Source organism: Hippoglossus stenolepis, chromosome 24 (assembly GCF_022539355.2).
Source record: "Hippoglossus stenolepis isolate QCI-W04-F060 chromosome 24, HSTE1.2, whole genome shotgun sequence".
NCBI classification, from domain to species: Eukaryota; Metazoa; Chordata; class Actinopteri; order Pleuronectiformes; family Pleuronectidae; genus Hippoglossus; species Hippoglossus stenolepis.
Genome location: NC_061506.1, coordinates 8,427,320 through 8,571,498, shown reverse-complemented (window position 1 = coordinate 8,571,498; position 144,179 = coordinate 8,427,320). Strand labels below are relative to the sequence as shown.

Genomic DNA, 144,179 nt, shown 5'->3' with positions numbered 1-144,179 from the left:
TAATGAGAGGACTTTCTCCATGCCAGGCATTATCATGGACAGATTGCACCGAGAGAAGAGGAGGCCTCCTTTTGTCTGTTGAAAGCTACATCGGCTCAGAGTCGGAATAAAGAAACCAATCCTGCAACATGCACAGGGAAACGTGATATTTGGCAAAATGGAGCTCCGGTTTTCTATAAATTTCAAAGCATTGTGGAGGAAAACAGACGGATTTTCTGTTGCCTTAAGACAAGTAGAAGGGTCATAACAGATGACAGGGGAAAATGTACCAACGTACTGTACTTTTTTCCCCCTCCGTTTTCAATCTTTTGTGGTTGGCAGCAGGGACAGAACCCAGGAAACAGTATCCTATCACTTAAATGGTTAAGTATTTTATGAGTAAAATGCTTCCAAATGTCTCTCAAAAACCTTCCAGACCACACCAAAGACAAAATGAGGTAATATTACGTTTCTGAAAAGTCCCCAGTATGATACCCTGACTCTGCTGTAATTGCATCAGAAAAATAGTGCACGAGTCTCCCTCTGTTACATGTCAGGCCATTTCGCTTGGCAAAAGCCACGCTCATTAAGAGTGTGGGAGAGAAAACTTCTCAAATTTTTCCCAGCTGAAAGCTTGTGTGCACGTAGATGAACACAACATGCAGACGTGAAGAAAAAGATTAAAAGAAAAAAAAGTATCCATATTTCCAACACTTTTGGCACCAGTGTGTCATGCTAACACTTTTCAGCAACACAATAATTAGCTACTATACTAATACTTACACGCACAAAGTGAGGCGACATATGCTACACTTGTCATGTTACAATTACACTGACGTTGGGAGCAAATTTCTTAAACAGATTCAAATGTCAAAGTTTGATAGAAGTGAAGCAACATTACAGAACATCGGCAAAACACAACTTATTATACATAATTAATTGCTAGATACTTCTTTTATTGTACAAATTATCCTTGTTTTTGGAAATACATAATCTTTTGAAGTTGTAATGATAGTTCTGGATACTTTTTAACACTGCTATCATCCTTATCATCGCTTTGTCCTATTACATGACTATGGTAACAGGCTGAACGCAAAGGCCTTTATATGTAGAAAGGTAAAATATGTCTGTTGGACGTTGGACATATGGAAATATATGTGTAAAAAATCCTGAAAGGTAAATAGATAAATAAATAAACTACCACAACGGGGAAATTTACTTGTTACGGGAGCAAAATGAGGTAAACAAGATAAAATGTGAAAGTATAAAATAGGTAATAAAAGAGAATTAAATAAAAATACAGACAATATGTACATCTAAGATGATACCTTTCACTACAGACAGAAACATTTATCGAGAAACATACTTGAGGACAGGATGATTGCAGGCGCATGTTTACTATATTTGTGCATCATGTATAAGGAGATTCACGTATTGACTATTAAACCCAGTCCCTTCAGACTCTGAAAAGAATATGTAATTGACTTCTATTACATGCATACAAATATATGAAAGCAGGCGGGCAATCTTATGGATTTTTCATGATTACACGATGCTATAATTTTATTGTCGTCAATATAAAATAATCTGCTGATTAAAATGAATGAATAAAAGCAAAAGGTCTTTGAAATAAATTATGACGATTTCACTCTGCCTAATATGATGTGAAACAGTGATACACAGTTTTACAGTTAGCTTTACCACTAACTGGGTTATTTCCCATTTGATTTAGGATACATATGACATTTGGGTGTGTGCTAACACTAAACCATGACAGGGCCTGAGTCCAAAAGTTCGGATTTAAAAAGATAATCAACTTCACTCTCCACAAAAAAAAAGAAAAACCCAGCCCCTCTGGGATTTCTGTTGGCCCCTTTCAGCTCCGGGCCCCTTGAACCATCATCGCCTTTCACCACACATTAGGTACCTCGTGTAAATGACACTAAAAAGATGCACTGGGACGACATTTCAGCAGCGTGAACACGGGCTAATTCACGAGTCACTTAACAGGGGCCTCTTTACTCCGACTACTGACACTAAAACGCGATGTAACAATATATGAATCTTTAAAATTCCTCAATGATTCCGAGGCCCCGCCCCCTCTGTCTCTGTGGCAGCCTAATCTAGTGCAGATTAAAAAAAAATGGCTATCATGAAACAGGCTTTCCCTGTAAGTAATCCCCTCCTCTGTGAAAGGAACGGGGGGGAGAGAGGTGTTGTGAGAGGAGAGGGTGGGGGGGGAATCTGTAGCAAAGAGCCTTTTTTGCTTCTAGTTATGTCAGGCTGTATTTTAAACAGTGCTAATCATATACCTTTGTGGACACTTAATTAAAATTACAAAACCAATTTTAATCGGCGGTCCAATTAATATGTAAATGTATGCAAATGTAGTAAAACAAGGTGGTGATTAAGTTAAGGACACTCTATTTCATGTCTTCCTTAAGTGTGAAAACAAACCGTCTTTCTCCCTTGCCACTACCCTCCCCCCACCCCACCCCACCCAAAACAAGAAGGAGAAAAAAACATCCAAGACTGATGGATTGTGATGTTTACCGGCCACATGCTGAGTTAGGAAATACCCTCCGCCTCATCATTGTTAAAAGGGGAAGTACAGGAGGATTATTCCAAATCCAGATTTCTAATAATGTATTCACCCCCCACACATTTACTAGCATCAACGTTCATTCACCTAAGGCCAGCGAGAAACGACCTGTACAGTATTTTACACCGTAACTTAAGTGTTGCGGGGTATGTTTGAAAAATTCATGCCAAAGTTTGCCGGGCTTGAGGTGAGAGTTGACAATTCTTAAACGAGCACACTTTCAATTCTAATTAGGCCTCGGAGATACGGTGGTCTTTCAAAGTCATGTCTGGAGGTGCCGCGGAGCAGCGTGGGGGGGCAAGCAGGTAATAATGACTCTGACTCTGAGTGGATATAAAATAACTTTGGGCATTAAGGGGGAGAAAGGAGGAGAGAGGAGAGAATTAATTTACCCTGCAAGCGAGGCCTGCAGTGACTCGCCAGATCGAGGTGAGTGCGGGTCATTAAACTTTGTTGCTTCCGGATGTGTGCACTCCGCTAGTTTTATAAATACAGTCAAATAATCCGAAATGTTTCCAGTTAAATGTAACGTGTTATTAAAACTACAGAGGTCATATATTTTCATATATCCTCTCTGTGCTAATACATTAACCCCTGTTTGAAGAGCTTTGTGCAAACAGTTTAAAAGATATGGCTGTGTTTTGGCACCGTTCTGACGGTGTGCAGGAAGACACTGTATGGCTGCCAGATCCGGTAAGGTTTTGTGGGTGTGGATTTGGAAATCTGCTCCCATTAGTAGGCTAACTTTGGATAATTTTGAGCCAGTATTGGCATCTAATACCAGACCAGTCTTGGTTTTATTCTGGTGTGGCATTTGTCATGAGTCTGGCATGAGCTCTGCATTTTACTAATGGAACGCCAAAACAAATGGGCATTTCATCAGAGTTTAAAAGGCCGGGAAATGCCTCAAGTTGGGAAACTATTAACTCTATTTTTTTTTTTAAGACACGTTTATGTAAAAGTTTGTTTTAATCAGCTTTATTTGAGAGGTTAAAAAGGCCTTCTCTTCCTGGACTGGAAATGTAATTGATATCATCATCATCTGAAGCCCAGTAATCATAAACAGGTCAATTAAAAACACTGATACTGCAATGAAAAATGACACAGCGGATATTAGAGTAACATCACACACTGATTCCATTAGTGAGATGAGCTGTGCTGTGCGAGTGGGTATAAAACGAGTGCGTGTGTGTGTGTGTGTGTGTGCTTGCCATCTTACATTCATGCATGTAAACATAACCACAGTTTTAAGTATAAGATTGTGTTCCCTTTGTTTGTGCGCATGTTTCCATGTGTGTGTGTGTGTCAGTTACTTGTGCTTGTTTTCCTCCATCTAACACAAACAAAATTTTATGTATGAGTTTGTCTATTCACCGCGTGTGTCTGTGAGTGAGTAGCATGTGTGTGTGTCCATGCATGCGTGCAAGAAGTCAAGCTAGCATGCATGCACACACAACTTCATTCCTATTAGCGAGCGAACGTGTGCAGGTTCAGTGCACGTGAGCGGCAGCTTTCGGGGGCGTGTGTTTGTCTGTGTGTGATGAACCTGCAAGTGAGCGAGTTAAGTCGCGCACAAGGTGGGCGAGGTGTTGGAAACAGCTTGTGTCATCAAGTGTTAGCAACCTGTAATCCCATCTGAGCCGTGAGGATGTGCAGCCCCCCCCCCCTCGCAGCACGCCGGCTCCCTGGGGCTCCGAGTGCAACCTGCGCCCTGCTGATACCTCAGTTACACAAGGTTTCCAGGTGACTTACGCACATAAATACCAGAAGGGGGGTCTCAGCTGTTGGCGAGGTGAGTCTTGTCCCCAAGCAGAGAAACATGATACTGACATCATAGTGCACAAGCAGGTAGCTGCACCGGTGGCGATTTATTCTGCCTCAGCGGGCTGAGGAGAGTCAGCTGCATGAGCTACAAGACAGAAAGAAAAAAAAGGACTGCACCAGAGCTCTTGCATCATTTAGCCAATTAAAGCCAGACTGCTACAAAACTTTAACAGAAACAATACTTTCCACTTAAATGAAAAGTTTACTTTATGAATAACATAAAATTAACTACTGCTCAATTCAATACACCCAGGCCTTTTGTTATCACCGCTTCACTTGGACTGATATGACCAGTAACCTATCTTACGTTTTCGTCTGTTTCTTTGTAAGTTAGGAATACGCAAAAATTACAGAACCATTGTCAGGAAGTATTGTGGAGGGGTGGGACATGGCCCGACAAGGAACCCAATAAATCTTAGGGCAGACCCAAAGAATTGAGTGTATCCAGGAATTGTTTTCACTTTCTTTGCAATGTTTCCCACATAATTAATTCAATGTATGGCGGTAGCAGGGGTTCAAGGGTTGCAGCAGACAGAGGTAGGAAGCGACGTATTAACTCCAGTGCAGAGATCACGGGGTCATGTTTACAGCAGCCCGACACCGACGTCAGCTCTTATCACCACAGACTTTCTTGACATCTACAGACATCCAAGAACTTTCACTTTTTTTTAGAATTGCGATAGATTTCTACAAAAAATAATGCCCAGATCTTTATGAAAAAGAATCTGACATATTTAGGAGACTTATATTCATTAGTTTGTGCAATTTTGTGTGGCTTGATTGAATTTAAAGGGACGGTTGAGCCTTGGCGAAGCTATGCACTCTACTGAGTGACATTCCAGTTAGCTACTGTTAGCATTTCCATTCAACTTGCTGTTGTTCAGGCCTTAAAACAAATTACTACTTGTGGCCAAAATGTCAGCGGTCTCATTTCCACTATAAATGTTGTTGACTTTATAAAACTGCTTAACGAAAAAAGGGAAAATATACAACTTGGTTTCTGACCGCCTTGAACCAACAAACATGTTTTCTCAACAATAAACATCAAGGTCAGACTATGTCAGGAAGAATTAAGGGTTGCATGTATTTTGAATGAGGGCTATGACGTACGGAAATGGCAGGATGATGCGTTGCACACACAATAACAGATGTTTAACAGAAGCATTGCTAAATCTGATTGTGTTTAAGAGGGTCAATTGAATGTTTGCTTTCATTCCAGACAGTTTTCGGACCAGATCCAAAATATACATCACAGCTGGACTCGGTCCTGATTGGCTCGCCTCACTGAAGAATGACTGAAATCTGTCCAATTGGGCCAGTTTGCAGCAGTTGAACTGGACAGCCTCCAATCAGCAGGGTTACCTCATTTGAATTAGAGGAGCTGCTGCTGTCAGCCAATCCGAGTTCCATTTACATTTATTTAGTATTTACATAGTATATCACATATTTTGAGCTGTACAGGACCAGAATTTATTTTCTGTCAAAGGTATTGCTGTTATTTAAATTAATGTATTTAACTAATCAAAATTTACTTCTATCATATAGTTATGTATGGACCATTTTCTGACATTTAAAGGAAACATTTTAATTTCTTAGACAATGATAAGGAAGGAACTTCATCGAGGTCCCTTTAAATTTTCCTTCTTTTTGCAGATGCCTCTGAGACATCTGTAAAGAGATAATATTCTTCGTGGGGGATTAATCTGAGGTGATGTTTCATTCAACACTGACAACAAAGGCATCAACTCTGTGACAAAATTATCACCTGCAAAAGAGACAAACCATGGTGAGAAAAAAATGCATGACAAATGGTATGAATCGCAAATGGCAGAATTGTTGCTTTTCTCCAGTGACAAGTGTTGAAAGGTATTTCTCTGCCTCTGATAATTAAATGTAAAAAAATGACAACACTTTTTGAAATCACACAGCAGTGAAGCCGCGTATTTTTCCCCACCAGGGGAAAGCACCTGACATAAGAAGATGATTTATCTTGACTCTCAGTCTATGAGCCATCCATCTTAAATTTGAGGTGTCTCAGGTTTGATCACCATAGGAGAACACTGCATGGAAACCTTTGATGCTTATTTTTATGCCTCTGTTATTTATATATTTATTTCCACCTGTACAGATGCATTTATGACATGTTATCATGGGCTTTGAATGGATTTTCTGTGCCTGGGGGCAATGAATCTGTGTTTGTATGTGAACACAGCCATGATTTGTATCTTTTGACAATTAAATTACACAGGGATGTTTGGTGTGCGGGGTAAATACCTTAAACATTTCCCCACTTAGAAAAAAAAGAAGCTGCACGAAGGAGATACAAACGGTAGACTGGCAAGTCCACAGAGAGATCCACTCGATAGGCAATTTAAAAATGGAAGGGGGAGGTTTGACTAAGCAATAAAAGTGTTGGACTGCCAGCGAGAGCAGAAACACAGAAGAGTGAGGTGGTGGTAGTGGAGTCGGGTGGGAGGTGGGAGGGTCAATTATCTTATTTATAAATCAGCGGAAATTCCACTGATGACTTCATTTTAAATTTGATCAAGCTGCAAGGTTTGAAGTCCCCTAACAAAAAAAAAAAATCACTGATCTAATTCCCTTCATTGGTAATAATCGCAAGTCTTCCTTTGGCCAGCACTAATCAGAAACTCATTGATTTCCGCTGGACTGAGAGAACAGCGGTCGGAGCCGACTGACTTCAGTCTCCACAGTGTTAAAGGATAAGGCTGGCGTTACATTGCCCCGAGTTTAATTGTTTGTACTGAAGATGTAACTTGAAATAAATGGCTCACATAGATTCAGCCATAGAAGCTCAGTGATCCTATCTAATAGTTAAAGAAAAACAAGCAGCTAGATGGAAACTGAACTGAAACCCTGAGATTTTGCCCTGGCCATCACACAAGATGCTACGTTAAGGGATCACCAAATTTCTCTGTTAAACACAAAGGTTTGCACACGTGAAAATTTGACCTAATGGTGGCAACAGATGGAGAGTCAGACAATCACAGTCATTGAGATTCATCCCCTGGGAACCATGATTGGCTGCACCAACTGTCATTGCAATACATATACACAGGTCCTTTAAGCAATGCTTTCTTTAGCAATCATAGTATAGATCATATGGGACTTTAATCACCCGCTCATTCTTTCTTCTACCTTTCCTTTATCGCTTTTTACCAATACAATGGGCCAGGAAAATTGCTGGCTCTTAAACGACTCCATATATAATCGTGCTCTATAAGATCATGCATCAGTGCTGACACAATTAACTCTGCCCTGCATTGATAAACAAGGTTACCAGGTTAGTGAGTGCATTATTATGCAGCCCGTGTCACTTTGATACATCATCAGCAGCTTCAACATCCTCATTATTATTATGGTCACTTTCACAGGTGATACCAGTGGCTTGGTTAGAAAAAGAGAGGCAGCGCACCCAAGACAAACAAGAGATCATTAGAGCGCATTAAAATCCACATTACAGCTTTTACTGCCTCCTCGGGAGTCAAACGCAGTGAGTGAGTCACCAGCAGGCCCACTGACTTGCCGCACCCTGGCCTAATGGCAGCCTGTGTGGATGCCTGCCCACTGATTGCAATTTGGCAGCGTTTCACGAAAAGGTGTACGGTGTTACTGAACGTGGGCAAACGCAAAATCAGCTCAACTAAAAACTGAGGCGTTAAATACAAACAAGGGCAAAGTGTGAATCCTGAACTGACCCAGAGTTCCCTGTAAAGACGTTAGAACTCAGTCATGCTCACTGAAAAACTAAATCCTCCTCTCGTTCTTCATGTTCTCTGGAGGCCACCATTTGATTGTGTATGCGAAGGAAAGGTTGCAACATGTGGGGGAAGAATTGTTTCTACGCCTGGACAAAGTAAACACTTAAACAAAAAAGTTTTTAACAATGGTCAAGAGAAAACAACTTAAGATTGCAGTACTGACACAGTTTAGTCATTATTTAGAGGTGTGATTTTCATGTAAGTGCCAAAGTGTTTACTGAATTTGACTCAAGTGTCATCTATTGGAAAAAAATGACCTAAGAGACCAATGACCACACCCGTGGGAGGAAGACAAATTGGAGTGCAAAGCAATGGAGACATTAGCATGTCAGGTTGAGCAACAGTGGCTCCAGCAAAAGAGAACGCTAAAGTACATACATGCAGTATGTTGGACAACACAAGGTTTCCCTAGTTACAGATCATGCTCAATTATTTTGTTCTTTAAATGTGTAAAAAAAATGATGCACAAGACATCGAGAACATTTCCAGCTGATGTAATGGTGCGGCTATAAAAATCATGGAATCATGTGTTTAAACATTTCACTCAATATAAGCATCATATAGCTGTAATTTACGTCTGGAACAAGCAGGAAACTGTACGTGTGTCATGTGGACTTACACTGTGGAAAAAAGAGGTTTCTACTACTTTCAAAGCCACTTTTGAGAGAAACTAAAGGTGAAAATCAGGGTTAAAAAACGCAACACTGACTTCCAGTCGTCAACACACCGCAGCCCAAGACAGTCGTGAGACACTGTGCGGTTTCCCCTCACAGCATCCACAGCATCTCAGGGCTGAGCCTCATGTGCGCTAACCCCCTCAGTGTTTCGCCAAGGGTGACTCCTGCAGCGACAATCACAGGATCAGAGAGAGGATCCGCAGCAGCACAGCACCGTCGCTCCCCCCATGATAAATGAGTTTGTATTGTCTGTCATGCCGGCTTCCTGCCAGCCCAGGTCACTGGTTATTAAATTACCACTTGTCAATGTCCTAAATACTGATTGATGGATGAGCATGGCAAATGAAGGACTCCTATGACTTTTGTTTCCCCCCCCCTCCCAGTTTTCTCAGTGCAAGGGAAAAACCTACACCAGATTGTTATTGACAAGTATTGAATGCAGGCTGGTGGCCCACTTCCAGTTATTCTTGGTGGTTTCATAAACATTTGATTTAAGTTGAGGTTTTCTTGCCCCCTAGGGTTTTCTTATTGTTTTTAATTTTTCAAATGTGATCAGGTATGTCCACTTTTTAACTGCAATGGACCATTTGTACAGATATTTTTCTTATTTGCTTTTAGGGTAACAGGCTATTTTTTAAACATATTACTGCAGGATTTATTTCCCCACAGAACACAGAGCTACCGGCCAGGACTTTTTTCAAAGTGCACTCTAGCCAAGGTATTAATGTGCCTTTCGTCACTTGATGGATTTAATTGTTCCTTCAGAAATACAAGCTACAGGGGTAGAAATAAAAGAGTTACATCTCCCAGGTATAGAAAAGAGAATTTGAGAAGCAGGTTTACAAAAGCTGAATTTGATACATTTTTCATTTTAGTTTCTTCACATTTGTGGCTTGAGATCCATATTAGAGTGTGGATACCCGACCCAAGGTTATCGCAACCCGTCGTTGGCTGGACTGATTTGACACTGCACTGATTTCAGGGAAAAGAAGCATGGCCTCTGTCTGATTTTCCGTCAAACGGGAAAAGGGGGGTTCTGAATTGTTCCCCATGCTGTACTGCATGTTTTGTTAAAGTGAGCTCCAAGCAACTAGGGTTAAAGTTCAAACCAAATCATTGCAAAATTCCCCTTTTTACCATCGTCACAATTTGGCTCATTAAAGAGCAAACAATAGCTGTTTGAAAGGAACCGAGAAGAAATTGGAAAAAGAGAGACCCTTTGCATCTTGTAATAATAATAATAATGTTGACTGCAATGCGTACTGGAAAATTATCTTCAACTGTATCCTCATGCAATGTTTTCTGAGAGGCCTGATGTGCTGGTGTGTAGTCATGTGGGCTGAGTGAGTGTGTGTGTGTCTCAGGGGTGTGCTCAGGGTTAGGGGCATCGATGAGTCTGTGGCTGACATTTGAGTGTGATTGAGGGGGAGTGCAGATACTTAATCACTGCATTGTTCTTCTGTCGGTGCGTTCCTGTCTTTTACTGCACTTTACCAACCAACATGATGCGTCTAATGGGATAATAACCAATTAAACAGGAGCACGGAAAGTTTTTTCGCTTTGAGAAAAGGAAAACCCCCGGAGGTGATCTATTCCAAAATCCTAAGAATGTTAAAGTAAAAAGATGCCAAAAAAGTAGGAGAAATGTAGCTGCTGAAAATGATTAACTGTGTCTTTAGTCAGCAGACACAAAGAAGAAGATCTTTTTTGGGATGCAAAGCCTTCATCAGCCTTATGAAGAAGTTCTGGCTGGCTGTGTTTTTTTCATTTCTTTTTTCAGTCATTGTTAACTGTGCCACATTTGTGTCTAATGATAAGGTAAATGAAAGGATATTTCAAAGAGAACTGCCCCTCCTTAAGTAGTTATTTTTTTCAAAGACTGGACAAACTGGAGCAGTTTGGAAAAAGACCGCAGGCATGCCGAATGATTGTCAGCCATGCAAATAATCACTTACTTACACTCAGTGAGTTTGCTTCGGATAAGGCAAATTACCATTTGAAAATGAGCTCAAAAACACTCAGGGCGAAAAGCTTGCATCATGATTCTCAGTTATATTATCGCGGCTACGTAACCACTCACATATACACACAAATGCTGACAAACATGCACACAAACACGCTGCTCCGTGCAGCCTCTGAACTAGCTGCAGGGGTATCATATGAATGCTCTGATCTGATGGAAGGTTTGTCTTATTGCTGCATTCAGCTGAAATTGGTTTTCAGCCAATCAGATGCTGCTTCTGTTTTATTTTCTGGTGGCTGATGTGATTGTTTAAAGGCACTTCTGCAAAATTCTGTGCGAGTTATGAAACGGTGGAAGATTAATATGCAAAAACCAGATAGATTAACGATGACATTGTGGAAAATCAGCAGATATGAACCTGCACCATTTTGTCTACACAACTGCACCTATTCCACAACAGGAACTTAATGAAACCCAATGGAATGAAGTCGGCGGCGCTGGCAAAGGAGGAGATACATCTCCAAGTTTGAGGTATTTTCACCTGCTGTCAATCATGTCAAGGAAATTTGTCATCACCTCCAAACACAGACTACTGAACAAAAACACACTTAGAAACAGCAACAACTCTTATTTTATCCTTCATCGCAAAAACCAGAGGAAAGATAACGTCAATATCCTGATCAACAGTATAGAATATAACGATCAAAGACGTGTCTCCACTTCCTCCCACTATCTACAAATGGAGCGGCCCTCATGCCAGAGTCTGCAGTCTTCATGTTTCTGATAATTTTGGCACATGTATGAATAATAGTAAAAATACCTTTATTTGTATAGCACTAATCTAAACAAGGTTACAAAGTGCTTCACAAAATACATGGCACTAAAAACAAATGAAGAAAACATTTAAGGTTAGCTAATGTTAGGGACATATTCAATTCAATTCAAGCACCAGCGCCAAATCATAATATATTAAGGTAGAGAAACTCAAAAGATCCCTTAATGAGCAAGTACTTTGGCGACTGTGGAGAGAAAGCTCCAGTAGAACCAGACTCAGTGTGGGGGAACATCTGCCTCGACCAGTTGGGGTGGGCAGGGAAAAATGGGGTAGAGAGGAGAGCTGGGTGGCAAAGAGGGGAGAGAAGAGAGAGAGGAGAGTCTGGATCCAAATGACTTTAAAAGTGCAGGACAGCAGCAGCTGGGTACAGTGGGAGAAAGTGGAGACCCATCGTCCATCTTTAACAGCTTTAATGCAGGTTTCTGTTTGAATGCCTGATGACACAATCGCATTTTTAAACAAATTAATTTAAGATCAGAAGATGACAATAATACTTGTAACTACTACAATCACATAAGGATGATGGAGGTGGGTGTTAAATAAAAACAACACTTGCATAGCTCACGAGGTGATAAAGAATGAAACTGTAATCCGCACTCAATAAATGCACACGTTCATTTGAAATGTCACTTGTGTGTTGGCTGGACGCTTCGTGGATGCTCGGCCAGGTGCTGGAGTCAGTGTGTCCTTCCAGCTGACAGTATGTCAGGGTGAATGGCCAGGTTATAAAAAGCTCTTTAAGCCCATATTATCCTTTCAGTTGCTGAGTCTATGGTTGAATTCAGAGCTACTGTCAACAATGTGAAGTTCCCAGCCAGGATTGGGAGGTAAGCAAAGTTTAAGCTACAGCACCAAACTAATGCCAGTTTGATTAAATGCTCTGGATACAAGCAGCAGGGGTTTCTGATCCCTCCACTATTATAGTTTCAGGGCTTACAGAGCATCCCTCATTGTGCCGCTCTCCTTTTAACCTTCTTCAGCTGAGGTCAATCTGTTATATCACCAGGAAAATCACTGCGCTGTGTTGTTCTAATCATCCCGGAATACAGAGGCACGAATACTTTCAGAGCACGTGTCATTTTGGTTGAGAGGCTCTGCAACGCTTTGCTGAAGCTCGGCTTTATTTCTACCAGATGCATGGCTGAGGATGAACATTTGTTTACATCCACAGATACATTAAGTGTTTATTTGATAGCAAACACAATCCAAATTGTCACTTAGTGATGCCAGCTCCAAGTCCAATAAGCCACGGGTCTTTAAAAGTCACAGAGTGCTGCCATGTTTAACAGGGTTAAATACACAAACAAAGATGGATTGAATGTGTAATTTGGAGCATTCAAATTCGGTGGAAGAGGAACAACAATATTTCTTGGGGAGCATGCCTTGCTGCATATTAATTCTTATCGTGGCGATGAATAATCATGCTTCTTATGAGTCAGTAGAATACAGCAGCACTTTGAGCTGTCATAATTAACAGACTCACTCAACAATGGGCACATTCTCAAAGAGACTTCTTATTAACACAGACATAATGGGTAAAGTGCATATTAAAATGGGTATTTAGAGTGGAAGGGATCAAAACTACCAATGAAAACCCAGTTTTATGGTCGACGTGTTTCATTGTTTCAGCGTCAAATGAATGCCAGGCGACAGCAGAGGCCTGAGCCATACTGTACGGCTGCCCTGAGGTGTCAAAAAGCTTTGGCGTGACACTGCCATTACCCACGGGGCCTGTGCACACCTCATTAGCGACAGAGTATCCTTTGGCCACCCATGGGCGAGACTCAGTCCCTTGGTGGCTTAACAAGATCACATTTAAATCTGTGGCGAGATGGGGGGACTGTTTTCTGATGAACATTCATCAGTGGCACACAATTATTTCCAGGCTGCTTGAATTTACAATCTAGTTGTGTGAGAATTCATACAGATCTTATTGATTTTGTCTAAATTACAAGAACATCCACTTTTAGTAGCATCAATGCAGGTAGTTATGATAATGTTTGCCCTTGTTTTCAGAAACGGTCTCTGAGATTTCTGTTTTCAAATTATGTTAATTCATTTGATTTTTGGTTAAACGTTAAAGAATTACAATTTCAAATTCAATAATTGTATTCTGGGAAATCCTCAAACCTGATTTCAACATTTTTTAATTGAGGTAACAGAAAACTGAACACTCAAAAAATGTCTGGACAGGTCTTAAGACGTGAATGAAATCCTTTGTCTTCTGAAAAGATGCCCTTGAGCAAAACATCAACACTATCTCCTTTTTCTCTTCTGTGGACACACTAAAAACAGCCTCAACTGGCAGACACATTCACAACTAACTGGTCAACACAGGTAACTCGTCCTCATCAGCAACGAAACAAAGAACAAAGAAGTCCCATCCTCTAAATGTTCCCTTACACGATGAGACGGATGGTTATGGTCCGTAATTCAACGATCAGTCCTGAATTCCAACTGAATAGCCTGTTCCACAGTGTGCCTGTCAAGGGTGATTACAAGCTTAGCAAGAAAAATGAGATACTGGTTGACCTATTTCTGAACACTTTGTTTCATGCACCCCCCCACCCAACCCCACAATCTCCCCTTCCTCCATTCTGATCCTTTCTTCAAACCAAGTTTGCCCGTTCCTTTCTCTTTTTTTTTTATTTCAGCCTCTCTGCCCACCGGTTCCCTCAGAGTAGAGGTCAGGTCAGAGGCCACCTGGCTCAACCACATTTCAGAGCATGAGCAACCTGGAAACAAAGGCGTCCGCTGTTGGAGATCTGTCGCTCAGTGCCAAACTTTCACCTTCACCCCCTCCCCTCTAGCCTCTCTGTGAAGAAAACCCCTGCGGGGATGCTTCACTGGGGGGCAGTGAGCACTCACACAGCAAAGTTTGGATGCTGTCATGAGGAGAGTCACACTGGGAACTCATCAGCGAGAGAAAGGTGGGAAATAAAGGAGGTGACGCACCTCTGCTTTGGCTCACGGACAAAGACACTCACAGACGACGCAGCGACCTTTATGGTCTCCATTTCTCGCCACCTCTTTGACACCATCAGATGATGAGAGGCCTGATCTGGCTGTCAGGGTTTATTTTCCAAATGTGTCTCAATGTTACTTGAGCTGCCTTTTTATTGTTTCAAAAAACAGATTTTCAAATCGACTAATAAAAGCAAAAAAAAGCTTAATTGAAACAATATGCTGTGAAATTAGATGAAAGCGTACGAGTTTCTTCGTGCCACTGATGTCCTAAAAACCCTGTGTTGAGTTTTTTGCAGATAAGAGTTAAAGCAACTGGCAGCGGGCCCTTCTCTTCTCACATCCTCAGAAAAAGCAACATGGGAGACCAGGGGTTTGGTCTTAAGAAGAAGTAAGTAGAGTTTGTTATTTCACCGCCTTTGACTAAGGTCATACCAAATTAACAGACGACTGACTGAATAAAAATAGCATACCATTAATTCGTTTTTTCTTTCCGCTCATAAATCTTAAAGGTTGACCTGATTTTTAATGTTAAACTATGTGGAGAAATTAACAAGGAGGAGGAAGGGGGGAAAAAACATTCAAATAAGCAGCACGGACTAATTTTAACCATGTCGCCAGCTCAGGTTTCATGTGGGATCTGTGGGAACTAAAAATACTTTGGGTCTTTTGTGGGGGAAACAAATTGAAATCTCGCAAAAAAGAAATGCTCAGTCGCTGCATCACAACGAGCATTTTCAATTACGCCGGCAGAGATTTTGAAACTTTATGGTCAAGCAATGCGGAGAATTATAATCAATTTTCAGGTGATAAAAAACCATAAACAGTAGGGGGGGGAGCCATTTAATTGCCACCACATTCGTTAACAAGCTTAGCTCTTGTCTCAGCACTGTGCGCCACACTCAGCATTCAAATAGATCCTAATTATTTCTAGTTGAAGGTCTTAAGATTGTCAACTCTTGTGTTGGCCGATGATAAAACATGGCTCTTTCAAACTCAATCATTACAAGTACATTCAACGAGCGTAAATGGCTCAGAGGTTGGAGCGGCATTAACTCTCGTGTCCATTTTTGGTTGAATGGCCTGGCAATCCGCAAAAGCAGATTACATCCTCAAATCAAACCCCAACTGATGATCGCGCTCCTAAACAGTCAATTATGGAATGTTTACTGTGGTGTTTTGTGGCATTATTTGTTTCTGTTCGCTTGATAACGCGCTCGACGGAATTTAGATTGACAAGGATTTATGGGGAAAGCAGCGAACGGTGTAAAAGCCAATCACGTAAATACCAATTACAAGTCCGCTGAGGAGAATTAAAGCGGCCAAATCAAGATTTTTTTTTGCTTTCCTTTTTCTAAAGACAGAGACGAAAAGAAGGCGAGATACTGGATGTTTAATGAGAAGGGATGATGGGCAGTGCTCGCATTATAATATGCAAAGCAGCCATCTCTGAAACAGTGTCTGATGCACTTCTGTACAGCGGTGGATATGAAGACCACCACTGCTAAATTAGTATGATAATTGAGGAGTTTTTGGAGGCAGAGCCAAACTTGTGTCAATGGAAGAAAGGAAATAAAGTTACTTCCAAATGCACAATCCAAATTTTTCTGTGAGTGAATGTCCACAGTGATGTCATCCTGACAAAGATTACATTTGCTGATAGGATGCAGATGAATTAGTATCGACCAGAAGGACAATAAATGTCTCATGGACGTCGATGCAGAGACGCAAGAATTCATCAGAATATGCTGATCACATTTCGGGGGACAACAAGACCTCAAATCTGGCAGATTAGCTCTGCATTGTTGCTTATCAAATGAATACTAAGAAAAAACATCGCAAAGTCTTGTGGGTACCGGTCGAAACCAAACTATCTCCTCAAGCAAAGGCACACGGTAAGAACTCCTGCCAGACGGACAAAAAACTGTCCAACATCTCTTCTTCGAAAAAAAAGAAAAAGATGTAATAAAAAGTCAGCAAATACAAATAAAGTATTTTTACAAATTTTCATCTGAATACTTTCTTCCCTGTCACATTAATCATCTTGTGGCATCTCAGATTCATCTTGTGATTTCATTGAGAGGCCAGTCCCCCAGGCCAGGAACCACATGGTTAGATAATAATAAAAATGTTATGAAAAGATCCAAATTCATAAGAAAAATGCACTTTTTATTTCTTTCTGGGTTTTGTATGAATTTGAATCCTCTTGATTTACTTGATTATTCTTTTGCAGCCGTCGCCTCACAGCGAGAACGTTTTCAGTGTGAATCCCAGTTTGGTTTGGGGGTCATTCTGTGTGGTCTGTGCAAGATCTCCCCGTGTCTGTGTGGGTTCTCTCCCAAAGTCCAAAGACATGCAGATTGGAGTAAGGTTAAATAGAAACTCTTAATTGTCTATGGTGGTGAATGGGAGTGTGAATGGTTGTCTTTGTGTGTTGTCTCTGGGATATGCTGGCAACCTGTCCAGGGTGCGTAGAAAGACTAGCAACCACTTTCATGGACAACAATATGTATATATGACATTAGGGATAGAGACAGAACAGAGTCACTGTGATGATAATTTTTCTCTTCACCTCTTTTAATCTTTTTCAAAGGGAAATGATAAATTAAAAGATTTGAATCTACCTAGTTTAAACTAAGGACAAAAAAAGGTCAGATTATTGCATCAGGTTGTGTAAAATGAGCATAAACCCTTACAATATGGACAACTAGAAAGTCAAGTTAAATGCACGTATAAAGTGCTTTTAACAAGGGTGGTAAAGCGCCTAAGATCAGATAAAAACACATGTCAAACAGTCACAAACAGTAAATCCTTCAACTGCCTCCCTCGCGTGTAATCAAGGTGTAATTTGCTCTGCAGCTTTGAAACAGCTCCTTTCATTCGGTCCCCACATTGCGGTGATTGTAGAACAATGGAACAAGTTGAGAGCCGAAACAAGAAACTCTGGTGAATGCTATTAATAAAAGACACATCTCGTCACTCTCAATATGGCAGGCAAACCTAGCAGCCTTTGAAGTCCTCTCCTCTCGCTTAACTTAACCCAGTCTCCACTCATCTTTCGCTCAAGTTCTGCCTTTAATGTGGCGAGCCGGCCGGCCTCCTCGTACCGTCCCAACAATCACGTCACTGGACGTCCTCAGAACCGGGATTATTTGCATTTCCTGGTCTGTTTGAGCTTCAATCACACAAAAGGGACCGGGACCGCTGAACACAAAAAAGAGCAGGAAAAAAAAACTACCCCTAAAGTAATGCGGTGCCGCAGAACTCAAACCAGATGAATCTTCTCTATTTTTACCTTTTCCTTTGCCAAGGAAACATCAGGCACATCCTGTACGCTTCAGTGAAGACGGGCTGGCTAAAGCTTTCTAAAGAGCAGAGGGAACAAAGATGTTTCACCCCCCCGGTACACATCTCCCCTTCCAATGTTTGCTTGATTCTGTCGTGTATGATCTTAGACATCGAGATATTGAAAATGATACAAACACACACTCGCATATGCATTTACGCTTCTTTGGGGAAACAACCGACAGAAACTCTTATCTTGTGCCATGTAAGAAATGCAACAAAGGTAAAATACAAACGATGTAACTGAAGGGAACTTAACACTGAGGCGACCAAACACAAGATTATGTGTAAATTTGACGCTTATCACTTGAGTCAAAATGCTGTTTCAAAGTTAGAGACATGAGATAATCTCTCTTGACTTCTTCAGCATGTGTGGTCGGCCACAACAGTACACATACAACAACATCAGACTGAAGGCGAGTCCTATTCAATGATAACAGTAGTTTGAAAGAGTCTCAGGATGTTTGAGACAAACACTCTGATGCTAACGTATGCTGCCTGTTTCTATAATCCATTTAATCTGATATATAAGAGCCAACAAGCTCATTTTAAACATTTGTGTGATCAAATATTGAAAATGCAACAACCTTTCCAGAGCAGACAGATGGAAGTTAAGGGCTTTCTAATATTGCATCTATGTTTAAATGGGGTTTATGAACAAACAACTAATAACAAATTAACTTAACTTGACTAATTTAAAGGTCCAGATTGATTACGATTTAAGTGAAAGGGATCAATTGGCAGAAATTGAATATAAAATAATCCCACAGCTGTTTTCACTAGTTTGAAATCATCTAAATCTCGAATGAGCCCTTTATATTGAAATACTTTACATTTACATTAGGAGTGGATCCTCTCTACGGAGGCCGCCATGTTTTTTACAGTAGCCCAGACTGGACAAAATAATGACAGCTGAAGGCTACCACAGGTTCTCTTTCATGTTCGGAAGGGGGGGGTGAGGTGAGGGGTATTCAGCTGCAACATGCAACTTCACCACTAGATGTCACTAAATTTTACACACTGAACCTTTAAAAAGTAGAAATATCTTATACATACAGATGTCACCATAGGCTTTAAGAAATGTGTATCACCTCCACCGAGGAGGTTATGTTTTCATTGGTGTAGATTTCTTTGTTTTTTAGTTGGCAGCATTTAAAAAAAAAAAAGGATTGGACAGATTCCTACAAAAATTAGTGGAAGGATGCAGTCTTCAGTCTTCACAGCCAAATACTGTCTCCTAAAGGGTAGCTTGTAAACAGTAGTGTTATCTATTAGTAACAACAATAAAAGCCCATTCAAGCAATGCAAACATAGAAGCTGAAGTTTTCAAAGAAAGCTAATTAGCCAAGTTAACCTTCCAAGTTCAACTTCAGCTATACCAGCCCGTAGCTAGCCTCTAGGTAAACTAGCCTGAGGACGCACAACATCCATGAGCTTCAAACACATTTTAATTTTCACAAAATTCAATTTAACGTCACAGAATATTAGATTTTGACCAAACTTTATATGTTTGTCATTGAGTTTTAAAGGTATGTTTGATTTCAACGTAACGAACCAGAAGCTCCGCACGCATCCCTGAGGCCTTATGGGCGTGTTAAATGCATTTCATTAAAAATTATTTGCAATGCGATCTTTTGAAAGAAGTCCACAGGGTGCCTTTAAAGTGCACGCCAAGAAAAAGAAGAAGTTGTATATCTTTGCCTCTGCCCACTGCTGATTAACTCAGCCAATGATATTATTGCTGCCTCTGTAAAAGATTTGTGTAACTAAAACTCCAATCTGCTAATGGCCACATAAAACAGCATTTCATTCTGAATAGACTTTTGTGTGCTCTCTTCCTGCACACTGGAGGAAAAAATAAAAAAAAACCTTCCCCGGCTATTTGCGGCTGGATTCAAACAACATGGCACCTGTGACTATTCAACGAGGGCATTTTCAAATTGCCTGTCATCAGTAAAAGCTGCAATTTCTGCCACAAAAAAAGGGGGAAATGAAGACGCAAAGCCGGTGAAAACAGATATGAGCCTCTGTTGTTGTAATCAGGTGGAAATTGTGAAGCCTGTGCTCACGTTCCTGCTGCTGCTGCTCAGAGTGCTGATATACAGCAGGGCTGCACAGTGTGGCATCCTCCGAGTATATTATGATCCAGATAATTATTGATTTTCATCTTTGCCTCATCAAATTCAGATTAAGCCGATAGCACGGACAAACCTTCCTCCATTGAAACACTGATTTAAAAAAAATGTGCTTTTATATATTTTTATTCAGGATATCAGTGGACACTCCTCCCTGCACACACTCAATTTTATAATTGCTTTTTCATATTTTGGTTAATGGCAGTGGGTGTTTCTGTCCAGACACACACACACACACACACACACACACACACACACACACACACACACACACACACACACACACACACACACACACACACACACACACACACACACACACACACAGAGAGATCCATAAATGTACAAATGAGAAGCAGAGATTAATGTGTTGTGTTTAAAACTAACCTTTTCTGTAAGTCAAGCGTTCTGCCGGGTTATTTCTAATTTAAAACTGGAGCTATACCAGGCCCTTAACATCGCCATCCTTATTAAAGACGTTTCAGGACACGCCGTAGCCAAGAGGCACAGTTCAAATATATATGATTCAGTGTCATTTGCAGAGGAAATCTGGGTTTTAGAGTAAAGTTAATTCTGCCTCATGCAACAGCAGCAGTGACACATGTAGTCTGCAGGGGGGTTTTTTTGCTGTACTTTAAAGGCTGCTATTATGTCAGTTAAATGTCACTAACTACTGCGTAACACCTATTCAGATTAGCCTCACGATTTAGATTTTAATGGAACTAAACTTACTCAAACCAAACAGTATCAGATCAGTAAACATGTCCATGTTTTTTCTATCAACATCACAAACTTTTGGGGAATTTATTGAGGAGTCGGATCAGAAAAACGCTGGAAGGTGAAGTCAACATATTTTGTCGCTCGTGAGGTTTGGATCACATGTCGACTGTTGCAATGACATTTTCTACAGCAAAACCACTGTACAAAATTTATGACATATTTTCTCTACAAACAACTGGCACACATCCATCCGTGACTAAACTTGCAAAAGATAAGTCATAATTCAAATATGGGTGGAGTATATCAGGTATTGAAGTATAAAAAGTAAAAGTACTCACGAAAGCATGCATTCATTCGATTATACGTCTAATGACTACGCTCAAATAGATAGTTATGGCACAACTGCAGTTTCTCTATCAAGCATTGCAGCATCTTGAAGTTCATTGGCTCTCCAATCATTTCCAGCAGCGGCAGCAGCTGTTTGCATTTATAAAAGCCTTGATAAAGCTATTATAAACTACTTGCCAGCACCAAACAAGCAGTCAGCTTGTGAACATAGCTGAGTATGTCTCAGCGAAAGAAGATAATATTTCCCTATGTAGTTGGTGGATACCAAAACAGAGCAACAAGGAGAAAGGATACCGGACCTTAATTTAGCAGGAATCCAGAAAGACAATTTCAAATGAACCCCAATGTTGCCCTGTGTGTGTAATAATGCTCCTTGTGTAAGATGATAATATTGTGTTCAAGGCTTGACCTGCTGCCCCCAAATCTAAAGCAGTTAAATATTTTAAAGCTGTAGTTTGTTTTACATACATAAATGTAAACTAACATACAACAAAAGTAGTAGTTAGTAAATGCAATTAACCCTTCCTGTGACTGGAACCTCACCTGAAAGTCCTAGAGACAGAATTGAGCCAAACTCCACCCACCGGGCACCTGGAGCATTTTAAAACAAATGCTCTGAATTATTTGCAGCTCCTATTTGTCCCTGCTCTGGTACACATACCCAGTGTGTTTATTTGAAGTGAAAGGGTGTGGCGAGAGCTGGGTAATGAAACCCAGCTGCAGGCCACAGAGACACTGGATGGCTTCCCTCACAACACAGGCCGGGGAGAGGGCCGACTAGGAGCATAAGACAACACCGAAATCGAAAAAATACAAACAAAACGAGTGATTTGCACACAAAAGAAAACTGAATCAAGCGCGGCCCGTCCACTGGAGAGAAGTTCTTGTAAACAAGTGGCCCGTGCTAAAACAATACAGCTGGATTTCCTTTCGGTAAGCGACGATAATCATCACTCACTGTTTACCGCAGTGGAGACGGGTTCCAGCCCCAAGCAGCCTCAGGTTCCCCAATAACACAAACGAAGCTGGATTCACTAACTCTATCTCTGTGATGATGCCCTTCCTATACGAAGATTTGGCACCGAATGCCTTGCTACTGTCCAAACAGATCAGGGGAAAAATATGGTTTTTATGTCCTTTCTGTGCAAAGAAAGTATAGCTTTAAAGCAGTTTTTAACATTGGTTTTGGCACAACTTACCACCTATCGCTGACAAAAAAAATTTGGTTTTAATGTATTCTAAATATTCTTAATATGTGTGAGTCTGGAACACTTTTTTTTCCCCAGCAACATTTCCTAACCATTCTAAAACTAATCATTTCTCTTGATGGAAAAAAAGGGCTTATCATATGCAAAGTGCTCAACATCAATGTCTTCATATTCTCGTTTGAGAAATTCATTGCGCGGTGAATTCCCTCGGGATCGCTGCAGCCAAGTTTCTGCCTTGCAAAAGTTTTTTTTTTTTTCTTATTCTCTCACTTTAATTCAACTTGGCACGTTATTTCTCAGAAATACCGTCGGGCTCGGGGGAGAAACATAGACGTGGTCTCACTTGTTAGTGCGGGTTTTAGTGCTGAATAAGGATCAGACAATGGGCTGAGGGGAGAGGGGCTGCAGCCTAGCGAGGTATTGACACAGGAGATATTGCCTGAACAAAGTGGATCCGTGAGAAAAGGGAGCGAGCGAGCGTGAAGGAAGAAAAAAAGAGAAAGATTATCTTAATTATCATTCAGGAGCTGCTTAGTGCAGCACCTGTGCATGAATAATGTCATTTATAGGCACATTGAGATGTGCATAATTCCCCCTTAAATCATACACATTAGCGGCATAACAAGGGATGAACAAGTCGGCCTCTTACAGGCTAAACCAAGAGTGAGGGGGTTCATTGTCAGCCCCTCACCTCCCAATACAAATGTATTACTTTATTCAAAGACGACACTTCTCTCATTTAACACATGCAATTTGGTCCAGAGGAGCTGCGAGGTTACATATCCTGCTTCATATTACCACACTGGGTGACTTCAAAAATATAGTGCACAGCTTTGTGATTAAAAGGAGAGAGGTTGTGTGATAGCACTTGTTTTAAAGTAAAAAATAAAAAGCCCTAAGGGGGTCTTAACAATACATGCAATTTCAATATGAACACAAGAGTGGTGCACATTTCAAATGAAAGTGAATACTTAGTCTCACTGAGACGAGACCATAATCTGAGCAATGCGAACTTCATTAGAAACGGTAGATATTTCATAAATGACTGAATGTTATTTATAGATCTTTTCAACCCCACCAACGTGTTTCTTCAACTTGCAGCAGAAAACCCGGTCGAACACAAAGGCAACTCTGCACATTGCTCCCAGGAACGACCAACCAGGCTCAAACAAAAATGAACAATAACAACGCTAAAGACCTATTTAATACCCCTTAAAAAAATGTAAGAACAAACTTGCATTGGAAATACACACCTAAAGTGAAAATATACCTCTTCCAAGTAAACACATTTGTTTCTATTGTTCCAATTTTGAAAAGTCATTCATCACATGACCCAGTGTTAACCACTGTGAGTACACATCATTCTCAAGCTATACTATAATATTAACAATAGCAGTATTATAAGCAGTAGAAATAGATGTTATTATAATTTATTCTCAAGTTGTAGACACAAAATTGGTAGCGGCACCAGTACCAGCCTTTTTAACTGTATTGGCATATTCACATTAATCCCTAATAAAACAGTTTTTGTCCTCAAGCTGGTGGTAACAGCTTCATCTTACCTGATGTAGCTGGTTTGGTCCGACACTTGAGATCTGCGTTGTGTGACGTTGACAGAGATGAGGACCACCGCTCTCATGCCAGCTGGGGATTTATTCTCTCCTCTGGATAAAAGTAATAACAAGTCAGTACATGTATTTTGTACGACCTGGCTTCCCCATGTTCACCCCCGACTGAATACATAACTCACTGCAATAATTAAAATACTCTCTATAATCAATAACAGTATTATTTTCTGTGTATATAGTATTTTAGCTGTTTTAATCTCTTCATATCTTTATGATAATAATGATAATAATAATAAGAAATGTTATTTACACTGCACCTTTCATACATAAAATGCAGCTACAAGTGCTTTAAAATAAACTCTAAGACATGAAATAAGAAAGATCACTGATGTGTGGTGGGAGTTTGTTCCAAACCTCTGGTGCAAAGCAACAAAAAACTACTTCCCCAAACTTTTTGTAGTTCACTTTTGGGTTATTAAGCAAGCCCGCGGTAGAAGACCTTAGGGATGGGTTAGGAACATGCTCCGATAAACAATCAGAAATGTATCAGGGTGCAAGAAACTTAAAAACAAGTAAAATAATGATACTGGAAGCCAGCATAAAGACGCTAAAACCGGAGTAATGTGATCTCTGTGTACACGCTGGAGCCGATCAATGGATTGTTGGTAATCTTATTATTATTATTTGTTAATCATGAATAAAGTGCATTACAGTAGTTAAGGGGAGAAAGTATAAAAGCACGAGTCAACTTTTTGTGACATTGTTTATGTGTGGATTCAAATCTAGTTCAGCAGCCAGGTTGTTTACTTTAAAGTGTCTTTAGTTTGTATGGTGTGTTTATTATTTGATTCTAATGGGCATCTACAGGACAGCTTTGAAAAGACTGGTGACAATAAAGTGAACGTATCCTCACATGAAATGCATTCACTCCTGGTTTTTAAGTCCCAATTTTATTTTTTTTATATATCTCATAAAGCTGAATTTCAATGTTTAGACAAACATAAACATAACAAAAAACTTTACAAATAATGAAAACAAGTCTGCACAACTAAAAATGAAAGTGGTCACTCACATACCTGAAGCTAATATAAAATAAAACCTGCGCAGCAGCTTCCTGTGACTGTGACAGTTCACTAAGCAGAGGGGGGGGGGGAGACTGAGGAGTCCAATTAGTAAATAGCATGCTAACGTTAGCCTAGCTAAGGCTTACATTACAATGGGAGCTAGCTTGCTACAATTAAGTGTTTTTCTCCGAGTAAAAACTTTAACAAGATAAATTGGTCAATGCAACAGTAGCACACAACACGTGAGGTGTCTGCAAACTAAACTTTATGACGCTCCAACGCGTTTTTAGCATGTTTTAACACTTTATTGACAGGAGTCGAGCAGCTGCAGAGACTCACCTGCTCAGTCCTGCGTGTCAGGAAATAAACAGGAAGTGACGTCGTCAACGGGATGAAACGTCAACACACGAAAATAAAATACAAACGCAATGTAGTAAAATAAGATTCATGCTCCCCATTAAAGCATATACAGATAGATTAAATGCATTAAAAATATATGCATTATTATTATTCACAGTCTGTGGGTTTTATAAGCTAGTTGTTGTTGAGAGGGGGCAATCTCTGAGCCCTTTAACAGAATTTACCTGCGTTTCATAACTGTTGAATCAAAAATACCTGCAGAGAGTAAGGTTAGTAGTAGTATTACTGTAATGTTGCAGTAGCAGAAGTTGTAGTCGGGAGAGTCTTGATTGTAGAAGTACCGTTTTCCTGCTTCTAATTTCTAAGGCACAGATACATTAGGTGGCTTCAGATGTTCACAGTGACACATTATGGTAAATGGTTTGGATTTATTGTTACACACAGTGATTTTCTAGTCTTGATAATCACTCAAAGCACTTTACAGTACAGTTTTTGCCATTCACCCATTCACACACATATCCATACAGTGTATCTATGTGCAGCACTTTTCTCTATCACACATCACTCACACACTGTCGGCACAGCCGTCAGGGGCAATCTGGGGTTCAGCCTCTTGCCCAAGGACACTTCAGCACGGGTCATGGGGGAGACTCGGATCAAACCGCCGACCTTCTGGTTAGAGGACGATCTGCTCTGCCTCCTGAGCCACGTCGCATCGCAGTTCTCATCTGCATGCACACTGAATGTTCATTGTCACATAAAAAAACATATTTCCAAAGTGCCTTTCAGAATAATGGCATTATTGGACAGTGTTTTACAGTTAATTTAAGGGGATTTACAGGGTTTCACGTCACCAAATCTTGAGTAAAGTATTCACACGGCAACAGGGATGTAGGTCTATACGTGAAATGTATCCCTCGAGGAGCTGTTGTTTGTGCAGCATTTGTGTAAACTAGCGAACGAGCTTCTGATACTTCATCCTCACCATGTACTACTGTGTCCCCGAAGAATTCACGCCCAGCGTTATGTCAAACAGCCCTTGAAAATAACTGCTGGGATTTAATGGGAGTACAAGCTGGGTGGGTCCGCACTCCAGAGCCGGAAAGTATTTGTCATCCAAATCTGATTTTGTGTTGCCACAGGAGACACGGGTCCACACAGAGAGGACGCATACAGTACGAAACCAGAGTAGTAACAAGGCTGTCATCACGGAGAAATGTCAAATATTCCGCCCCGCTGCCGACTCCTCGGCACAGCCCGCCGCTGTTGAGGCCCGGCCCACGCAGTCAAAAGTTCACAACAACAACACAGGGCATTGTGGGTTTTCTCTAATCAGAAGGGCCCTTCCATTAAAGCTGAGCTCTTCTGAATTCTAACTATGCCAACAGAGATATGGAGTAGGATTAAACATGGACTGTGTGGACCTCTTCAATGCTGGGGGTCAAAACGCAATTTTAAAATCCTTTGAGCGCTCGCTTTTAGGCTGGGCGGCAGGCTGGGTGGGCGGTCTTCGTCATTTTGGGAAAATGTCAGTCGGTCACACAAAGAGATTTGATTGGGTCTTAGACTGACCTCGAGTGGAACGAGCACACATCTTCTTACATTCCTATGGCCAGAAAACCCACAGAACCCAGAAGTTGCACAGAAAAAGTTTCTTTATTTCATTTTGACACCGAGGCATCATCAGCAGTCTGCATTTTCTTTAAGGGAAAAAGAAAAGTTCTCAAAATCAGGAAATGCAAACAACATCAATGTCTCCAGTGATAACTATGATGGCAGAAACAGTAAATAGATAAATACTAATTATTACTATTTCTCCGTCTACTAATACTGCTTTAAACCATTTTAATCATTTTGGAAACATTTCACCTCTTGTCTATTGCCAGGGCAGAGCTTGTTCATAAAGGTTTTGAATTTTATAGAGTTTTTAAACACCTTTGACCTTCATCATCATAGAAAAACCAATAAACTAAAGTTTTATGGTCATTTTTGGAGGAAAAATACAAAGCTTGTGCTGAAGTAAATTTAATTCTTTGGGTTTTTGACCAATTGACAAAATACTTTTCATTGAATGAAAAACGTAATCAAGAAAATAAGTGGCTAATCGATTTACAATGAAAGTAAAGGCAAAGTAAAGAAAAAAGAACCCTGCTGACGTTTCTGACCTTTTCTTTCAGTGTTGGCAACTGGAAACCTCAACAATAATCACATTTTGGTCATTTAGTTTGTGACTGGAACAACACAACATTGCCAATTTCAGAAGGTGAAATAATAAAACGGTGTAAAACTTTCAAACTAAATTGACCATTCTGATGGTAATTCTCATCTCTGTGTTCATGCCTCACCCCCAAAAAATGGACTTACCCATCCTGGACTACAGGAGCAACATAATAATTCATATTCAGATCATTATTTTTAATACCTCGGAGTATTCTGGTAATATTTCATAATTGCGGTGGAGTGACCTTAGGACAAATGCCATTATGAGTTTAGAAAGGATGATGACTAATCTGAAAGATTTAATTCCCTCTGAATATTTTGAGGGCCCTGTCGACGCTCGATATCATGTTTGAACTCAAGTTTTATTTATCCGCTGCTATTTGATATCTTTAAGATACTGCAATACAAATAAATTATTCATGTCAATTAGCTTTTCATCTTCCAAGATACGAACTTGTGTGATCCTTTTAACAACTATTTATTCCATGCTAAAACAGAGCTCTCCCTGGAAGCCCACTGCTATCGCCTGAGGACATGTCTTTTAAATAAAAGCATCAGAGCTTTGCATACCTACAATTTGCATATTAAAGGCACCGGGAGACAGATGATAGAAGAATTGGGTGAAGCAATCTAATCATCCCTCAACTCTGACTGGAATCCCAAACTCTTTTGGGTTCGGCCTTCGGAGACGCGGCAGCAGCAGCACAGAGATGTTCACAAATTAACAAAAAAATCTTTGAGTTGTTATTGTTGGGGTTTGTTGGAGCTCGGTTGGTCGTTCCTGGGAGTGATGGGCCTCAGTTGTGCAGAGTTTTTCTGTGAGTCTCTGCTGCAGCGGCTCTCGTGTCGTGGAAACACGTCGGTGGGGTTGAAAGGAGCCGACATGCTTCAGATCTCTAAATGGAACCCACTAAGAAGATCTTACAGGATAATTCTAGTCTATTAAAACTTGGATCTTCCTTTCATAGTGTGTCTGTTGGTAATGATATAAAGTACATACCTGCAGGAGTGAGACCTGGACGCACAGGAGCACTGCAACACTGGAAAGACAAGCAGCCAGACAATCAGACAGGTTGTAAGTGGAAGATTATCTAAACGGAAATTATATTCTCAAACAATGTCAATACATCAGGTCAAATAAAAACTATGTTCATTGTTACAATGTTTCCTGTGTCTGTTTGTAAATAAAGGAAATTTCTCAGATATATAAATGAATCGCTCAAATAAATCATCACTAAATAAGTAAGACACAATTGTAAAATAGAATGGCACTAAGTAGAGCGCATACCTCCGCCAAGGCCCAACAGTCCCCTTCTGAAACCCCATTTAAATTCACTAGATCTGGATTTCTTATTTGGATCTGCACCAAATTGCGCTCACTCATAAATATCAGTCCCCTAAACATGTCTGATTTTATTCATCAAGATCCATGAATTATTCTCTGAGAAATTAAGGAAAATGTGGAAAGAAAACTGTCTCACAATCTCACAATGTTTAAATGAGTGAAAAACATTCCTGGATCCGCCCCCTGATCTGGCTCCGCATCAAACTTTAATAGGTTCTCCCGTGACCCACATCGCATCTTTCCACCCAGTTCCATGGTAATCCGTCCAGTAGTTTTTGCGTAATCCTGCAAACAGCCTGAGGCGGACGCAAAAACAAAACCTTGTTGGCGAAGGTAACAAACCTGCGTCATGAGTTGTTGTTGCAGCTGTATCCTACAAATTTAAATTTACTCAGACCTCCTTAAAAAAAGGAAACATATCACAATTCACTTCTCTCTGATTGAAGAAGTCCTGATGAAGCAGCTCCACTGCAGACGTCTCCAGCAGCTCCGTCCAAGTCTGAAAGCAAGAAGACACGTCGGTAACATAAAGCATTGATGACGCTTGTTATGCTTTGGTGCAGAATGATAATTAGACAATAGAAATGTGAATCAACGGAGAAGCAGCAGGAGGAAATCGACCAGTGTAGTATTTTAAGTGCAGAAAGATATGACACTGACTAAGAACTGGACATGACAGGTTGGTGAGGTCGTAACGTACACAAGTATTCTTTCTAACGCTACCGGCTGAAAATATTAACAGCATTTTGTGTTGCATCAATTTTTACAGAGGTGATTTTATTGTCTGCTTAGGTTTTTCTTGCAGGAATTCTAACAGGATTTGACCCCACCTTTGAAACAAATACAAAGTGGAGCTGTGTGTGTGTGTTAGTGTGTGTGTGTGAGAGAGAGTGTACGTGTGTGTGTGTGTGTGTGTCCTCTCAGCCTGAATCATGCTGATCACCTCTGATATGCTGCTGCCCCGTGGCTACACATGCCCTGTTTAGGCAGACACAAGAAGACACCAGCTAATATCATGGTCAAAGACGTCCAGCTCTGCAGTTTCGTGGTGTATCCGCCACGCTATTGGGCCAGATTTAAAAAAGAAGTTGATCCTGACCTGACACAGATGTTAGTTTTACGTTTATTATGGTCTGTTTTAGAGCAAAGGGGAATTAGATGCTGGTTTGACAAATAAAAGCATGCATTAGAATAAAGGATTTCATAATATTCATGAGGAATGAATCATTAGGAGAAAAAAAAGCCCTGGAAAGTGGATCTCAGGAGTGAGTGAAAGAAGAAACTGAAAGACAAACAAGGGGAGGAATGAAGGAAAGATTAAGAAACGACAAAAGAAAGGGGGAACACAAAAGGAAAGAATGTGGACCGACTAAAGAAGAAGAAATAAAAACTTCTGCAGGTTCCTGACATGGTGACAAAGAAAAGAGAACAGGAAGATCATGTGATCTCCTTGAGAGCAACTAATGTCACAATGCAAACGCTGCAGCTCTGCATCGCCTCGGAGTCGACGTGAAGTGCGGTGAAGTCGGGAGCACTAAACTTCTCAGCCAGCGTCACTCTGACTTCCTCTGATTTGTTTGCCCCGTGGCTAACGGCGTCCTGTATCGGCCGAGACAGACAGGATGAGAGCTGCCCCCGAGTCCATCCACCCCACCGCTAACGGGTCACATCACACGCCGGTGTCACTCGCACGTCCACTCACTTTGGACCTGACCCACTTCAACGAGTTTGACCACCACCACCGTCGTCGTCGTCATCATCATCAGCATCACCGTCCTCCTCTCTGCCTCGGCCGATAGAACCTGACACGCTGCAATCTGAGCCGTGGTTAATTAAAGCCTTCATACACGATCAGAGGGAGCAGGCCCTTCGCCGACATCGTCACCGACAGCAGATTGATGCTCGGCCAGATCTCGCAAATGAGGGCGTCGGGGTGTTTATGAGAAACAGATCATTGTGATGAAGAAACTTCTTTGACAAACTTCTCCGGGGAGAAAGTCCATGTGTTCGGGGCAGGACGGTCAACAGCGGGCATGAGTGACGATTATTGGTGGTGGTGTTTGCGTGAGGGCGCAATGAGGAAGAAGACAGTGGATGCAGAATCAAAACGAAGAATAAATGTTTAAAGAATAAATGAAGTAAAGTCGTTTTTAGGTTTGCGAATTCGGGCGAAAGGAAAGAAGAGAATTGAACATCTCAGGCCGCTTTGAAAGAGTCGTCCGCCATCTCGTGTGACACGTTGGCCAAATGTCCTGGCTGCGTGCGAGGTCCGAGTGGCGCGCAGACTTCCTCAGCACACATGGTGGCGGGCGGTGCAGCCTCGCCGCCACCCTCACCCCCTTTCGCCGCCTCCCTCCACCCAGAGCATCTTTCCTGGAAGGTTCCACCTCACTTTCGCCCAGGGGACAAATGCGACGCGTTACAGTCGGACCGACTTTGTTACAAACACTGCGGTCTCACTGCTAGCACACCGGCTGGGCCCTGCTGATAGCTAGTGCCACTGCCAAGGTGGGCCTGACAACACACACACACACACACACACACACACACACACACACACACACACACACACACACACACACACACACACACACACACACACACACACACATAGAGTGCTACAAACTCCTCCAAGCTAAGCTCCAAGGACCGAATGGAGACGTGCACGAGGAAGCCAAGTACATGTCGACCCTAACAAGAACACAGCTTTTAAAATATGATGTCATGTCGTGGTCAAATGTAATATTTGCAAACTACGTTCAGCGGCTTCATTTTACTGATTTCACCAAAAAAAAAGGTGCAGGTAATGAGGCTGCTCTGGTGCGACATTTTTTAGATTTTACATTTCAACGATGGTAGATTAAATTTCAGTTATCAGCTCAGGTCTAATAATCTTCCCAGGCACTGACATGAAAAGAACAAATAGTGCCAAGGCAACTCAATACAAGGTAATTAATCTTTCAGAAAGAACAAAAACAACGTAATTGGTCCAGAGCGATAAGATGCAGAGCGGGAGATAAAAGAGAGAAGTGGCTGAAATTGAAAATGTCAAAATGCAGGACTTATAGTGGGTTTAAATTTTAAGATATTAATAAGCATTTTCTTTAAGCAGAGACTCCTGATGAATCTGCTACAGCAAAAAATTACAAATGATGAATTTACCGCTGAGGAGATACATTAAGTGTCGAAAAACAAAAATAGAAGAACAGGTGAAAGTAAACGGCTGCTTCTGGATATATTCAAGTATTTCTGGAGCTCTCTCTGCGATCTAGTCTTCATGCGAGTCGCTCAACTTGTTGTACCAATTACCCCCGAGGCTTTTCTACCCGCGAGGACTTCCTCCTGCATTCTTTACATTTATATTTATGTACTTGTTACATTGGCAGATATAGTGTTTCTCTCTCCCCGAGCACAGTCTTCACTTTGGGTCGAGAAAAAGGAGGAAAATGTGAGCCTCGCGTTTGAAAGGGCTTCAGAAGGAGATTTGGATCTTGGGCGCTGGAGATCGGCAGTAATCAGAAGCGGGCTTTGTAAAAAAAAAAAAAACTGAAAACACCCACACAAGTTCACATGGCTCTCCCCTTCCCTCTGCCTTCCTGTGCAAATTTGGACATGATTACAAGTGAGAAAAGCCGAGGGGGGTCTGGCTTCACGGCGGAGATGGAAGTGTTTTTGTGCATGCATAGTTTTGCATGCAAGTGTGCGAGCGAGCGAGAGAGAGAAAGACCCCCGCACACACACACACACACACACACACACACACACACTCATGTACTTCAGCCACACAAAACATACAGTCCCAGCAACGTGGAATTCCAAGTAGATTTAATATGCACAGTTGAACAAATGGCATGACTCGGAAAGCCTCCAAACCTCTCTTTGGAGGTGAAAAGCCTCCTGTAAGTACTTGAACAATGGCATTTTGCTGGTTTAACATACCAGTTATGACTGAATAATACTTTCTCGTGAGTCTTTGATTTCAAAAAATGCAAGGCAAACCTAAATTTTGTACAGATTAAGGGTTGTTCAAAGCTGCAGAAGGACGGCGGTTCATTTTTTTTTCTTCATATCCTCTACCCCTCCACCTTTTAAGTCGCCTGAGTGGAGAATCATTACACTTCAAAAGTCCTGGTACTCGCTGTAAAAGCCAATCATTAAATAAAAACTCAAGGAGGAAATACACCTAATTACAGGCGGACAAATGCACATAATTCTCCTGTTTCTTTCCCCCTCCTGCAGAGCTCAGAAATGCTTAAAAAATGCATGTCGTCAACCGTCCGGGGGATTAAAACATACAACAGCTCAAGCGCTTTTCACTTTATGTGTCGAGGTTTCGCCGCCTTGGAGAAGGGAAAAAAAAAAATTACAAAAACTAATTCCGCAGAGGACAGGGAGTTGTTGTCGGGTGTGTGGAGGCGTTTGGTAGAAAGTGGCACACCGCCTCGTGCGTTTGGGACTTTCACAAGCGTGTCGTCGCCCGGTAAACGCTGTCACGGAGAGAAGAAAGAGAAGCAGCGGTGAGGTGATACTTCTGGTAGCAACCTCCAGCTCCCATGAGAACTTTGCAGCGACAGCATTTTTATATTAACGGTGGATCACAGGACTACCTGCAAATAATTGACAACCATCTCTGGGCCTGTTTTTTTCTGAGAGCAGGTTCTTAGATGAGTTTTCAAACCGTATACAGATAGATCTCCTACCCAGTTGTCTGAAGAGCCTGGTGAACAAGCTTGTCCTGCATTCCTGACACCAAATCCTGCAGGACGTTATTTGTGTCTTAGCTGGACCTGCAGCTGCTCCTCTGCTTTCTGTGACTTCAGTGTCCACAGTCAACAAAGGAGCAACGTAGGAGGCCTGTGTTGTGTCGAGGTTTCCCTGAGTCTCTGTCAGCTTCGGTAAATCCTCCTGTAGCTGATCTACTTCGGCTCGTGCTTCTTCTCGGTCCGAGGGCAATCGTCTCAGTTTTGATTCTGAGGAAATCTCCGGCACTGAGCTCCTCTTTGAGCTGCCGGATCTCACCCACGAGACCTTTCTCCCTCTGGGTTTTGGCTGCCGTCTCCCTCAGGTTCTGTTGTCCACGTCCATTTTGATGTTCGGAGCGGCAACTCATTTCTCTGAGGTCACGGCGAGCCTCTTCTAAATGCCTCCTCAAGGCCTCTCTTCAGCTGTTTGGTTAGAGAAAGACGTCCTTTAAGCAGATCTCTGAGACGAGCATTGTCTCTCATTAGCGTCATTGTCCTCCTGGACAGGGAACAATGATGCTATAAAAATGGATGAGACCTCGCGATTGACAGCTGAGACCGACCTCGTGATTGGTCGAGCGTGGCTGTACGGTGGCTCCACCACCACCACCATCACCGCTGTGCAGACTCTGACTGCAAATTACGTCAAATGCACGAGGCGGCAGCACCTGATAATCTGGCTTCAGTATTTGTACAAGTGGGGGAAGTAGAGACGTGTCGTCCATCTTTATTTATATTTTAATTAAACATCGGCCAAACAATGCATCCGTTCCTGAATTCTTAAAAAACGCAGTCTGAATATCACATTACTGATTTCATCCACGGACCATTAACCGCTGAACTCCTAAAAGTTCCCCTTCCGCCATTACTCTTGTCCCACATGTTCATTTTCTTAAGATATTAGGCAATTTAATTACAGTTAAGAGCATTAAGGAGCAATTTTAAGTATAATTTGCAGTTCATGAACTGTTTTTGAAAATTACTCTTAATATAATTAACTTCTGTCATTAGGCCTAATCCCTGCAGGCTACAGAGCGAATGTTTCCTTTAAGAAATTACATACATGTAACGCTACATTCATTTCTTTTTCAGCAGGAAGGTTGGACTGCGAAGGTTTGTCTCCTCCACGGAGTAATTATCTATTTCCAGTGAGGGAGTACAAAACAGTGCTAAGTCCATTAATGGCGGCGAGCCTCTCTGGCATGAATAATCATAAACCAACCAAAAAAAAAGCAATTGGCCTGTTCAGAAGACAAAGGTACACAGAGAGGAAGGACACATTTAAAGTTCATTTGCTTGAGAATTTAGGGAAAAATGCCAAAAAAAGGAGGGCAAAGGGCAAGAAATCATGGATTTTTTATGAGCACATTAACCCTGCATCGAATTGCTCTGTCTCCTCGTTCTCTGGTGAAGTATACCGCTTAATTAGAGCAGATATTTCCTTGTCGAAAATACTGGGGCCCAACGTCTAATTAAATCAAGAGGACAGTGGCATATTAGTGATGGGAACGCCCAGGCAGCCATCCACCATCGACCATGATGCCTTCATAAAAAATGCATGCCGCTCCCCGAGAAGGAAAAGCTCTAATTTACAAGAAAGGAGAGGAAGAGGCCTGAAAATTCATTCAGGGCTGCGGGTCTCAGCGGGGTGAAGCTCGCACCTTGACGGGTAAGTGATGGTTTGCTTAACGTCTCCTCTGATGAGGTTAAGGACGTGTCACTTTGTCTTTGGCCGAGCTTTAATCAGGCTCCAGCCGGCCCTCTGGCACGAGCCGCGGCTTCGCGGGCGTGTAACTGACCGGTGATTTAGAATGATATGATTACACCTACACTGGCATGCTGCACCACAGTGTGAATTAGCCCCCCCTCCCCACCTCTAGAAAATGTGTAATGAGCGATGTTCCCTGCTCCCAGCTGGGGCCCTGTGGGCTCAGCCATGAGCCGGCATCCTAATCAGCCGTCAGCCAAAAAAGCCGCTGTTGCCGGCGCATTAGAATCTGTGTTTGTGCATATCAAAAAGATTTCCACAAACGCATTGGCAAAACACATAATCACTTACCCCTCAGAGGGAGAGAAGGGGGGAGGCTGGATGAGCGACGGACGGACTGACAGAGATCATTTCCTGTGAGTGCTGGAGGAAATCGCCGTCGTCACGGAACAAGCTTGCAACCGGTGCTCGTCGTGTGTCGAGCAGACGGAGCCGGTGCCGAGGAAGAGGAACTGCAACACACGAGAGCAGAGAGAGGATCAAAATAATAAAGACAACATGGAGCTTTGGTTGCGATGAGCTGAGGAAACGGCAGGAAATGACCCCTGAGCTCAGCAGAGAAAAACCTGCAGCGACTTTCTCAACTCACCTGAGGAACAAATGACAAGAGGAGGAAGAGACTTTGTTTCTCTGAAGTTATTATTCAATATTCACAGACTTTAAATGTACTGCATTAAACAAAGATTTGTTTCGTCTTATTTACCACTTAAAGCACTACAAACAGAGACGTTGCAAAAGGCCCGGCAAAGCTAGCAATTGCCTGGGGCCCTGAGCCGAGAAGGGGGCCCCTGAGAACACCTGATTATGTTAGTCCACGATGACGCCATTTTTATGAGAGCCCCTTAAATTCTATCACCAGGTACGTACAGAAGTCTGCAACGAGGACGTGGAAACACGACCCGAGCACATCAGGATTTTGACATTATATTTTTGCAGGTTCGCGTTGGGCCTGGTTTGTTTACTCTTGGCCTCGGACAGAAAATTGCGACACAAGCTGCACTAAATGCAACAACAACATGGTTTTGCCAAATGCTTTGTCAATTCAACAAGTTTGGTTGAAGACTACAGGGCCCTCAAAGTCCCTTGGATGCTCCTGACTGCAGCTCCCACTCATCGACACACACTCACACCCCAATGTTATATTTGGAGTTTAGTGTCTTGCCCAAACAGTTGGGATTCAAACTTGTAACTTTCTAGTTAGTGGACAATCAACTCGACCTCCTGAGCCACAGACGCTTCTCAACACTGTGGTTAGGAAGAAGTTGTGGCAGGAACTCACAGAGGTGTGTGTGTGTGTGTGTGTGTGTGTGTGTGTGTGTGTGTGTGTGTGTGTGTGTGTGTGTGTGTGTGTGTGTGTGTGTGTGTGTGTGTGTGTGTGTGTGCGCGTGTGTGTGTTTACCTTGCCTCTTGGTACCTCCTCACGTTCTTCGTCTGTTCTTGCCTGAGGTTCCTCACTCGACCACTTATCCCTGATAAACACAAGCAACCGGGGAAAGACAGAAATCAGCAGAAAATTGACCTTCATTAATTCAGACAGAAGTGAAAGTGTCAATGACTGAAAGACACGTTCATATAAAAAAAGACAAACACAAAGAAATTGATTCTTCAACTGTCTTATCCAAAGAGAGAATATCCTCTGTTAAGGTCTGTAAATGGTCTGTATTTATGTTGCACTTTTCTAGTTTTGATGAGCACTCAAACTGACTCGCCATCAAACTTGCCCAAAGATACTTCGGCACGCAGAACGGGGATCTAACCTGGTTAGTGGACGACCCGCTCTGCAGCCGCCCTGTGCTTGTTGGGAAAAAGAAACTACTACTACAAAGTGTCGGTGTCTTTTTGGCTTCTCAACAAATTGTGTTCTAGGTAAATACTCCTTCAATTTTAATTCGAACTCAGTTTCATTTACATTAAACATTCAAATGTGTCATATTTGCTTTGCTTTGTTTTGCACGCATCACTCGTTGATCAGACTCGATTTTCGCAGCAGCGGCAGAGAAAAGCGTTGGTCTTTCCCAGACCTCTGCAGGCGCCTGGTTCGCCGCTGCCATACCATGACGCTGCTGTGCCAAACGTGGCGTTTTTTCGGCGGGAGCGAGAGCATAAAACGATGAATGCAAATTAATAAAATTCCACGCGGGGGTCTTTGCAGAGCTGTCCAACATCGCCACGGTGCACCGAGCCCCCTGCGAGCACCAGAGCATTGTTGTCTTTGTGGCGCTCTGCAGCTGCTGTATTCACTGGAAGAGGCAGCATCGCGACCCCGTCCTCGCAGACTCACACCGTCACCCCCGGTTCACATGTCAGTCTGCAGAAAGTATGTCTTCAATACATGAAGGTATATTTAAACATTTTCAAGACTCAAGAAGTTATTTTTTCCTCCTTCACCTAAATGCACAGTAGAGCCTTGTTCGCTTGGCATTGTGGGAAACGTTGAGGTTGAAATAGTCAAAATAAAAAGTCCCTTTAAAACCAATTCCAACCTATTTTAACAATAAGCAACCTTTTATTTCAAACGTCACCTTCCTACCTTCTGTGAATTGCTGTGAAGTGTTTTTGCTCTTGGAAGTATTTTGGATTGGTTATGTAAAAAATAAAAATGGCACGCTGATAAAGAGCTCAGCGATGGGCTTGAAGCTCATGTTGAAGAAAACCGATATTCCTGCGTGTGCATAATAATAATAATGCTGGGCAAAGCAATAAGTGGCGGACAGGACTCAGTCCAAAAGTAATGCAGTAACGTCCCCACATTAGGCGAGGATGAGTTTCTTTTATCGTCTTCTTCCTCCGCTCCCTCCTCTGTAGCACCACTGGCACCGGCCTGCACCACCTGCTACGGGGCTCTTTTCGTCGCGGCCAGAATGAACAGCTGGCTGCTCTTCTGACGCTCTGATTGGCTAATCCCTGCTGGTCACTTGTGCTTTTTCTCCCTGCGTGTCATTGAACTTTCTCTCTCCGAGTGCCAGGTCCGAGGAGTGCTCTCTCTCTCTCTCTCTCTCTCTCTCTCTCTCTCCCCCTCTCTCTCTCCCCCTCTCCCTCTCCCTCTCACCCAGGCCCGTCCTTCATGTGCCCTGCGTCTGGTCCGGGTGGCATATGGGGATATGTAAATAATTTAATGAGGTCAAAAGTGTGAGCGTATCCTCCACTTTCCCCAAACCCTCCCTCCGTGGCATCAATGGGTAAATAAAGTGTGTTCTTACAGTATTCGGGCTCAAGTGTCATCCCAAAACTTTCCTCTCTTGAAGTAAATTCATCGTCTGCGGGATTTAAAGGAAAAACTTCATGTTAGTCGTCAACATTTTAGGAAGAAAGAGTCCGAGAAGAAGCATCTCTGAGACTCACTGTGAGGTTGCCAGGTGCCTACGTCCAAAACCTGCGTTCTCCGATTTTTATCTGGCAACCAGCGCTAGCCAGAGATGCGACACAGAAGTGCTTTGTGGGGAGATAAACTGGATCAAATTATGTGGATTTTGCATTAAAGAAATCATCGGGGACAGATGTGTTGATAGTTGAGGAACATCTGGCTTTAATGTGGCTCTAAATTCCACCTGAATCGTGCAGATAAGTGAATTTAAAGACACCCAGTTGCGTTATAAAAGTTTATATTCGGCGACCGGATTACATCGTGTGTTTCCTTGAAGGCTCAAGAAGGTGATGACACTGTTCTTCGCTGCCTCCTCAGGTGCATCTCTACACTTGCTTTTACACATTACTGCCCCCGATGGTCAATTAAACCAATGGCATGACTGTGCACGTACATTACAGTGCTGCTTGGGTGGCGATTCAGTCCGAACCCGAAGGCGCCCGAGAGAAAACTAACCGAGCCCGACCCGGAACTAACATTTGTTTTTGTGTGTCCGAAAAATATCAAGTAGAACGTAACTAAACCCGACCAGAACCTGAATATCATTTCAAAACCCACGTTCTAACATGCATGCATTCACATGCACGTCCTCATGGGACTGGAGGAGCAGGCCCGTTCACTGATGTTCTGACCTGAGCACAGAAACGTTCACAGATTTATATTGGCACATTCTGCCCCAGATTTCAGTCCATAATAGTTTTGTTATGAAATGAAACCAGGAAGTGCCGAGACACTTATTGGCGTCTTCAGAATTTCGCGTAGACTCAACAGGACATCAACAGAAAGAAAGTGGGTCAGAATAGAAAAGAAAACAACTGAAACTGGCTGATAAAAAAATACAAAATAAATAATCACTCTGCAAATGGCAAAAGGAGAAAGAGGAGGGGAGCGAGGAGAACAGGTGAAGTAAACATATAAAAGTAATTTTTGACCAAGGACAAAATGTATCCATGTTAATAAACTTATGAATAGAAAGTGGAGAAAGAGCAAAGAGCTGAAATGCTTAAGGCGAGGAGAGAAGAGAAGCTGGAGCCTAATGATAAATATCTTGCCGACACAACCCTGAGCCGGACTGATCGGATTGCTTGTACATGTCAGACGTCTTCGGCTGCAGCTTCCTCTCGTCGTCGGATGTTACCAGCGTTTCAGTTTTTTTTTCTCCTTCTCATTTCAGGCACTGATCTGTTCCCCAGTGCAGCTCACACTGACTCCACCGTGGAAAAAATACACTTCACTTCCCCCAGTTTGCAACCAAACCTCAGACCTATTTTCATTCACTTGCCTCCGACGTGTTGTCATGCTCTATCACTCTTATTTTGTGCATGAAAGCGTGATCTTTTTTCCCTTACGTCTTCATTCCGCCACTGACGCTCCGCGCTCTCTCTCCCTTTTTCCATACTGTAACCCCTCGTGCTTCCTAAAGCACATTTACACGCTGGTTTTGTGTTTTTCTTTTAAAATGCGGCATAAACACAAAGTTGACTTGACAACCGAAAGAAGCGGCGCCTTCACCGCAAGAAACATACGACTGATGAGGATTTCTGTCTCTCGGAGGACGGGGAGCGCAGGTAGAGGAGCGAAGTTGAAGAAGAGGACGAATGGAACAAGACAAGAAAAGTGTTTTCAATGCAAACCAGTGGATTTTACTACTAAGTGTATCTGTGGAGGCAGCAGAGGAGCCCCAGGCTAAATACACACTTAGCTTTGGTCTATACAAGGCCCTGCAGTGAATCATCAGAGCTCAGCTGTCCAAAACACACCACCAATCTGGCCCAGGCATATGGCTGCATGACACTCGTATGAATTACTTCTACACACTCGTGTTGTTGTTTTTCTTTGTCTTACGTCAGAGCAGATCACAATCACGTAAAACGTAAAACAAGCAGGTCTGCGTTTTGAAAATGTTCACGTGGGAAATAGCTCTAGTCAGATTTGAACGTTTTTTAAAGATCTGCTGTTGTGTAAAACAGGAAGAAATAAATATTTGTTTGTGTGTTTATGATTTTTTTTACTTAAGACGTAAGATTTAGTGAAAATGGAAACCTGGATTTCAGTTTATTAAGTTTGGCAACTGATCATCTGATTGACAGTTTTTGATATTAAATACACAACAAAATCAATGGTCATGAGGCTTGATTGCAATTAGCAGCGGTTTTCCAGAGGCCGGGCTCGTACTCTGAGACAGTATCGATCAGGAAAAGTAAGACTAGATTGGATCAGCTTCAGTATCGGCCACTATTCAGAGAGTGACGAGTGGGATTCATTCAGACAAGAGGAAAATAAATGAACTATGCGGCGATAGAGGAGTTAACAAAGGCTGGAACACTTCCCGAGAACAGAATGAAATCAATCTTCAGGTTTGCATTAAAACATTTTTTAGTTGTCGTCTTTATTTTGTCACTCTTTTAGTTTTCCCTCTAGATGAACTAATAAATGTAATTCCCCCCTCTCTCTCTCTCTCTCTCTCTCTCTCCGTGTTTCCCCTAATTCAGCGTTTCCATCTCTGCTTGCATTACTCCGCGGTTGCAGGAATATTTCATCACACCCGTCTCGAACTTTGACCTCTGCTGCTCGTCGCTTGTGAAGTCGGAGACCGGTCGGACTGCGGCTTGTATCTCTGCAAGTCTAATAGATGTGAAATGTAAAAGCAGAGGAAGGTTGAAAATTCCTCCCTTAATGATAGCGATACACTCCGGAGGATTCCCTCCTCGCTCGCCTCGACACCGACGCTCATTTTTCGCATGTGTAATTGTCCGGGCGGTTTCGCAGCACATTATCAGATTCATCAGCTAATCATTTAAGACCCCCTCTTTTATCTACAAGATGGTCTGCGAATGATCCGATGGCTCGCCGATCGATGGGAAAATCGGAATATGCAAAGTGCGTTCTGATGTTTGGCATTGCTCAACCTTTCGCTGCTTTCATCTCGGGCCCTTTTGATGTTGCTTTTAATCTGCATAACGCAGCGTGAGTGGCTAATGGAGTTGAGCGTCTCCTTCAGCGGAGAGAGGAGTCCGCTGCTGGAGTCCACCTGTCAGGCCGGGGTAAAGTTTCAGGGTGAGATATGGAGGAAAGGCGAGCGCGGCTAATGGCCGGAGAGATGAGCACATCCTGTGTCTCGGAGGGAGCAAAGTGCAAAAGAGTCTCAGCGTTGCAACTCCAGCAGTTGTTTCATCATTGACTCTCATGTTGTGTTTTGAAACCAAGTTTGTGTGTTTTGATTTGTTATCACTCAGGAACACGAAGATTTTCACTTTAAAACAAAGAAAAGCAGCAAATTCTCACATTTGAGAAGCTGCTCTCTTACTTTATAAATATATTAATCAATTAAATTCTTTCAATTTAAATCATTGATGCATTCTCACTCAGATTAATCAATATTTATCATTAAGTCCCACTGTGATATGAGCGGAAGGTGCTTTAATAAAAGCAAAAAAACATTGATTTCACATTTAAAGGTGAAGGCTGAACAATTTTTCGTGTTTCTCAACATGAACAAATCCCAAATAACGATGAAAACACAAATCCTCACAAATGTGTCACATATAGTTTCACTAAAAATATAGTGATTTTCTAAAACATCATAGTTTTCAGCAAAAATGATTTAAACAGAAGAAACTATTTCCAGTGGTGGATTAATACACATTTAGGGCTGTAGTATTTTCAGTTCAAATTTTCAGATTAATTCACCAACATTTTCCTGTAAATGCTTCACTGTGTTTTTGTGTCTGGTGAAAAAAAATAAAATTACAAATACAGGTGAAAAAGTGTGGAATACATTTTTGGTTTGGAGTTTATCATCTAAATGAGACATAATAAGCAGCCGGGCCGGGGTCAATTCACTTTGATCCAGTTGAGAATGTGAATTGAAACGGTGTGTAATTAACATAATAATGAGAAGCAGAGCTCCATCCTCGGCGGTTCTGTATAAACTGGAAACGAGAGGAGAAAGATTTCCAGTTTGTGTCGTTCTGCAGAGAATGAGAAGTGACTCGAGTCCGACGATGCCAAGCGAAACCTCACAGTTTGTTTCCTGGTGAATAAACATGAGGCGCCGAGGGTTTGGTACTCTGTAATTTGGCTACTTTTATTCGAGCAGGGTCATTTTCAAGAGAAATTACAAATTAAGAATTCAATAATACTTTTACAAAGACATTTCAGGAAAGATTCTTCTTCAGTCATGATATCATACATAGTATTTAACAGTCCCTCTTCATTTTTTAGCTTAAAAAAAGAAACAAAGATGAAGAAAGTGGAATTTTTTCAGTCGAAAATACAGTGTTTTCACAATTGTATAAAAGTTCCCAAATTTGGAATTTTCCAGTAACTGGAAAATAAATGAAATAAAATAAAATAAGATTAAACTTCGCATTTCACAATGTTTCAAAACACAATAAATGCTCTCTTTACGTAAAATTTGCCCCTATGATCGACACCATGTTCCTTTTTACTAAAATATATCTATATATTGAAGAACTATAGTACTGTACACAACAGTATGAAATAAATAAAATTAGGAAATATAAAATGGGCCACATAAATAATGTTTTTTTTTTTCAACCTACAAATAAAATGAATGCAATTTGCTGTTTTCAAAAAAAAAAAAAAAATGGTTTGGTGTAATACTGACAAAGTTAAAAGAAAAAGAAACTGAGAAAACATTGCACAACATAATGTAAACTAAGGAACTGATGCCTATAAGTCTTAATACTGACACGGGTGCTTCAAAGAACAACGATGAACCATTTCATAATACTGAAGCTGGTGAAAAAAAGTAACCTTCCTTTTACACAATACGAGGGTGGCACTTGCAGAAAACACACAGGTTAAAAGGTTTGCATATAAGGCTTCTTTTTTCTTATCAAAAACACCTTACAAAGGCTTCGTCCTTCATTTTTCCCCCCCCAATACCATCTGTCCATAAACTGTATTTTCCCTTAAAACGAAGGTCTCTTTAAAACTTCATCCTCTAAAAAAAACCTCCGAGCTCCTTCGTACAGTCTTTTTTTGTTTTTTCAAATTCCTTCGTGTGAAGTTGATTCCAGAGGCCTGAAACAGTGTGGCTGGAGATGTTGGTGACCGGGCGACAGGGCAGAACTAAAGACGACACCGCAGGAAGGGAGGTGATAACAAAGGTAATATCGAAGGACTGTAGTGCAGACACTACTGCTCTTTTTCCAACACTGTATAAATATATACATAGGCAATACTTTTTATTATTTTTGTTCATGATTATAGAAGCGGAGTGCAATTTGTACAAGTCACTAGTTGTGCTATAAATACTATGGAACACAGGGGTTTATTTGAGGAAGTTAGCACCACACATATTTTTAGGCCTTAGTACTGTACATTTTTTGAAATGTATTCATTTATTCATTGTTCGGTTTGCATAATGCAGCTTATTTCACAAACCCATGCCTCCCTTCCCTCAACGCCTCCTCCGGATTGATTTTTGAGTCCATGTCTTGTTTGGCAGACATCTCTCCCCCCCTCCCCGAGGAGTCTGTCAAAGAAAGCTTCCCGGAAGCTTCAGGCACGTGCACGTACAGCTTAAAACGGTGTTTTAAACCGAGCAGGTAAGAATACTGAACCGAAAGTGTGAAACTTAAAACTTTTAAGATTGGGAAGCTTTTGAAAACGCCGCCGCCGCCGTCGTCGCCGATTACATGCCATCTTCCATCGTGTCCTCGTGATCCGATTTGGTTTCCGTTTTGCCGTCCAGCGAGCTATCGTCCATCGAGTGCTCTCCGTTCTCCTCCTCGTCCCTCAACGTGTCCGGGTCCGTGTCCATGCTCTTGATTTCCTCCTCCTCCTCCTCAAACTCATCCTCCCTCCGTCCCATCTTGGCATACGTTCCATCAACTTCCTTCCGTCCCTCTCTGATCCCTCCGTTCACCGCGTCGTGCCTCAGGATGGCCTCGCGCTCCGCCAGCTCTGGGTAACCCTGAGGTGTCATGCCCTGCAAGTAGGCCCGGCTCATCAGCAGCTCTGTGGGCTCCAGGTGGCCCTTCTCACGGGCCTCCCTCTCAGCAGCCTCCCGCTCCTCGGCCTCCCGCTTGCAGTAGGAGTAGCGGTGGTTCATGTGCTGCGAGTAGGAGCCCGAGTGAGAGAACCTCTTCCCGCACTTGTCGCACTGGTAGGGCTTCTCCCCCGAGTGCAGCCTGGAGTGCTCGATGAGATGGTGTTTGTGTTTGAAGGCTTTCTTGCAGATCTGGCACTGGTGCGGCCTCTTGCCTGTGGAGACACAAAACACAGAAGAGGGCTGTGAGTCGCCCGCCTCGCTCGTCCTGCTGCTACAACAAATTACACAAGTCAGGAGAAAAGCAAAACGTTGAGGGAAAACTCAGATGAATTGGATGGCATGGAGCAAAATGACATCACGGAGCATTAGATCCAACTTTGACTTACGACTTAGGGCTATTTGTTTATTCAAATTGCGAACAAGATGAGAAAGTGCGCTCGCATTCATGGGCCTACATTATGGAAATTCCCTCCCGTGGTTAAAGCATGGAGAAACTCGACCACAACTACTTATTTTAGGCCTGCGTGCCCCGCTGATGGATGCAACATAAATAAACTACTGCAAAGCAAACAAACAGAGGAGGCGCGACAAAGGAGTAAACAAATCCAGGATGGGCTGGAGGACAGGGGGAGGCAGCGAGGGGGTCGCCCTGCTTATCTCCGAACACAATTCAAGTTCATGGTGACGCCCGGGCCTCTATTAGGTTTTGGGTTGGGGTTCCTCCGTCTACTAAATGTGACGGGGAGCTTGGATGCCGAGGCAGAAACTGGAAACCCAAGCTCACCACAAGGGCAGGGTGAGATAGTTTTATGACACGAGGCCATAAACTGTCTGGCTAAATAAATGTCCTCTGGCTTGTTCTGTGGCCGCCCCGGCTGCTTTTACACCCACTGTTTACTCCAAAAACGCTTCCTGCCCACTAAGATAAATGCCTCCACTCCTCTAACGTTACCTGCCTTTGTTTGCTAATATGTCTGATTTGGGCTCTGTTCTCTCCCTCACTGCTGCTCGACACGTGTGGAAATATGGCTGCCTCGTTCACACAAATCACATGACTCCCCCCTGACACTGGCGTCCCACCCGCCAACAGGCTTTCAAGCGGCACTTCTGTCCAACATCTGGCCGCTTCCACTGCACTTCTGAGCCTCGTAATGTTGCTAAAAACAACACGCGGCGACAAACACACGAGAGCGCCGCGTCCTGAGCGAGATGCAGGGGGCGGCCTGGAGATAACGCGTCCTTTTTCTTTTGCTTGTTTTAAAGAGTTCGCCGCGCTGTTCCGATGGTGCGCCCTCCCTCCCTTTCATACGCGACCAGATAACATGAAGGCTGCATAAAACACTGAGCGTTCGGCTACAGATAGTGGATAAAATAAATGATGCAACCCAGAGAAAGAGGATCTCTGTATAATAACTATAATGAAAGACTTGTTATCAGCGCTCTGAAGCTTCTGAGCGCTGCTCTGTTGATGTGATCTATCTCCAATAATGGGGCCGATAAAGGCATTAGAAGCCTTTTGCTGGCTTTATATATCGAGGTGAATTGATGTGCGTCTTTTGAGATAGCAAAATGGTTAATACAGCGGGATATGATTGGAAAATAAAGGGTACAATCACTTGAAAAAGCTGAAGTCTCCCTTTGCTTGCCTACACCTGCATTAATTACTGATTTTAAAAAGAACACACAAAGCTTTTAAGCACATCACATGTTAAAAAACAGTTTGAAATCAAATCGTTGGCATCGCAACCCTGTCAATGAAGAAGCAAGTTACATATACAACTGAAGGGTTAAACAGAGAAAGAAAAGAGGGAAGGAGGGGGCGGGGAGGGGGGGTGGGGACATAATATAAGGGTTCATACTGAGAGGATTTTGCAAACACAAACATTTAAAACATAAAAAAGCATGGGGTTTAAAATAAGGGTCTAGAACAGTATATACCTGTGTGTTCATATTTGTGTCTTAGAAGGGAACTGCTCTTCTGGAATGTTTTGTCGCACAAGTCACACGCGTACATACCACTTTCGGTCTTCTTAATCTTCTTCCGCGACAGACAGGAGTCGGGGTCTGTCATGTCGTCCAGCCCTGACATGTAATCTTGTGTACCGTCGAGCAGGTCCCCCTTTTTAAAGAAGAAACAACAAAAAAATGGGGGGGGGGAAAGAGAGAAAAGACAAAAAAAATAACAATCAATTGGCTGTGTGATTTAAAAAAATACTGAAAAGTTTGTTTGTTAAGTGTCAGACGTATTATTTTACTAATAAAACAAGAAAATCATTTTTATATCATCTTATGAAGCTTAGAAGTTTGTTGTTGACATGATTCTGTGTCTAGAATATCAGGTCATTTGTGGCTAAATTGAACAAGGAGAAGAACTTCAAAATTCTAACAAAATTCTTAAAATAACTGAGTAAATGTCAAATAATGTATAGTCTCTATTTAAAATAAAAGCTCCTAATTAATGTCACTATAATAAAACAGTAAACTGCAGCCTTCCTCCCAAACAATCCCGCTCTCGTGAATCTTTAACCGCCGGCACACGCCACCATTGATTTCTTATAAAACTTTCAGCTGAGGAATAAAATCACAGACATAACGCTGTGTTGTAATTTTGTACAGGGGGCGTTAATTCGCTCGTTTCCTTTTAAACGTCTCTTTTATGATGAAGATTAGACCTAAAGTTGAATTGATGGGGAACAATATTAGAACATTCTCCAAACGGCACGTAATGATTCAAATCAGAGGGCGCACCTTAATGGCCAATATTGAGCCACCACAGCTTTTCTTTAATAATTGTGTGTGTGTGTGTGTGTGTGTGTGTGTGTGTGTGTGTGTGTGTGTGTGTGTGTGTGTGTGTGTGTGTGTGTGTGTGATAATGTGTGGACAGCCCTGCACTGTGTTTTAAGAAGGGGCCACTATCACTCTGCAATCAATTTGAACTAAACGCCCGTAGCTGTATTTTTAAAATCTAATTTAATAACTTAGAATAGGAAACATTATTAATACTTTTTTTTCTCCCTTCATCAAAATGGTTCCCTCTATGTTAAACAGCCTTTAGCATTCACTCGTAATGAACATGGAGACTGTGCATTATTAATCCACATGTAGGAGCTCATTTTGGCTGTGGCTCTCTTTTTTAAAATGCGGCAAAGTTGCGACGGGGAAATTTCAGAGAAGTGCACGGCTGCGGGGCTCACCTTTGTCATTTTTACAAAGGCCTTTCACCCATATTTAATAACGAGATATCTGGGTTCAGGCCCGAGCCGGAAGACGTCTGGAGTCTGGGAAGCGTTAATGTATTCCACACACAGCGGCAGAGAAATTTACAGAGGAGAGTGGTAACAATTAGAGCTTTGCTGAGATTAGATTCTAAGGCCGACGTCGTTGCTGGTGTTTATCTGAACCTGATGCTGTTGGATATTTTTGCGCCACTGTTTTTAGGCTTAATCTGCATTTTTCGCAGGGTTGAAAAATATAAATTGAAACACTAGGGAGGGATTGCAGGTTAATCTTTGGCTTTTTAGTGAGTAATATGTTTGATTAACGTAATTATTTTTTGCACCAGCACTAAAATAGTCCCCCCCTCCCTCCATCACTGGCTTATATACGTGTTATTGTATTACTAAAATATCAATTTTAGGCTAAAATGTCCCCCGTCCTCCTTGACACCACTTTCTTTCACCCCTGGGCTCTTGTCGCAGATGTTTATCTCCGTTGCCTCTGCCAGCTCGGTCTACCTGAGGTGAGCCTGTCTCTCTCCTGACTCTGAAGTCATTTTCAATTAGCACAGAAATGAGTTCAGATCATTTTTGGGATTCTGAGTGAGCCTGGGGCTTTAGCAAAAACCACAGGTGGCTAATTTACCTGGAAACCTGGTTTCCGCTGGTACTTTCTCCTCTGCTGCATCTCGGCAAAGGTAGCCGCCCCTGCTGCGTAAGTGTAGGCCATGTGTGGCAAGAAGCCCATTTGATCCATGCCTGGATAGGCCCTAAGACCTGGTATGCTGGCCTGCATTGGGGGCATGAATGTGGCCTGTGGAAAAGCGCTCTGGGGCGGAAGTGACGTGTACAGGGGTTTGGCAGCAAACGGGTTAATGCCGAAGATGGGGCTAGTGCTTTTTTCTAGGTTTCCGTTGTTGGTCGAGCCTGAGAAATCCCTCTTGAGATAGGCCAAGTTCAAAGGCTCTTCGAAGTGCTCTCGGGGAGACGGAACGCTGTTGTGGTCAATGGTAATACTGTTGGCTTTAGTTCTGCTTTTGACAGACAGTGCATGCTTGGGTTCCTTCATGAGTCTGGGCACGGAGAGGTCCAGTGGCTCGGCCTGCAGGTCTTCTGATGTCAGGCTGTTTGGAGTGTAGGAGCTGCTGTGGGAGTTTTTGGAAGATGTGGAGGACAGATTGAGCGGGGAGGGGGTGTTGCTGCGGGAGTGGTCCAACTTTTCACCTGCAGGTTTGGTGCTGCCGCCGAACTGGTGGTTTTTCAAATATCTCAGCGAGTTGTCACAGTTGTTAACGTTGTTGTGGAGCTCTGCTATGGAGTGGGACGTGATGTGATCAGTAGGTTTGAGAAGTGAAACAGGTGACCTAGCTGCCATTGAGTCTTTTGGTGGAGTGTGGTGGTTATTTGTTCCGACAACCATATCAGTGTGGTTCCTGTGCTCTAGTGGTGGGGTTCTGGTAGTGGCGTAATGATACATCTTCCGCTGATCGAACCACTCCTTGACAAATTCCTGAGGGAGGCCGACCGCTATGGAAATCTTGAGCAGCTCCTCCGAGTTGGGCTCCATGTTCATGGCGAAATACGCCTTCAGCACAGACATGTGGTCCCTGTAGGGGTTAATGGGCCCAGTAAATCCCTTCTCGGACAACATGGGGGAGGTTAAGTGGCTGTTCTTCTCCATGTACATGACTGGTTTGTTGGGCATCAGATTCTCACTGGGCTGCAGCACAGCTTTGATCTCCTCGTTCATTTTACACATGTAGCGTTCGTGCTGATGCAAAGGTATTGGCCCAGTGAAGGATTCTTTGCAAAATTGGCAAGCATAAGGCGTAAACATTTCCTGCACCTTCTCATCCACACCTCCTTCAAGCATGTGGTTGGATTTCTCTCGTTTGATATTGCTAATCTGTCTCTTTGAGTCTGTCGTCAAGCTCTGGAGGCAGGCTTTGGCTTCGTTCACTTTTTCTAACGTGTAGTCGATGATGCTTTTGGTGGCGCCGTTGTGATTGATGAGTGGAAGACCAACCTGAGCCCCAGACAATGTCAGTGCCTGTTTCTGCTCTTCCACCTGGGTCCCCAGCTCTTTCATGTAGGCCTTAAGCTTGGAGAGCTCCTCCGGCTTGCAGTCCATTTTCTGCCTGCACACAGTGTTGTCCACGATCTGAAGCACCTTCTGCACCTCACTCAGGTTGTTCGCCAGCGGCCCCGGGAAGCCCAGGAGCTGAGCATCGAGTCCGGCGATCCCGAGGTGATGCAAAGGACTCTGGCCTGTCGAGTTGTGGTGGATCCCTAGTGGGCTGTTCCCTCCCATGCCTCCGTTCATGAACGGAGCTCCAAATCCATGAGACGCCATCATCAGCTTGTAGTCGTTGAAGTCAAGGGGCTCGGTCTTGATATTCATGTGGTTGTTGTGTTCGGGATGGCCGAGCGGCTTGCCGTTCTCCAGCTTCTGCCTCAGCTGGGTGATGGCGGAGTTGGTGGGCGAGGAGGAGGCCGAGGTTGGGGAGGAGCCGGTCTTCATGTTGCTGCGCATCCTGCCATTGACAGCAATCAGGCCAATGCACTTTTTACTGCTGATGTGGGAACTGTATGAGCCCGAGTGGGAGAAACGCTTCTTGCAGTTGGGGCACTCATACGGTTTTTCACCTGAAACAAAAAAAATATATGATGTCAGACGGCTTACATGAGAATCATAGGTCTATATGAACAATACAATCAACTGGGTTGCTTGTATTTTACTGTTGAGCATAACTCAACATGGACATTTTAACAACATCGAAGTAAACGTGCCAGGGTCAGCTCAATATCTAATTTGACAAAAAGGCAAATCAAAGTTCTTTACATAAGGCAAAAGAAAATACTTTTAGAAATGTAATTAAAGTAAAATGAAATGAGTTCAGTGTCCATTAACAGCAGGGAGGGTCCAAAATAAACCATGAGGAACTTCTGCAGATTCATGGCGTTCTTAAATCATGTACATGAATATTCAGAGAGGGGGGCAGATATCTCGCCACTCACCACTATGAATCCGGAGGTGTTCCTTCAGATGGTGCTTGTATTTGAAGGCCTTGCCACACTCGGTGCATTTGAACTTGCGGTTGCTGGCTGCTTGGTTGAGCAGTTGGTGCTGTGAGGGAGAGAGAGAGAGAGGGAGATCCAGGTTGAATAAAAAAACTGCACACATATCGTGGGGGTGAGAGTTCAGTAAATAACCACAATTGGTCGGCATGACAACAAGCAACAAGCCGGCTCCTGTCGCCAATGAAGCATCTTGGCTTTCTACTCCCACCTCCGTCGAGCGACTACAGGCAGCGGCGGTGATAACAGAGAGAATCACATACTTTTTAATTTCCTGGCTCCTCAGCCAAAGGAGGCATGCCTTTAGAATTTGGCAGCGCAGAAAAAAAGAATAAATGAAAAGAGACTTTTTTACAGCGTTTCCCCCTCATTACAACCAGCGATCTGATCTGCTTTTCAATTAATTTGGGCCTAATCAGTCTGAAAGGTATTCAGAATCATCTGTGAGCTCTCTCGCCCTGCGTACCTGTAGTCACAGCATTTTGAATTACACTTTGTACTTTTTCAGAACAGCCTCAAATGTCTTACGGTAGTTGGGGCTTTTTAAAAGACCTCAAATGTCTCTTTAATAATCTTAGGATACAGAACAGAGCATATAGGCGCAGCCTTGATTCACTGTTCAAAGGTAGACATCAGTTGCAATCCATCAAATTTGCAATTCAAACAAGGCCTGTTCGCTGAAAAGGAAAAAAAGAAAATAATACCCAGCAACAACAGCAACCCTGGGTTTGTAAACCTGGCTCGTCACTCATTAAACCATTAATTCCAAGTGGGAGGTGAGCACGTTAAATGGTTAGTAAATAAAAAAAAAATTAAAAAAGAAAGACACATTTTCTGTAGAGCTCGCTAGGGGGAAAAAAATATGGCGACTCCCTCCTCCCAGTTCAGCCTTGACAAATGCTGGGGTGTGTGCTGACTCTACCCACATTCCTGGGGAGACAGATGGTGGCGCACAGGACACTGGGAGGACTGGGAGGAATTGTTCAAACAGCCCCAACCTTCAAAGATCAAGCGGGGAGAGTCGGGGGCCCCGCCAAGCGCCGGAGAGGGACCCCACTGCTCGTATGTTGCTGAGTTGCATAAACAAACAGCAACAGCTGCTTCAGGGCCCCCACCTCCACCACCATCCCCTTAACTTCCCCCCGAGGACCCCTGCCCGGTAAAGTTTAGTCTCGCCACCACTGCTAATAAGACACAATCGCTCCGTGCTCTTAATTGTGAATGGCACCAGCAAAATGCTCCATCTCTCCTTCATGGCTCATTGTCGGTGCGAACGCCACCACCGCTGATTGTGGGCGGGGACCCGACTGGATGTTTGCATATGTATAACCTCTAATTAGTCATATTTCAGCTAAGTGCTTAAGAGGAGGAGGAGTATTAAGGCTTGTAAACATACAAGACAGAACAACATGGCACATGATTACCTATCAGGACATTATTCTTGATGTTAATCTGATTGCTGCCGAGTCCTCCTGTTAGTTAGTTGTTAATTGCCAAATGTGCATTTTCACATAAATACATGCTCATTTTCATTTTCCTCATCTTCTAAACACGGTGAGGAGGAAATTATGTAGCCTATTTTTGACGTTCGTAGTTTGTGTGTTTGACTGAACAGACAAAGAAAAGAGCGCCACCTACAGAAAATCTGCCACAAAGGATTCAAAACGAGTGAGACATCACCTCGATCTCAGCTCAAGGATTACCGTTTAAACAATCCAGCTAATTTACAAATCAAGATAACCGGCTTTGTGGCAGGACCCACGGCGCTTGTATGGGAGTGTTTGGCCGTTGCCTCGACTCTGGAGGGGAGCAGCAGCAGCAGCATTGTAATATGAGGATTGGGACGGCGGCTCACTCGGCCGGCCCATCTGCTCACGTTTACACCCAGCTGGTAGATCAGGTGAAAGTGCTGGCTGCTGACATCTGATCAAATCAGCCCCAGTCTGAGCCTGTCATCCTCGCTTCAGAGAGCACAGCCCCCACGACCTGCGACTGAGCGCTGAGATGCATGATATCATCTGTGATTGGCTGATTTTTTTATTAGAACACAAAATGTTCTAGTTGTTCTAGCGGAGGAAGTCCATGAAAATATTAGATAAGGTAGAAGTGACTTTTTCTTATGTTTCTAAAGGGAGCATACACAGATAATTCAAACCTTTACTTAGAATGTAATTTAATACACAACAAAGACCTTTTTCCTGGAGTTTTACAATAATTATCCAAATCACAAAAGTAGATTCAACTTCAGGTCATTTTTCAAACAAATCCTCCTTTAACGCACAAACACAGACTCCATCGACTTTAAAATGTACTGCTCCAATTTGACTTCACTCAGAAGTTATAATTATCCCCCCGATGTGCGAAAAACTCTGAAAGCATGCAGTTTTTCTTTTTGCCACAATCTATTTCACCTCGCATCTTCGACTTAAAGCTGACGAGCGAGTTAAACGCCCGTGACAGCTGGATGATTTTTTCACCTCACAGGACTTTAAGGTGATTCATGCTATCCGCTCACACATTCAAATTATATTTCAGACATGTTGGATATAAATCGCTCAAGAACGTTCACGTATACACAGATGTTTATGCAGTGCATGAAATTAGAAGCAGGGGGGGCGGGTGGAGTTTGATGGAGTACTACGTCTGCAGGCTGCACCAGAAGAACATTAAAGGCCAGGAGTGAAGTGAAGTTAAGGAGCTGATAAAAATTTCCAAATTGGAAATTAACACAATCATTCGATCGTGAACATGAGACTGGAAAATCATATCAGGGAGGGCCATCAAAAAACCATTTAGGGCCTCAATTAAAGTTATTACCATTAAAGGATCTGCATCTTCAAAATGCCATGAAAAATTAATAATGATTGCCAATCAGAAAAAAATGATCTCTTCTCTGAGGGATCAGAGCATATTAGAAATGAAATGAAATATGGGGACAGAAACAGGAAGAGGAGGGGAAAAAAAAAAATATTTAAACTTGGCTCACCTGATCCCTCGCGGGCTTGTGTGTGGCCATATGCCGCTCAAGCTGAGTGCGGTAAGCAAACGTGTAGTTGCACAGGGGGCAGGCAAAGTTCTCCTCGTTCTTCTCATGGCGGTACTTGATGTGCTCCTTCAGCGATGTCAAACGCTTGTAGCCCCGGTCGCAGTAGGGGCAGGTCAACAGTTGGGCGAAGGCATCTGGCGTTCCAGGTGGCAGGTCTGCACGGGAGACAGCGGGAGGAGGGGGGGCGGCGGGGAGGAAGGGGAAGGGAAAGCGGGCCAAAAGGTCAGCGAATCAATGGCAGCTAACGGGCGGGCTGCCCAGAGTGGTATGGGAGTTATCTCTGCAATCTGCTCCACATGAGAGCCTCAGTGTCAGGCTGGCATCCGCTGCACTACGACCTCCTCCCGACTCCTCTCTCACACACACACACACACACACACACACACACACACACACACACACACACACACACACACACACACACACACACACACACACACACACACACACACACACACACACACACACACACACACACACACACACACACACTTGTGCAGCACTCGCACTACACTCTGAGTCTCAGTTTCCTTGACATAGTAGCAAACATCATGACACTGCATGTACAAAGTTGTACGTGGATAAACTCGTCACACACGATTTCTCGTAGCTTCCTAATTGTTTTAAACTTGCCACACTTTAATGCAATTCTCCCCAACGTGTTCATCGTGTCATGAAGCTTGAATTATGGGCCTGTTCCAATTCAAACACCCCCTCAGTTTTTTTCCTTTTGGGGGCTTCGGAGGTGCGCTATCTGATTTCAAGCCCCTGCCCAGCTGTTGCTTAAGACTGTAGGTAAACACCAAGGCATCCGGCGAATCTGTGGGACCAACAGCTGCCCGGTCGTGTCAGTGTGAAGAGCTGCTGCTCTGTTCAGACTTTCCTTTCTTTCTTTTCCTTTTTTTTTTACCTTGGCTGCTGCTCTGTTACTGCAACACTCGTGCTTCAAGTTCAATATCACCACCAAAGGGTTTATAATTTTATATTAAAAGTCTGATAATGAAATACAACGGAGTGTCATTAGATTCTTTGGTATGACAGTGCCAATAGGGTACCTAAGGAACATTTTAGATGTTCTATGGAAGTTTGAAACAAGCTGACTTTGCTGTCACAGATGTTAACACCTGTTCTTTTCCTCCCCCAAATTTGATTTGGTTGCTACATTCACCTCTGACCCCTCCCACCTTCCCCGAACAGGATTCGTACCGTTCTCCTCCGGTCCAGTTGCCTCCGGCGTGCCCAGGCGGGACAGCTCCTCCGGGGCCTCCGGGTAGATGATGGCGGTGTCGCCCCGCTGCAGGTATTCTGCGATGCTCACCACGTGGCTGTCGCCGTCGTCCAGCTTCCGCTTGGCGAAGAAGTCCTCAAACTCTGAAGTGCAATCGACGCTCTTGACTGAAGGGGAGGCAGGGAGGGAGAGAAAGGGAGGGAGAGGAATAAATTGGATTCATTTCTTCTCCAGAGAAATGTCTTACAGGAGGATATTGGGAACATCTTGGTGGAAATGCGATGAGGACAGCCGCCCTAACACATTACAGCAGTGCTTTGGGGAGAATACATCTAAATTACTGGGTTTGCTTGTCACGCCATGACGGCTAAAATAAGAACTGTAACTTAATCCGGCCAAAAGTCAGAGATAAGGCGGCTACCATGAGCTGCTGAGGAACAACGTGTAGAAAAACTTCACTCAAACTTCAGCTAATTTACTCATGACATAAAATCGGATTTTCTGTTTAGGGCTGTAAAATAAAAAAAAAGGGAAAGACGCTCATACATGCAGAAGCCTGAGTTAATCGGCAACAGAGCCACGTTTCCTCGTATCGACTTTCACATGTAAGGTCAATCAAGAGATTGTGGCTTTTGTTGATTCTGTGTTGAACAGATTATCAAGGCCAAACCACAAACCAGCGCAAAAAACAAGAGAAAAAAGACAGAGACGTGCTTTTGCCATCGCTGGGCGGAATGTGTCTTAAGCCAGCCAAAGTGCTGAGGCCACACAATGCGTTTTCTCAAATTATTTCCCAGTCCCCTCTCTTCAGGGAAACTCTTAAGCTGCAGCATGGAGATAGCTGCCTCCAAAAACAAACCAGAGCTAAAAGAAATCAGCAGCCTTCATTAGTCAAGGGGATGGCCGACTTTCAAAAATCACACACACACACACACACACACACACACACACACACACACACACACACACACACACACACACACACACACACACACACACACACACACTGTTTACATCCTAGAGATTCTGGAGGCTGTTTGGCTACGTGAACCACAAAAAACGAATGAAGTCTCATCAGACCTCAGCCCCTGTTAATTAGGCTTTTAGACTGTGAGCCAAGGTGAGGTTTAAAGAGCGATTTGTTCGCCCGTGATGACTCCTCGGCCCAATTTGCGAAAGGTCAAGGTGGAAGATGTTCGCTTGTCAAAAATGGCACCAAAATGTCATCGGTGCCAATGGATTCTTTTGATAAGCGTGATAGAATCGTTTACAACGTTCTCATTAGATGATTCGTTGGGGTTTTTGAAGACGGCTCGGCTGATTGTAAGAGACTCATTGTTGTGGTTTGTTTTTTTATCGTCACGTAAGATGAAGTGCTGAATGAGGAGGGTGTGGCTCAGTGCAATTACTTTTTGGATCAGGGATCATTCAAGTAAATAGAGCGAGAACTCTTTCCTCACCATTGCTTTTCTTTTCGAGTCATTCTGGATGAAAAGTATAAACCTAAAGTTATTCTTTAAGGAGAAATGACTTCTCTTTCAGCGAAAGGAGGAAATCACCTGGATCAAAGTGTGTTCTGGCACCAGGACGCGATCAAACTCCTCATCTCTCTAAATGGAATCATATGTCATGTAGTGGCTGCGAGCTTCTACAGTATTGTTTCAAAAAGTCCTCTAAGCAAAATGGAAAACATTTGCTATGCTTGAATTTTCAGAAGAGTGAGAGAGAGAGAGAGTGGGGAAAAAAGTAAAAGTGAAGTATAAAACACCACGAGCATAAAGTCATAGTAATTAGAGCTGAAGGGAGGGTTTCTGAGGCAGGGCTGCGTGGCATTCTGTGGGGTGAGTTTGGTTTATTCTAACAGCATCCGGGGCCAATTGTCAGGGTGGCCAGGATGATATCATGGAAGGGAGGGGTGTGCGGCTGCAAATCAGCTTCGGTGGCTTAATGAAAAATGGCAGGTAGGCTTTACTTCCACCGGGAGCAGGCGACAGGACGCAGACTTACCAGGGAAGCTAAAAAACGGCACGTGTAATCAAAGGTTACATAAATCAGAATACACTTCCAGGGATTTGTCTTTGTTGTCATTTTGTCAGCATGACAATATTCCCCCACTAATTGCAGATTACTGTTTTGGGATGTCATTGTTTTGTTGTTATTTTTAAAAAGGTGGTAGCCGACTTGGGGTCAGATCCCGCAGGGAAGAAGACAAGACAAAGGGGTCACAAGGGGATGGACAGGATAAACATGTCTCACGAGGGAAAAAAGAAAAGAGACGTGGAAACACACAACTACAAAAAACAAATTCAACATCTTGAGTCAACTCACCTGTACCGTTTCCAACTGCCTGCAAAGTGGCGTCAGGCCCCAGGTTGTCAAAGTCATCTTTTATTTCATCTGCACACAAACAGAGGAGAGAAGAAAAAGGGGGATGAGCGGTGAGGGAAGGGAGGGCGAGTACCTCTGCGTCCCAAAGCATCAAACGCTGACAATGAGGCATTTAAGACGAAGGTATGGAGAAAGCAATAAAGGCACCGCTGTGCATCGTGGCACGCCGCAGTTTTGTTCGGCATGCTTAATGAATGCTATCATCTGCGCCAGACAGTGACTTATTTACCTTTAACATGACAACAAGCGACGGGGGAGGCGAAGAAAGCTTCAATCGCCAAACAGAGTGATTAAATACAACGTGGAGCACATCCACCTGAGCAATCACAGAGCTCCAGCCAACACGCAGGCTGAGCTTATTACTCCCTGGCTGTGACGCCGCTGCAATCCTCCGCATGCAGGATCACGCTTGTTTTATCATATGTCACTTGGTGGATGCTTTTATCCGGCGCGTTGCATTTTTTATTTCTTTTGTTTTTTTTCATTCACCACAATCCCTGGCAGAGAGTTAACGTCTTGCTGCTAACAAAAATAATACAACCCTAAACCACAAATTAAGAGTTTTAGTTGCATAAACATTTCTCAGGGGCAGAGCCGCTCGGGAGGCAGAAATAACCTCATTGGTCGGGGTAAACCTCAGGTGGGAGGAGACAAAGAATTAATGTTTTCTGGTGGAGAATGAAACAGTTAAACCGGAAAGCTATTATTTCAAAGCCCCTTTTTAGGGTTTTAATCCTTAAAATATTGAATTGCAATTGAAAATACACAAGGAATCCTTTACTTTTCCAAACGTGGAACATTCTTAGACATAAATATGAACATGTTATACTGTATTTTCACTGATGGATCAGTCTTATATCATTTATCATCACTTTTTAACGTCTTGTCATAAAAAGAAAACAGCGACGTGGCACAGCAGAGTTCTGGTTGCGTAAAGTTCAACTGTTATTTCACCGCTTTTGTCTCCACCCGCCCGAGACTGAGCTCAACTGTTCCTGCCTCAGAGATGTGCTGGATAACTGAACCTCCGGGAGCGCTGGCTTGAGCAGAACTAGTTCTTACTGCCAATCAGGATAATGGCACCGTGTCTGTGCGGACGGGCAGATATCGTCCTGGCACAGGTGAGTCAAGGCTGTAAATAAACGGTGGGCTGACAGGCTCGTAAACAAACCCCCTTCTGACATATTCATCCCCTCCACGGTCAACAGGAGGACACTGACTGGACAATCAGCTTAAGGAGCCCCTGGTCCCTCCTTCCCGCGTCGTCGGTAAAAAATTAAATCAAGGTGCTTCCGAGAACATGGGGGCTTTTGTGTTATAAAAAAAAGAGAAAAGGGAACAAAAAAAACCTGCATTGTGTGTCTAACACGCATCTGTTCCTGCTCTGCTGCTCCTGCAAGGACATTACAAGTGTTGCATTGTGAAGATTTGGAGTTTTTTTCCCAGTCCACAGCAGGATCTGATGTATCCCACTATCCCATGGCTATTAAACCAGGATGAGCGCCTACATTGAGAAACCTGGCTGAGATATTACAGGAAAGGTTGTGGGTGTATTGTTGATAATAATGTTATCCTGCTTACATTACTCCGCACAAAAGCCAGAAGCAAAAAGATTTTTTATTTTTAGTTGGAAACAATGGGCTTAATAGTTGTGGAATGCTTTCTAAGGCTTGCAATTTAGGGTTGTCCTGAAATTAAAGATTTGGCGTCTGCAGTGAAATGATAAATACCCCTGTCAATGGCTCCATAGAATAATGACAGACTGTTCTGGAGGGGTATGTCCTAGTTTAAGTTTCCCCTCGCTGGGCTTTTTTTTCCCCTCGTCTTTTTCTCTCTGTACATTTGATTGCACGTCTGCCAAGCGGCATCAAAACCACAGGCGCAGTATGAGAAAATAAATGGGCTTTAAACGACATAAATTAAGCTATGACAAAACAAAACAGATTAAAAAAAAACTCCTCCACCACAGATTAAAATATACCCACAAGTATCAGGTATCAGCATGTTTGCAAACCCCCCCCTCTTTCTCACTGAACATGGTCAGAACTCCCTCACATTTCTGTGTCCTTGTAGGCACCGTGTTTGCATTGGGTAATCAAATTTGGCCGCATACTTTCGGTCTGACGCAAGGGGATGACCAGTGGGATTTACTGGTCCTCCGTTCTCCCCTATTTACCTTGGAAAACTTTTGTTATCTGTGGTCTGAAAGGGAGGGGACTGCAGCTTCCAGCAGGAGGTAGGCTAATACCACATACACCTCGCCGCTGCGGCCTCTGGCACACATACATGCATGCACCAGTGCCAGTCCTGAAACTCATTCAAACGGGACAAAGTGTGATCGTGGTGAGCCGGGCGCCTGCTCTTTCAATAGGGAAAGAAAAGCTGCTGCTGCAAAGAGGAAAAAAAAAAAGATTTTACCCATTTCATGACTTTATCTCATAGAAAAGAAAAGTACGGAGAAAAAAGAAAAAAGAAGAGGGATTTGATTTCCTCTGGAGCCACAAATATGTGCCTATTCTTGGTCATGGAAAGCATTTTGGATGAAAGTGTCCACTAAATGCTGGAAGAGCGTGTTTTGTCAGCAGTAAATCACAGAAGACCTGAGGCAGTAAGGTACACACCTCCTTGAAGAGCGATGTTGAGGTCGGAGAGCCGACACTGGACCCAGGAGGAGTCCAGAATACCTTGGGCCAGACCATAATTCCACCTATTTTCATAGCAGCTCTGATGCTGTTTATTTTGAAAACATTCCTGCTTTTATGGCCGGTCACTGCCGTCGCGGACGCTTTTAAAGTTCTGCCTTTGTGCGTTTGGCCTCATTCATCCTGAATCTGTCACGTTTGAGTAAAGAATTTAACAGTTTCAGAACCTCCAAAATAAAGAAAGGTTTTATTAAAACAGATTTTTTTTTTAAGAGCTTGGGCCAATTCTGATATTTTTAGATTGAAGGAGATGATAGTAGATATTTTGTGTCAGTGTTCCATCCCTTCATTTTACAGCCAAAGAAAAGTGTTTGCGTCTGAATTTCTTTTCTTGGCAGGGATCAGAAAAACGCTGCACTTACTCCTGGATAGAATAGGTGACAAATTAATAAAACTAAAACCTGACAAAGAAAACAAAGATCACCTTCCTTTCTTTTTTTTAACAAAAGGCCACATTTGGCAAAAATGTCATTGATGAGAAAGATTGTGTTTTCGAACAATGCCTCTCGAAGAGGGAACAAAATATGTTTCCACAATCCGGTGAACAAGAGGGAAAGAAATGTCTACAGCCTGCGATTGCTACTACGTGAAGACGTGAAATTCTGACGCCCTGTGGAGGGGTTTTAAAAAGGGAAGAACGCAGGTGATTTATTTGAAAATGTCTGTCAGTAATAATGATGTCATACTTTCCAGCACATCGTGTCCAGCCTCACTGTGGGATGAAGGAATGTCAAGGACAATGCCAGACACAAGACTCTGATTGTGCCCTGGAATCAGACGACGCTCAGTGATAAACTTCTTGTTTTGTTTTTTAACTTCTTACACGCAGCAGATACGTCTCAGAAAATCATTTAGCTCATGAGCTGTGTATTTAATACGTCTAAAGAGGGTGTGTTTGTGTTTCAGGGCAACATTTTATTGGGCTTATTCTTCAACTCCTCAAACTCCTGCAGCCCCGGGATCAGCTACATTGACTCACACTTCCAAGACCTGTGTCTGATAGAGGAGTGACGAGCAAATCAGTCCGAGGAGGAAGGAGGGAGGGTGCGAACTTATCTCAGGCCTCAGTTATGTGCTGAGGTATCACTGTAGACACTTAGGCACCGAGGAAGAGAGAAAAAAAAAAAACACAGGCTGGGAAACATAGCACCCGCAAGATTGGGAAAGAGACTCCCAAATGCTCTAATGAACTTGACTTGCTCTCTGAAATATGTCAGACACTTTATCACACAAGAAGCATATTATCTGGGAATTGCAACATAGTTGAATTACAGACATTATGGCACCGCAGGTCTTTATCAAATAAACAATTACCGTATGCAACGACAGCTTGTTTATCCTTTATCTTGATTTATTTACCAAACTGTCTTCTCTCCCTCCCCCTCAAGGAACCAACATGAAGTGTTATTTAGGAGAAGCAAATGTTGATACCCACTATAGTTTTTTTTCCACCCCTAATAAATGTGCAATTTTCCCCCATATTAAAATTTAAGACTGCTGAATGTTCCCCCGTTTTTCGGCACTGTGCACAGCCAGTTCATTAGCAGAAATGAATAGCGAGAGCCTTGCTCATTTAAATGGGCTGTCTTACATGACTTCTCGCCGTACTCTGTTCCTGTCACATGCTTCCAAGAATCATTGACTCTTATTATACATGTAAATGGCTATCATAAAAATAAAAATTTCATTTAAGATTGTTAATGACTTTTTGCAGCAGTCTGGCTTCCTTTAATGATTATACCCTGCCCCCTAATTAAAAGTATTTATCTTTCAAGCATCCGTGACTGGGGCCCCTGCAATCAGAGCTGTGAGGCACGAGACGATAAGTCAGTCAAGTTTGTGGAGGTATCACCTGCCTGGGATTAGGCAGCTTGTGAGGGAGGAGGTATCACATGGCGTCAGTCATTGTTGGGGGGGTTATTGAATTACTATAAACACTGATACAATTTGCCTGATACAACTTCACATCTCACATTTCCTGCAGAGGGAATCACGTCTCTTGTTGCTTTTTGCTTTTCTGCATCTCGCAGGCTTCTTTTTTCTTCATGAGGTAACACATTGCTGTAAATATTCTTCTGTTGTTTATCTCAGAGCGGGATTTTTCTCCAAGCATGAACCAAACGGTCCCTGTTGCCCACAGAAAAAAAAAATCATGTCTGTCTGTCGGTCTGTCTGCTGCAGGAGCGTCATTGGGGCTTCCAGTGTCAGACCTGGCTCAAGCAGTGTTTGCAAAACGCTCTGTGGGGTTTGTTTGAGCCGACTCAGGCACCAGATGGGTGGGGGTTTACGCCATAAGACGATACCACGAGTGGCAGGAGGTGCACACAGTCGCAATAAAGTATCTGAAAGTCAGCTTAGTGGTTGTTTTTGTGATTGACAGCTCACCTGAAGGGTTTTTAGGTTTTGAACCAGTCATAAGAAATATGAACAGAGATGCAACTGTCGGCCGACCAAATGTAATTTAAATAATAAATCATCTGTTTCCCTTTTATGCCAAAGTCCATCTCTCTATGTACTTCAAGACACTTACCAGTACCATCAACTGAGGCACTCAACATGTCGTTGTCGGGCCAGATGTGCTCCACGCCGCTGTCGCGCATTTCGTCGTCCTCCTCCTCCTTGGTCAGCAGGCCGTGGCTTTCGGCGCGCGGCGAGGCGTCCGGGTTGGTGAGGCTGGCCGGGCTGCCCGTGCCGTTGATCAGAGGGTCTTCCTCGGAGACGGGCAGCTTGTCCTCCTCCTCTGTCTCCGAGCCGGTCTCTACCACGTTCTCATAGTTGAGAGCTGCAGCACAAAGAGAAAACAAAGGAAGGACAAGTCCGGTCAGTTATGGGGAGTTTGGAAGAGGACAGCAGAGAAACAATGTGTTGTGCATGTTATGAATAAATGGTGGATGTCGTGGAGTCGATTTGCCAACAGAGTGACAGCGTGTGTCAGAAACGGATTGTTTTATGATCAGATCTTCTCTGAACATTTCTGAAAGTTTGAGCAGCTTTTAATGGAGTGGGCGTATAAAGTTAAAACATGTATATGAGGATAAAGGAATCTGAGAAGGGATAGTGACTTGTTTTGGAAATTGAGGTGTATTCCCAGATTAAAAAGGTCACCCCACATCACTGTATCCTCTAAGGCGTCGGCGCTTTTTCTCTTTCCTTTTTTTTGTTTGTGGGTTACACCCCAATTACAGCATTCGCGACTGGAATTTGTGACTGAACCACAGCGGTGGGCAGACAGCTGTCGAGGAGATGCGAGTCAAAATAGCCACTAATTTTCAGTCCTGCTCACATGCCGCGGATACCAACGAGCTGCACCTTTCAGGACGGCTCTGCTCCGGAGCATACCCGTCACGTTTGAAATGCTCCGCATAGCACAAGCAATATTACAAATGTCGTTGCTATGCATACAAAAGGCTTAACCTATAGTAATTTAGATTATTCACTGCTTGTACCCCCTGGATGTCTTCACATTTGCATTGCCAGTGAAGCATGAACATAAATATAAATGTTTCCCAACATATGAAAATATAGAAACACGACAGGGCCTTGAGGCCGACTGACTGCACACACCCAGGGAGGTAGGCTGACATACACACCCCCCCTCACGCACATACGCACAACTTCAGAACAGCAGGAGCGGGGCCTGCCTGGTTCCACAACACTCAGGTCCCAGACATATGCCTGCCTTTCTTAAAATAGACAGCCTGTAAATAAGGGCTGTGAACTCAATCAAAGGTGGCTCGCGTGCAAATTAGTCACCGCCATCGGCAGCCATCGGCCGCAGTGTAAATCGTGGCAGAAAAGGACGTCACAAGACTTATTGGGAGAGTGCAGATGGAGCACCAGGCGAGCCAAAAGCATGGCATGGGGACACACCTCATTGGCAGCTTGTACAAGAATGTTCTGTGGTAAGAGCCAATCATGGGAGGGCCCAGAGTTTCAGCCACCATAGTGAAGGTGGAGGCATTTTTTAACGTGCTTCAGTTGAATTTATGTTTTGAAGTCATAAAAAAAAGCTGCAGCAAGTCCATAAGTCAGCAGGGTCTTTGGTGGAATTCTACAGATTTATATCTAATAGCTTTGACATGTCACGTCGCCTTTTAATTTTTGCACATAAATAGTGTAAAATATGCTAAACGCCTCACATTGAGATCCTATAGGGAATTAACAAACTTAATTAAGGTAATTTCTGTGTCAAAATTACAGCCGCTGAGGCCCGAAAGCGTCCCTGCCTCTTGAACTTTCCCAGAATCAAGCTCGCCAACAAGACGAGGTTCACGCATGACATTTCTGAAGACATTATACATATGAAAAGATAATCCTCCCCACATCTCCTCCTAACACGTCTCTATACGACTGACTGGTCTGCACTTGCCTTCAGCGAACAACTGCACAACAGGTGCAAATTAAAATGAAAACAGGGCTTTCAAATGTGGGAGGGGAGACGAACGGGGGGAGGTGGGTGGGTGGCAGGCAGGCGGGCAAGAGGGGGTGTGGAGGAGGAGGAGGAGGAGGGTGGGAGTGCGGTGACCTGCCTCGAATACCAATCGACGGAGGAAACAAAACCTTTTCAAGAGGTGTGATCACAAGGGTTTAGGCAAGTTCAGACTCAGTAATGCTCCCTGGAGATGACAAAACCCGAGGCTGGAGACCCAGGAGTGGAGAGAGACATGAGGAAATCCTGGGTGGTCTAATATCTACCTTGGTACCATTGATATTGTGCCTTTTGTTGAGGAAGCTGTGTACAACTTTTGAAAGTTAGAAGTCTCCAGGAGGATTGGGTCACTGGAAAGTTTGGAATCTCCCGATCTCAAGATTCTCACAAAAAGAAATAAAATAATTTCGGGGGTCCCTTTTTTTTTTTGCGGCCTCAACCCTGAGATGTAGAACTTTTCTCAGCAACGTCCCATCAGCTCTGTGTCCCCCAGCTTCTAGAGGAGGGGGCAGCGGCGCAGGGCTGGTAGAACAAAAGGCCAAGAGGCTTGGGAAGCTATCAACCCGTCACTGTGAACCTGATCTCTGGATGCAGATTCAATGATGGAGGATCAGGGGTCGGCTGAATGAAATTATCTAAGGCTGGACAAGTTTTAAAGGGCCCATTCTTCCCCAATAAAAGGAGCGAGGGCGCTTCTTTTTGTTTACCTCCACCACGGCAACGCACACCGCTCTGACTTCTATACTCCCACGTCGGGGAAGGAGGGACCATTGTGCACCTTCTGCGGCAAACTTTCAGGGTATGAGTGAGAATATCCTAAAGAAGTGGAGCTTATACTTTTATTTTTGGAGCCGTTTTTCCGTCTCCTGCTGTTTTTTTCCCCTGATCTCTCGTGTCTCAAGTTTCTGAACAAATTCAAGCGCGGGGGCGTTGAACTGTCTCCGGGAGCTACAGTCGACACAATCTTCTGAACGTCAGCTGTCTCCTCCGCATTCAACGTATACCTCCAGGAAGGCGAGTTGACAGTGGGGTGCTCGTCAAGTCAAACGCGTAGTATTAACGTCAAGAAAGCCGCCATTGTTTAGGTGCCACCGTTGACAGGAGCCTCTCCCTCTCCGAGCACGAAGCATCTATTGGTATTGTGTCACGCAACAAAGTAATTCTAACCTACCAATATTTCGCAGGCAGCAACCCCCCCCCCACCACCACCTCCCCAACCTAGCTCTTAATCGGCCCTTTGTGTTCGCTGAGGAGCGAGAAAGACAAAGAAAAGATGATGTTTACTTCTCAAATGCCTCTCCTCTTCATACCTTAAGTGTCATCCTCGACAAAAGCAATTACGCCTGACACTTTACAAACTGTTGCTACCTGTTTTTCTTTCTTCTTTCGCTCCTCTTCTTTTTAATCTCTCCCACCGTTTAAGGTAAATAAAGGGAGTCTCTTTGACTCGAGTTTGGCGGATAATTAAAATGACACATGTAACAGCACAATTCTGGCTTAATATTGGGTTTGAAACTATCTGACATAACCCTTTCACAGGCCTGGCATTATTCTGTCACTCAGAGAACGAGGGAGTACAGAGGAGAGAGGAATATTGTATATTGATTAGGATGGCTCGGAGCATTAGCAGTGACAGCCTGAGGGAGAACCAGGGAGCAAGGGAGAAAGTCTTATTAAAATCTCATCATTTCTATGATGAAGATAAATAAAAGGAGTAAAAAAACAATGGCGCGGGCAATACTTCAGCTGTGACAGTTGTATTCTGCAGATACTGCGAAGCCAGTGGCATTAATTCAGTGCCGGGAAACAAACTCCAAATCCAAAATGATTGTATTTACAAAGCATCAGGTTTGACAGTGAACGAATGGGTCCATTGATCAAAAATGCCTTTAATGTTTGGAATCATAATCGACTCCTACAAAATAAAAAAAACAACAGATAATGCACTTGGTGTGCGACATTGACGACAGTTGTCGGACCACATGCCGCATTCAAAGACGCCCCAAAGTCACTCGGAGGAAATACGCAGCCACAAACTTGTACCTTTGATGGTGACCCCATGCATCCATTCGTCCAGAAACCTTTGTGAGTAAGTAATGAACGCATGGGATTTCTTTCAAGCCGAGGGAGCACGCCATTAAACTGTCAGTAACTGAGTTTGTGTGCACACTTTCCGTCTTTGATTGTTGAATTTACATTTAGGTCTTCCCATACATTCTTTTGTTCAACATCCAAGCAGACATTTTGTCGTACATTGGTGAAAAGTTAAATAAGGCAAAGACAAGGGATGGATATTTCAACATGTCTTAATTCTGGCCTGAAAATCTTCCCTTCATTCAGCAGCGAAAGCCAAGTGCAGAGGTGCTACACCTGCGCTCTCCTGAGCAAAGCCATTTCACACCGCCGACAGGTATAATCACATTTATTTAACGATCCCCAAGTACTCGTCCAGTGCCCAGAGGACACCACACTAAAAGCCCTTCCTGCTCCAGTCTCAGAGCCAGAGAGAAACAGAGCTCTTTGTGTTCGACAGGCCAATGGTAGAGGTGATGGCTGCGGGGAGAATGACTAACACCCACGTTTGCGCTCTCACGCTAACCCCGGCTGACTTTTTAGTCGAGTGTCGAGGCTTAGCTCCAGGTGACACGCTCGGCCTCCTACGCCGATAATGAGCCAGGACATTCTCCCTATTGGACGATAACTGCTTGCGCTCGCTCCCTGTCTCATGAATGTGAGCCAAGCGGATCACCTGGATGGCTGCGAGGGAGACGGGGAAGCAAGGGCTCCAGTCAGTGTGTGTGCATGTGTGTGTGTGTGTGTGTGTGTGTGTGGGAGGGCATTAAGGTGGAAGCGAGGTCGCTGCCTTATGGCTATGGCCAGTGGTAGTGGATTCTAGTGATGACCTTTTGTCTGCCATTGTTCCCGTCTGCAACAGTTTAAGCACTTCCCCGGGTATAAACTCCTGTCTGATGGAAACCTCACACCTACAGCGTGTGCACTTACTTCATTATTAAATAAGCAACTAAACCTTTAACATATCTTTAAATGGCTTTAATGCCATTTCTCAGATTTTTTCTCACTTCCCCAATTTGGTTTATTTTGTTGAAAATGAGACGTTCCTATTTAAAACATGAAATGCTCATTCAAACATAAACACTTGTTTTAAAGAGTTTTTCTTCCCTTTTTATATATTAAAATAAAATTTGAATTAAAATGTCAAACAATTAAATCAAAGCTGATATAATTTGTTCAATCTCTCTTCAAAATAAAGCAGCTCGTGGAACTGATTTTCCTTCAAACGTCGGTGCTGTTTCTAAGTGAACTCAAACACAAGTCACGCCGGACAAAAGAATCGCAGACGTGTTTGGATATTTTTGCGCTATCTTGTCTCGGTATAATGGTGCGATCGAGCACAAGGGGCAAATCAGGGCCAAGTCGGTGAAAGGACGGTGGCAGAGGGCAAACAAAAGCCCTGAAAAGAGACAGAGAGAAAGAGCGAGAGAGAGAGTGAGTGAGGGGTGAGGGCCAGGGAGTGGAGGAGAGGGGGGCGACTTGGGAGAGACGATGAATGGTGAAAACTCAGTGAAGTGTAAACGCAACCTGGGAGAGTGTGCGTGTGTGTGTGTTTGTCTGGGCAGAGTGTGTGTGTGTGTATGCGTGTCTACAGAGAGGTGGAGGGGTGTCGCTGAAAAGTGAAATGATCGTGTTTGACTGATATGAGTTGTTCAAGACAACCACATTTTATTGAGAAGATTTTAGTCCCTATTTAAATTCATAACTTTACAATTTAGAATTTTCCTCTTGGTTTCGCCTGTAACACACAGATTTTTTAAAGGGGAGATATTAGTGGTAGAAAAATGTATGTGCATAATGAAATGATAATGACTTTTTCAGGCTGCAAAGGGTGGATCATCACCCCTGAAAAACAAATCATGTTTTACTGTGTGAATATTCAAACGTCATCATGTTTCATGAATGTCTGAAATCATTTAAGGCAAAAACAACATTCTGATCTTTTAGTTTGATGGGGAAACTTCCACCACGTTGCCATGCATCCATCAAATCGCTACTAGGCTTTGTCCGCGAGGAGACCCTCGCAGCAGCGCCGACTCTAATTCAATTAAAGTCCCATTTATTTGCCAAGGAGGCCCGAGCAACAGGCTGGGGAGGGAGAGCGAGGCAGAGAAAGCTACAAGGTTTGCTCAACAGCACAGAGGTCCCACCTTTGCCGGGTCCTGCATGGATTCACCATCTGTGCCGGCCCCCTCCCTCCTCCCCCTCCTCCCCCAGTTCACACATGTTCCTGCCTCCAACAAATGTTCGGAGTAAACCCCCCCCTCCCCCTCCCCTCCTCCTCCTCCTCGTCACACAAGCCAAAGAAGAAGAATAAAAAAGACACACAAAAGCTTCCCCTGGCTGCCCTCAGGACTCCCAGGCCAGGAGAGGAGTGGGAGGGAGAATTCAGAGAAGAACAGAGGAGGGGAAAGGTTGGTAGGGAAGGGGAGAAAGGGGGGTGAAAATGTATGTGTTAGGGGGTGGGGTGCACGGAGGGAAGATGGGTATATATTTTTTTTATTCTAGCTCAGGTGAGCTTCCCCTTCGCCTCCTGACGTTACCCAGACACACGTCAGGCACCGAGAAGAGGGGGGGAAAAAACCGGTTAAAATTAGAAAATTTAATTTATTTGATAATTTCCCAGAATAATTAGAGTTAATATGGGTTAATTAATATGCAAATCTCTCAGCAGATGTTCGGCAGTGAGGCTGCGCGTGACTGAGGAAAAACAGCCCCCTTCTACTTTCTCCTGCCTGGTTTTGGCTGTCAGTTATTGGGCCATAATTACTGTAACTAACCAAATACACACACACACACACACGCTGAGGAAAAAAAAAAGAAAACGTTTGCTGGGTGAACTGCTTCCAGTTCTGGAGTCTTCGCAGGCAAAGCGGTGCTTCTCACACACATAAAGGGAGACCATCGCTAATTTCCCCTCCACTATAAAAGGCCCTTTTTATGCTCCGAGCTGAATGAATGCAGCGAGTACTTTAAAGTATTTGAAATTTGCAGGGCTTTGTGTGTGTGTGTGTCGATGTATGAGCGTAAATTGTAAAGAAGAAGAACAGGCAGCGACGACTGCGACAAGAGCACCTGCACGTAAATATTGAGGAGGAAACACTGCTAATAAAGCAGATGTGTGGAATCTGTCTTTGCACAATAACGGGACGGATATGTGTTTACGTGCATGTTCTCAGCTGAATATTAATGCCATAAACATGCATAACATTAATATGAAAGGGAGTAAGCAGCAACACTTGAAGCAAAAATAAAATATTCCCCAGATACAATGTGGGGGAATTTTGTAAAAAGAAAGAAAAATAGCAGAAATGTTCAAATGTATCAGATTTGTGTTACTGTTGAAGTTTTGGGCCATTTTAATTTGGATTTTCAGGCTTGAGTTTTTGGTTTTTAAAAGTTTATGCATTAATTCCACCAAGCACAATTTTTTAACATTTGTATTTTATCATTTAAATACAGATCAATTTGGTGCAATGGACAATTTGCTGGTTTTGAACAATCTACAGCTTCTTGAATGATAATTGGCTGCATCATTGTAAACTGAGTATATTTGACTTTTGTAATGTAATCTAAAGATGTCACACTCAGATATGGGAGCCATTTTCCCTATTTTACATTTTACAGACTAAATAATTGCTCAATTAATCTAAAAAAATAATCAAGAGATTGATAGATAGCGAAAGCAATCATTAGTCGCAGCTCTAGAATGAAATATTTCTCTTGTTTGTATCCTTGTGGGAGGAGGGAAGAGTTACCTTTAATAGAAAGATTTAATTCATGAATTCTTCCCTGGGGAGGGAGAAAAATATAAGAGCCTATCTCAGAGTGCTTGCCAGGGCTCTCCTGTGGTCAGCTCTCTCCAATAATAATGTGTTTCTGATAGCAGCGAGTGTGTGGCAGAGAGAGTGTGTGTGTATGTGTGCGTGCCAAAAGCCGAGACTGTTATCTAAATCGTTCCTTTTTCTCTACGCTCTAGAGTCTCTCTCTCCCTCTTTCTCCCTCTTCGTGTCCACCCCTCCTCCTCCTCCTCTCGCCCAGTCTCAAAGGGACACCGTGGCTCAATGCCACAAGTCCACGCCCTGGCCTACACTCACAAAAACACACACGCGCACGCACATACACACACACCTATGTGTAGGACGTGGCAGCAACATGCATTCATAAAAATAAACACACAAACACACATGACAAAACGGCATGCAGAACATTTTTATAAATAGAAGCACACTCTTGTGTAAAAACACACACACGCACACTCACACATATAGAGAGAGAGAGGGACACACAAAGAAGTGCACAGCATGTTAACACACACTCAGGTGGTGGAATCTGCTGACATGGCCTCGTATCAGGTTAGATTTTGGCGTGGAGTGGGGAGGGGGCGCCAAATTGATAGTCAGAGCCTTCTGTTATCAGGTCTGTGTATTTAACAGGGAACCTGGCTGCGTGTGTGTGTGTGTGTGTGTGTGTCCATTTGTCTGTGTGCATGTGAAGGCACCACGTGAGTCAGTGTGGCCTTGCAGTACTTTGTGCGCAGCGCCACCGTGATAACACATCTGCTTTAGGTTCATCTGTTTATGAATCACTCTTATCTGCCCTGGAAGTGCTACACCGCTCCCGTGTGTGCGCGCGTGTTTATGTGTGTAAGTGAGAGTGTGTGGGAGTGTAAATCTGTGTGTGTTTCTCTGTGGGCTTGTGTTATTGTGAGTATTTACAAGAGTGAGACGAAGAGGAAAGTGATGAAGGGGAAGAGCTACTTTGAGCATGGATGAAGACGTACACAAATACAGGATACAACTGATCTAGTTACATTGCTACATGTTCCAGTTACACAATACAGGCCACTGGTAAAGAGGTAGAAGAGAAAGCTGAGCTTGCAATAGCTTTTCACCCAAGCTGAAAGTTTTTGAACAGGCAGAGCTGCAACAGATGACTTTAAAGACGAGTATATCTCTTCAGTACAATCAATGATCAGCTACATGACCATTTGTTTTTCTTGTTTCACCAAAGAGGGAAACTTTGCTGCTGTTGGATAATTTTTCATTTGATTTTCTTGCACTCAATCTACATAAAAAGTGCAGAAATCTAATCCGGTCAAACACTAAGGCTTCAAAACTTTTCCACAAGCATTACTGAGCCTTAATTAGAAGATCCAGTGCCCGGTATTGAACCTCAGAACTTTTTATGCACTTGAAAGCATAATGAGTAGTGAAAAATGGAGAGTACAGAAAGCTGGCTTTGGATATTTGGTCAGATTATCAGATATTTCCTGCGCTGAAGCATCCTCCAGTGTCTTTGCAGCACTCATGACAGATTGGAAAATACTCCAGGAAGTACAAAACCATGAGCAGTCACATCCTGACGGGACAGGTGCTGCGTCACCTTCCCTCACACCTCAGAGGAAACTCTCTTCCTTGCAGCACAGAGAAGCGAAATCCAGCAATTCTTCATCCCTGACGGCCCCCACGTGCCTCGTTTCAATAAAAAAGAATCTATAAAAATAAATTACTTGCACTAAGTATATGCAAATTCAAATGTAAGCAATCATTGCAAAATTAATTTTGCCAGAACTGATTAAAAGCTTTAATAAATCTATATACAGTATTGCGCCAATCTGATATTGTAAATTTATTACGCTCCCTGTAAGATTAATTAGAAAGCTACGGTAACATATTGCACTGCCAGACCAGATTACTGTACTTTTTTTGTTAATAACAGTTAAGCAGAACCTGAGCTGTAATTACCGGCGAACAGAGGCTTTTGATGCTGATTTCTTTCACCAGGAGAGAGAATGAGATCCAGCCGCTAACAAGAAACAAATGAAGGCTTCTCTGCTCAAATGCTAAGCATCTATTTTGGAAATAAAAAAAAAGAAAGAAAATTAATCACCGCTCGGTTTTTCATCTTTTAATGTTGCTAAGAATCCAGGGAATCCAGGCTGGAAGATTTGAACTTGGAAACTGAGGACACAAATTAAAATGTATCCTCGTTTGGTCTGTGGGTTGAGCAAGGCACCACTGTCTGGGTGAGAGGTTCAATTCCCACTAGGGACATAGTGGGGAAACTATAATGCTCTCATTTCTCAAAAAGTCTTCTTCTCCCACCTTTCACCTTGATTTGTCACCACTGCAGCTGTTACTGAGACATCGCTGAGGTTACAGGAGTTTATCCATGACTCTTTCACCTTTCTCCACAGACGTCAAAACTCCTGAGCACGAAAAAAACAACCAGTTTGATCTGGGGCTGTTTTGCATTCTTGTCCTGCAGTGACAAGGCCATGGCCACGTTTATCTACTCAAAATAGCACCTGAGAGCTCAAACGTCCGCTTCTCACTGCGTGTCCTCGAATGCAACAACAGAGAGTTTGTAAATGTTACAATGAAATGTAGGGCTATTGTTATTGTTCCTTTGTAAAGACGGGATGACGACCACTTTCTTTTTAACAGTCCGACTTAAAAATCAAATCAGTGGTAAAACATCACGAACTGAGGCTGACAATGAGAAGAAAAAACAGGGGGGAGTGAGACCTCTTGCTGTCATAAAACTCTGCCAGTCACCAGCTGTTTAAAGGTCGATCAGTGTGTGTGTGTGTGTTCGTGTGTTCTGGGGGAACAGAAGGGGGAGTCAAGCGGGGACCTCAGATGGACTAAAGAGATCAGACAGGATGAACTGGGGGGTGGGGGTCCAGGTGAGGGGCCACAGGAGGGCGAGGAAGGGGAGAGGGGGGGATGAGGAGGAGGATTGAGTCCTCTTCTTCCTCTCTGGTCCGAGCCAATCTGGGGGCCCGGGGTCTCATTCACATGGTAATGAGAGTGTAAAATCACATCTGTTACCCCCACAACACACACACACACACGGACACACACACACACACACACACACACACACACACACACACACAGACACAGACACACAGAGCAGATCTTTGTCACCTGAATATCCCCAGGTATCAAACAAGCAGCAGGAAATGGGATTGTGTGTTTGTGTGTGTGCGTGTGTGTGTACCTTGTCCTCAGTAGGCAATCGGCAAACTGGGCCCTTCAATCAGTAAATGACACACACACACACACACAGAGACACACACACCGTGGAGAGGTGGCCTGGGCCCTTGCAGAGAGGGAGAGCCCTCTGGAGAAAGGCGATGCTCTCTGACACTATAACCAACTTCCCAATTAGCTACCAGCCATCCGTGTGTGTGTGTGTGTGTGTGTGTGTGTGTGTGTGTGTGTGTGTGTGTGTGTGTGTGTGTGTGTGTGTGCGTGTGTGTGTGCGTGTGAGTAACGGCAGGGGGAGGCAGGTGGAGTATGGACAGACAGGGGGCTTCACTTCTTGTCATGGCAACAACCTACGTGTCCGGAACAGTCTCCTGGAAGCTCATGTTTTTCTCACATTGGACATGATCTGCCAGAGCCCAGTGCCTGCAGCGTGTCTTAGCTCAAGGGCACTCTGGTAGGACCTGGGCTGCTGGATGAGCGTAAGTTTAATGCCTTAAAGGGTGAAAAGGGACGTAAACTGACTTTTATATTTGTTGGCACTGCAGAAAAGGAGCACCTGACACATTTTTAGAACGGTGCGTTTATGTGGTAGATATATAGTGTAGTACAGTACTTGACACAGTGCTGGATGCTATAAGAAGAACGTGTATTTTAAGCCTGTAAACGCTTTTGTGAATCAATTTTACTTCATATTCATAGCCTCATTGTGATGGGGATGGGAGATTTTGCACACCTTCTTATGTACCGCTACGTGTGTGTGTTAGACAGCGCTAGCGGCAAGGTACGCCAGGTGTAAGACAGCAGCGAGATGACACAACTTAACCTCTCTCTCAATCCCGGTAAACGGCACAAACAGGCAGCGCTGCCGTCGGAGGCCCCTGAGCCCATGACTTATACATGACGTGGGTGGGAGTAAACAGGAGCCGAGCGAGGCATTTTGTTTCGGGTTTCTTTATTATTTTTTTTATCCCTTTTGCCTGTTGCATTTCTTTTTTCTATTTCATGTCGTACCTGTCTTTCTTATCTAGCCGCAGGAGGGCGAAAACTACACTTTTAATTACATGGTGGGAGTTGAGGGTGGAAGCAGGAGGGGGAGCAGTGGGAGATGTGGATACCTAGGGCTCTTTCACATACTGTGCTACACCTTAATAAGAAAGCAAAGACCTTAACTGGGAAGTTCAAAACAGCAGCCACCTCCATGTTTAAAGGTAAGACCTTTAACAGACCTATTTATCGTATCAGTTCAGTCTTTAACTACAGAATTATCTCTCAATGGAGATTCTTATCAATAAAACAAGTGCTAGAAACACATAATTGGCTTAATTTCAACAAGTAGTAAAGGCAGTTTAAATATTATTGTCTCACACTCACATCTGACCTTTAAATGCCTTGTGCCCCATTTATTTAAGCGTGGAGTATTTTGGAGTAATCTCAAACCCGAGTGCAAGTGTCAAGATAATTGAAGCCACCTCACGTGGATACAAATAAAAAAATCAAGGTTAAATCTGGGCTAAAATTGAAATTTCTCACTAACAGCTAAGATGGCACAGACTCAGTCATATCTACAGCTTACATAATTGAGCAGCTCCATTGGCTTGACGTGAACGGTTGCAACATGCACACACACACACACACACACACACACACACACACACACACACAGTGTAGTCTCCATATACTGCAAGTAAAAAGGAAATTTTGATCTAAGGCTCCCCCCCACCCCCCCACCCCCCCACCTACCCCTGGGTTCTGCCTCCCCGTGTCTCAATCCCCTGCTTTTTTTGATCAGTGGCTTGAAAGAGTCGAGCATGTGTGAGTGCTCAGGTACCTGGGGTATGCCAAGGTGCTAATTAGCTCAGCAGGATAATTGATGTGTAGATTACACCGTTGAACAAATGCTCTGACTTGTTTGTTCTTCGCACTTCTCAGCCATCGTGTGAGGGAGGAAAAAAAAAAATCCTTCCCTGTAGCGCCCCCCTTTTACCTTAGCCCTAATGAACAATTTACCTGGCTTGTAAAGGAGGTGGTTAAGCCTGCCAAGGAAGAGGGAAAACAAAGAGGGGGTTGCGCTGGAGTTCATTTCCCACAGGTGGAACTACTGTCTCCTGTGCTTCAAGACCTGCCTCTATTCCCTGGTGTTAGTGAGGCTGGCTGTGGAAGACGCGTATGTGTATATACGCTTTGCCAAACCCTGAAGGAGAGGATGGCGAGCATACATAATTCCAAAAGGGAAACAATTTTCAAAATGAAAGAGCATGCCATTAAGAGTGCCGGTAGGCTTCCATTGTTCTGCCCCCCTCTCCTATAATGCTATTTCCTCCATCTTTTGTCTTTGGGACGCTATTATTAGCCGAGCACGCACGTGAATAACCTCCCCCTCCCGCCCGCGTCCGTTCAATAGGGTTTGAATTTGCTCATTAACGGCTAAGAATCCGCAAACACATTCGCTGGAGCTTTTGCTACTGCTAATAAACTAATCATGCCCTCTCGTCTAATTGGGAAATAGAATGAGGGGAGGAATGAGAGCTTCGCCTGAGGATTTTAGGAGCTGGGTTTCTATCGCGCTGGCAGAGAAGTGAAAGTGGAGCCCATTAGCAGGACAGATGTAGAGGCAAAAGGTGAACGTCTGAGACGCCGGCTCCTCGCCACACTGCGAGACCGCCCGTAATCTGTCACCCACACTAGTTTACAAGTTAAACACATTATTGTGCTTATTGAGTCTCATTTCTGGGATGCATAGTGCCGGCTGCTCTTTTTCTCTCCCTCGTGGAGCACTTACAAACCTGCCAGGCCACTGTCATTGCATGCAAGCTATTACCATTTCTCTCAGCCGTCCTGATTAGTCAGGCAGGCAGGGCAGAAAGAGCAGAAAAAGAGAGCGATAGGGGAACTAAGCCAAGGAATAAAGTCTTACACTCTTTGTTTTTTCGTACTTCCCCAACATCCCTCAGAAACTTCACGTCAGCGGCTGAAGACGCTCCCAAATGGCGTCACAGGTCTCCAATTTTCACAGTCACATCATCGCTTTTTTCCCTTCTAAATGGTCAAATGATTTGCACAGTATAAATGAAAGGAAATCTTGCCCTGCAAGATGTCCAATACTGTGGTTAACTCTGGGTTTACCGATAAATTAAAGCCCACCAGGACATAGTTCAGCCATGAAAAATGCACTCAATACAACCTCCCTCAAGAAGATCATTTTATTCTCTTGTTATTGTGTTAGTGGCCTTAGGCACCTCCAGTTTGCTATGTCGGTGTGATAAGGAGAAAAAAAGATGAGTTCTCCTTTTTAGATCAACACTGAACTCCCTGGGACAGATTACCGTGTCATTGAAAACCCGGGGCGGCATGTTTGGACTACACCGGATTGGGAGTCTTGCTGACTAACTGGCAGTTTCCGTCGCCAACCTGATAACTCTCCTCCAACATCCCTCACCCCGGCCCAGTAAGTGAGCGAGCCAGCCAGCGAGGCAGGCAGGCACTTTTTTTTTTGTTTTTCCTCCCTGCCTTTTTCCTGTCGCCATCTCGGTATTTAATCTAACACCGGCAGGCGGCAAGAAGGGTTTACTTTTCCCCCCTCAAAGACAGCTTTGCGAGGTGGAGAAAGCAAAAGTGGGAGGAAGAGAGCCGAGCACTCAGGCGGGGAGGGACAGGAGAGTCGAGGCAAGGCACAGGAAACCTGGGCCAAGCGTCACTTTTAACAAAAGCCTTTCATGTTTCCCTCTGCTTTCCCCCCAAGACAGTGTGCTTCCAGCAGTGGGATCCTTTTAAGTACATACCTGATAAGGAAACTTTTTTTCTTCCCTTTCGAGAGTGCATAAAGGAAAGTATCCCCCTCCCACACACATACACACACACACACACCCCAGTGTGGTTAGAACCCTCTCATCGCTTTGAACGTCAGATACTGTCCCTTTTATCCCCGGCAAACGGGTTTCCTACGGCTATTAACTCATTCAAAACAGGTAATTACGGTGGGCAAACAGAGACGCCACGGATCAGAGCGGGCTGCTCAGGCCCACTCCACCTTTGCAATCAAACCAAGGCGACTTCTCGGCCGGCGAGTTAACAGGACAGAGGTAGTCGCGGATCCATTTGCGGATAACTGCACCTAATCCATTTTAGTCAGGAGTCATTGTGGCAGGGCTGTGTGCGCGCAGGGGGAGGACCCAGGGGATGTAACTGATGGAGAGGTCATAAATCACAGGGAAGAAGTTGAAAAAGTGGAGCTCCCACAGAGGGAGAGAGGTAGCAGACGGGGGACGCCCCTCAGAGGAAAACAACTGAGGCTATCATCACTTTAGTTAAAATATCAGCAACCTCAGGGCAGCGAGGGTGGAACCGCTACACAATGTCTTCTTCCCTGTGGTTGGAGAGGAGAGGGATTCATGCAGAACCTCTGGTGGGTTGTTGTTATTGCGGGACTATTCCCTCAAGTGTAGTTAACATCGCATGAGCCAGTCGGTGGACATTTTTATCCGAAGCGACTTTGCTGCAAACATTTTTAGCATGGCTGATCCAACTTTCCCATGGGGGATTGAACCTTTAACCTTCGAAGAGTTAGTGCTAAAGTCCCACCTAACTCTCACCATTGCCAAAAAGTCACAGAGTCACATGAGGGATGACAACGAAAAATGGGGAAGAGAAATGGCCGTGAAAGGGAGAAAATAACCCAATCTCAGGAGCCGAGTGGTCCTTTCTCACCTATCTTCTCATCTGTACAGGAAGTAAATGGCGCCCCGGGGGACCACTCGCTCTTTCCTTCCTTGTCTCCTTTTTTTTCTCGGCGCTGTTTGTTGTTTCAGGTAATGAAAACAGAGCAGCTGACAGAGACGTTTTCATGTTGTTTTTGTGACCCGCACGACATGCCAGAGCCTCCCGCAACGCTTGTTCAACCCAGAGGTGAAGTTTGACAAGACCCTTAAACATTCTCCCCCTGCCGTCCTCCCCCTCCTTCCACTAACATTTTGAAGCAAGCTGTTGCATAAGAAACTTTGTATCTACGGTAATGGGAAGCTAATTGATCCCATAGGGTTTCGCTGGCATAAGAAGAACTTATTTACTCTTGCGACAGAGGGATATCTCAGCTCAGACTTTTTTTTTTTCTCCCTCCCTCCTCTAATGTGACTATAACTCTGAAATTCTCTTATCTGTGCAGAGCATGGTAAGGTGAAAAGGGGCCCAATGTCTACACATATCCCCAATTGAGAAGCATGTGTTTCTAGGGGGTGACAACCAGCCGCCCATTGCATTGCAGAGAGGAACCAATCAGCCTTTAACACCTTGACTCTTCCCTCTAAATGTGGCCGCCGCTGCTGAGCTGTATCACCCACCTCAATGTCAGTACTACAAATTGGCTTCCAACAGGAATTCAAGGTGCCAAAGAGCCATTAGATGGACAAAGGCTTGAAGTCTACCCAGGGATTAATGTGTCAAAATCCTTAGCCGGTGTAAGACGCTGGAATCAAGCCTCTTCATTAGGACCCTCTGTGAGAGAACAAGTCCGATTTCCTCTCAGTTCACCTCAGCATGAATTCTTCGTCTCCTGAAGAGAAACTGATCTTTTTCTTACAGTGGACTCAAATAAATGATGCTCTAACTAGAGTTTATACATCTCAACACATTTAATTGATGTTTTTATTGAGTGTGAGGTGTGACAAAGGCCTTCTCAAACATCTCAATAACTTTTAATGGAAACACTTAGCTTTATAGAGTGGACTACGTGATATATTTTCCATCTGTGCACACATTGCCCAAAATACTGGATCAAGCTTGAAAATACCTATTCAACAATACCTGCTCAAAATGTGTTTTACAAGATAATTGATAACACATTGTTACCCAGGATTCTGAGCTGAGCAGAAAGGGCTGGTGATACTGGTGAATGCATCATCGTGATGAAAGGCGAGAGCGAAACACCTGCACAACTGCACAACAACAGGGCCGATTGAGAGCGTAGCCCATCTCCAATTAAACAAAGTCGTAATCTGCCCCTGACAGAGTGGATTAGGTTTTGTCCTGGTGGGGGCCTCATAGAGGAGGGAGGAGGGAGGGAGGGAGGGAGGGAGGGAGGAGGATGAGGAGAGAGGGGGTGAACCAAGGCTGGCAACTTCATATCCTGTGAATACGCCCTTGTACTCCCATGGAGTTACCTGACTCAGCGCGGTCAGTCGGCCGGGGGGCTGACTGGCTGGTCAGTTGGCCGACTTGCCGTATACTTGTAGGAACCAAATCCTGTCTGAGATAACGGCTAATCATTTGTCACCCGGACAAGCAATTCCCTCCAATCACCCAGGAAGAGAGCGCCACTTTATTCCGTGGTGCTGTCAGGATGGCAAGAAATTACATTCGGCCGCTTCCCCCCAAACTCTCCTGAGCCCTGTTTGGAACGACAGCACAACAGCTGACAAGACTGGAAATGACTGCGTCTGTTCCGACCCCAAACACAGACGTACACGTGCAACTACACATTTTTTATTGCTGTACCTGCGAGGATGAAGCATTGATTTCCTCAACATTAACCCTGATGTCAGTTTTAACACTGAACAGCTGAACCATTCAGGAGAATCTTAGTCTCTTTTTTTTTTTCAAACACTGTGGAACATGTGGTCCAGAAATACAAGAACACATAATCACACAGGAGCTTTAGGAAACTGTGGGAAACACATGCTGGTAAATACACACATTCAAGCCTGCATAAAACACACACACACACACACACACACACACACACACACACACACACACACACACTCTCTCTCTCTCTCTAATGCTGTAGCCTGTCCATGCAGCTGTTTCCTTTTGGGATTATTCCTTAAGTTCTTGCACTGTGACACTTTCTCTGCTTTCTCAGTTAAACAATCATTTGGATGGAGCGGTTCCCAACAGCCGGGCCGCTGCTAAACTGAAGTTGCAACTTCTACGAGAACCTCAACAAACTGAAACTTCCTTGATGATGGGAACAATTTGCAAATATGACAAGCGAGGCAATGACCTATTGTCCGGCACATGTTTACATTACTGAGATAGACCACACAACTCTGTTGGCGACATTGAACAGTAAACCAGATAAGGCTGAGAAACCACATGGCCTCATTTTTACACATCTTTTTGGCACAGTGCGCTTCTGTTGAGCTCTGTTTACTTAACTAATAATCAAATGTATCTAAATGATAATGTCAGGGTCAAGTCCTTAGATCTAAAAACAAATAAAGGACAAATGAGTCTCAGAATTAATGTTTTTTCAAAGTAAAAGATGATGGTGTGACACAGCTCAGCAAAAATGCTGCTTGGTGCTCCGGTGTCACAGGAGCTGAACACAGGGAAAAGCCAAGCAGTTCATAAGGTTTCATATTTTGAGGTAGCACACTGACTAGCTCTGGGACGGCTGCCCACACCGCATTGGCCATCCTTAATTACATTATGCACGGCGTGGGGATATTCATAGCATACATGAGCGGCGAATTAAAAAGAAAAAAAAAAAGACACAATATTGCCAGTGTGGAAAAGGACCTCTGACATCGAACGAATCTGGTGATTTATTTAAAAAGGCGACGTCCTATTAGGTTAACGATGCTAAATTAACGTCAGTTAAGAGAGAGGGGAGGAGGAGTCTAACCTGAGAGGAGATCAGTGCGACGGTGGCGTTTGGAAGACACCAGCTTGTTGATGGCATAATGCTAAGTCTGTGTGTTGAAGATAAGAGTGCCGTACAGTAGGCCCTAGGCCCAATGCCGTGTGTACCGATGTGTCAGAGAGTGGGGGGAGGATGTGTGTTTGTACACAGATATATATATATATATATATATATATGTGTGAGTATATGTGTATTAGTGTGCAAGACAAATGAGAAAAGTGCTCGACAGTGTGAAGCGACTTATCTCTCATTAAGGGGGAACAGTGGATGAATAAGGCAGTCGATAAAAGACAGAAACAATTAGAGAAAAGCAGCCAGGACTGAGAGCAGATTGTGGAGGTGCAGTTTTAGGTGTCTGTGCACTTGTGTGATAGACATGGAGGAGTGAAAAGGGCTGTAAAATTGTTTGCCATAAAACCTTGCTACAGGTTAAATCAAAGAGACAACTGCAAATGATTCCCTAAGCTCCGACTTTGAAGAAGAAATGCGGAAAATTGATCATGCCCACTCACTTTCTTTTTTTCCCCTCCTTTTAATCTAAAGGTAGTATTTGGAAAATGCTCGATCACTAAATGGACGTAGCGAGTGATGAAGCAATGGGAGAAGAAAGAAGAGGAGGGATGAGGGAAGAAAACTAAACGACCACCTCTTGGAATTTTTTTTTTGCACCAGCACAAAAACCAAGGGAGACATCAGATTTTTCTCAGGTTTAACTGAATAATGTATGCATACTTCCACTTGGGCATGATGAAGCAATTTTGGCCTTTACAACCTGTGAGAGCCGGGGTGGGCTTCACTTCCTGCACGTTTGAATAATTCAGGCGACCAGGTGGAAGGTCTCAGAATACTTGCCGCTATCGCTCTGTTTTCTCTTGAAAGTAAAAGAGCTGGGTTCTTATTCAAAATGGCTTCATGACAGAGAAATGTGGTGTCAAGATGAGGAAGCAGGCGTGATGTAGTGTCACGTTAACAAAGTATGATGCATCCTTTCTGACGCTCGTGTGAAATTTTGAATTCAAGGCAGTTTTTTTTTTTATAAAGTTCATGAAACAGTAAACACACAAAAATCTGACCTTTTCTCCTCAGCTTGCATGTTTTCACCTACAACTGAACATTCAGGTTCAGTTCGCTGCAGCACTGACACGTCACTCTGGATAAGAGCTTCGGCTAAATGGCTAAAATGTAAATGTAAAATGACAGGCCCTGGAGATCTCCAAGCCCTGAATGTGTGTGTGTCTGTTTTCCATGGAGTTCAGGTTTGCCCTTGATAAAAGCGAAAGAAAAAAGGAAAATGTATTTGTGCCGAAGAGGAGAAAAATGAATAGAGGGATTTGGCATCACAAAAGTGTGTCTGACAGGTTGAAGGGCTGGAACCGTGAGCGAGGGGACACCTTGGTGGGTCTCCTGAAGTGACGTCTCCCGAGCGGATATGAAAGGGGAATATGTGATATGAGGAGAAGTGCAGGGTTCAAAACACAATGTAACAAACCCCAACGGAGGCTTTTCTGTTCTGCAACAGTCCACCTGAAAATGAGGGTCGTAAGATCCACGTTAACCGTCTTGCGTCCTCTGCGTTTCAGAGATAGAACATGTATTTATTGTGGCCCACCTTCTGGCTGCTTCTTGCTGACACTTAAATTTCCCTCTGGGATAAATAGACCCTGTATCTAGCGGAGGCCCCCGCTGTTTTAACAAACAAGCATGCTGAGCTATATCTGAGAAAAACCCAGGTACTAGTCCCTGCAGAACCTTCAAATTACCTCAGATCAATGTGGTAAAATAAAGCAAAATGCATAATAATGTGCTCGCTCTCCAGTGGGAGTGCAGAAAAACCGGAGAGAGGAGGATAAAGAAGAAAAGGTTTCCCGGGCCAGGCAGCGCTGTTGGTTTCTCGTCTTTCTCTCAAACTCTAAACACCCCACGCTGCTCGCTCCTCTCGCTGCCCTCGGTGGCCAAACAAAGAGGAGGATGCTTGTCAGAAAAGTAACGAAAATCAATAAAAGCGAGACCCCACCACCAACCACCTGGCCAAAGGCTTGCAGTGCTCATACACGCTGTTACGAGTGCAGCTCCTTTTCCTCATAGGTTTTCCCTTCCTACGCTAGCCCGAGTGGATAGGAGTAAGGAGGAGGAGGCTGAGAGAGAGGGGGGGTGCACAGGAGGCAGCTGGGCTGCTCCCACAGTGTTGCCTGTGGGCTGGCTGAGTTGCCTTGTGTCGGGGCAGGAGGGCAAAGAGGCCACAGGGCAGCACCGCTCCTACCTACAGTTAGATTTAAGGCATTTAAAATGTTTTTTGTAGAATCTGTCTATTGGTGCCAGGCGGTCAGTGTTGAAGTAGTTTCAGCAGTTGTACGAACAACATTGTGCAAACAAAAGGTGGGTGAAGCGACTGAGAGTTTACGAAGGTTAACTCAAATGCTAAAGCCCTAATTTTTTACTCGAGCACGGCTGCAGCAAAGTTTTACTGACTGTGGAATACTGTGTGTATGTATTAGATAACACAAAGTTGCATTTGATTTATTTTTTTTGAATTTCCCTGTGAAATTATTGCACATTCCACCCAACTATTATTTTGTTGTGGACTTATTTTAGTATACCATACTTTTAGTTCAAATAAACATTACACTGGCTGTTTTCACTCGTCAATTGTATCGGAAAACCGGCTGGAGCCAAACACAAGTTAACCATAAAATGAGAGCTTTGAATTTTTTGCTTAGGAGTGTTCGTTAAGCTTTCATTGCACTTTTCCTCCTCTGGCTCTAATTTGGCTTTTTATTTCATCGCCGGGCCGGCTTGTATTTCACATTGTTAATTCAAGACGACGGGTATTTTCGTCAGAGATCCTGTCCCACCGGCCATCTCAGCCTATTCCTCTCTGACATCATTCATGATGGATAACAACATCAGCTGAACGACTAAAATAAAAATATGACTCAACGCTCCCTCCTTCGCTCTCTCGCGCTCTGACACACTGTTCTGGCAACATATGGCAAAACAACATAAAACCCCTAATGCACTCCGACTGTGGCTCGCCCTGCATTGCTGCTGCGCCCTGTAAAGAGAGCACTTGTTTCCTCCCACACAACATGAGGGCAACTTAATCTCAATTACACCCAGAGGTGAACACCGTTTCCCTTCCCCACCTGAGTGATTGGGGAACAACAGTGAGCTGAACTCTTAAGAGCAGTGCTATTCTGCTCTCCTCGACTCCACTTACCCCGGGAGAGGGAAGAGTATTGTGGTTGAGGTCAGCAGAAACGGCGGCTGAAGCCTCACGGTTCACTCCTGCCTCGCAATCTGTATTAGAGCGTCTTAAAGGAAGGGCTTTAGTGACCGGGGAGTGTTTTCATTCCTTTTTTTTTCACAGGTTTTGGCTCTGGATAAGCTACGCCAGCAACGAGAGAATCCCTCGGATGCTGGTTGTGTTACAGCAGAGGCCCGCCCACGCTGAGACCTCATCACGACTGGCTGCTACAGGGGTCACAGCTACTGCCCTCGACCTCGCCGCAGCGTCGGTAGGTAGTTGTTACGATGTAGGAGGAGGTTACACTGGAGACCTCGACGTGATACTCTGGCTCCTTCGTGAGCGGAAGAAGACCGAGGATGTGCTCGTGTGTTCGGTGTGGGCTCAGTCATTTCCCTACCTGATATTGGCATTGCAAATTTAAAAAAAAAAAAAATGTTTCATTGTTTTTTTGCACTTTTAACCTCTGAGGAAGAGCATATTTAACATGTGGACTTTATTCTCGTTCCATTGCTTATTATTAAAGAGGAGTTTTTACAACCACTCGTGTTTTAGAGCAGGCACTGATCATTCAGGGAAACATAGGCTCAAAAAAATCTGTTTACATGAAATATAAATGGTTTTCATACAACCTGCCCAAATTTGAGCAAGTCTTCCAAAGAAGGTCCATTGAAATGTGAGACTAATCCTGCAATTTTGGTCTGAAAACACAGATTCATGCGTTTGGACGACTGTGATAACGCATTAAGTCACTTTTTATCTGCCCACTTTTTTTGTCATGTCAAACTTGTCCCATTTGTGAAATCTGTACTCATTAAACCCTCTGCACCTCCCACCAGCAGCCACCGAAGAGAGGAGAAAAATGAGCTCAATGCCTAATTGCAGTCCCCCCCTCCGCTCTTACCTGCCTCCCCTCGCCTCTCACCCAGGGGGAGGTGGAGATGTGAGGGTGGTGGTGGTGGCGGCGAGGGGGGGGTAAGTTGAGGACAAGGACAGGCATGTGTGTTTGTATTTTAAATAAACATGACCCTTGTGGTTTCTCCCAAGGCGAGACGTGAAAAAAAAAGAGAGAGATGGCTAAGTGCGAGAGAAAGGGAAGGACTCTCGACAACAAAGATACCTTCGCTGGAGCAAAGAGAGACGAGGAGTTATCACAAAGAGGTCGGAGGGATGGTGGGGAGGGTGGGCTCTCGGTGAAGTGCCATTCACCGCCACTTAAACCTGCACTCTCTGTGAGGACTAAAAATAGCAGGAAGTTAACCTTTATGATGCTCAGAAGATAAGAAATTAAGAAATTAAAAAGCCTCGTCCTTCCAGGAGCGTGTTGCCGCTGTATCTGCCTGGTTTATGTAAATGTTGCCTGTATCTCTGAGTGTGAGCGAAAATGCTCGACTTGCTAAGAGCACAGTGTGTCCGCGGATAAGAGGATATCAGACAGAATAACAATCAGAGCTCACCAGGTAAAGGTTCAAGCTGCAGGAAACAAAAACTTTCTGTCTCCTCGCTGATAAGTTTGACGTCCTAATCTTGTTTTGAGGGACATTTGCCTCCGACTCCTTCACGCAGGTCACTCAAATCAAGAAACAAACAAAACACACTTTTTCCTCACCGCCAAAAATATATAGAGTTTTAGATTTGGGAAATGAAGCCAATTTTGCATTTGGGCTCATTTGTTATGTTAAATGTAAAGCAGTGAAGACTGGAGGAGGAAGAGGAGGAAGAAGGAGGGGGGGGTCCGCTTTGTAAAACCTCAATTGAAATCTTCCAATAAGCGATTATGACATAGCTCATAAATATACTCAACCCTATAAATATTTGAGCTTGGCTACTCCCCTTGCCTAATGTGCTGTACAGGCCCTAATTAAGCCAGTATCTGATAGATGCCACTGCATAATGATGTGCGGGTGTCTGGTGGCGAGGAAAGGGAGGCAGGAGGAGCAGCGGTGGCAGGGGACAGAAGTATCATCCGAACCACTCGCTTTGTAATAATGATAGCAATGTTAATAATGGCACTGCTACTTCAATTAAAACTACTTAGCTACTACAGCTGCTGCTGCTGCCGCCGCACTGACCCCGGCTGAGAGAGAGAGAGAGAGCGCAGAGCTGAGCGCTGCAGATATCCTCAGGTATCAGTTCTTACGTGTCCTCTATAGACTCCTTTAAGTGTCATTCTCCGAGAACCAGAAGGAAAATCTACTTGTTTCCAATAGAAATAAACGGCACTTTTTGTGTGTGTGTGGGTTAGAATTAAAGCAACACTAATCTTCTAAAGCTGTCAGTTAAAAAAAAAAAATGGCAATAACAGAAAAGATATTTAAAAAATTTAAATTAAATTTAAATTAGTTGTTCTATGAAATAATGCCTGTTTTCAAGATAATGATGGTTATAGCCTTAGTTTCAGGTGTAAAATTATATTTTTGGGGGAAATGAGTGTTGCAGTATCTTGTCTTAAGGGTTTAAAATCAACTAATTGGATTGTGTTACTCTCCCTAGTATTAAGGGATTAAAGTTTACCTTATTCTGTCTTCTTTCAAAATATTTCCATGTTCAGCACAGCTCATTTTCTAGAAATGAGCACCAGAGTGAGGCCCAATCAGCATGAGAATAAAAAAAAAAGTGACATATTTAATTCTGGTAATGTGATTTGTTTTGGAGACAGGTTGAAATTAAATCCAAAAATTATTTTTTATTCATTTTAAGAAAATTAGAGCTTTGGGGGCTCGATAATGACTCGACTAGATGAACATTGTTCGCAGTGCTCTCTCTCTGCGGTACCTTTCTGCTTCACATTCACACACACACACACACACACACACACACACACACACACACACACACACACACACACACACACACACACACACACACACACACACACACACACACACACACACACACACACACACACACACACACTCTCTCTCTCTCTCTCTCTCTATCTGGATGAGATAGACCAGGCATTGATTTACATGTCTCAGTTTCACTCCCTCCTCTCCCTCTCTCTCCTCGATTACAGCAAACTACCTTCTCCTGCCGTTAATGCCTGTAAAGGGACGGCATTATTCCACTGCACCTATTTGTAAATTTCCTGCTAAATTTTGCAGCAGTGAACGTAGCTCTAGTTTTTTCTGCTGATGAGGTCCATTCGCCAAACGCTGGACTTGCTTTGCCAAGCACTATTTGAGCTGTGATTCACTCAGTAACATGCTATCCAGGTCCCTGTTTCAACACTGGGCGACACACAGAGGAAATTTCTCACTCCTGACCCAATGTTACACCAGTAAATTATTCTAATAAAAGGGTGATAAAAGGTTATGAGACAATATATGTTGCCATTTTTAAACAGAGATGTGTGGCTTTTATTTCAAGGTGGTGAAAGCTCCTAACAATCGACATAAAGAGAGGAAACCTGGCCTGGTTTTCACACACCGGGTCTTGAGACAATTTATCAGGAGAAAATAGACGCAGAAAAGTTGAATCTTTACGACGCTCGAGGGAGCAGTCTAATTTGAAGCCGACTAATTCTTCTGAGCTTCCCTTAATTTAAAAGAGTCGAACTTGTAACCTGGTCAGGACCGGAGACTGACTTCTCACCTCGAGTTCAAAATGTTAAACCATTGTCTGCTGAACTTCTGCGGCATGAGTTTAACCGCGGAGAGAGAGACGCACGCAGAGCGGACCGGGGACCTCAAAACTTCATGACTCAATTATTCTGCCATTTGATTCATGTGCTAACCAGATGATCAATGCAGATTAATTATGTAATAGTCGTTTTGGCGGCATGCCACGTGAAGGAGGGTACAAAAAAAAAAAAGAGGAGAAGCAGCTATAGACTCTTGGCTTGAAGACCGGGGTAAAAAGCCACGAGGGCCACGGACTTGCTCAGGTACTCGGGACTTATTCAATTACTGCGACGCAGAGCTGCACTGAAAGCATAATATCTGGGTTTTAGCCTCCTCCGTTTACACACACACACACTCTCCCACTCCACTGACCTGGCTCGCTTCTGACAAGCTCTTATTACTGAGCAAACACGCCTGCCAAGTAGCCATGAAGCAGAGCCTAATGAGCACATTATTGTATTTACCTTAGATAAGGTGAGCTACACGAGGCGATAAGAGCCAGATAACACCTTGTTTGAACAGCGGATGTATACATACAGAAGGTATTTGCTATTTCTCAGATGTAACAAAACATGGTGGCTGGTTGAACCAGGAATGTGATACCAGAGGATCAGAGAGGAATGCTTGGAGTTTAGCCACACGTCGGAGAAAGTGTGATAGAAATCTGGGTAAAACGGAGCATCGGTAATCAGAGGAAGGGTCAGTGGGCACAGTTTGCCTTGGATTGCCTCCTGCTCTTCTAATTGCCAAATGATATTTCCAGTGAGGGTGATGCAGCCGGCAGGATGGGGGCGGGGTGGCGATTAGGCACTATGGCAGGAAGTGACCTGGTGATGTGACGACGGGGGTAAAAGGTCATCACTGAGTCCCTTTTTACGTTAGCTGACCTGCTGCATCCTTCCCCGGAGATCTCACATTTAACGTGCTGTTCTACTGCAAAGAGGGCCTCTCAAATTTATCACCTATTGACCATAGTTCACGGCAAGGTCATAAATCCACGCTCGAGCCTCCGCAGATGGCTACCTCAAAGCTCCGTCAGCTCGATAATACGAACAGGATACGGGCAGGGAAGAAGAACAAAGCCCCGAACTCGGTCTCGTGTGAAAAGGTATCCGCCGCTGTCAATCCTGTGTATTCGCGGCTTTCTGATTCAGAGCTTCTTTTTTTTTTGTCCCCCGGTGGCACCTATAGTGTGCCAGATGTGTGTCACCCCCAACTCCCATCCTCCTGCATGTGACCTGAGACGAGCCCAGGGCAGAATTCTGGGTAATTTCTCGCTCACATCCAACACCGTCGATTGCGGCGCCTTTTTGAGGTGAGAGAAAGTGACAGCACCGACTCTCCAGGGCAGAGCTTCCCAGTCGAGTGGATCAGCGGACTGAAAATCGCTTATGAATAGTCATTAGGCCTTCATTACAAAGCCCCTCACTACCCACTTCTTCCTGTGCAACCAAATGCCTCTTGTCATCTTCACAAGGTGTATCATTTAATTGCCAATTGATTTTTCTCCCCCCTAGTATATGACAACATGTCACATAGCAAAATGGAGCCTCGGCCAGCCCTAGGCAGCCACATATTCTTGGCATCCTGAACTGCCTCTGAAAATTCTTCAAAAAGAGACAGGATGCTTCAACCCAAAGAGAGCTTAAGCGCCTCACACAATAATTAAACTCAACGCATGTGAAGACAGAAAGAAGAGAAGAAGGGGGAAAAAAACATTCTTTGAGCGACAACTGGCGATTGTTTCTTTGTGACCCACTTTCTCTTTCTGAGGCCACAGAGCTCAGACGTTCGTTTTAACGTACGACTGTTTTTTAAATAATCTGTATATTTTCCGTTTGCTGCTCACAGTCACTGTCAGTGCCATTAGCAGAAGTGACACACCTATTTTGTCTCAAAAGGAAATGTAGGACAATCGTCCCTGATTGCAAAACACTGAATCTCCCATAAAAATAATAAAACATAACAAAACAAATGTGCCCGCAAGATTTCCCTGACAGCTCGACAGACGTCCACTCACATCTGCTCTGTGCATGTTTGGCGTTTACTGTCAGCCCTGCCTCTCAACCCCCGAGGTTCGAAAACGGCGGTGCATTCGGTGGGAGAGAAAGAACGCGAATGGCAAGGCCGTGTCACTTTCCCTCCCTTGCTCATCCAGTGCTTTTCTGTTGCATTCCCTAACAGCTGCCTGTAATGTTGGCGTGCGCGTGTGTTTTTTCCCCCCCCTTCCCCGGCCCGTTGTAATGACATCCAAATCGGCAGGGTTATCTGTCAGGTGCACTTCGCCTTGGGTTTGACTGCATTGTGTCAGCCGGGGCGAAAAAGCATTACACGTCGCCTGTATTTACAGAGCAATTTCATCCCGCCTGCATGCGTGGAGGATTGAGCTCGCAGTCTTGTCTAGCCTTCAAATGTGGCAAATCAGCACAGTCGCCCCCTTTGACACGAAATGCAGCACGATTATCGAGTTGGTGCAGCCTTAATAAGCTGAATAATGAGGGAATTTCAGAAATGCCCGAGCGCCATTATACCCCAACAATAAGAGCTAGGAGTGAGTAAACCAGTGCGGGACAGAAGGTAGGCGTTAGGGATATAATGAGACTACTGTGTAAGTAATGTAGTCTCTATTGTATACCCATGTAAATGCCCATTTCTTCACATGCACAGCAACGACGGCATTAAGCCAGTCAGAGATTTCTGGAAGAATGGCACACACAGTGGCTCTCTTTTTTCTCCTTCACCCCTCTCTCTGCCTCGTCTCTTTCTTTTCTCTCTCTCCCTTTCTCTTTTTTTCCCCTCCCTCGTCTCTGTGACAGCCAGTGACAGTGGCTGGCAGCCGCCTGGCTTCTTGAAGGCAAACATTACAGCGAAAGATGAGCTGCAGGTGTGCCAGACTTGTAAACACGCGCTAATTACACATTTTTTTCCAGCAGATGACAATGAGGTCACTGAAATAATTGCTGTTTTTTTTTTTTTCTCTCTGACTCCACACTGTAATCTAAGTGAGACCGAGACAGATGCTGCTTCGCTGCCGCGCGCTGTTTATCCAAAATAATTCATCATCTACAAATGAACAAAGATTCCCTGGTTAAATAACATATTTACCTGATGTATTGCAAATTCATGGCTGTTGTAAGATTTAAGTGACAAAGTCCATTTTGCACTGTAATGTCCACCATGCTGCTCCAGTACATTAATCTTTAAAAGGCTTATTTTAAGTTGATTTCTATTCTTACTGCACCAACAGATCACTTCATTCTTTACAGGAAAAGGCCACTTTACAATGTCAGTTAAAATTAAATGTAAGGACGTTGCTTGTCCTTCACTATGTTTTGTCACAGTGAACACAATCCAGATCTTTATTCTACATCTCTGTATGAGTAGAGTGGGGGTGGGGTGGGGGGTGGTGGGGGGCGACAAACAGTTTCTGCATGATCATGATTGCAATTAATTATATTGGCGGCTCATTCAATACTGTTTGTTCTCATTTTTTGAAATATGAGTCCACCAGACAGTAAATTATGTCAGGTACCTCGCAAATCATGTCTGAGGCCGCCTGAGTTGCTTCAGTAGGAAGATGGCGGGGGAGGTCTGTTTCAGGAAAACAATCTCTCTCCTGCATTGTCAGACGTGGAGGGGGTTACCCGGCGAATAGGCACATACATCAAAAGAACTGCCAAACAATTGTCTGTTTTTTATTAATAAGCTCCGAATATTGCTGCTGGACAAGGCCGGGAGAAGTGCCTGGCTTGCACTTTTTTCTGCAACACAATACAGGTGCAGAATTTAACAGCTCAGTACAAGCTGGGGTTATTTTCCTGTGGCATAAAGACGCTTGTAAAATGTCCTAATCTGTCAGGCTGCACCGAGGCGCCGATCTATTGAGACAGGAGATAGGCCTTCGCCAGGACGCCTGCTCCTTTTCAAGCCGAGGTCACAAAAATCCAGGTGGATTGTGTTCCCGAGCCAAGTTCCCACTCGTACTCCCTTAATGCGGTTAAAGACATGAATACAGATCTGCCCGAGCCTGCAAGGCCTGGCAACCCTCCACGGTGAAGCCAGTGTGAACAATCTCCATGTTAATGAGTCCGTTCTGTCAAAAAAAAAACACTCTTAAAAGATTCTTGTTCTTAAAAAGGTGAAAAGGAGAACATTCCCACCTGTTTTCTACAGATAATAACGGCCTTTATCTTTGGAAGACAAGTAATGAGGTTGTAGAGCCAAGGAAGGTTTGAGAAAATAGGCTGTATTCTTCGCTTTACTGCAGATTCTCTCACTTGTTTTAGGGAAATACGGTTCAAAAGGACTCGATATAAGCTTGTAGTCAGGAGCAAGCTGCTTCAAGTTATTTCTGCTTGTTATCAAGTTCCTAGAGTATTATTACACAGCTTTCAATTCAAATGGACTTGAGGACTCAAAGACACATTTCTGTAATATACAAAACAATTGGATAATGTCAGGATCAGATTAGGGTCAAAATGCGGTCCCATATAGGATTTCCGAACCAGACAATACTAAAAATCAGCTTGGGACACTGAATACTTGGATATAAACTGATATCGGACCCTTTTCATGCAGGAATAATCATCTGCAGCCTCAACGCAAACAGATCCGACTGGGCATCGCTTCCTGAAACCCGCAAACAACCAGGGCAACTTCCACAGGAGATAAACAGCGGAGTGGAATTGTGAGTTTCCATTGGCGTGGCTGATCTGCTGCACTTTGTTTAAGTATCTCTTTTCATTTGTTGGGGAGGCTAATCCTTTGCTGTACTTTTTACAAGCTGTTAATATTGATTGCCGCCGTGGATGAGAGAGGGGCGGCTCAATCTCAATAACAGCATTCCATTATATGGCAGACGACAGCCGTGCCGAGTGTGCATCTTCCATGCAGCCACGCATTTAGGGTATTATCAAATTGATAGTGACTCAAATTGATTTGGATAATGAAGGTCGCTGCACCTTGAAATATAATGGCCACTTATTGTAATTACCATCACAATTATCAAGGTCACTGCATCAAAAACAAAGGGGGCTGACATTGTGACCACAGCAATGGAGCCAGATGATCCTTTATTATTAGCCTGATCATAGAGTTGTGATGTTACATATTAAAGTGCTGAATAGAGATAGAAATGTTTGTGTTTGGTGCTATGATAGTAATTCATCCTGGAGATTTCTTTAAAATCACTCAATTAACCTTCATGTCAGACATTAAATACTAATAAAGTGTCTACAGTGCTCAAACACCAGGTTTGGCTTCAATAAAAAAGTACAAAAGAAGACCACATGATCCTTATGTGTGATTTTGACTTCAGCTGCACTTCACCCCTTTTTTCCTCTCTGCCTCTGATGCCCATCAACATGTCAGGGAAAACAGGAATGACAACCCAACACGAGCCGACTGTCACACTCGACACCTCGGCTGGGGCGCTGGCGGGCATGGAACGGTTTGAACAAAGTTCAAGCAAAATATGTGACTAAATAAACAAAATAAAAAAACTCTCCTTTGGGTCAAATGCAAACAGCCCTTCTTGATGGTATGGTTTCAGACCATCCAAAGGAAGCAGCAGGGACGCCTGCTGACTATCTCTGAGAATCAAACAATGTTGGATTGCGTTTCCTTTCACACAGTTGAGCCTGCAATAAACCCTTGGCCTTTGTTTCGACTACGCTGAGCAGAAGGATGACCTCAGCATTGAAACAATAAAGGGCCTGTAATGGTCTCTCCAGAGGCCTGCTGCCTCAACTTTGTTTCTCCTGAATATGTGAGAAGGGGAAGAAGGCAGAGAAAAAGGTTGGGTTATAAACTTTTCCTGCACTTTAACTGACTGTGCAAATTGATGGCAATAAGGGCACCACCTGGGGAGGTGGAGGTAAGATTTACGAGGTAAATGTCGAGGAAAAGCGCTTATCTCGTCGTAAAAGTGGATAAGAAAGTTTAGATTCTGTTTGGATAATCACAGCAAAGTCTTTATACTGCCGTAATGGAGGAAACCCCACCCATCTGGCAGCTGAGGTGCTTTAAACAAACGCGCTGAGGACAAACAGGTGACAAGAGAAAGTGGAAAAGATAAAGAGAGCAGAGCCCAGTGGAACGACTGAGGTGGACAAACAGCAAATGAAAGTGGGAGAGCATGTGTGTGTTAATAGAAGTAATAATAGTGGTGGTGGTGGAGGAAACTAAGGGGGCGGAGGCATAGCAAACTGCTAAGAGGATCAAATATCTAAGCACAACAAAAGCTGTGTCACAGGGGTGTTTGAGTCACAAGTCTCCCTTCGACAACCCCTCCTCTGCCACCCACCTCTTCCCCCGCCACCCCGTACCTCTAACCTCCTGTTACCACGACAGCGCTCTGCCACAAAGACAGCCCCTGATATGACAAAGAACAAAACGGCAGACAGATGTAGGTATTGTCATGCAGAGTGTTCCCTCCCTCTCTCCCTCTCTCCCTCTCTCCCTCCCTCCTTCCATCCCTCCTCCTCCCTTCTCAGAGAGAGGAGGAGGGAAGAAAGAAAAAAAAACTACCCCTGCGCTTCTGTCTGGAACACCTCTGCAAAAAGAGCAACCAAGTCGCTGCCCTCAAGTCACCGCCGCAGAAACTTGGGAGATGGCCGTGACGGTCAGCGAGCAGGTCGGCTCTCTGGTCACGTCTTTGCGGCTCCGCCGTGGTGGGCCGGGTTGATTGAGAGACGCAGAGGTGAAGCCAGTTTCAAAAACGACACCGAAGTTCCACAGATTCTGGGGTTTTTTCAAAGTTGACAAAAGATATTTTTGAAAGCTGCAGAGGTGGTAGTTTGTGCTTATATTTCTGTACATATAATCTGGATCCTATTTGTGCCAAGGAAAAAAACCCGAAAGCTCTGGGTTGTTTTATTCTTGACAGGGTGAAAAGCCACCTAAACAGCACTTGCTATCATGGTACACCAGGACTGTCACGACGCAGAGCCAGACGAAAGAGAAGTTAGCAGCTCCTTAAGGCCGGGTGAAGCCAGCTGATGCATTGATCTAGTTTCAACATCAAAAGGGTTGTATTTTTAGCTTGTTGGTAAACTGGGTGAGACTAGATGCTCCCATTTCAATCTCCGATCACTGCCATGGTTTGTTATTTTGACTGATTCGAGAGTGTAGGTTTTACTAAAAGGTGCAGTTGAGGTATAAATCTGTCGTTTTCTTTGACAGAAAATGTAGATCTTCATCAAAACGACTATGACTGGGCGTCCGTCTCCTCAGGTGTCAGGTCATCTGTGTGGGACTGACCCATGTCCGAGGTGGGCTCATGACGAAGCCGGTACATATTATTACAGCTGGGAGACCCGGTGAGACGCTTGCGAGGGGACGAGGTCTGATTGATTCAGGCCAGATGGGCGTCCCAACACGTTGCAGCGACCGAAAATAGCTCTACGCCGCCTCGCTGCATTCCTCAGGAACACACTGTGCACTTCACGGCAGAGACGGAGGATCCATGCATTCCCAATGAGGGGGAACCTTAAATCCAGTGCTTAATGCCAACTCTGTCGGCTTATCGGTGTCGGACAAGAAGTCAGACGCTTAGATCAGCAGATATTAGAGGAGGAGGTAATGTTTTTATCGCTAATAGAGCAAATCCGACAAGAGTGGGAAACTGCAGCATGAGAATGTTCTGATCATCAGAGAAGAAGTTCTAACTTGTCTCAAGTGAATTTCACTGAGCGTGTGCACCAGAATAACAAATTACTTAACACTGTGGGAGCTGAGGTGGCCATGAGAGGTACCTTAAATTAGCCGGGGATTTAATCTAATTGGCGATAGTCATCTGCTTCAACCTTCACTCTGCTAAATCCCCCTGCTCTCCAGTCTAGACTGAATTCTTGACGGTCCTGCGCTAATGTCCTGGGCTGGCGGCGGCAGCGGCAGCAGCAGCAGCGGTGGAGGGACAAATGCAGAGCGGCAGGCCAATCTGACTTGAGGCCCGTCTCTCTGGCTTTAATGTGGGGTGGCAGCGCAGGCCTCTTTTTAAGGGAATCAATTAAGGTTTAAAAAGGTGATTCCTGGACGCAGTGTCTGGCTTTATTCCTGGGAGGGAAGGGTGGAAGGGGGGGTGGTGAGGCTGGAGATGGAGGGATGAGTGGGAGGTATGGAGGGAGGGGAGGTCCCATGGGGGTTAAATAGAAACCACACACACACATAATCACACACCTCAATAGCACCATTGTCGTAAGCAAACCGCATAACTGTGAATTTGGCAGCGCTCGTTTGCCTGATTTGAAAGTTTACATGGTTGTTTCAGTGTCGATTGACTCTTGGACCCTTGAAACCTGTTGAAAGTATAATTTCTCTCCCTCCCACCTCCCAGTTCTTCCTCTGCTCTTCGTCTTTCTCTACTTCTTTCCTCTTGACTATTGAATCTTTCTCTCTGGAGTGGAGATTTTTTTTTAAACACATGGTGCCCAACAAATATCAAGATGACTTTCCTGCATGAGTGGCTCTGGGAGAAAGACACGGCCCGATTCCAAAAACAGAGATAGTCCAAATCTAAAATTCAAAACAGCCGAGATGGTTTGGCTCGTTCTCCTCTGCTGCTAAAACTAATATTTTCTACCCAGTTCTTCCACTGTGAAGCCTAATGAACTTTGGTTCACCCTGTCACCCTCCATTTACGACCTCTAGCCGCTTTTCCAAATTGCCCTCTGGTCCTTTCTGACAGCGTTGAAATCGGTACCTGATATCGCTCTACCGAAAAGTCAAAACCTGTGGGAAAGGGGCGGCAAGGGTTTCAGCCTCGTTCTGCAACGTTTAGCGGTGAGCTTGTTGGATTTCACTCGGTTACACCATGTATCAAAGGGAAGGAGTCTTTATCAACACAAAGGTGCTTCTACACCTTAGCGTCGACTTTAATCTCCGCCCTGAGGCACCACAAAAACTATTCTTCCCTCAGCGAGGCACCTTGCATAAGATGTCGAAATCAGCTTACGACATGATCTTTTAAGAAAGCTCGCTCTTGTGTGCGGAGTGCAGACAAGGTGTGTGCCCCGTAAGATGTGCGGGAATAGAATAGATGCCATTGTGATGTGTGAGAGATGGAACATCCTCCTCACGTCCCCAATCAAAAGCCCTCAGCACTCGAATACACATAAACAAATCCAGGGAGTGACACTTGATGTATAACTCTTATTTATGTCGTTCAATTTAGCCCCAGTCGCTTGGCAATTCATTTTCATGATCAATTAAAAAAGCTTAAGGCATCTGTAATGCATTTGGCTTGACAGAGCGCATTCACAAACGCTCGCTCAAACACACCTCGGTAAAATATTCAACCCCAGCGCCTGTGAGAATATGCTGAATTGGCTAATTTACCCCCTTTCAGGGTGTATTTGTTTGTATTTATCCCCCAGGAGTCAACAGTTACCTACACCTTTGATGCTAATGGCGGGGCTTTGTGTTGTGTTGAACTTGCGCAGTTGTGCGAGGTGTGTCTGCAGCTGACTGCGCTCCTGTTAAACAAGAGAAGAGACAGGCGGCAGAGAGGTAATTTGTCTGGAGATGGAACCAGGAGAGATGCTCTTTATATAATAATCAGTTCATCTACGTTTTTTCGGTTTTTGGAGAGTGAAGTTCGACTTTGTGCTCATGTAGAATGCAAATGTCTCATTTAAAGAAACCAGACTGTGGACTACATTCAAAATACAAATGAATTATCAGATTATCAACATCACCACTAATTGAATAATAAAAAACAGCTGGAGAAACATGAATAAATCCAATAATCAATAATAGAACTTCAGACTAGGTGAACATTTGTTGTTGGTGTCAAATTTAATGGCTCTTCCAAATCCTGACCTTTCAACTTTGGACCTAGCTGTGACCTTTTTTGTTTGAGCTGACACTCCACTTGATGTATTCGGCCCACGCTGACATCTTATTGAATTTATTAAGTATCAGGTAGTCGGTGTCATCTGGTCTGAATAGGTCTCCCTGCATGCAGCTCCAGAAAAACAGTTTCAAATGATCAAATCATGACCAAGTCAGCTTCTTTTTAAATAATCTACTATCAGAGCTCGATGCATTTTGAGTTTAGAGCCCTCTGATTGGCTTTTTTTCCAACTCTGACGAGAATTTGGCAACACATCACTATAAGGGTTTGAATTAAATGAAGTTTACAGTTACAGTAATAAAAAGTTCCTCGAATGAAAAGAAAAAAGCCACTGCAGCTCAAAGGAGATGTACAAAATAAACTGTCGTCTATTATGCTGCTGTTTTCTTTTCCTTCTCTCTCCTCACACCCCGGTTCCTCCCTCAAACAGGTTCGATTTTATGAAACATTGCTCACTCCTCGAGGGAACGCATTGTGCATTCCTAGAGCCACGGCCTCGACCGTCTCTGCTCATATACAGGGGGAAATTCATTTCAATATTTATCTCCATGAATATTTTTCTCCTTTTTTTTTTCTCTTCAGTTGGGTGAAAAATAAGGTGGAAATCACAAAACGGGTCTGGGGGATGCGTGTGTTGCCGCGGCACGGAGATGGGGAAGCTTGGAGGAGATCATCAGAAAGGGAAATTGTGCACAGCGGGAAGAAAAATCATTGTGTTACCCCAGGTGAAAAATATTGTTGCTTTGCTTAAAAGTGCATGCAAGGCGAGCTACATTATTAGAATGTTTAAATATTAATTCTTCTGCCGGGTAGTAAAGATGATGGAGTCGCAGAGTCAACTACTTTGTTTTCCCTCCCCCTGCTCGTAGGCCACAGCTGCATTATTTTTCCCATCTAACCTCGCTTTGTTCCCCGGTCTCGCACAAAAACACCCTTTCCTCTTTCTGCACTGAGGGTCACTCTTTCAGATTCGAGTTACACTATAACATGCTAATTTTTGATGTTTAAACAAAAATGTTGTACCGCATGTGATAGTACAGGAAGGACCCGAAGGGTATAATGTGTCATTTTGTCAGCTTTGATCGGAGAATCAATAATCCTCGTCTTTGTCTTGACTGAAGGTGAGGTCGGGTTTCAAGTGCTCTGACGCTGCCGACAGTTAAAGGTAGAACAACATGCACTTGATATAAAAGCCTGCTTTTGAGATGCGGCAGCGTAGGGCGGGTGAAAAGTGCATTTCTGTCAAGGTGACTGTCATTTCCGAGAGTGGACGTGAAGAGGTTTCACTCCACAAACACCATGAATACATTTCTAGAAAGTAATTATCACCTGACGCTCATTTCTACATCCTCAGTTCTTGAGATAACATCCTGTGAAATGTTAATAAGTCTTACGTAAACGCTTCAAGTCAACATCTCCTTCCATGCAGCGCTTTTGCAATAACAGGGAGACCAAACTCCTCACACATCAAGACGTGCTTGCAGGGTGTTAAAGCGGAGGGAGGAGGAGGAGTGTTTGGCCAACAAAGCCAGGTGCGGTTTAAGAGGATCTCAGGTAAAGTCAAGTCAAGCAAATTTCCCTTGTTATGTCAAAAAGAGGTTTAAAAGCCGCCAGCTTAAAGGCAGGTATTAGGCTGCTCAGATCTGAAGCACTTTGGGATCCTTCAGACTGAAATGGATAAAGATACAAAAAGCCTAAGGGAGAGGAGAGGAGAGGAGGGGAGGGAGGAGGGAGGAGGGAGGCGAAGACACAGACGTTCACATTGCAGCTGAAACCTGGGTTTTCATACCAGTGTCAGAATTTCACTGGTGAAAAATCCAGACTATTTATGGGACATACACTCAGTTTGTAGTTTAGTATGTACACCAAGCTCAATTAACACAGGATAACCCAACAGTCCTGCAGTAAATCCCATCTTCATGAGGTTTATAAACTTGAAAGTTTCAGAAACTACTTCATGATCATTTTGGAGGCTGTAGTTTGTGGTGCTGTGGAATCATAGTGTTCTACTGACAGATTTTTCCATTCTAACAATTACAATCTTCATAAAAGGTAGGATTTACTGTGGGGATGTCAGGTGTACCCAGAGAATATGTGAGGCAAAATGCACAAATATGAACTTAATAGTGTTTTTGTTGGGATGTTTAATCTTATAAGGAGGACTAATTACAAAGTATGCACGACGATGAAGTAATTAGAAATTCTCCTTTAAAAGTTTGTAAAAGTAATCACTTTTCAACCGCAAGCAAATGCATTTGAACTAATTGTCTTTTATGAGACTTTCATTGTTCTCGACTGTTTTATAACGTCTCATTTTCCATATTTTCTGTTTTCGGGACACAATGTGTGACTGCAACAAGGCGCCACGACGGGCAGCGGCACGAGGAGGAGCGGGAGGGAGGGAACGAGGACGACTCAGACAAAGGAGGCGACAGATAGAGACTTAAGGCCCCCGGTGCATGGACATGAGAGTGCTGTCACTCTCGGCTGCCCCTGCCAGCCCTGCCCCCACTCGCCCGAACCGCCCCACCACCACCACCTGCGAGCGATTGCGAAGCATGTTCTAGTCACTCATGCAAGAGAAGCAATACACAAGTTCAGTGTACAGCCACTTTAAAAGCTCATCAGGCGCATACTATGCTTGTAGGAAATACCTTATTCATGACAGACCCGGCTGCGGTCTAGGTAATTACTTGAATCAAGGTGGCCTCGGAAATGTTTAAATCTACAAGGACTAGGAGGATGCATGAATAATGCAAAATAATTTGCATCTAAATTTTTTAAGTGTGCTTTATTCAAAAAAAAAAAAACTAAAACGCGGGCGTCGATTAAACTTTGATGAGTGAAAGCTGAGCGCTGCGTACATGCATGTGTGCGTGCGGGCAGGCGTGCATGCTTGCAGAAGAGAAAACCTTCTCATTTGTAGAAATTATTTAGAAAGGCGATAAAGGGGACAGGGGAGGCAAGAGGAGAGGCGAGGAGAGCCAGAGGTAGTGCCAATAAATAATAATTAAGAAAGAGAGGTATTACAGCGGCCGGGTGTCTGGAGGACGGTGTGAGCCGCATCCACTGTGGTGCTGTCAAACAGGTTGCAACAGCACTCTTACATTTATGCCGCTGCCGAGCATCTTGTTTGGTGACTTTCCCCCCCCCCCCATACACACGTTTTTACAGCTCCACTCGTGTTCGACTCTTTGAATATTTATGAGAACGTGTTGTTCATAAAACAATTTTCCCCTCTTCGTTATAGCTCAGGAATTCATTGGGGCTCAGGCGAGATGGCCAGGTTGGAATGTACACCGCCATCAGTATGTGTGTGTGTGTGTGTGTGTGTGTGTGTGTGTGTGTGTGTGTGTGTGTGTGTGTGTGTGTGTGTGTGTGTGTGTGTGATGATGGGTTTTGTGTAAGGAGGTGATACAGGTGCAGTTTACATGCATCAAGAGCTCGAGTGCTTACCTGCTTTGGAGTGAAGGAGCAACAATGGACCAGTACCGGAAAGAAAAGAGAGAGGAGGAAAACTGATTAATAAATGAACAGTTTTATCATGAAACACATTTTTCCATTTGCAAAGTTTTTTGAGGCAAAATCTCAAGTATTACAAAACAAAAGCAAGACAAATAGCATGTTATTTTGTCCACAGAGAAAAATATATTTGCTTCGACACTCAATATTTGTCTAGTGACCCATCAGCGGGTCCAGATACAGTTTTGAAGTATTTTCCCGTCCTGATTAGACATACAATTGTTATAAAACTTTGAATGATTGTAATTTTTTAACAATGGTGAAAAACATATATTTCAGTTTGAGTTGAATACGTGTCCCCATAATTTCACATCTGACTGAAACAAATCTGTCACTTAAGATGAAAATAACCTGAATGAATGCTGAGTCAAACACACACACACACCCGCACACACACCTCTCCCTTTGTTAAACAAACCATATATCACTGCTTTTCTCTCTGCTTGGCCCGGGCTGGCAGGGCCGGGGAGGTGATAGAGGAGTGGGGGGGGGGATGAGGAGGAGGTGCACGCTGGGTATTTTTAAAACGGAGGCTGGAAACAAAGGCCCCTCCTGAGGCCGGCCCCCTGCCCGGAGGATCACCTAGTCCCAGGCTACGCTGCTCCACTTTTCCCACGCTAACCTCCAGCCTCATTTGCATCCCCTGCTGCCCCTCGTAGCGATTATTTTCAGGTGAGCTGCTCTGTATAGAAGGCCTGGCTTTAGTATGTGTGTGAGCGTCCCCGTATATGTCGACGTGCATGTGTGTGTTTATGTGATTTTATGTCCTTAGGTCTATCAGTGTGCATGTGTAGCGGTGTGTATGTGCGCGTCCACCCCCTGATCCTGCTCTTAATTACGACTGACTGGCACCAGACACAATCGCCCCCTTGATTCGTCGGTGGGCCCCCCCCCCACACACACACACACACCCTGCGCTCACCCACTCCCCCCCACCCAGCAGCCCGGGGTGACCCGAATTATCTCCCAGCAGCTGGAGGAGGAAAACATCGTCTACACACGCTGACGGGCACAGACAGAGATAGCTGGGACAGAGTTGTGCTGTCTTTCTCCTTCAGTAACGCGGCTCGGACACTACTGAGACTGTCGCTGCTATTATGCAGTGTTTCTATAGGCTACAACAGTCCTCTGTGCGCCACTGTATCGCCTCACAGCAGGACCGAAGAAGAGACGCAGCAGTGTTGTCCTGTTCATTCATTAACACTGCTGCCATACATGTTAACCACATTCACCAGTCAGCTGTTTCATATTAACACTACAGGCTACAACACAGGAATATACAATGGTAATGGTCAGTACAGCATGTACCGAGGTTCCAGCTTTGTGCTTGGTTACTAAATACTACTATACATATATAACTGTACTGTATTGTGTACAGTAGGCTAGGATAACTGCTATTATACGCAGTACTCTACTACCATATCCTGAACAATGCTATATTTTTAAAAAACTTACGTTAATAGGATATTAAAAACCAGAATGCATATAAAAATGAACAGCAAAAGTTGGTGGCTGACTGCAGTATAGCTGATAAACCCTGTCTCCTCCATGTTAGTGGATAGGACACAGACCAAGCCAAAAAACAAAATCAAAATCCAGGTCAACTACATTTTTTCCAAAGATGGTTTCTGTCTTTTTAAGTAGTTCCTATGTCTAAGCTTAAATTAGTTTAATATTTGATGCTCTGAAAACAGGCTGAGACGTCATGATTGACAGCTGAGATTGACTCGTGAGTAGTTGAGCATGTGTAGCTACATCAATAACAATACTTGTTCCACATGTTATGGTTCCACTGGTGAAGCTATAGGCGCAGGTTCACTGCTTACACACAAACTTTCTTTGGCACTATGGTCCGAATGTGATCCAGTCTGTTGTGTCTCAATATATGCGGCTAATAGACGATTATCATTCTCTGCAATGAATTTATGTAAAAATGTTCATGTCTTAAGCATTGTTCTCCCAAATAGAGCTGAACTCTGTCACCCCGACTGTGTCAGCGCCTTGTTCTTCCCACTGAGCAACACATACAGTAAACCCACTGATCTCTGCCACAGCGGTTCTTTATAGAGATCGCATACAGACAAAAAGTGTTTTTGTCCTGCTGCAGCCGGGAGCCACACACACACATTACTACACCTTATTATTTCATATCATGAGCTCTGGACTAACTCTTTCAGCTGTGTAGCGAAAGGTAGCTACAAGGCAATGTACAGGGATTCACACACACACACACACACACGCACACACACACACACACAACATACGTGGAGAAACAAACGCACACATCCCTAATATAATTGTCAGCATCTGTCCCTCCCCGTCTCAGAGTAAAGCCCCAGCGTTCAGAGAGAAGGGTAATTATCACGTATCCGAAAGGGAGGATGCAACCGTCTCTGGCTCTGATTAGAGGGGACAGGAGAGTTGTGTCGCCTCCCTTTCGCAAGCCAGCGTTTACAGGGAGACGCACCTTTCACTGTCCAAACAATGTCTGTCAGTCACTATCAATAGCTGCCGTGGGAGGACACAGTGGCCAAGGTGCCTACACGGCCATGCAGGCAGAGAAATGGATATAAATTGGGTAAAAAAGGTGCATTACAAGGCTCTGGTACCTCCACAAATCCCTGTGTGGAGATGTGCGTAGCAGCCATCGTCCCAGAACATGTCCGACACCGTCCCCTTTGCACTTAGACCAGGTTTGTTTCATGCATCAGTGTCAGACCACAACAGCACAGATTCCCTTCCACCAGATCTGGTGATTATGACATTTGTAACGGAAAATAAAAAAACAATCACATTTTCCCGATCACAAGGAAGGATTCTGTCTAAATGAGTCTCGACAGAGGTTTTTAGTCGGGCCGCGTGTGTCACGCCACCGTCCTCTTTCCACTCCCTTCACTTCTCCTCCCCAGAGGTTACCATCTGCCCCCCCATTCTCCTCCTCAGCACATTTCAGCCCTGTCTCATACTTTGTACTCCCCTGTTTTCATTTGTGGCTTCCCCTTCAGCGTTTTGACTTTTTCTCAACTGATTTTCTAATCGACTTTTGATTAAATGAACCGTCCCCAACCTTTTTTTTCCTTCAGATTCACATAAAAAAAAACAAAAAACACACCAGTGAAGGAAAAATGTTGCCCGTTCTCCAACCGAGAGGAAAAAAGATGGAAGAAACTGCAAACTTAATGTGCCGACCGTCTTTGAAGTTCAAGGCAGGGAAGTTAGCTGCCACTTGAGATGTCATAGCTAATTGTCCATTGCGAATACATGTATGATCATACGGCAAAGTGAAAGTGCATAATGGCAAAACAGGGAGAGGAGAAAGAGTGAGGGAACATATGCAGAGGCCTCATTTAGTAAATAAATGAGCTAAAAACGGGGAAAAAGAAGCAGGAGACAGTTAAAAGAAAGAGAGCGAGGAAGAAGCGAGTCTTCTCTGCTCCCGTTACGCACACCGCGAGTTAACACATCGCACAAGATGATCATCTCGACTCAATTTCTGAAAACTGCCTCTGCTGCTGCAACCCTCTCTCCACCGCCAGAGAGAGGAGGGAAAGAAAGAAAGAAAGAATGAAAAAAAAAAACTTATCAGCAGTTACTCCTCCTTCATTTTATTTCATTTATGAATTACAAGGAAAGATGCCATTATATATTATTAATTCTCTGCTGTTGCTTTGGCTCTGGCTGCTGCAGCGGTGAGCTGCGGATGTCGGCGGCGGTGTAATTACGTTCTAGCCGGGCAGCCATCCGTTTCCTTTCAAAAATTTACAGGATTCTTAATCACGTTGCTCATTTGGGTGCACGGTGGCGGGGATGGCGAAACACAAACAGGGGCACGTCTGTTTGCACGGGAACACCTGCTTAGCATTGATAGCAGATGTCAGTCAGTGAACTGAACAAAAAAAAAAAAAGTGCAGGGAGGGGAGGGGGTGGAATTAAAAATGCAAGCATCACCAACTTCTTATTATTTACTTACTCCAAAAATGAACTACTGGAATGGGAGAAGGAAAATCCTGGCAAACGCCGCAGAAGCCGGGCCTCGTAATTGTGCCGCCGCCTCCCTCCCCAACGCCTTTACTCCCCCCTCCTCTCTCCTTCCTCCCTCCTTCCTGTCCATCTCTTTCACTCTTTCAGAGATCCAACTAAGTAGTGAACATCAAGAGGCATTTTTTAACCTTTTCCCTTTCCTCAGCCCCCCACCTTTCTTTTCTTCTCTCTCTAATTCCCCTCAACCTATTGAGCGATGGAGTCTTATATTTCTATCCGTTTGCATCAGTCTTTGCTGCATTATTCATTTGCATTATAGCACTGGATGGTAATTAAATCTTGCCTGGGATGCCGTTGTATTTAAATGAAACGTGAATATTTTAGTGAAGGAAATGCAGAATGTTTAATCTGCCCCCCCCCACACACCCACTCTCTCTCTCCCTGTTTTTGCCTTTTTAAAGCTCCACAATTGGCCGAGCTGTGAAACTGTTTATTGTGCTCGCCGCTTTTTCTAAACGGCTTCTTCTTAAGAATAATAGTGTTGAGTCAACAGCCGCATTGACAAACATATTTCAGCTGATGCATTTGCCTGGACAGGGATATTTGATACGTCTGACACACACACACACACACACACACACACACACACACACACACACACACACACACACACACACACACACACACACACACACACACACACACACACACACACACACACACAGAGCTTCCTCACACACACACACACACACATACAAACACGCACATGCATAGTGGCAAACATGCAAAATCTCGCCAACAAAATGGCCACTGAGGACCTTTGTCTCAAAAACAGAGAAAGACAGAGGGAGAGAGGGAGAGAGGGAGGGAGGGAGGGAGAGAGAGCGAGAGTGCTTGACAATGTACACAAAGTAGTACGAGATTGTCAGGGAGGGGAAGGAGGAGAAACAACGAGAGAGAGAGGGAGAGATAACAGTCGAGGAAAATGATAGAGGCAAAGAGACAAGAGGTCATTCATACATCTTTAGATAAAGACCCGCAAAAATGAAAGACAAAGACGGAGGAGAAAAGTGAGCAGGAAGTAAGCAAATGTCGACACATATGAAAACACATCTTCTCCTCTCTGCTTCCACCCTCCATCCACACTCGGTTGACGCTAGAAAACTGTGACACGCACGCCTGTGCAGTGGTAAGTTCGGGAAGCATCTGGCAACACTCTCCACAACAGAAAGTATGAATAAATAAATCAGAACATCTATATCATGACTTGGGTTTGCATTGAAACACAGTGGAGGCGATAACATTGAGCAGAATGGGGCAGATCGTTGATTTATCTAGTGGAGAATCACCAGAATAACCGAAATCTTATATGCAATTTACTCTTTTACTGTTCTGCAACTGTGGGACGATACTGAGAAATATCATTTCCCCTGCTTTTCAGGTGTTTTATGCTGATGCATGTAAATTAGGCTCGTTTTAATATCTGGCATTTGTCATGGAGGAGAGAAAGAGCAACAGACCTTTGTCACGCAACGTTTGCAAATAGAGGAGAGAATCAGAGCAAAAAAAAAAAAATGAAACAGAAAAAAAGAGGACGAGAGACAGTGACAGAGAGACCCTGCGAACGAGATGACAGAGGAGAGAGGGAGAGGTTGAGAAGCAGAGGGATGAGCTGTGCCTTTAATGCCCATCTGGCCCGGAGATGTAATAAAATTGACATATTGATTCCTTTGAATTTACGAATGCCTGTTTCATAAACTCCATTTCCAAAGCCGAGGCCTCTTTAGAGCCCTGTCATTTTTCCCCCAAATGGATCAATTATGTGCCCACGTAATCCTGTTACCTGAGAAACCAACGCATACTTCTCCCATTTGCGGTGCTTCACCGGGCGCTCACACTCGCATTATGTGCACATAAACAAACTCAAGGTTTTTTTTTGGGGGGGGTTTTGTTTGTTTGTGTGTGAGTGTGTGTGTCTTCTCCACCCCCTCCTCCCCGTCTCCTCCTAATATTAGCGATTGTTTTCTCCCCCCCTGGTGTCGTCGTACGAGTCTCTCCCCGAGGGTTTTATCGAGGCTTTTCCTCTGTTTCGCTCCGGCTTGTTTTTGAAGTCGTTGAAATCCCTTTTACCCCGATGAACTGTGATTCCACCACCTCTACATCAACACGAGCATCACATCACATCCTGGTTAAAAGCCTTGCACACATGAACTCCAGCTCTAGCAGGAGAAATGCTGAATGTTGTTGAATCCTGTTTTTTTTTTTACTTAAATCACAAAGACAAGCCACAGAATGATTTCTTTGATAAATAAACCCTCTTACACTAACCACACATGAAGTAATAAACAATGCAGTATTACACACAGGAGGGTTCCCCCCATCTGCTACAAGATAAATACTGCTCTGTGACTTTGGGTAGATGGTGAAAAAGAGCAACTCAACCAGGCGTTGGGGGTTCATTTACCAATGTGCTCACCTGTAATAAAATACGTATAATTCTGGTACTTGGAGGCTGAGTTGGATAAAAATGGACAAGAAATAATATGCATGTTAACCAAAACCTGTAGGTTAAATACAAATGTTTCCACTTCTTTCATTTTCCTGCACTGAGCTTTAACAATAATATTTCAAGGTTTTTAAAATAATAAAGTATAAGCCAGGCTGCTATAGCCGAAAACACTGATCGCTACTATAAACTTATATGTTACAATTATGTTTATTTACTGGAAATAGTCTTACTCTCAGGGCTCTATACTCCCACAGTGTGGAAGGCAGTTTAGGATTTAAAAATCATATCTACAAATTAATTTCGGCCTCACTTTTTACAACAAACCCACCAAAGCATGAAAACAGATTCCAGGGGAAAAAATGAACTTGTTTGAAGAAAGTTTCAGAAATGAGTGTTTGCACCATTGCAATCAAGGAAATGTAAACAAACTATTTGAAAAATTGGCAGAGATATTCAAATTTTTGGGGCATTTTTATTGTTTGGTTAGCACTGTATCTGGTGGATTCTCCCCAGTGTGTGAAAGAGTCCACAAAACAACCAGAAACAACAGCTTTGAAGGAAAAACCAGACACAGAACTGGAGTTTGTCTCAGTGTCACTGGTGCAGGAACGTGTCGACAACTTAAAGAGTTTCTGACCCGTGCTGCCAGGGATGGCTCACATTCATAACCCGGGTGAAAACACAGGAGTCAGTATGGCTAGTGCCTGGGCGGTAATAGCATAATAGGCAGCTACAAGTGGTCACGGGTCAAACCGGTGCGAGTGTAAATGTTGGAGTAATACGGCGGGGCTGTCAGGTGGAACGGAAATGTATGAAGAGCGACAGCAACGGTGGCGCACAGGAGCTGTGGCTGAGCCACTGGATATCTATTTTACTATCTCACATTGTTGTAAAACGTAGAGAGAGACAGAGACGGAGGGAGAAGGGAGGGAGGGATTGGTTGGAGAAGAAAAAAAAAAATCGGTCCTCGATCTTATTTTCCACACTCCGGCGAGCTACAAGCGGCTCAGTTACACTACACTTGCACTGAACAATCAGTCTGGCAAAGGTTCACAAAACGACGAAATACCTTGTCACTTACTGCCTGACCTGTTCAGCGGAGTGACTCGGAAGGGGGAGAGGAAGAGGAGGAAGAGGGAAAAGGAGGTAGAGGAGAAGGGGAGGGGGGGAAAAAAAGAATCGTAAAATAAAATAATCATACGGCAGCTCTGCAGTGGGTGACATGCATGAGAGATCGGACAAATTCTTTCATGTTTTTATTCTTGTTTGTTGCCATTGGTGAAGTGACACATTTATGAGATATTTACTCAGGTTTGTCCTTTATACTTCCCCTTCATATATAAATCATATAGATAGATAAGTCTAATACATTTATTTCTTTAGAGGCTTCTTTTTTCTGGATTGGGGGCGTTGTGCCCTCCAGACGAGGAGAGGGAAGAGTCAGGTTTTTTGGGATGACAAGACCCCAGTGAATGTAGCGGCGCAACAAGCAGCTTGGATGTCAGAGACAGAGGGAGAGGAAGGGTGCAAAGTACATAATTTGTCACATAGCAGCTGGAGAAAGTTAGGGGGAGCTTTGAGGCTGAGTGAGAGAGGCGATTGTTAAAAAGTGAAGAGGAGGAGATATCGGGGGTGTTGGGCTTAACGGGCTGACAGGCGGCCGGGGTTCTGCTCACTAGACTTAATCTAAGAGAAAAAGGGCCCAGTTATGATGAAAGGTCGGCAGAGTATGTCTCAGCAAATTGGCTCCCCCCCCCCCCACAGTTTTTTTTACCCTTGTGCTAGCTGATGCTTCCACTCCACTGCTGTGGAAGCCTAATGACCTACGGCCTGCTAGCTCAAACCTTCCTCCCACCTGTCCACCGGTTCAAGAGCACCAATTTTATGTTAAAACTTTGGCCGCCACTGTCGCTGTCCTCTCCGCTCTGGAGACGAATCAGGAGCCAGGTCAACCCACCACTTTTCAATGAGCCAGTAAATCACGCAGGAACCGCTGACAGAAGCGTCGTGACTTTTTCTGCAAACTTTGACACATTGCAAGAAAGACGGACAAACAAACAAGAGGAATTCAGAGAAAGTCGCGACCCAATTGCGGCCAAGTTCATAACACGATGGAACAGTTGGACTCGGTCTTGTTCCAGGCCTGACATTTCTCCAAGGCCAACTATAATGATGGACAATGACAGTTAATTACTAGGGGGAGCGTAAACGAGAGCTCGAGATCAGCAGTATCTGTGAAGTTTCTGGAAACTCTGAGCGGGACGGAGGACGGCGGCCAACATCATAAGCGGCGGGTTCCGCTCCGATCGCCGTCCAATAGGAAAAAAACACGCCACCGCAATTTTGATGCTGTGTTTTCCCTAACTTGAACTGAAAACTTTACAACCGCTGCTTGTGCGCTGAACTAGCTGCTTGACCCTGAAAGCTGCTACAACATAAACTGCAAAGACTTCAGATGAAGAATTAACTGTGTTGTTATCATTATTGGATTTCCCACAGATGTGTGGCAGCAGAGTCGTATGTTTTTACACCTGGATTAACCTCCTTTCCTCTTTCGTCATCTTTCCCTGGTTGTTTTAATTTCTACAAGGAGGGAAGATGTGTGTATTTGTGTGTGTGCGTAAAGCCCTTACATGTCATTATTTAGTCTAGTTAGGTGTTTACTCTCGCTGTTGGGAGGGCACAGACGAACGCCTAACGAAGACGGAATACCAAATAGCTTCAATATTTTGCAAACAGCTTCACCTGCATGCTGGGAATGCAGGGATTCGGTGGGGGGGTGGGGGGGAGGAAGGGAGAGAGGGAGGGTGGGAGTCGGTGTTGCAATCTCTTGTGGTGCACAGACTCCCCCTTTATAAATTACCTCATCAGTGACTGAAATTAACACCGATTCTTGCAGGCAATTTCTCAATTTCCAATGCTAATTAGCTTTTTGTCTTTACTTTTAAATTCTGTAGCACCTGTTTAGGGGGAAGACATCTTAGGCAGTGCAGGCGCATTTAATCACAATTTTAATTAACCATCCCCGTAGATGTGAAAGAGAAGCAATTATAATGCAGATGAATGATGATTTTTTTTCCACATTAAATTGTTTTGTTTCTTCGTTATGTTGATTGCATAAATACTCGCGCTGCTCAATTTTTATCTACTGTAATTTTGTAATTGTTTTGCAAGAAAAAAAAAAACAGCAACAGAAAAAGGGGTTTGGATCGACGGAGTTTTGTCTGTTGACAAATTGTTTCATTCAGTTAACCCGTTAATCGTTAAACGTGGAGAGGATTTGGCAGGAAGTGTCTCCTTCGCTTCCTTCTCGCCAAAACAACTGTCGTCAGCCACTTCACCTGTCAATCATCCAGAGGTTTACGGGCTTGTTGTTTGAGCAGGGGGGGGGCTGAGGGTTACAAGTCTTATCTCTGTTGACCTTAACAAACTATTTAACCAAATGAAAGTCATCCCCTTTCTTCCCTCTGCCTCCCCTTTAACTACTGAGCATATAGTCGCACAGATGGGTGCTACTGGAATGGACTCATAATCTTTATGTGCTCGTGAAAATATCATTGGGTTCGATGACGGCGCTTTCGACTGCGTTTATTACCCCTTGTTCTCCGAAACTTTGCTTTTATGTTGATGTCAGAGCGACTGTCGCTGTAAAAACAAAAACACACCGCTGTGGCAGATTTCCCTCAAAAGCCGCCGCCGTCTTCGGCTTTTAATGGGACGCGTGGTTTTTTCGTAAAGAGCGTGCGTTAGCTCGGCGTCGCGACATTTATTCAGAGTGGAAGCCTGTTAAACTGGAGAGTGAGTCTGTTTCAATAAGGCCCAATAATCCATCTTGACATCTCAAATGTCCCAAGTGAAATGTTTAAAACATTCATATGGAAGCTAGTTTTTATGCATTCGCTCTGAACCGATACTGTGAATACAACAGAAAAAACACAAGATGAGGTTGAAATGTTACTAAATCAGGTTTCCACAGGCGTTTTTTGATTTTATTTCCAAAATGTTCAATCAGAATCAATCAGGACTGAGGGGCTGTGGATTCATATTAACCCCTTCAGAAACAGTTTAAGAGTCACTGCGGTTTGTAGCAGGCTTCTTCTACAAAAGACCTGCACATAGCGCTTTGCTGTAGGGCAGGAAAAACTCCCAGAATCCTCCTGTGCTCTGTCCTCCGCCCTCAGCCACCCCCAGCAACACTCATTCTCTAATCCCACTGAGCACTGCTTTCAGTTTGCCCAAAGACCATGCAGGGGAACTCCAATGGACCAGACACACACACACACACACACACACACACACACACACACACACACACACACACACACACACACACACACACACACACACACACACACACACACACACACACACACACACACACTTGTTTCCTATCTCTCCCAGTCACAGTGACAGACACTTAGGCCTCAATTATACTCCCTTGCGGACGCGCACATGGACAGCTGCGGACAACACAGATGCGTAGTTGTTCTTATTATAGCAACTTCTTTCTACTCTGTGTGGAGGTGCGCGTGCACAGTTGGTGCCCGTGTAGCGCGGTGGCTGAGGCGACTGTGGAAGGTACACAGATGTCACACAAAGCCTGGCATACACACCCTCTGATGATGAAATTTACATCTCGTGGAGCCTCACATACTGGCGGATGAGGAAAGTAGAGCCTTGGCTTTACTCTGGTGGCTTTGTTGGTCCATTTATCGTTAACATAACTATTGGGGCAGAGGTTTTACTAAAGATCTTTGAAGTTCAGCATCTGGTGATTTTGATCCAGATTTTAAACAATATGCTACACGTGGTATCATCTGAAGTTTAAATGCAGGGCATAACAAAAGTACATGATATCTGTCAAATCTAGAGATCTAGAAATGAAATGACATAGTAGCTGATGTATATTTAAGATAACTCCTCATGTCATGTATATTTGATGAAATATTTGTGTCTGTGTTTCTTCTTTTCGATATTATCTAAATATTTAATGAATTCCCAAGAAGTTTAGGTTTATGCAAAGGTTTAAAGTTCATTGAGTCAGATTTGAGAAATATAAAATTCACACCTTTCCCAGCAACATGATTGACACAACTAAAGGGTTGATATTATATTTTAAAGATACTTATCAACCTGCATTTTTTTAGTTTTCTCAAAAGGTACAGAACAGAAAGGAAATGGCTTAGAGTGTTTTCACAAAGTGCAGCTTTGTCAGTTTTCTTATGGATACATCTTAAACCATACTGAGGTGCATCTAAGAGGAAGAAGCTCCTCTTTGTATATTAGTAGCGATTGGCTGGAGGTAAACAGAGCATTAAATCCTGCAAAACTGTGGCAAGGCCAATATGGGCGCGGGACAATGGCTTGGCCCGGCATCTCCGAGCCTTTGTTCTCGGCTTAACAAAACTCTGCCGTCACACCGTTTTACCTCAATGCTGCCCTGTCGAAACGGCCATCAGCCCATCAGAGCACATGCATAGCTGAGGACGGGGAGGGAGGTGGGAGAGAAGGAACCGAACAGGGGGAAAGGGAGCAAATATGAGGGCGGGGAGAGATGGGAGGGAAAAGATTAAGACAGAAGGAGAGAGAAAGAAGAGGGTGGCAAAGAAAGTGCCAAGCAGAAAGAGGGAAGGCAGACATTGTAAGCAGGAAAAGGAAATAATAAAAGATAGAAAAGGTGTGACAGTGAAAAAGAGGAGATATGGAAATGAAGAAAAAGCGACTTAAGTGTCAAAATCCTCCAAGGCTGTTAAAGGGTCAAAAACAGATAATAAAAAAGCTTATGGACAGTCATAGGGGGGAAAGAAATGAATAAAAACATAATAATACTCACCGCTCCCACACAACCTTAATAAGAATATATGGCAGCTGTGAGGAGAGGTTGTGAGGTGGGGTAGCGTTTTTTGAGCTTTGTGACGTGGCGGCGACAGAACTGGAGCAGCGAGATTCACTAAAAGTTTCATTACAAAGTCCTTATCTGCTTCCCTCTGTGGGCCACAGCGAAGTTCAGGAGGAAAAGAGAAAAAAGAACGAGACGGCACATCTGTGCCTGGCGAACATGTGTGACTGTTTGCTTGTGTCAGCCATTTTCAAATCGATGGCACATAAACGCACACTTGTAACCCCGCCCCCTCCACCGTCCAGTACCCTCTTAAAAAAATTAAAAGCTTGCAAATGTTGCAAACTTCAAAGTACAAGCACTCTAAGTCCTTTCACCTACTTTTGCTCCAGCTGGTGATTCATATTTGTGGGGATTTTCAGATAAAAGACACTTTACTGGCAATGATCTCAAGAATTCCTGATATCTTATTTTGAAAATCTGTTCAAGTCAGCCTCTGTGATTATGACTTATTAGCACTTGATCCAGAAACTTGACTTTACAATCACCATGTTGGATGTAGTTCAGGCTTCTAACACCACGATTTGCCTGTTTTTCTTTGCCTTCTCCCTCCCTCCGTCTCTCCTCCGCTGTCAGGTTCTGGCCTGCCAATTTCCACTTGAAGCTTGACTGGGCCTGATTTGATGCAAACTACCTCGGGGTGAGGTGGGGAGTCGGAGGGGGGGAGAGGACAGCGGGGGGTAGAAAAGGGGGAGACTGAAACTGATGAACAGTTACGTCAAGTTGATTTTGCACCGTGGGGAAAAGGTAACCTCTCCTTCGGGGAGGAGACTGCGAGGGAGGAGGAGATAAAGGTAACAATAAAAGGGCAAAAAAAAAAGAGAAAGTTAGCGGAGTGGAGGGTGCTGCAGGAGGAAGGCGGGGTCTGGTGGGGGTGGCTGGCACACCAGGGTGCACCCACTATCTGCCGCTTCACCTCACCTCCCTCTGCTTACCGCCCCGCGCAAAACGCTAACTGTCAGTGCGAGTACTAATTGCAGATGTGCCAGTCTGCCATCATAATAAAATCAGAGGCAGGGCGGACATTAAGCATGGCTGGCTCATTTGTGAGACTGCTGAAAAGGTAGCATAAATGAATATTTCATTACCTTAATTACTAAGGAATACTCCTTTCCGCCAGTCGTGGAATGAGTGTTGCTGTAACTAATTATGAAAAGTAATAACATTAGGGATACTGTGATTGCCAGTTTATAAGGCGGCGTCTGCTTGCTGTTGAGGTATAAACCATGTTGGGAAACATGCGGCGCAGTGCGGAAGGAAGGAAGGAAGGAAGGAAGGAAGGAAGGAAGGAAGGAAGGAAGGAAGCGAAGGGCTCCTGTCTTGATCAAACCCACACATCTGCACAAAAAAAAGTGGGGTTTGCAGGGATGAATGGAGCTCTGATTATTTACCCAGGGATCCTTGTGCGCGTTTGAAATTGCCAAGCTGAGGCTTTAACAGGTATGAAGAGGCTAAAAGGTTGTGAAACTCACTCGGTGGGTAAGTGACAGCTCTTTGGCAACAAGGGGAGCTCTTTAATACACCGTTTCTGATGAACACAAACAGAGTATGAAATGGCTCACATGCGCTACGGCTACCTGGACCGCAAAGTGCAATTTGATGAATCCTTTACCACGCAGCCCTCAAGTACCTGCACATCCAAAAAGGCCAGACTCCGATAAAGAGCCGCGAGCTGCACATTTGCATCGCTTCATCATCCTTCAGAGTCTTTGATGTCAGACACATGGCTCGATACCTTTGTACGTTATTCACCTCTGCAGCCCGTGGGCACATCCCATGCCCGGCTGTAATGTATGACCACTGATAAGGTCGTAGGGGGGGTTGTGAGAAAAAAGGCAGAGTACAAGGTCTGCTTTGATGGCCATGCTAATTCCAATACCCCTAAGTAGTAAGAATAACAAAGTGGTGGGGAATTTATCTCAGGAATGCCGGAGCAAGACGGCCGGGCGATAAGGAAGTAGCTTCCCTTGGGTGGGGGAGAAGTAATTAGAGTGGGCTGACTGGTTACATGACTGACTGGCTGGTGGGATGGATGGAGCTAAAGGTAGGGGAAATGGACTGGAGGGCAACACAAAAGGCAAAGTTCGAGGCAGAGAAGTCAGAGAACAGGAATAGATGTCTTATTTTCGAATTTTCTAAATATGTCAGTGTCAACATCTGGCAAAATGTGCAACTCCCACTTCATGTTTACATATGAGGCATCGAACTAATGGCTCGATGGAGCAAGAGAAAAAAAAATTCTGCAAGTTTTACAGCACTGAAATGGAAGGGAAAAAATACTTTATAACCACTCCCTGGAGAACTTTGTGAGGCCACAACAAAAATCACTAAGAATATACTAAACATTTGAACCCTCAGTGATGTAAAAAAGACAACCTCAGCCCCACAAGTCATAAAGCCTCGACCTAACCAAAGTGCCTCGGGATGAGTCACAGGGCGAAGTCTGAGCTTGATATCTGACCCAATCTCGGGCAGGAAATACTCGTCCCCTCTGCAGCCAGGCCTCCGCTGCAGCAATCCAGCTTGAATGGCAGCCATAACCAGATTCAGCCCATAACTCAGCTCTCATCAGTCATCTTCAGGCAGAGAAACAAGGCGTCGATGGCGAATTACAGCAATGACCACATAAGCCTCACTTTTATCACCTCATCATGACTTTAAAAAGTAGATAATGATAATAATCACAGAGCATCCATCCAGGGCCTTTTCCAAACCTGAAACCAAATCCTGGATTGCTACAGTATGTTACCCAAAACCAGAACTACGACCACATCCAAAGAAAGCCCGCCCGGTCGAGCTGCAACCTCCAGAGCTCAGTGTTTACTACCTCGGCCCCGAAAACCCAGACCCAAACTGCAGCCTGAAACCACAGAGAGCTCCTCTCCGCTGCAGCCTCGGCCCCCGTCCGCCCTGCATGTCAGAATGGCTGAGGACAGGCCTGTCGGTGTGATTATCCCCCCGCTACCTGAGGAGGTGTTTGTTTGACATTCGCGTTTGACAGCGACGGGACATGAGGCGTTCAGGGGAGGGGGATCCCTCTCCAGTCAGAATCTATTAACACATGAATTCACCTGTCAGAGTTTCTAACGGGGCTGACTTTGCTACACATGTCCACTGACTGCACCACAGATCACATTTAAGGGGAAGATGAGTCCCCCTCCTCCTCCTCTACCCTCCATGTTTGAGCTGTCCTTGACTCACTCTTGCCAAGGGTTAAATGTATGTTTGAATAACGAAGAGGCCAGAGTGTAATTCCTGACCATTTCCTCTCTTCCCTGCAACCTCCGGTTAAGAAGGTGCTTGATCAACGCCGAGATGAAAGCGTGGAAGTGAGCGAAATTTGTGCAACCGCAAAATGACCTAATTTCGTCCTAATCTCGCTCGGCAATCGGCTGCAATTAAAGTGAGATAATACATCTGAATTTACTTCAACACGAGACCGGGGGAAGCACAAACCAAAGCAGACATGTCCTCGTTAACAAAAAAAAGGTAACGAGTGGGGAGGGTTGCACTTAGGTGGCAGAGAAGCGGGACACCTTCTGAATAATGAACCACGGTAATAAAGCGAGCCCTGATCAAATAGCATATTCTATTAACCCGAGTTAAAGGTAGAGCGTTGTTCTGCAAAATGTGTTAAGTCGTATGTGGAGAGGGCCTAGATTTCCAGATGTCACCGTGCCTTAATCTGGTGATCTGTTATTGATCGTTCCACGTGGCTGTGACCTTGCCAGAAGAGCTCTTCCACCCGACAATCAAACATACATCAAAGAGTGTGTGTGTGTGTGTGTGTTTCCCTAAATGCACATGTGGCAGCGAGAGTCGCTGGCAGATCAGCGTTGCCGACATCAGAGCAGAAAAACTGGAGGCTGCTTTCAACACTTGTTTGCACAGAGGTGTCATCTCTGGAGCAGCTACCGCAGAACGAGGAAAAAAAGGGGGATAATTTTAATGGGCAATTGAATGATTACTTCTTTTTTCTCCTTTTCCTCAGAAACATCATGTAGCTGCAGCCGGCTCCACGGCTGACAGCGGTGATAAGTCTCACACATGCACACGCACACACGACGAGCAGTGTTCACACACAAGCTCGAACCAGCTGTGACGCGTTTGTTCCTATGATTTAATCTATATTTGTTCCCTTTGCTGCACTATTAAAACACAACTGTATGTTAAAAGCACTTTGAAAATAGATTTGATTTGACAGGTCACTCTTTGTTGTGATCGATACTTGGCTCCTGGATTTGCTGAAGTGCTCAGAGCAGGACAAATAACACGCGATGCAGAAAAGAAGGTGAAATGAATGTCTATTAACACAAACTAAAAACAAAAAAATTAATAATATAATTTGCTTTGAATGTTGATACAAAATATGTTTAATCTGGCTCAGTTCGTCTTGTGCATCCAGACAAAGATGCATTTAAAACATTGTTAGGAAAAGGTGTTTTTGAAGTTGTTTTTTGGCCCCACACCATTTAATTATGAAATCTAAATGTTAGTTTACACCTGCTCAGCAACCTGTCGTCTGTCTCGCCCGTGCTCCCTCGCAAATAGGAAAATTCGACGCGTGGAAAATGTCAAAAAATCACAGGCGAGACGCGGTGAAACAACTGAATAAGTGCAAACAGCAGGACGAGACGGAACGGATGGTCCAAATAAAGACTTTGCATTTTCACATGAGAAAGAATCAAATGAGGCATAATATTTCAAAATGCATTTTCCCCCTACGCAATGCATAAAACATGCTTGTACGTGCACGGCTTAGGGTAAAGAGTGTACACACGTAAATGAAAAGTCCAAATGCATGCAATTATTTGCCGGACCACTGAAGTTTTCAATTTCTGTGTTTGCTCTCTGCCGAAATCGCAAAGGAGTGAAAGGAGAAAACAGAGGAAACAAAGGGATGAGAGGAAGAACGTGCAGCAGGAAAAAAAAAAAGAGAGAGAAAACAAGCAAAAAGGCATGAAACAAAGTCAGGGAAGCAGGAGAAAGACATCTGACTGCAACTTTACGGAGAGCAGCGGGCTGCAGAACAGCCGTACACCAACAGAACGGGGGGGGGTGGACTGATACGACCTGTCAAATCCCGAGAGAGAGAGAATGAGTGGATGGAGGGAGGTGTGTCAGAGCTCGACAGGCAGAACGCCGCCGCCAGAAACACCTTTAAGTCTGTCACCTTTGCTCCATCACTCTCCATCTCTGCTTCCTTCACACCGTCCGGAGTTGACCGTGTCCGAGCGACCTCGACTTTCTGACAACCACAGCTCTCACAGGGAGCAGCACTAGGGCGCAAACTACGCTCGTCCTTGACCGTCACCCAGTGGAGCCGATTAGCACCAATTCAAAGCACAACTTAAATATAACACGAGCAGATACAGCAGTGCACTCGCTCGTCGTTTGAAAGGCGAGAAAAACTTGCTCTATTTTCAAGGCAATTCCTTCTGGGGAAGTAGCAGAAGTTCAGCAACAGTTCAGCCGCCATGCACTAAAATTCTGGGACTTGTTTACATGTAAAACAGTCCCTTTTTTTAATGGTGCATAAACAAAATGCTAAATGAAGGCCAAAAGCACGCAGGGAATGCCACGTTGCCGCCTGTGTCACCACATTGTTTTGGCCGATGCATCATTATAGCCGTTTAAACATAAAGGGAAGTCACAGGGGCAGAGTTGGCTCACTATTGGCTGATTCATGCCTTGGTATTAGTCAGGCAACGGATCCCAGCCACCGCTCTCGCTTTCATCGTTCTTGGCAGTTGCACTGTGTGTGTATGCGTGAGTGTTTTTTTGTTTTTTTAAATGTGTGTGAGTGTGCATCACCCCCAAATACACTGTAACTGCTGCAGCTCCGACTTTCCAAACCATCACACACACAACAAAAAAAAACTAAAAAAACACAGGAATTTTACATCAGCAAAACAAGCACGAGGAATTCAGCTTCAAGCTCTTTTTGTACCAAAGGGAAGAGATGGAGGGACGGTCACAGAACACACTGAGGGAACCGCAAAGAGTTGTCATACAAAGAGTTAACCCCCTCAACAACACCACCACCTCCATCCCGTTTCTCCAAAGCACGGGTTAATATCATGGCTGCCTGGTAAGGCATTATCCAGAACCTCTCTGAACAAAAGGGCCCTTTTGCAAACAGACTCCTACTTTCCCCCAGTGTCCAAAGGTGTTTGCTGAAGTAAATCTGCCTAAATCCTGCGCAGCTTGGCCAGGAGGGGGGAGGGAGGGAAGGTGTACCGATAATCCGTCTTCTTAACCAAAAAAGAAAAAGAAAAAGTTCTGGGTGAGGAAAAAGAAAGAGAAAGGGAAGAAAGGAAAAACTGGAATCCATATCACATGATGCCATTTAAAGAGCTGTGGTACCCCTCCCTCCCATCTCTCCATCTTTGCTTAAGATTAGCATATATCCAGCCTGCATGGGAATTGGATGATAAAGATATATTGCTAATCATTGTTGCATTGTGCATGTTTGTATGTTGGTTGTGAAGTTATTTCTATTTCCTCACATGTTTTTTTTAAATGCCGGCTGTAGAGGAAACGTACTCATTTTCACCACCCCAAAAAATAACAGAGCTTTTCTAAAACTTTTAAAACGCATTAAGAAGTTTCAGAAGCACCTTGTTGCCAAAAGGACAAGAGAAGAAATGAAAAGTGCATCATTAAGACAAAGACACCTGCTCGTGACTCTTATCGCCTCCTTTAAGCACAATCCAATCAGTCGCAGCCAGGATTTTTTTTTTTTTACTCCTTCTTCTTCTTAAGTGTGACCGGCCACGAATAGTGTGAGCATGCCATCTCGTAACACTATCTGTCTGTCAGGAGGGGCCCGGGTCCCTGCTAGAGTAGGGAGGCTATAAAAGGCTTGTAACCAGGGGACGACCAACAAACAACCACAAACACCCTAGTTATTTCTCTCCACCATCCACCCACCCCTTTCTGTCTCTCTCCCTATTTTTTTTTTTCTCTTCCTCTTCTTCTTTTTTTTTTCTCCTCCTCTCCTCTCTTGCTCTCATTTTTTTTTCCTTCGCCCCCCTTTTCATCTCAGGCCCTTTTCTGATGCTGAATGCAAATGTGTAGCCCTGCTGCTGGCGGCGAAAGGGGCTGAATTGTGATTAAGAGGGAGAAGAAGAAGAAGAGGAGCTCCTTTCTTTGTTCTCCCCCCGGGGGATGTTTACCAGGAGAGACACGGCGGATCAGATATGAAAGGCATTCAGGTCAGCATTGATGTGAGCGAAAGTGAAATCGTACCTAAGGCATTCCAAAGACCCGCGGTGTCAGGGGTCCGGGCTCGCGGTGCCTCTGCAAGTGTGTGTTCTCTGGCCGCCAGGCGAAAAATATCTTCACACAAGCCGGGCGGTCGAAGAAGGAAGAATAAAAAAAGAAAAAGGGAATAATAAAAAAAAAATAAAGAAATGAGAGAAAATGTGTCAAAAATGTTTCTTGGCTATTTTTTGGGGAAGAGGAGGAGGGGATGGATGAAAGTTTTCTGTCCAGTGTCCAGGATGGAGTTGAGATGATCATTAGTTTTCTATTTTTTTTGGTGTGTGTGCATGTGCGCGTGTGTGTGTTGGGGGGTGTACAGCCACAAGCCATGCTATTTGCTTTTATCTGCCTTATCAAAGCGTGAAAAAAACTGTGCTTCTCTCTTGCTGTTGTGTGTGTGTGTGTGGAAATGCTGTTGCTCAGCTACATTCCTGATTTAATTCCTTGTGGAAAGCACATATTAGAGGATTTGGTGAATAACATATCAGCTTGAAAGCCGAAGATATCACACTGCGATATCTGTATCTCTGTCTCTCTGTGACACACACACACAGGCAAAATGAAATAAAATCAAAAAATTTGCGGAATTACGATAACCCACAAATATTCCCGGCCTTTAGACAAACTGATCCCATGAAGAGAAAATTAAATTCCCACCGCTCGCTCCTTCCTTCGCTCCTATATACCAACGCTACGCTTGAAATCACAATGGTCTCGTAAGGGAAGTCCATTCATTTTTATGTGCTTGGCTATATACACTTGACTCACACACTTTGAGCAGATGGATATATTTAGCTCGTGACGACTGCAGCCGAGGGAGAGGGAGTAAAAAAAAAAAAAAATCAAGTGATGCAAAAAGCTACCGTGCGCTCCGGAAAAATAATAAGGCCTCACGCAGCATGCCAAAGTGCAATGTGTAGTTGTGACAGGACAAATATGCCTCCTTATTAGCCGGCATTGAGGGAAACCTGCTAGCCGTTTTACAAGGGGTAATTGGAATGTGTCTATTTTGATTCAACCACAAGGCCGACGTTATAAAAATACTCCAGCGAGAATCATCCCCGGCTATCTGCGGGTCCGTGCACCGCGACACTCCGAGCACAACAGGGCCCACCCCCCCTCCCCTACCCCTGCTGCAGACAGATTCCTGCTGGCACCTGTAATATCTCGCAGTAATTATTTCACTCGCTTAAACAAAATAATCCCTCCACGTGAATGCACCCGCAAAAAAACACTTTTTCTCTGCTTCTTCCTACAGAATAAAAAAAAATATCCATCAGGAGCTTAAGGTGGCCGCTTTGGCTGCTCCACACAATTGCCAACCCGTATGGGAATGACAGCAGTGAATGGCGCGGTGGACAACCCCCTGCCACTATTGACGGTATAAACATGTAAATGAAACACATTACCAGTGACAATCAATTGTCCGCGAGCGCCCTGCGAAACCTGCCCTCTTTCCTCCCACCCTCTATCCCCCCCCCCTCCTTGCTCAGTGACAACGGCAAAAAAAAAACTGCCCCTACCTTCAGGAAGGAAAAATCTGGGTAAGGGGGGAAGGAGGGAGGTTGGTGGATGGGACATGGGAGGAGAGAGGAGGGGGTGAGAGAAGAAGACAAAAAAAAGAAGAGGAAGAAAGGGAGCACCTTGTCTTACCCCCCCCTCCTGCTTATTCTCTACTGTGGGAGCAGCGAACACAACTTTAAGAAGGCAGAGGAATAATAGAGATGGACAAATTGTTTAGACTGGCAGAAATCTGGCATTGTCTGGGTCTGAAAGCAAGGCTACCCTCCCCCCCCTTCCACATATACACACGCACTGTCCCCTATTTTTCTCCACCTTAAGCGTGAATCTGTGATAGCCTTAATATCCACATTCAGACTATTATATCAAACTCCTGCAGCCAGAGAGAGACGCTGAGCGGGGGGGAGACTGGCCTCGTCTCAGTGCTGCTTCTTCTGCTGCTCTTGCTGCCTTCGATTATGTAATCAGTGCCTTTCCGAGGGTATGTCCTGACATCGAAATGTCATCTGGGATGCGGTGGAAATTCAGGAAACTGTTCAAAAACCGGGTGACACAGAATCAAACGTTGTGGGGGAGGAGAAGAATGCAACATCTGCATTTCCTCTGTCGCCCTCTCAATGCTGCCACAGTTTGGTGCAAAGAGTCCGCGTATCATCCAAATCAAAAGCAACACAACTACAAAGCCGAGTCGGTTTTTCTCTGTGCTGAAATGGCTTGTTTTTGATGCCTGTGCCGGTTCAGTAATAGGAAAATAAGGACAGGTGTGCGAGTGCGTTTCTGTTGGGCGTGCACAGCTGGATGTGACAAGCAACACCTGGCAAGGGCCAAACTCTCAAACACTTCACGCTGCTGAGATCAAGTTTCACACCAGGAGAGGAGAAGGGGTTCTTCTTTTTTTTTTTTTTTCGTGTAGCGGTTTAACAATGGGGGGGAACAGGACGACAAATGAAAAGTCATTTCTCAGGTTTTTGTTGCTGTTGTTGCAGACAGAGGCTTCACAGCAACGTGCAGGTTTGGATGAGGAGGGGGGGGATAAGTCATGTACTGTGGTTAAATACCACATGACAGACTGGGCAGTGAGTGAGTAAAGCTACAGTAGCACCTCCAGCCCTCAAGGCCAACAGTCATCTGGATGAGAATGTCATTGGTTAGACAACTTAGTGAGCAAATGCCTCATTAATACTAATTGGCACAAATGCTGAAATGCCCCCTTCCATTTTAAACAGCAGAAAAATAATCCTGACAATCCCAGTTATTCTCTCTGTGGAGGACGCAGTCAATAAAATACAATTTATATCTGATCAGAATTTAAAACATGGCCGAGGCTCGATTGTTTGATTAAAACAGAAAATAAACCAGATGTAAAATATTTAGCATTTTTAAAAAAAATAAGAAAAATAATGACAGGTGGCAAGGAGATTATAATTTACATCAAAACATGCCCGCGTACACACCACCACCTCTCACCGCCACTCAGTGAAATTAGCTTTAATTGTACTTATTTCAAATTTGTGTATATTCATCTGATTTGTTAGTTAAGGTAAGAAAGAGGGAATCTGGATGCATCCGCCATCCATCTGGTAAAAAATGGAGCAAAAGCCCTGTGTGTGTGTGTGTGTGTGTGTGTGTGTGTGCGCGCTGCATTTATTCTTTTATCGGTGCATTTGAGGCGTTTTGCTAGTTTACTGCTGGAGGAGTCAGAGTCTGTCCTGCCGGCTGTCACACGCTTCGCCCTGCCCTACCATCCCTCCACAGAGCCAGGCAGGAAGAGGACAGAGAGACAGGCAGGGAGACAGCGAGGGGAGAGGGAGAGAGAGAGAGAGAGAGAGAGAGGAGAGGAGAGTGGCCAAGCCTCAATAAGCCCCTGCATTCCCAGGGGGGAGGATTGGGGGTGAGGAGGGGTGGGAGTGAGGGGGTGGGATGAGGTGGGGTGGAGGGGATCATCAGACAGAGCTAGTTGTTATGAGAGACAGAAAAAAAATAATTCTGGATTCATATTTCACATTTTTCAATATTAAATCTATTTTCTTTAAATGCTCGTTCTCCAGCGTTAAATATTTTTATATAAGAGATATAAATATTCTTTACACGTTCTGCCAAAGCTGGCCATCTCTTGTCAGGTTTAAAGGTGTGAAATATATATTTGCTTTGCTAATATTATTTTATCAAATGCTACATTTGGTACAAAAGCCAAGACTGGATTTCTCACTCCCCCCTTTTACAAAACAGGTGGCCACGACTGAACCGGCTGTTCCATTTCAAATATGTCCTATTATTCTATTTTCCTTTTAAGTATGAATTCTGCAAATGTACACGCACATATATGTATAATTATTGGAAAATCTCCTGCTCCACTGTTGTGCTGTTGTGCTATTTAGTGTGGAACAAAATGCTTGTCTGGTATTGATTGTATGAAATCAATAAATGAAATCTGATCTAGATAAATAACCTGTGGGGGCAGAGATTAAAAAACTGTTGTGGAGAAAGCAAATAAAAGGCTGGTCTGAGCAGCTGAATCACAGCCTCGGTGTTTCACACACGCTGCCTCGGATTCGCCAGTGTGTTTGGAGCCTATATGGAATAATCAGGAATAACGGGGCCAGGAAATGTCACTGCAGATTTGCCTCTTGTGGGAAAGTGTGCAGTCAAATGGAGAAAGAAAAGCAACAAATCTCCACCTCCAGCACTGCACCCCAGACCCAATTAATGTCCTGCATTTATCGGACATGTCATCCTATTTATATATGATTACTCCATTCCAATAAACTTAAAGAGATAGAGAGAAAGCAAAAACGCACAAGTTCACGAATTGAACCAACAAGCCAACTGCCACCTCCTGTGAATTATTTCACCACTCAGCTCGTCCCGGACTAAATGACTTTAAAATGTTGCTTTTGCAGGGGAGATGCCATTATAACGATAAAGACATCACGGCTCAAACAGCGCGTTGGTGAAAGCAAAATCAAAAGTAAAGTCAGAGGACTTGAGTTTCTCCACCGAGCAGCGTGAGACTGCTCCAGCCACCCATGCTCTGAGTGACCGACACACAGTCCCCCCATGGCGGACTTTGTCCCGGCGAGCAGCAGCCGGCACCGCTGCTCTCCAACTTTCCAGCATCCACAAGTTTCCAACCGAACCTCCTCGCAGCCTCCACACAATAATCCCCCGAAAATACGATAGTAATTTTTGGAAGGGTTTCCAAAGGCGAGTGGGGCTGCAGCACGGAGTCATTTACGCACAGTTTCTCCGCTGGATAACGGTCCCGTTATCCCTGCGTAAAGAAGGGGGAAGGCTGATACGCGCACCAGCCGCGGAGCCTCACATGTCCCCGACCCGCAGCAGAAAACCTTCCAACCAGGCTTGCATCCAAACACATCTCCCCCCCCCCCGACTGCTTGCATTGTCTCCCCCGTGATTTTCTTACCGTTTTTCCGTCTCGGGTTGGCTTGTTTTCGCCTCTTACACCTGGGGCCATCCGCCATGATCTCTTGCTTCATTGATAAGTGTGTGTGGGATCAGATGGCAGCTCGCATGGACTCGATTCCTTGATTTCAGCCTGATATCTGACGGGAAACACACAGAGCAGCAGCGACAATGTGGGCATTAGCGTGGAGGTCCACTTGCGCCGGACGCGCACAAGAAACTGCGACTGGAACTTGGATGTGGGGGGACAGATTGTAAAAAAGAAAAAAGAGCCGTGAGTGAAAGTATGAGAGGGAGCGGTGAGGGGATCCGTGCCCATCTAATTTTGATTTTCAGCTGATCGGCTGTCAGCTTAGTGGCATTAACAGCAAAGCAAACAGCAGCAGGAGGAAGGGAATTATAATTTCTCTGATTAGTAAAACCACTATTCTCTTCGCCAGTGAGAACTGCAGCGACAACATGACACTCGATTTCTTATTTCATTCAGAAAAGTTTCACAAGCCGGGGTTTAACCCCCAGAACTTGAAACAACTTAAAAATAAATCTTTTAACTTATTTTGAATAAAACTATTTGGGTCGGTTCGCGTTCTAGCGCCGAGTCCGAATTTTTGGGGCAAGAGGTGAAACAGGCTCATACATTAAAATTCTGTCAAATTTGAGGCTCCAGATCCAGATCTTACATGTTGGAGACGGAGAGCGAGAAAAAAGGAGCTCAGCTTGCATCGGTCTTCACTGTGTGGTCTGATTAGAAGTCATACAAGTTCAATAAACACCGAGAAAATTGCTCCTCTCGGTTTAACCAACTAAATCCAAACCCTCTTGTCAACAGTTAATAAATAGCAGATGGGAAATAATTGTTCAAATGTGCCAAATGACTCCGCACCTTCTTTTAAAAGGCACAAATGGCGCATAAACAAAAGCGATAAGGCTCAAATCGCCTGTGTGGGATGTTCGGGTCGTCTGCTAATTTATCAGCGCAAATACCGTTATTAGGGTAAGTGAATATTGACAAGAGGGTTTTGTTTGTTGTGGAGCACTTGGGCGTTTAGCTGGACGATACAAACAGACACTGATAAAATACAGAATGAAGAGGATCTGGGAAGAACGGGCTGCATATCGCCCTTTTTTTTTTGCCTCCTCCAAAAGGTTAGCGGTGTTGTGCAACGCCAAACGCCCGGCAAAGCGCACGTTTCCCCGGCTGTCAGGCGCCGGCAGGACGCCTCTACATCACGGCCGGTGAAAAGAGGGAAAAAAAGGAAAAATCTCAGCAAACGCACCTAATTCCACCTGCGCAGGTAAGGCAAAGTTGAGCTCCAACTCTAACGCGGGCGCACGCAAGTTTAAAATCCAACCGTTCTCCGATAAAAAAGCGCTATAAATAAAAAAAAAGGAGAGAGGAGAAACGTACCTGTTTTTAGGGGAATAAAGAAGTGTCCTGTGGAGAGGAGTTGCGAGGATGATACCGGAGCGCGTCGGTGAGCGGATCCTTTTCCACCGGTGATAATAAAGCCTTAGAAATAAAGCCTTAGAAATAGTTGGGAGGAGGGAGGGACCGCTATTCCTGCTAGGGCAGGTTTACAACTGATGTCTTACACCCACTCCAGGAAACAAACCTGGGTAGGGACTGACGTGTTACGCCTCTTCTAATGACATTTTTTTTCTTTCCACCTCCTTTTCTTTGCCATGTAACACAGAGGAGAAGCCCCCTGAAACGCACGCCACCTATCTTCACGGGAGGGGATAATTGAGGAGAGCCAAACGTGAGCATCTTCTGGGTTGAACGTTAAGTTTTTTTTTTGCCTCCCTCTCTCCTCTCTCCCCCTCTTTTCTTTTCCCTCACTCTCCTTTCTCTTTCTCCATCTCTTCTGTTTTTGAGTGAAACCAACTATGTCGGGCTTCGACGCGCGGAGCAAAGAACAGGCGACAGTGTTTTTGCCTTTCTCCGCGTGAATGTGTGTGTGTGTGTGTGTGTGTGTGTGTGCGTGCGTCCGCGCGCGAGTGTGTGCACGTGTAGAAGGGGGGGAGAAACTTGATGCGCGTCCACGCTGGCTGCAGTCATCATGTAAGGATATTCTTTTTTCTTTATTATTTCTATTTCCAGTGTGTTTAACTTGCAGAAACGCCGGGGTTGATGCGCGGGATGCAGGAGTTGGTTTGAGGAGACAATTACGCATTTTCTTCGTTATTGTAATTGGCTGCGACTTCAAAAAGGTATGAGGATGTTCGGCTTTTTTTCCACGCTGCACAAATGTCCCTGGGGACTGTCATTTAGTGTAAAACATTATTCTTTTTGCCTAAAAACTCTGCCAAGTATAGTGACAGCCTCACTGGTCTTGATTCCAAATTGGAGAAATGTTTTCTTATATTGAGAATAATGTATTTAATGTCAGGGCTTTCATTTGTTTTGAAAATTACTTAAAAAAAAGGTTTTAGAAAACACGTGGAGCTTCTCTGCGTCTGAGCAGAATTTATCTATTTGTTTTCTGTTAGATAAACAACACAAAGGTTTGCAAAGTTAAAGTGGATTTAACAGTAAAATGTTGTTATCACCTGTAACGTGGCCTGTACCTGCAGCACCAGTGAGCCTGCAGGTACATCAGTGTGTGCACGAGGGGAATTATTTGTCATTTGTAATTTTTATCTCTGCTTTTTGGCATTTTCCCCCCCAACGAAAATGAACCAAGAGGGAATCCGAAATAAATGTGTGACATTACACAACTGTGCCCGAAAAAAACTATAACCCAGCGGTGACAGAGACGACTGAGCCTCAGCAGGAATATTCCGATGATACTAAAAGGGCTGGGGGAAAAAAAAAATACCATAAAGTACAATAAAGTGAGCGTAAAGTCACCGCAGAGAGCCACAGCCGCGCTGCGGGTCCCTGCTGGAGAATTAGAGGCACGTCACAGGAATATTCCAACATTATTAGAGTGATTTTTCGTTTCTGGACGCCACTTAACACGAAGAAATCCCGCATTTATTAGAGAAGTCAACCATCTCAGCCATGTCTGACTGGCAACAGAGAGAGAGAGGGAGAGAGAGAGAGAGAGAGAGAGAGAGAGAGAGAGCTCCACCTTTGCAGCGCCCTGATTGGTTATGTAAATAAAGTATTATTTTGTGTCCTGTCCTCCTGCAGTTCGCCACTGTATGGCTAATTAAATCATCAATCAAGGGGCTGAACTGGTTGATGCCCCCCCCCTTCAAAAAAATAAAAAAAAATAAGAAACATCAAATGCAGGCAAAGAGAAAGCAAGAGTCCAAACTTCTTGTAGGGATTTTTATACAACTGGTTTTACGCAGCCGTTTCCGAGGAATAGCACTTGTTCTGCTGTTAATATATTTGTTTGCAAATGCCTGGTTCAAGCTTGATTTGTCTCAGAAGGGGGCAGAGGTGGGCAGAACCCGTCCGGGGTGACGCTGCTCTGGCTCCCGTTTGCTCGGGTCGAAAGTGGATCCGGTCCTGGGTGAATTATTGTCATGCGTAATTTACTGCCACGGTGCTTGCATGTAAACGAAGCAGTCCAGCTCCCTCTCTGTCTGTCTCTCACTGTTAAACACACACACACGCGCACTCACTCACACGCACACACGTACATAAAGGGGACACACACACACACACACACGGTCCCATTCATCCATGCGAGCCTGGAGTGGCACCTCTCGCCTCTTTTTTACGCGCACAGCCTCTCCTACGTGGGGCCGCATATTCACCGTGAAAACGGATTACAGTCGCTGTGTGACCTATAGGGGGACCTTGTGCTTAATGAATATATTGATTTAAATCGTGGAGAGGGGGTGGGGGGGGTAGCACAACATCAAATGCATCCATTCATAAGTTTTGGTCGATCTTTTTTTATATTGTTGACGATTAAAAATGGAAACATGTTGCTGCGCATGCATGTCGTCAATGTGATTTAATTAGTCATGTGGAAAACGATTGTTTATAATGTTTTGGAGGATTGTTATTTATGAGCTGATTTGTAAAATTAAAAAAAGGCGGATTAACAATTAATTACCAATATTTTCTCATGAATTGTGGTTATTTTTGACTGTATTTCTCATTGTTGTATTTCTTTTTTTCCAAATAAAAATGTCAAGTCTTTACAGCACATTTGCTGCTTATCGGTGTATTTTTCTGAAGTTGAAATGTTGCCCGAGAAAAATCAATAAGTAGAAATTCACTTGGGTTTAATGGTTTTTAATGTCCGACACCTAAATTTGAGCTGTGCAGTTCTGCAGCTGTCTGCCTGAGGCATGACTGCTGATTACCAAGATTATAATCCAAATTTTCTCTCCCTCTCCCTGCCTCAATGTGTGTGTTTGTATGTGTGTGTGTGTGTGTGTGTGTGGAGAGAGAGGCCCACTTTAAGCTTTTTGACAGCACAAACACATAAACACAGTGGTGCGGTGGGGTTGTAGGAATGTTTCGCAGTATTTTGAGAATCTGTCAGTCTAATTACCACTACTGTTTGTGTGTTCAATAGAGTAGTCGGGTTACACTACTCCTGTATATTGTATGGAGTCTGTCAGCTGCTATTACACGAGTGAACGTCTCGCCAGGCTTGAAAGTTTCTCCCCGACAAGAGGGAGGAAATAACAAAGATGCATGTTTTAGCGTTCCGAGAATAAAAAATGCCTTTACACTGGATTCACGCGGCTGATCGTCTTCTCCAGCCTTAACTGCAAGATTAACACAACAGCACAACCACAAGTAGGGAGGTCAGGTCACTGCAGCGTGACAATAGCCTTCTGAAAATGTCTGACTTGTATGATTCAAACTCCCAGGTTAAATTTGTCAAATCTGCAGGTCTAACAGCAGCGAATCTGCATTGTTGCCTTCTGGTTTGTGTTCCAGACGGAGTGAGAAACCCTCCAAAACCCCCCGTATATCACCAGGAGACACTAAACCTGTCCAGTGAAAACTAAAACCGGGATTAGCAGCAGGTTTAACTGCAGAGTGAAATCAGAGACCGGCTTAAATCACACCGGCAGGCGACATCACTGACCATCTGATATGTGATATTTATTAAAAGAGAACGTCGGCCTGGTGATACGTTCATCCAAACAGAAGAAGAAGAAGAAGAAAAAAAACCCTGGTCTTATTTACTACAATGAATGCTTTTATATAATCATTTGTTTTTTGCAGCCGTTACTGGTATATGATGAGACACAGTGAGAGAGGGATGCCACAGCAGAACACGCCTCGGGACTGAAACACAGTTGCATGTACACGTTGTGCATTCAACAACTCAGCCGCCAGGCGTCCCTGATTATTGGCCTAATTTAGATCTGTGAGAGTCACATGACGTTGTGGTGCATCCAGTGATGAATCTATGCCCAGTTCTCATCAAGGAAAAAAAAAAAAAAGAGAAACACTCAGCGGCTCCACCAAACCTGTTACAATACGAGGGATGTTCATTCTGATCGTTTGTGGTGAATTATTTCATTATTCTGAATATAATGTCAAAATTATTTTAAAGCCTTTTCTTGAGGAAACTAAAATACTCTGTTTTTAATAAGATTTGACTGATCAAGAAACCATTTGTGTTGCTCTTGTCAGCATTTCTTTTTAATTTTCTCCTGATGTGAAATAAAAACGTATTTGTGTCTCTCAGATGTGGGGACCAGGGCGCCTGCTGCAGGGATGCCGTCACTCACAGTACCAGGGTTTCACAACACACTTCCTCAACCATTTTCAAGGATTACTTGAACGAGATTTGACTGTTTCAAGGGCAAGTTTCAAGTGTGTCACTTCGTTGATGAGGCAGATTTTTCCCTGTTGATGACAATGATACATCGTAAAAGGAAGAAAAAGAGGAAGAGAGACGGGTTTTACACATTCATCTCACACCTCCAGACAAATTGAGCTTAACTGCGAGGGTAGATTTATTTAAGGTCGTAGCCGACAGAGTGGAGGTCAAAGGTCAGAGGAAGGCAAACACAGTCTGATGTGGCTACATGTTGTATGATACAAACACAGATGTTTGTAGCTTGAAGCTGCTGACGGCTGACGTGTCGTGCCAACAGTTAATCCTTCAACTGTTGGCAAAAACAAAGCTGACATGTTTCCAAGCAAAAAAAAAAAAAATGATTCAACGTCTCCTCCAGAGCTTTGTGCTGCTCAGGTAAGAAAAGGATCTGAAACAGGGTTTTGTTCCAGGGTGGGGAAACTAAAACAGCTCCCTGAAGTGGGATTCATTAAGGCCTATTAAAAAGACATATATATTCCTACTGGTTAATATAACATGTAACAACCTGATCAAAATTATTATTAGAAAACTGGTTAACACCTTCTAATAGGCAATTCTGCACATTTTACAACAGTTACCCTGTAAAAGCTGGATTAAATCTGACCTGAAGGACACTGACTGGGTTACAGCCTTGTTCAACAACGTTAACTCAGGTTACAAACACGTTTTTTACTTAGAATAATAAAATATAATCCGAGCCTGAGAGTAACATGTACCAGTCCTGTCCTACCTCCTCATGTGCTGGGCGGTGTTGCTTTTCTCAGCGGTTGCATCATGCATGAGTTTGACATATGACATCTCTCAGACATGAAGTAAGAGGGGATTTTTTTTTTTTTTTCCTTTATTATTCGGGTGAAATACATCATCACGATGATTCAGATTTGCCCACATTAAGAATTTTTGAAGACCAGGAATTATACACCAGCGAAAGTTATATCTCCACTTTCTGTTGAAGTAGCCGAGCAACACTAAACTTTAGGTTTAACTTTAACCCCAATATTTATTTTCTATTAATTAGTATAGGGTGTTGCAGAGAAAGACAGAGGTTGTGTGAAAGTTTTAACGATGTGCCCTCAGCCGAAGGAGTTGCTGTAAATACAATTATTAGCACTTCATGCGATGGGGAAAATCAAACAAAGCTGCCCTGACCAGAGAGTGGGTCCGCAAAGAAGAAGAGAGGGATGTTGTGAAAATACACGTCTGCGATTCAAAACAGCTGTCAAGTGACTGCGGCCCCTCGAGTGTTAAGCCCACGTACAGTTTGTGCCTCGGCCCTGAAAGCAAGTTTTATCCTCTTTAATTAAAATAACGGCCGTCGCAGTGTTCAGAGGTTTTGAATGCATGACAGAGACGCCATCGTATCCTAGATCACATCTCCTTCCTCTCCGGCTCCTCTCCGCGCTGGTTTGCGGCTCCTCCAGCTCTGCGACATCAAACTCAACATCTCTCGACGGGGTTTGGCTCTGTGATGGCCACCACCGCCAGAGCCTCGACGCCACAACAACTCCAGAGATTGACGGACAATTAAAGACCAAGAGGCGACGGCTGGAGCGTGTGATCTGCTAGAAACTGCTCAAACATGCAAAAAAGAATTTAGTTTACATTTGCCATGAGCGAGAGCGAGCGGCAAAAAGCCTCTTCTCTTTCCGAGCACTTCTGATCTCTCGCAGTTGGACAAGAAAGCTCGCGGAGAGAACAAGATCGCTGCATAGCAGATTGCTGCAGAAACAAATGCCTACACCAAAAAAGTATTGATTTTTTTATGTTGCTCTTGTTAGCTGAAGCCTGAGCAGAGGCTTCTACAAATGACCACTTATTCATCTGAGACTCTCACTTGAACAAAGTGTGAGCCGTCTTTGTTTTCTCGTTTATTCCTGTGGAAGGAGGTCAGATGATTTGTGGCTCCTCGAAAAACAACAGGTTAGGGAAACACAGGAGGATTAAAAAGTCAAACTGCTCCTTGATTATTTATCACCAGATAAACAAGTGATACCTTAAGTGTTATACCTTATTTTCTTCTTTTGATTTTCATTCATGTATAAAATTGTATCTTTTTTTGCAATTCATATTTTTGTGCATGACATTAAAGTAAAATGCAGTTGAAAGCTCCAGAATAAAACTGGTAAGAGGGCCTTGAGTCCCTTGCACGCACAATTAATAGATTGTTACTTTAGAAAATGACCCTCTGTTTAATGTACTTATGATCGTTCTGTAGAAATTACATTTCAGCAGTAATTGCAGTTCTCTCAGATATGAGACGAGTATCAGACGAGTTGAAGAAAGATTCTCTTTGACTCCTATTGATTTCTGGCATCAAAGTGAAGCTTGTTATGTGTCAGTTTTAAAGTTTGGAGTCATCTCAACATTGGATAGATTTATGACTTAATGAATCGTCAGCAGTCAGTTGTTCTGAAGCGGAGGCTGTACATGCTAAGGTGTCAGTCTATTGAGTTGAACAACAGCCCTGGAGCAGCGGTGGCTCTGGTTTCACATGGCGTTGCATTGCATCACACTGCACTAACATGTGTTTCTCATGATTTGTCCGACTTTGATTGTCTGGAGATGCGTGTTTGTCGGCACTGCGTTGACATATGCACACTTTATATGTCTTTGTGTGACAGTTTTCATGGTGCACACAGAGAGAGGTGAGGAAGTGTGGGCGGGGGTATGACACGCAACAAAGGTCAAAGGTCAAAATCAGAGCAATGATGTTGCAGTGCTTTAACCATTTGGAGAAGGGGTGTAAGTGTTTTGGAAGCAGACGCACAGGGACAGCGCACGTTTATGTAATGTGATATCCACAGTCCAAGTGTCTGCTGCCTCAGCCTCTGCACCAGCGCCACCAAAACAAGTCCTGCACGTTCACTGTACTTGACAAATCCAATGGTTTTGATTGGGATTCTGATAGATCGCACAAGAAAACTTTTTACTCTGAGAAGAAAAAAAAAAAAAAAGGGACTACTTATTGCCCGCTGAAATTAATAATTGACAGCATATCCGATGAATAATTTATCAAACATTTGAATAATTGTTGTAGCTCTAATCTTGACAGACATTTGCATATCGGCATGCTCTTAATATCTGCCTCTATATATGAATTTATATCCTCCCAGGACACAAAGATAGAATTAAAAGATCTGACTTACATCTGCAGAAACCTTGTCTGGCTCTCAGAGATTTCCCACTCATTCAGATCTCGTGGATCAGCTGCACTGCGAGAGATGAAAAGAGCATATAAACTTACTATATATATATAAAGACACACACACAAAAAAACAAGATCTGCAATCACATGTAATACTCCAACACTCCAACACGCAAAACATACACAAAAAAACTAAATTACTTTAGTGAGTTTCACATTTCTTCTTTGGTCAGACAGCTGCCGTTCAAATGCAACTTTGACTACAATTGTCCAAACTCCCCATCGCTCAATGCACTGTTTCCAAACAAGTGTGTGGATGTGCTTGTTTGTCTGCCCACAAGATCACTAACTACAGTATAAACTCGATGCCAGCAAACTAATGTTTTTTTTCACCAACTGTAGCAGAACTTTGCAGAGAAGTCGGCTTTGAACCTTTGGCCTCTTCGATAAAGAGTCGGCAGCTTGCTCGTTTGCGGTTTCAAAAGGTTTGCATTATTTTTCAGCGCTGGCTCAGACAAAACGTATCTATTTCATCCTCCCGCAAATGTGATGGCCCTGCAGGACTTGGAGAAAGTCAGCTCATGGTCTGCTGGATGCAGTGTGTACCTCCACTGCTCATTTTAGACATGCCATCCTTCCCCTCATTGTCATCCGTGGCATTTGTTATCTTGACGCACAAAGGATTTCGGGGAATGTTGATGTAAGCCGGTGTAGGAAGCAAATTGCTGTTGTGTCCGCCGCTTCCTGCCATCTCTCTATCCTTAGCGAGTGGAGCTATCACTTTCACCTCTCGCTTTTCACCGTTTTTTCCGTGCAGCCGCCGAAAACAGACAGACAAGAACGCATGTGTGGTTGTCGGTGTGTGTGTGTGTGTTCAGAGTGGAGTCCATGATTCCTCTTTTGATCCTGGTGTGCTTGTTGTCAAAAGCTGCCTGGACTGAAGAGACTGTTGTCCACAATTGACTGTGACAATTAGGGCACGATCACAGTAGCCGAGTGGAGCACTTAAAGGCTAATTTACATGTCACTTTGCCGAATTAAAAAAAAGAGAAGAGCGAGAAAAGATATTCTGCTTGTGCTCACCCTCCCATTCACCTTCTCTCTTTCTGCCCATCTCCTCTTTGGTTTTTTTTTTTATTCCTCCATGCCTTGTAAACTGTAATTTGTACACTGCTTAGGGGAACCTGGCAGAGGAGAGGCGACCGGCATTTCCATTTGAAAAGAGGCAATCACCAGGCCACTGCTGAGCCCATTGTCCGGTGGTGGAGGGGAAGCGGCGGCAATTTACAGGCAGTGAAATTAACCTTCTGATGAGGTACATTACACACAAGGTTTACATCCGTACGCATGTAGATCTTCTCGTGTTTGCCGATATTCTGGCCAGATTCTGTCTTTATATCTAAACCTGTGTGCTTATCCGTCTGTCAGGTTGACGCCTCGTTTATCTCACTGCCTCTCCTGCGGTGAGGCCGTTACCCTGCCAGCTTTTAACCACACCCACGAGGTCCTGACCTCATCTGTGATCCCCATTTGTATAAAAAGATGCTTCATATTTTCACCCACACAGCTGATTGGCCAGGCAACGCGACAACAAAACAAAAACCCCAAACAGATTAAGACTGTGACAAAGGAAGGTCGAGGTCATGCCGTTTGAAATTTTCTGAGAATTATTTGTTCACAACGAATAACAATGACATCAACAGAGACGTCAACTGGACCCTGGCTCCTGGAAGTTTTGTTTCAAATGAGCGACCGCAGACATGATTCAGCGGAACTGGGAGTTTTAATTTCTCACTGATCTAAATCAATTTTCAAAGGCTTTTGTCCCTTAAACCAAACATTTGTCTCGACTCAAAACTCCAAAAGTGACATTCTTTTTGATAATTGCATGGCACAGGCTGTTTCCCAGACCTTCTTAAGTGCTGTTAGAAGAAGGACAACGCCTTCATTCATGTGAGGGGCACAAGCCAAAAAAGCAATATGGAAGGACAAAAAACTGTTTCTACTTTTGTCGTGTTGCAAAGCTACGACATTCAGTAACTGGAAAAGCAAGATTCCCATCAAATATTGTTTATTTTCCTCATAAAGTTGTTGCAGGATTGTGGATAGGTTTTATTCTACAAGGTTAAATAGTTAATTGGTTTCTAACGTTTTCCTAAAAAAGATAAGCGTGGGATAAACGTTTCTGGTTTTTGATTTTCAGCTTGAGCATAGGAAGGTGTTGGAAATCTAGTGACGTTATGCGTTGAGCTGCTGTGGCTACTGTGAGGAATTTTGCCACAAAAACAAATTCAAAAAGTTCAAAATTAAATCAGTTGCGTCCTTAAAAGTCTCGTCCGGGCTCAAACAGACAGCCCTTCCTCGTGGCTGAAGTTTATTTTCTCCTGTTCTGACAGGCTGTTTGTGACAGGTGCAGAGTGTGTGTGTGTGCATGAAAGTGTGTGTGCGTGTATGTGATAGGTCCCCCCCCTTCATCCATCTCTCCCTCACACACACACACACACACACACACACACACACACACACACACACACACACACACACACACACACACACACACACACACACACACACACACACACACACACACACACACACACACACACACACCCTGCTGTCCTTTCAAAGAGAACATAGAGGGGACAGAGTGTGTACAGAAACAGCAGGTTGATGGGATAATGCCCATCATCTGTTGCACCGTATCATTTCTGTGCCGCCATAACTGGCTTTTGTAACGGCCCTGTACCCACACGCACACGCACACACACACACACACACACACGTTTTTGCATGCGTTTCTACACGTGAATGAGCAAAATAATAGAATATGGAGGTACAATAGAAAACAACTGAATTCAATAAAGTGATCCAAGGTGGGATATGTATTTAGCATGCAACACTGAATTGTGTTGTGAAATGTAAAATGCACAAAAGCCCAATTTTTGTGCACATGTCCAGGTGTGTATGTGTGAACACGAGTGTGTGCGTGTGAGGTGTTCAGGCATACGTCAGCCCTGGACGGGGATTGTTGTGCGGCTCAGCCCGCTCACAGTAATCATTGGAATAAACTCCCTTCTCTGCTGTGAATGACCTAATCCAGATTTTATGGTCATTATACCAGACCTGTTTCATTATGCCGTAAACATACAGCGGAGATAATCTTAATCTCTGTAATGCCACTGTAAACGAGAACAGCACTGCTGTTGCTCTAAAACCACCTCTGGTTGTTGTGTTTTTGTTTCAGTTTTCCGGGCGACGATTCAAAGTCCACACATATTTTTGTGAGTTGTGTGATTTTTGAAGCACTGGCGGCTGAAATCCTTGAATACACACGTTTTGCTGGATACTTGAGTTACTAATATGAGTATCAGGTTGAATGTAGGTTACTAATCCCAGCGATTGAGCCTTTAATTAATTGCACAGTTTTGTAATAAGGCTGGGAGGATTAGTGTGTGGACAGGTGGGCAGATTTAAACCTCACTGGGCCGGACACATGTTGAGACTGAAGGGAAGCCATCATCCCAAACAAAGAGGGATTTTTTTATTGCATGGAAATACTCCAAACGTCTGTGTATGTGCAGCAAAATATGATTCTGTTGCATGTAAGCTTGAATGTAAGCTTTGGCAATCCGTGTGCTGCTGTAGAGGCACCATTTTACAAAGGGTTCTACACAGGAGCTTCAAATGACATCACATTTAAAAGTGCTAGTTCCTCGTAGCACAATTGTCAGTGTAGCGTGGAACATGTGCATCTTTAAATTGACATAATTCTCATCATCCCTTCAAAACAATTCTTGCAATTTTGCAAAAACAATTTCAATTTCTAGGTAATGTGCATTTTCCCAAGGCTCTGTCATTGTAGGCAGATTTGGTGCCTGTGCAGAAAACCAAAACTTACTGACAGTGTCTGGAAATGTCCGATAACAGCAAAACAAGGTGCCCAGAAATAATGGGTGAATACATAACATTTTGCTCTTCAAAAAAAGTGATTTACAAATGTAACCACAAATTTGCAAACCCAACACTTGAATCTCAATTCAGGGGCTACATCTTTTGAAAGCGGCATTTGAAAACTGATTGTGTCCCAGAGCTGTGGCCGACAAAAAAATTGGTCTCATCCCTGACCAACGAAGGCTCCAAGGGGCAGATCCCTCTTGGGCCAACCTATCCCAGGATTCATTGCGCTTTACTAACAAATTTACCATTGTGACAGTGAGATTTACCATTTAAAAGAACCTCAACAAGCAGCGTTCATATTATTATTGAGCATTATTGAGCAGTATAGCAACTCTCCATCCGTCCCCAACCATGTTGCGGTTCTGTGCTAGGTTAACAGGACATTTGGGGTTTGATCTTCTGCTCGTGACACAGGGGCACAGCATGGCCGAGCTGCCTGCTGCACACTGTATACACGAATCCTAGATATGGATACAGATAGAGGGCCACTTAAACCACCGAGAAACCCACCTTTGTGATGACTGCGGAGGATAGTAAAGCATCGGTTTCATATCAGATTTATGGTGATATGAAACCGAAACAATGTTTAAAAAAACGTAAAGTAAAAAGTCATCTGCAAACAAAATGAGCGTCATGATACAAAAAGAGGAACTGGATCTTTGTCAATGTTTTTTTCCATCCACACGACTTCCTGTTTGTTGTCACATCATTTATCTAATGAGGATACACACATTTTAGTTTTAACACTAGTTTAAATATTTCATACGATCTGGTGAGGATGCACCGAGCATCTCAGTGCCTTTTTTTTGGCCTGTGTGTGTCGGGGGGGTACTTCATTAAAGTACACTCTTCTGCAAATATTGAGCCACAGCAATAAAGCACCGCTAAAGCCACAAACTAAACACAAAGCCTCCTGCAAACCAGACAGCAGGGGTTTCAGTGCCATGCTCCAATCAAGTTTTGTCGCCTATTTTTGGGGGCAAATGTGGGAAGAGGAGGGAGGGGGGGCAGCGTTTGGGGTTTGGTAGGGTTGTTGGGGTCTGTCTTTACAGAATTGTCTATCAATAGGTGCAGCCAGTGTCAGTAGTCCTTCTCATCAAACCGGGGCCTGACAAAGAGGCGGCGGCGCATGGGAAAGGGGCAGCAAGGTGAAACTAATGCCATGGATGTTTGATTCATCAGGGCCTCATTGTTGGCGGCCATGGCTGATTGTGAAGGTGCAGTCAAGCAAAAGGGGTGCGGAGTAATCAGTCGGATTTATGGTGCCGAGGGCCTCGGAGAGACAGAGGGAGACAGAGAAAGAGAGGGAGAGAAAAAAGTCAGAGGGAAGCTGTTTGCAGTGCAGCCAGAACAGGTCTGAAATACACATACCTCATGGAGGAAAAACATCTTTTAAAATATATATTTCAAGTCCGACAGCGCTGACTACCTGCTTTGTTGAAATAATTAAATAAGATACGTGAAAAGAAAAGAAACACCATAAATCAACCACATGGAAACTAGTTTATTTCAAAATCTGAACCCAACTGCATTCAGACACGCACGCAGTATATAGTGCACGTGACTAAAGACACGTATGTGCATATAATACGATTGTGCATGTGATTACTGTCACATGCAGCTTGGCGATCTGCACCAACACCATGAAATCCACCCTGAAATGAATAAGCTGTCACTTAATCACAGGAAGCAAAACTCTTATTTTGGAAAAAAGTACTGAAACTTAAGTTTTAGACGATCAAACGCGGAGACAAAATGCACAAACGCACATCTAAGCACATTTTGTTCATGGCCACCTATTGTGCTCGGTTGTTAACGGAATATGAACAGGAAGGGTCTGATGATTACGTCATGACTTTGACATTACCCAGGACATGCACGGTGCCAAAACCTGAATATATGCTACTAAAACTATGCTCTTATGCACCAAAGGGCCTCCAAGAAGTTGGAAAACACACCTAATAAGTTGATGTTGAGCAATACTTCAGTTTTTTAGCAGCAGTGACATGTTGTTTTCTTGAGTCAGTACTACAGTCAAAAAGCTGCCAGGTAAGATCCATGTCTATAATGTGGGAGAAAAGGAAAATACTATTACTATCCTAAACTACTCTATAAAACTGTTTATAAATATCTCCCCCATTTCCTCCTCTTTCACTCCCCCTTTTTGTCTCTCGTTCTCAGCTCTCGTCTCCTCACCTCTCTTTTTCTCATCTTTCAGCTTCTGCCCATCTTTCGCCTCCACCCCCCCTCCCGCAGTCCATCATGAACCACCTCACCCCCTCCCTCCCCTTTTTTTTCTCTCCTCCTCCCTCCTTTCATCCCTCCATCCACCTTTCTGATTGGTTGTCGCGGAGGGAAGACAGATGTAGGGCGAACAGCAGCTAAGCCGTTGTACTCTTAAGCCTAATGTGGAAGTTTTATATGCAAAGAGGTGAAGCAGGGAGGAGGGGAGGGAGGAGGATGGAGTTTGAACTGATTAGGATAATTCCTGCTTTTAATACAGCTGTCCCTCCAGCTTAAGGTAAACCAAATGTTGCCATCGGAGATTAGTGTACCTTGCCTGGTTATTAGCGACCCCCGCTCCTTCCTGCTCACCCCCCTCAGACACACACACACGTCAGAAATGTCTCTAAAGCCGCTCTCGCTGGCATTAATTTGAGAAAGAGAGAGGCGGGAAGGAGAAGACGAGGGAAGGACGGGAGGGGGTGGGGGGGAGAAAAGTGCTGCAACTTGATCTTCTACACCTGTTGGGAAACAGTGTGTGTTCTTGGTTTTTTTTGTGCCTTCTGAATTTCCTTTGCAGGAATTTTAGGGACAGCGTCTTGAAGTGATGAAATCTTGGCTCAATCTCACTTCAGGATAAAAGTTCAGGGTTGGGTTACAGACAATTTGGCATCACTTGAAGTCCTCAAAAGTATTGTATTTCAAATGTTTCAAATTAATGTTTTTTTTTTAACCCTTAAACTATTTTTATTAAACTTTATTTATTCTTTTTTATTTTACTTTTCTTGTCGATAAAATGTCACATTTTTGCTTTTGTTATTTGTTTGTTGGAGCAAAATTTGAGGAAACTATCTGTAATTCAAAACTACCATATAGTCCAACTACCAAAAGGTGTCTTTGAGGACATAAATACAAAAATAATATATATTAATAATAATATAATCTTGACTAATCTTTATTGAAAACTTGACCTTTTTTAACATCTGATCCCTGTGAAGAACTGCGAAAAAAACTTTTCCAAAATCCAGAAATGAAACACTAAATGTATGTGGACACTCATACACTGCTTGTGTGCATGAGTGTGTGTCCTTGTGCGTGTGTGTGTGTATACCTGTGCATCTGTTCAGGCTCATCAGTCGACATGGTCTCAGTCGATGCTGCCAGTTGGCTTAATACCTTCACACCCTGAGAAGAACAAAACACACAGTTTCTCACACTTGGCATCCCATGTCAAATATTATGTCACCCGCTCTGAGCCGGGGCCTTTAACGAAACATTAGTAACCGAATACAGCGGACTTGGCTCCAGAGTTTTTATTTGAAAGCCTTTTCAATACTTAAGCTGAGAACACGGCTGAGTTCCTCTGTGGAGAGTGAAACAGTTTCAGTGCAGAACCGCAGCAGAACGGGAGAACAAACCCCCGACACTCCAGTCACGGATGTCCGACTTTCTCTCAAGCGCACGGAAACAAACAATCCAAACAAAACTGTGCACTGGTGGAAAACACAGAAAACCGCTGATTTAAAAAAGAAAAAAAACGATTTCTACCTTAATACAGTTTTTCGAATATCTTACAATACAAATAAGGAAAATAGTTACTCATAATGTTACATATTTAAATCTTAATTTTCTTAAAAGTTATTAGATGCACTTGCGTTCCTTTAGATTCACTTCCTGGATGACCGAAAAACATCATCAAGAATGACTAGAATTGTTAAATACTACAAATAAGATCTATTTAAGTTTTTCTTCCTCAAAAAAGTTGTTTGTACTTTTGATGGCTTATATAGAAGGTAACTAATGTTCATATGAATAATAAGCCAACACTAGCATCGCCTCTATGTCTTGTTCGGACCTGGTATTGATGTCCAATCCCAGGTGTTCAGCTCTAAGGCATTTTAGATATAGTCACTCAGACCACATATCAGTGTATGCATGACCTCACTCAACTGTCCTGACCACTTTCATAATGAGCACCAAGTATTTTTACACTGCGCAGTGTTTCCCGTACATTGATTATTTGCGGCCACTGTCACGGTATTAACTTTGTCTGCCACATATTGATTCTCTCTGATTAAAATCTTATTTCACTGTGGAGTAACGCGCGGCGCATTGATTTGCTCAGTGCCTCCTGACCCCGTTGTCTCCACACACACTGACACTGGCTAAAAACGACAACAACATAATAAACAGAAACAACATACGTGTTAGTGTGGATATAGAGCAAGGAATTTATGGTCTGCTCACAAGTAGCATGTGGAATGGAGGAATTTCTCCCTGACCCAAACCTGAGAGGCATTCTATGGTTTGGGATGCATGTTAATTACCAAGCCTTCTAATATGGCCGACTTAACCCATCTTCATCATGTGTGGGGTTGTTCTCAGGCAAATATATGCAATAGTGATGTTTCCAGGAACAAATACATTCAACAAGAACTTGGGAATAATGTTTATGAATGGCATTCAGCCTGGTGGAATTTAATTCATATTTTCTTTCTGTAAAAAAGAAAATATCAGAAAGCCATGCTGTGTATTACATTCACTTCATCCATCGTGTTGTAGGAACAGGGTGGGTTTGATATATTTCTACCTCATTTGCAATAAAATCAGCTACAGGAGTAAAAACTGAGATGCA

The 144,179-nt window shown here is 43.8% G+C and overlaps 1 protein-coding gene and 1 long non-coding RNA gene across 6 annotated transcripts in view; both read right to left on the bottom strand.

Annotated features, from left to right (window-relative positions):
* The window catches only part of LOC124851411, a 138,611-nt gene extending 113,241 nt beyond the window's left edge, over positions 1–25,370 (bottom strand). The window contains exons 1-2 of the long non-coding RNA XR_007032465.1: positions 25,354–25,370; positions 23,945–24,046 (exon numbers count right to left, since the gene is read on the bottom strand). This is a non-coding gene — a long non-coding RNA (uncharacterized LOC124851411). The remainder of the gene's footprint in view (positions 1–23,944; positions 24,047–25,353) is intronic.
* A 17,509-nt stretch (positions 25,371–42,879) lies between these two features.
* Positions 42,880–128,182, bottom strand: zeb2b (zinc finger E-box binding homeobox 2b). Of its 5 annotated transcripts, none has more exons than XM_035150800.2 (10): positions 127,878–128,182; positions 126,471–126,609; positions 63,023–63,277; positions 57,731–57,799; positions 55,381–55,569; positions 54,115–54,329; positions 51,069–51,177; positions 48,697–50,696; positions 46,774–46,954; positions 42,880–45,047 (listed from the first exon to the last, which is right to left on the bottom strand). In XM_035150800.2, the coding sequence occupies exons 2-10, from the start codon at positions 126,541–126,543 to the stop codon at positions 44,476–44,478; spliced, it is 3,663 nt and encodes a 1,220-aa protein (XP_035006691.1). In that variant the 5' UTR covers positions 126,544–126,609; positions 127,878–128,182; the 3' UTR covers positions 42,880–44,475. The 5 variants fall into 5 exon arrangements, with proteins under 5 accessions (XP_035006691.1, XP_035006694.1, XP_035006693.1 ...); XM_035150803.2 differs by having other exon boundaries at positions 46,852–46,954; XM_035150802.2 differs by having other exon boundaries at positions 63,023–63,274.
* Between the last annotated feature and the right edge of the window lie 15,997 nt (positions 128,183–144,179).

Bases quoted from the DNA above. Each gene is read 5' to 3' on its own strand.
- zeb2b (XM_035150800.2), bottom strand. From the start codon at position 126,543: ATGAAGCAAGAGATCATGGCGGATGGCCCCAGGTGTAAGAGGCGAAAA. The intron at 63,278-126,470 runs GTAAGAAAATCA...CTCTTTGTGCTG, and splicing joins CAACCCGAGACGGAAAAACG to CAGCTCTCAACTATGAGAAC. The intron at 57,800-63,022 runs GTAAGTGTCTTG...GTTTGTGTGCAG, and splicing joins TGCCTCAGTTGATGGTACTG to ATGAAATAAAAGATGACTTT.